This window comes from Gymnogyps californianus, chromosome 15, assembly GCF_018139145.2.
Source record: "Gymnogyps californianus isolate 813 chromosome 15, ASM1813914v2, whole genome shotgun sequence".
NCBI lineage: Eukaryota > Metazoa > Chordata > Aves > Accipitriformes > Cathartidae > Gymnogyps > Gymnogyps californianus.
This window is the reverse complement of record NC_059485.1, coordinates 820,432-955,852: the sequence shown is the minus strand read 5'-3', so window position 1 is coordinate 955,852 and position 135,421 is coordinate 820,432. Positions and strand designations below refer to the sequence as shown.

At 51.8% G+C, this 135,421-nt stretch overlaps 10 protein-coding genes across 11 annotated transcripts; 5 read left to right on the top strand and 5 right to left on the bottom strand.

Annotated features, from left to right (window-relative positions):
* Window positions 1-99: 99 nt before the first annotated feature.
* On the bottom strand, window positions 100-3,178 carry NDUFAB1 (NADH:ubiquinone oxidoreductase subunit AB1). The gene is made up of 5 exons (XM_050905810.1): window positions 3,026-3,178; window positions 2,817-2,939; window positions 2,412-2,499; window positions 1,073-1,184; window positions 100-272 (listed from the first exon to the last, which is right to left on the bottom strand). Exons 1-4 carry the CDS (start codon window positions 3,176-3,178, stop codon window positions 1,093-1,095), a joined length of 456 nt encoding a protein of 151 aa, XP_050761767.1. The 3' UTR covers window positions 100-272; window positions 1,073-1,092.
* Window positions 3,179-3,379: 201 nt separating this feature from the next.
* On the bottom strand, window positions 3,380-14,156 carry PALB2 (partner and localizer of BRCA2). The gene is made up of 14 exons (XM_050906159.1): window positions 14,140-14,156; window positions 13,918-14,095; window positions 13,767-13,826; window positions 13,592-13,673; window positions 11,193-13,115; window positions 9,652-10,448; window positions 8,944-9,027; window positions 7,590-7,751; window positions 7,014-7,099; window positions 6,572-6,733; window positions 6,284-6,400; window positions 5,827-5,914; window positions 4,644-4,792; window positions 3,380-3,807 (listed from the first exon to the last, which is right to left on the bottom strand). The coding sequence occupies exons 1-14, from the start codon at window positions 14,154-14,156 to the stop codon at window positions 3,540-3,542; spliced, it is 4,173 nt and encodes a 1,390-aa protein (XP_050762116.1). The 3' UTR covers window positions 3,380-3,539.
* On the top strand, window positions 14,152-20,521 carry DCTN5 (dynactin subunit 5). Its single transcript, XM_050905809.1, has 7 exons — window positions 14,152-14,202; window positions 14,390-14,458; window positions 14,972-15,090; window positions 15,558-15,669; window positions 16,299-16,401; window positions 17,159-17,250; window positions 20,152-20,521. The coding sequence occupies exons 1-7, from the start codon at window positions 14,155-14,157 to the stop codon at window positions 20,170-20,172; spliced, it is 564 nt and encodes a 187-aa protein (XP_050761766.1). The 5' UTR covers window positions 14,152-14,154; the 3' UTR covers window positions 20,173-20,521.
* A 1,677-nt stretch (window positions 20,522-22,198) lies between these two features.
* On the top strand, window positions 22,199-27,778 carry PLK1 (polo like kinase 1). The gene is made up of 10 exons (XM_050905807.1): window positions 22,199-22,667; window positions 22,756-22,924; window positions 23,040-23,184; window positions 23,685-23,778; window positions 24,319-24,538; window positions 24,869-25,027; window positions 25,230-25,307; window positions 25,807-25,961; window positions 26,421-26,603; window positions 27,026-27,778. Exons 1-10 carry the CDS (start codon window positions 22,284-22,286, stop codon window positions 27,230-27,232), a joined length of 1,794 nt encoding a protein of 597 aa, XP_050761764.1. The 5' UTR covers window positions 22,199-22,283; the 3' UTR covers window positions 27,233-27,778.
* A 540-nt stretch (window positions 27,779-28,318) lies between these two features.
* Window positions 28,319-41,996, bottom strand: ERN2 (endoplasmic reticulum to nucleus signaling 2; the record flags this gene model as incomplete). The annotated part of the gene is made up of 22 exons (XM_050905806.1): window positions 28,319-29,785; window positions 29,863-29,930; window positions 30,254-30,377; window positions 30,634-30,761; window positions 30,875-31,022; window positions 31,758-31,957; window positions 32,132-32,231; window positions 33,001-33,190; window positions 33,832-33,922; window positions 34,197-34,443; window positions 34,741-34,917; window positions 35,147-35,268; window positions 35,942-36,092; window positions 36,182-36,260; window positions 36,366-36,627; window positions 36,914-37,015; window positions 37,102-37,224; window positions 37,400-37,472; window positions 37,825-37,897; window positions 38,514-38,547; window positions 38,910-39,027; window positions 41,958-41,996. Coding segments are annotated over 22 exons (2,841 nt in total), but the record flags the coding sequence as incomplete, so codon positions are not given.
* A 5,496-nt stretch (window positions 41,997-47,492) lies between these two features.
* Window positions 47,493-54,368, bottom strand: UBFD1 (ubiquitin family domain containing 1). The gene is made up of 7 exons (XM_050905897.1): window positions 54,335-54,368; window positions 53,861-54,127; window positions 53,569-53,777; window positions 52,298-52,363; window positions 51,988-52,093; window positions 49,381-49,463; window positions 47,493-48,107 (listed from the first exon to the last, which is right to left on the bottom strand). Exons 1-7 carry the CDS (start codon window positions 54,366-54,368, stop codon window positions 47,997-47,999), a joined length of 876 nt encoding a protein of 291 aa, XP_050761854.1. The 3' UTR covers window positions 47,493-47,996.
* A 398-nt stretch (window positions 54,369-54,766) lies between these two features.
* Window positions 54,767-63,448, top strand: EARS2 (glutamyl-tRNA synthetase 2, mitochondrial). The gene is made up of 9 exons (XM_050906157.1): window positions 54,767-54,872; window positions 55,503-55,658; window positions 56,624-56,813; window positions 57,096-57,568; window positions 58,428-58,536; window positions 59,075-59,228; window positions 60,455-60,585; window positions 61,946-62,081; window positions 62,680-63,448. Exons 1-9 carry the CDS (start codon window positions 54,767-54,769, stop codon window positions 62,761-62,763), a joined length of 1,539 nt encoding a protein of 512 aa, XP_050762114.1. The 3' UTR covers window positions 62,764-63,448.
* A 257-nt stretch (window positions 63,449-63,705) lies between these two features.
* GGA2 (golgi associated, gamma adaptin ear containing, ARF binding protein 2) lies at window positions 63,706-78,265 on the top strand. The gene is made up of 17 exons (XM_050905882.1): window positions 63,706-63,739; window positions 64,465-64,549; window positions 65,462-65,537; window positions 66,052-66,150; window positions 68,017-68,140; window positions 69,377-69,480; window positions 69,982-70,062; window positions 70,885-71,022; window positions 72,153-72,234; window positions 73,188-73,307; window positions 73,582-73,749; window positions 74,004-74,059; window positions 74,349-74,500; window positions 75,327-75,496; window positions 76,477-76,646; window positions 77,082-77,192; window positions 77,829-78,265. The coding sequence occupies exons 1-17, from the start codon at window positions 63,706-63,708 to the stop codon at window positions 77,937-77,939; spliced, it is 1,881 nt and encodes a 626-aa protein (XP_050761839.1). The 3' UTR covers window positions 77,940-78,265.
* A 643-nt stretch (window positions 78,266-78,908) lies between these two features.
* On the top strand, window positions 78,909-101,022 carry COG7 (component of oligomeric golgi complex 7). The gene is made up of 17 exons (XM_050906194.1): window positions 78,909-79,074; window positions 80,305-80,453; window positions 80,964-81,080; window positions 81,263-81,431; window positions 83,392-83,474; window positions 84,255-84,377; window positions 86,330-86,528; window positions 88,627-88,754; window positions 89,355-89,509; window positions 90,707-90,823; window positions 91,351-91,416; window positions 92,165-92,351; window positions 93,359-93,499; window positions 93,962-94,045; window positions 96,032-96,146; window positions 98,476-98,619; window positions 100,091-101,022. Exons 1-17 carry the CDS (start codon window positions 78,909-78,911, stop codon window positions 100,255-100,257), a joined length of 2,310 nt encoding a protein of 769 aa, XP_050762151.1. The 3' UTR covers window positions 100,258-101,022.
* Window positions 101,023-105,145: 4,123 nt separating this feature from the next.
* SCNN1B (sodium channel epithelial 1 subunit beta) lies at window positions 105,146-121,230 on the bottom strand. Of its 2 annotated transcripts, XM_050905839.1 has the most exons (14): window positions 121,063-121,230; window positions 117,662-117,980; window positions 116,529-116,764; window positions 116,326-116,474; window positions 114,871-115,064; window positions 113,876-113,979; window positions 113,246-113,409; window positions 112,671-112,778; window positions 109,837-109,954; window positions 109,025-109,100; window positions 108,778-108,835; window positions 107,315-107,376; window positions 106,323-106,398; window positions 105,146-105,838 (listed from the first exon to the last, which is right to left on the bottom strand). In XM_050905839.1, exons 2-14 carry the CDS (start codon window positions 117,970-117,972, stop codon window positions 105,473-105,475), a joined length of 2,022 nt encoding a protein of 673 aa, XP_050761796.1. In that variant the 5' UTR covers window positions 117,973-117,980; window positions 121,063-121,230; the 3' UTR covers window positions 105,146-105,472. The 2 variants fall into 2 exon arrangements, with proteins under 2 accessions (XP_050761796.1, XP_050761795.1); XM_050905838.1 differs by having other exon boundaries at window positions 116,326-116,764.
* Window positions 121,231-135,421: the final 14,191 nt, after the last annotated feature.

Sequence of the window (135,421 nt, the reverse complement as noted above, 5' to 3'; positions counted from 1 at the left end):
GTGAAGTCGGTGACTCAGCCCCAAAGCGTCCTTCGCCCACTGAACGCCAACACAGGGAGCCACCGACAGCGCGAAACGGAAAAGCCATCAACGCAACCATGCTCTTATATATTTATTCCTTTTTTTTTCTTGTTTTTAAAGGACAACATATTCAGACAGCTTTAAATACAACATCCAAGTGCAACTTTCCGATGAAAGCAGCAACGGTACAGCATGTGCGCTTGTATTCATACCCGCCGACACCAGCCCAGTCCTGGTGGTAGAGACGTCTCCTGTTAAAAAAAAAAAAAAAATCCACGTATTTAATATTTCATCAACCGAGAACTACCGTTTTAAGGCACAAAAGAAGTGGGTCGGGCACTTGTCTGACCACAGACAGTGCCACAGAGACGAGACGAGCTGAGCAGCAAAAGCAGGCATGTAAGGAGTCCACAGGTCTTTGGTGCGCAGCTCCCCCACCGACCCCGGAGGGCGGGAGCTCGGCGGGGAGGCCAGAAGCGCAGGCAGGAACAAACAGGAATGTGGAGGGATCTGCTGCTGCTGCACACTGGCCTGAGGCCACCGGCTCATTTCCCCCTGCAGCCCCAGAGCAGCTCAGGGCAGTCGCTCCACTAACCCTTTCCTGCCCGTTTCCCTTCCTGCTCCCGTCTCCGGCTGCGGCTGGCGGCGAGGAAACGGCCGCCACGGGCAGTCGGGAGCTGCGCCATCACGCAGCCCTGGGGGTGCCGACCCCGCGCGTGGCCAAGGAGCACCGAAAAGATGGACTTTCACGACTGAAGTCCGTTCGCCACCTACTAAAAGACCCGCGGATAATCGGAGCGCTTGAAGTGCCACGCAGGGCGAGACGAAAGGTGGCCGAGCCCCACATCCAACAGCAGATGCCTCAGGAAAACGCGTGTGCTTCGTCCTCCCCGCTCGGGGCAGGCAGCTGCTGCCAGCTCCCTGCCAGACACCTGCCTGCCATACGGACGCACGGCGTTCAGCCACCTCGCGCCAGACACTCCCCTCCGCAGGCGTCACACGTGCGCCCTGTCCTTACCCGAGACACTCGCAGGAGCACGCGTCTACTTACTCGGCTTTGAAGAACTGTTTTTATTCATAAACATCCTTCTTATCTGCAATGTAATCTACAATCTCTTGTGGACACATCAACTTTTCTGCATCTCCATCAGGAATTTCAAATCCTGGAAGAAAGCGCACATATTTAGCCCAAAACAACGGAAACGGGAGCAAGGCTAAAGGAAGCAATTACTGCTGGCTCAGATGCCTGCAGCTTGGCAGGGGACAAACAGGCAGGGGCTGCAGCCTCAGTCAGAGCCAACGCTCCATCACTACGCCGAGTTTCAAGCTGCGTTCTGCCTTACACGACATTGTTGCTTCTGGATAAGGGACAAGGCAGACGCGGCAGGGAGCAGGGCTGCCGAGCCAGCCGGCGAGTGCCCCGCACGCCTCACTACAGCCGCTAACGCCTTCCCGGAGCTCCCACAGCCACCGGTGTGCGACGGGAGGGGGACGTTCCTGGTAACCCCAGGCAAGGCAGGGCCCGAAGCCCCTCAGGTTCAGAGTCCGCTGTCGAGTGCTCGCAGAACCAACAGCTCGCAGAGAGCCGCAGCCGGGGGCAGGGAGCACAAGGGCTCGCGGCGGCGGAGCTGGTCAGAAGGACACTCCAGAAAATTTATGTTCTTCTTTCTAGTCCTCATGGCCACACGCTAACGCTCCACCCACGGCACACAGTAAGCGGATTAAACATATAGCGTTAGCAGACGCTCTGAAAGTGAACCGTCTGCCTAGGGTTTAGAGAATGACCAAACCCCAGGGACATTCATGACCCAGTGTGACAAATTAGGCACGTAGTCCGCAATTTATGAGCTTTAAATGAAAGCATGAAGAAGTCCAAAATTAAGTAAAAAGAAACTTGGAATATAAACTAATAAGGAAAAAACACCCTTTTTCTCCTAGTACCATCAAGTGGTGAGGATGAAAAAGACCCTGGTGAGGAAAAACCGGGAATATCTGTGATTTCACAAGCAGGAGCCAAGACTGGCTCCAGACACAGCCTTTATGCTGAACGTAATACCCGCGGCCCTCGCTTACGCGCTGCTGTCCCCACTCTCCCCCTCCCCAGCAACCCGACGGGTGGTGCCCAGGAGGGGTGTGGGGAGAAGAGCAGTCAGTGCTCCCAGAGGGACCAGGCTCAGAAGCAGATGGACAGACGCCTTCTCCTGACTCCTGCCGGTGCCACCAGCGACCGGCGCACGACCGAGAACGGCACGATTTTCTTCGAATTACATCAGAGAGAAGTCGACGTTACTATTCACAGAAAAGACCTGATACTCGCTTGCCATAGCCACGCTTAAGGATTAGCCAAAAAAAGGCAGCGATGAATCCGAGCACGCACAGCTCTGAATTACCAAATTCGTCTTCCATTGCCATGATGATTTCCACTTGGTCCAAACTGTCCAAACCCAGGTCTTTCATGAAGTGGGACTCAGCTGTGAGCTAGGGGAAGAAAAATCAAAGATCGTTTGGCCGCAGCCGTTTCAGCACAGCGGAAACCACGCTCAAACCGGAGCGGGACCTCCGGCTCAAACCAGAGCCTTCGGCCTCCCCGGCCCTCCCGCCGCCCACCTCCTCGCCCCCCATCAGAGGGGCCGGCAGCGCCTCTCCCTCACCCGCAACACCACGCACCGCCCAGCCACGGGCACTGCGGGGCCCCGAGAGCGGCTGCCCGGGGGTGCACGGAGCTGCCAGCGGCCCGGCCCGGCCCGCCCGGCGGACGGACCCGCCGCCCCCCCCGCCCCCGGCCCCCCACTCGCCTTCTCCGGGTCGATCTTGTCGTACAGCTTGAGGACGTAGAGGACGCGGTCCTTGATGTCCGCCAAGGTCAGGGGCGGCAGCTCGGAGAAGCGGCGGCACGGCGGCCAGGCCGCCCGCGGCACCTGCAAGAGAGCGGGCAGCAGCGGGCAGCGCCGGGCCCTCCAGCCACCCCCTGCCCGCCCGCCCTCCCGCCCGCCCCGGGCCTCACCTGCGCCAACGGCTGCGCCAGCGGCGGGGCCGCGGCCGGCGGTGCCCGCGGCCGGCGGGGACAGAGGGTGCCGAAGGCGGCGGGCGGCGGGGCGGGCGGGGGCGGCCGGGGCAGGAGGCGGCGGACGCAGGCCGAGAGGACACGGGCCGCCATGGTGACCTGTTCCCAGCGGGCACCGCGCCGCTCCCGGCAGCCCGCGCGCACGGCGGGGCGGGGCCGGGCCGGGCCGCCACGCGCGGGGAGCGGCGGCGGCAGCGACCCCTGGCGGCCGGGCAGCTCCCTTCCCCCCCCCGGAGCCCCGGGCGGCTCCCGCCCCCCCCCGCCCGGCACGGCAGCAAGCACGGAGTCGTTCCAAAGCCAACAGGTTTAATAGCATTGCACACACCCGGGCGCCCGGCAGCGCCCGCCCCGAGCGCACGCACAGCCCCGCACACCCCGTTACCGGCGGCCCCGAGGCGGCAGCAGAAGCGCCAAGCTCCGCCGGTGATGGGGGCCATCCCCCCGTAGACCTCCGTCAGGCCGCGCCCGGCTGGGGCTGCCGGTACCGGTACAGGCAGATGGTCCCGTCCCGCTGCCCGGCCAGCAGGCAGGCGCTGGTGGTGGCCCAGCGGGCCAGCGCCCAGCCCCCCGCCGGGTCCGGGTCCGGGTCCGGGTCCGGGTCCGGGTCCGGGTCCGGGGGCAGCAGGGCCGTGCACTGCCCTAGGAGCAGGTCCCACACCGCGATGGCTCCCGACGTCAGCACGGCTGCGGCCGAAGCCTCCTTCACGTCGCCCTCCAGGTACCTAAGGTGGTACACAGCAGGGTCACGAGGCTGCAGTTTGTTTGTGAAAGCACTACCGCATCGTTTTTTAAAATCAGCTAGTTTTTAACGTGGAAAATTACTAAGCAAATTTAAGGCAACTGTAGGAAGCCAGGCGACGTTACACGTCGTATCTTCAGCGCACCCGAGAACAAAGGATGTCAAGACAATCCTCCCTCAGTCTCAGAACGCACTTGAACGTTGTTCAGTAAGCCAAGACCTCAATCTGCTAATATCCGTGCACGGAGGAAGCGTGACGATGGATGCAAGTGCCTTGCAAGACCGAATCTTAAACAGCTTACTCTTCGAAATGCAAGACATGGGAAGGAAAAGGTCATCTGGCTGCAAACAGCTGCTTAACATAAACAAACCTGGCCAAGTGCTCTTTAACAGCACAAAGGCTCCGAACGTCTCATTTGCAGACATTTTCCCAGTTTGTTTTTTTTTTTTTTTTGCCTGACGAACCCAGTTACAGCATTTCCACAATCACTTCGCGGGGGGGAGAAGGACAAAAGCGTGAGCACGCAGAAGACCAACGCTCCTGTTTGTCAGCGGAGCCCCTTGCCGCGCGGTGACGCTGGGAGCTCGGAGGTCAGCGCGCAGCCTGGCGCAGGAAGCGGGCAGGAAGCAGCCAACACCCTCGTCCCATTCCAGCCTACGTACGGGACAAACGGCGGTGACGGATGCGGCCTGCTTATCGCCGGCAAGATGGCAAAGGGACCCCTGCCAGCAGTGCTGCTCCGCTCAGTAAGTGATTCTCCCCCAAACCCGCCTCGAAGGAGTCGTGAAGCCAGCCCGCAGAGTCCCCGAGGTACTTGCCTTCCAGCATGCCCAGGTGGGAGGGAGGAGAACGTCACTCCCGTGCTCCTGGCTGTTTTGGGGTTGAACGCTATCACGCGGAACGCGGGGTTTCCACAGGACTCGCTCTCTTTGGCATGTGGATGACTTAAAACAACAAACAGAAGGCCCTGATACACAGAGGAAAAATACATCACTAAAAACAACAGCAAGAGGGGAAAAAACCCAAAGAATTTTCCAGAAATTAATTGCTGCATTCTCTCTATAATCAAAGCCCCATGGACAGTGATGCATTATTTTTACCGAATAACACAGAAATGGTTTGCTTTCCTTATCAAATTAGATAAAAACCAAAGCAGCTGCTGACTGATAAGGGCTGATGCATTACAGCAGAATGACAGCTCAGTGACCCAATGGATTTATGCACTTATCTTTCTGCCTGGAAAAGCTAAACTTGCTGTAGGATGAGATGACATTTAAAGTAAAATTTCTGGGCCTCATTTTAATCCCTACAGGCTTAAAATTTAACAAGAACTCCATGCAAACCAGCACAGATGAAAACAGCGGCTCTCAGAACAGCCACCGGCCAGCACGAAATACGCTGGGACAGATACTCTGGGGAAGTCTCCAGAGAGTCCGACTCAAGCCATCATTATCGGACAAGACATTCGTGTCCCAAAAGGTTCAATGCTCACGGAAAACAATCAAATCCTTGATAAACCACACAAGTCCATCGGGAATCACAGCACAAGTGGAAGCAAGTGGGAAAGAATCATCAGTACGGATCTTGGTTTTAAACAGTTCATATCCTCGGGGGTATATGTAAGTAATAACCACTTCACATAGGTTTTCCGACAATGGCAGCGTGCCATCACCACGCTGGCAGCTACCCACTTGTGAAATGGAAGAGACTTCCCAAGCACCAGCACTGGGCAGCAGTACTTCTGCTTCCCACATGCAAGATGCTGCTGCTTTGGAATACACCTCGATGCATCACTCTCACTTTATTAGTACACTGCAGAAAGCCAAGAATTCGAGGTAGCCAGTGTGGCTTATTTCTCCTTTTTGCTTTTGAAATATCTTCAGTGTATCTAAATAGAGCTGATATTTCAAGCCACTCTAGAAACCTTAATCCTTTAAGTCCCCACCACCGTTAGCCAGTGCAGTGCATGCATAAACTGTGTGCCATATTTCATGTACGTACAGAGTCGGAATATGCTCGATGGCAGATGGAAGCTGGGTAGGAATAACCAACATGCATCTTCTTCAGAAGCTGGCCTGTTTTCAAATTCCTGCAGTTGGTGACAAGACAAATTCTGGCTGCATTTCCATCCTCTATCTGTTATTTTCTAATCATAGTTACACCACTATGCAAGACGGACACAGTTTTGGTTCCACATAAACCAAACGAAGACAAGAGGCCACAGGAAGAGATGTAATGAATACGATGCACAAGCAAGTGGAATTATAGCAGCATAGTTCATTCATTATCTATCCGACTGTATAGGAGGTAAGTGCCGGACTGTAGGCCCTCTGACAATTACCGTTTCGCAGGCAAATCAGCAGCCACCCAGCACCCCTACAGAACGTCTGCAGCTAGCTGTTGCAGCCACCACATACACCTGCAAGCTAAATCATTTAATCGCAAAGGAAACACTGACCAAACAACAATGCTGTTCGCTGCAGTGGTACCAACCAAGGCGTCTCTCATTCCTTCTACTTCAGCAAAAGCTAGAACAGTTTCTTCAGGGGGCATCAAAGTCTGTCCGTCCTTGCTCCTGAAGGGCAGATTAGCAAGTGAGAAAAGGCAGTCAAAATAATAAGCGTGTGTTCTGTACTCAGCACACCTCCAGAAAGAAGAGGAACCCGACACTTTTCTACACCTGAGATGTTTCCGTACTCTTCTTCCACCTGCCACACGGAGACCACCCCAAAGCCAGCAGACTCACCTTCCTGTCTCTGAAAGCGATACTATTTCCACTTGCTGCTCTTGCACGGTCCTACTGCTGCTGACCAGCCTCCTATCCTTTAGCCCAAGAACAGCTTTTATATTTCCAGTTTTTACCAGTGATCGCTTGAATGAGTCATTCTCAGAAGAATAAAGCAAGAGCCTAAATTAAGAGAAAAGTACGCCTAATGACAGAAGGAAGCAAAACTCAAACATGCCATAGTATATAAAAACGAGCATATGTTTAAACAGTCTACCACCTCTAGGGGCGAATAAGCAAGTCTTTGTGGTTGATTTTTAGAAATCTCTTCCATATTTTCCAACCGTTAGAGCAACTGAGAAAGTGACACATTAGTAAGAGATAATTTCAACCACTACACAAGAGGAGAGTTAAGCTGCAGCTATTCAGGGTGCAAAGCGCTAGTAAGAAATAAATACAAAACCTTATTTCTCCAATCTCCAAATCTCCCAATGCTATACACACGAGATTACAGGTGTCCGGCAGAGGAACGATCTGTATTACAGGAATCTAGGACAGCAAAACAAGAATTCAGCGTCACCCACAATGTCCCTTTGACTTTATTCCCATTTTCTAGAGCGTTTCAAGTGAAATGATATGGAGCAGAACTAATTTTCAGATCCCTCTGAAGAAGCACGCTTAGATTAACAGCTGAACTCTCTGCTGACTATTTACCTAATTAAACAATCCCTGTTGATATAAGAGACAAAAAGTGTCTCCAGGGAGTGTAAGGGGAAGGAGCATAAGCCAGTGGCTGAAGTGCAGCCACCATTTAGTACACGAAGTATCAAATTCCAGCATGTAACACACGAGCATACAAGCTACTGGCCTTCTCCATCAGCGGTGCAAATCATTCATCTGTTGCCTGATGGAATGAAAAATTTATGCCACCTGAAGAACTTACCTTGCACCCAAGACTGCAAGCTCCTTGTATCTTGGGAACTAACACACGGGACAAGAAAGTTGCCCTAAATTCTAGAAATAAGGATTGTGTTCATACCTCTCCGAGCTGCCAAGTATAGACCTTTCCCCAGCGGTCGGATGCCAGAGGTTTCCACAGGGAGACAGAACTCTCACAAGCAGTCACCACACACAGCTCTCTGCAGCCAGCTGCCTCCCACCACATGGTACTCACGTCCACGGCGCAGGAACTTGAAGAATCCTGTCCAAAACAAAACAGCGCTGGTTTTCTTCTGATACACGTGGTTATCTAACCTGGAGGTTCAGCCTGAGAAAAATGCTTGACATTCAGTGTGATGAGAATTTGAGGCTAAAACTTCACGCTTACAACATTTAATCTTGAGTAAAGTGCACCAAGGAAAACAAGCCTGGGGTGGGTTTCACCCTCAGAGCAGCAAATACATTGGCTCACTTCACAAAAATCACTTGTCATTTGAAACGGCAGGGACACGGCAGGGACCCGGCAGAGCCCAGAGCTGGGACAGGATTGGGGGTACCACGGCACAGCCACAACGAAGCCCGAGTGCCACCTACCCGCAGCCATCCACTTGCTTCCCTTGTCGCACAAACGGGAGACAGGACTTGCAGTAGCACCGACCGAGTTTAAAACTGAACAAAGCAAGGGCCTTCTCTTCTCCCTTGTGAAGTTTTCAGCTTCAGCCATATTATTGTTGGCTCGTTATGCTAACCCCCCCCAGGATCGCTTCTGGAGCAAAACTTTGCACTTTGGTTTGGAAAAGCTAGAGGTGGCCCAGCCCCCGGCAAGCTCACTGGGAGTTCAGCGGGCTTTCCCACCGAGGTTGCTTCCTTGCCTGCCAACCGTTCTCTACCCGCTGCGAGACAGAGGACAGTGAAAGGCCACCACTGCGGGAGGAAGAGCCCATGGCTCAGCTGTGCAAACAGCCCCGGGCACGATTTGTCTTCGTCATGGCATGTGCAATCAATGCTCCGTTCCAGAAGGGTGTGAACATCAGCACGTGTATTTGGCAGCGCTGTAGTCCCCCACAAATTTGTTCGTTACGGGGTTAGGGTAGTGCCTGCAAGGGTGACAGGAGGCCACAGGAGCCACAGGGCAGGCAACAGGGGTACAAGGGCTGAGATCATTTTACCTGGGGCTGAAGAAAAATGCAGCAGTTCTGCTTGTTAAGACATTTGCATGTGTTTAGAGATTCATATTCAGAAACAAACACTGAAATCCTTTATCAGTCAAAAGGAGATATACAGCAATCTAACCTTTCAGCATGCTTTACCACAAGCGAAGACAGAACTGATCAAATTAGACAGCAACCTATTTTGTTCAACTAGCCATTCTGCATTTTTTACTGCATTTTTGTTAAACTTGGTATGAAAGAGCTGCTGCTGACTCAGTAAAAAATTATCTGATGTTATCGCACCTTTAGCTTTGATACAAGCTGCAAGCTCTCTTCTCTCAGGCCATCAAGCAGTACCGGAGTCAACTGTTCTGCTACATCTTTTTTCTGCACAAAGAAAGAAAGAATGAGGATAATGCAACTTTGAAATTACATTCAGCACCTGCAAGAATGAGGCAGAAGCGTGAATTCACTCTGCACGCAGTTACTGGAGAGCTATGGTAGGAGCACCTCTTTTCGTACTTACATGTCTTTGAAAAACAAGAGATCCCAGACAGGTTATTTCCTGGTTTCACCTGAAAATTGTCTTTTACCACCACTTTGCATCTCAGCCTTCAGAGACGAGTCATTCTCCCAGTACCCATCCCGCATGCGAGTCATTTAATCTCCTTTACCAAATCCTAGCTGAAAATTTTCCTTGAGGTAGACCAACACTGTGTGGGTACCAGAAACTTTTTGTTCATACACACGTTTCAAACACGCATCCCGCAATAAGCACTGAAACCCACATCACCAGTTTCACCAAGCAGGATTTTAAAGAATTTGCTCTTGAGGTCAAAAGACCTTAGGCAACAGATGAAAACCAAACATTTACTGAGTCAGCTAAAAGACAGCATGCAGGGCTAGCACGCAAAGAGGTCTTTCCCGTGAAGTCAGGTGAGATTCTGGAAAAGGGGATTCGCCCACAAAACCACTGGCTTGGTACCCTTGGCAAAGAGGCCAGCTTGTTACCTGTTCAGGAGAAGCTGTGCAGGATCTCTGCTGTTTGCTCTCTGACTGCTGATGCTTCTCCAAGGCCACAGCCTCATCAGATTTATTATCGGGACCTCTTTCAGCTTCTAAAGGAAACGTTGTACCTTGTTCCTCCTCTTCTCTAGCAGATCCTGCACCACAGCTGTCCAAGTGCAGTGGAATGGCAGAGTCTCTGCATTCCCTGGGCAGATGCTCCACGGAGGAAGGCAGGCTCGCTTGCGAGGGAGATACAGAAGGTGTATTGGGGAAGACCTCGCTGCGTACTGATGGTAAAACAGCTGGGGTTGCACCCACGACAGGGAAAACAGATGAGGAAATCTGAGACTCAGGCTGAGTGGGAGCACCAGCTAAGACAGTCCCCATGGGAGTAAATAGCAATTCATGGGCGGAAAGTTCCTTCTTGGAAGCTGGGCTTTCTACATGAGGTAACTTGGGCAATCCCTTTTTGAAAGGCGAAATCAAATTACTTTTGAGACTTTTTTCTTCTGGATTCATTTGTGCATCTTGTGTGTCCTCTGAAGCCGCACCATCTCCAAACGTACTAGGAACAAAAACCTCCAAGTCATTCACAGGGGAAGATTCTAATTTCTCAAGTTTTAGTAGTCCAAATTCCTCATCCGGCAAGTGAAAGTCTCTGATACCCAGTCTGGAGGCCAGCCACTGGAGACTGCGGAAGGAGAAGAGAGAGCCGCAAGTATCGGGGTCCATAGCAGGGAGGCCAAGAGAAGCCGGACCCTCCGAACCCGTTGGATAGCTACGTCCTCTTTTGCTCTCATCTAGACAAAGAAAAACACAAGAGTACCCAGAGAGAACACCACATCATAAAATAACCAGCAACTAGCCTTTTCAGAATCTCTCATCCAGAGTGTCATATTAACCTATTTTCCAAAAAAAAAACCCCCCAAAACCCGCCATATCCATCTTAACGCATGGAAGTGGCACTTTTCTGGAAAGACATTACACTCTGCAATCGCTCTGCATCAAGCCTTCAGCTAAGATATCATTGCCAAAGACTGCCAGGATTGACCGAGTGCTCGGTCAGTTTGTTTGGTTTTCTCCCAACGCTTTCTCTTTTCACAACATTCACGGACCCTCAGACTGTAATGCTACTCTTTGTGTTTCACACTTGTCAGCACTAAAAAAAAATAATCATTAATATGCAGGCTTAGTTGGAGAAACAGGTTTACATCCATTTGCTGGAAAATCAGGTCCAGTGTGCACAACATTCGCTCCAACAGCAAAGGCAGCTGAAGAAGTTCTCAGCCCTGCTCCTCATCCATGCACTGCTGTTCACTCCCCGTCACTGCGCTGAAGCAGAAGTTTCTGGAATTGTTGGAGGAACATGGGCACCACAATGATAGAAATTTTTTAAAAATATCTCTTATTTTAAAAAAATAATAGTTAACCCATATCAGATTTTCTTGAATAAAAACATATGGCAGGGCGTGAACTCACTGGGACGTTTCCCTGCCTTGCTCTCGGGCTGTAGTTTTAGGAAGTGCTTATATTTGATGACGTACCTTTTGAGACTTGACGGGCTCTCTGTCTTGCAGAGGAACGCAGGGAGCGGCGCAGAGGGACATTCATCGCTAGGAGCTGCTCAGCCCTGCAGGCTCCTTGCACGCCCTGATTCTTAACATGCTCCACTGGACGTTTATCAGCCTGACACACAGTTAAGTTGGCTTCCAGATCTCCTATGCAGTCGGCAAAAGTTTCATTCCCTGGGTTCAGAGAATCGCTGTTCCGAAGTGGATTTTGAACCTGTTCTAACAGAGTCTTACGGCATTCGCCAAGCACTTGGCTTCCTCCAGGAGGAGGATCAGCACTCGTTGGCTGTATGGCGCCAGTCACGTCTGTCTCTCCAGCCCCAAGAGCTGCAGCAGCAGACAACCTTCTCTCATCTGAAGATGACTTTTCAACATTAGCCTCACAGTTTTCCTTTTCACTCTGACACTCACTTGACAGCAGACTACTGCCTTCCCTCATTGTTACGAGATCCAAACTCCCTATAAGTTCCTGTGACACGTGGTGCACGGGGGGGTTGCGGGCAGACTTTCTTCTTCCCTTTTGTTTCCTCTGTGATCGTCTCTGATCTCGCTTTGTGCTAGTGATGCTGTTTTGAGAAATCGATCCAAGTGAAGTGCTGCTGCCACTGGACGCAGGAAGAGATTTCTGAGGACTAACTGAATTTGCTGGATCATTTTCTGCACCAAGAAAAGGGAACGGCGTGACTCCTGACTCCAAATCGTTTTCAACTCTTTCTTGGGAGGGCCGATCTGAATTTGCATCTTTCTGCTTGCACTTACTTCGCTGACCTTTCTTGCTTCTGCCCAGCTGGCTGAGAATTACAGCATCGAGGTCCACTTTCCTCTGGCAATTAGACATGCGTCGAGTTGTCCTGACGTAGTATTCAACCGGAAACAGAAGCCCTTCAACCACCGTGCAAGAGTTCAGTGCGCTTTCAGGAACTGTCACCTTTTCTGGATGAGAACGTATGGACTGAATTTCAAGCTGTTGATTCTCCGACAGTTCTTCAACATTGCCTAGAGCAAGATCTGTAGGAAAGGGATTTAAGCTCTTAGCATCACTGTGATTTCCTTCACGGCTTTTGCTCTCATTAGTTATAGTGTTATTTCCGCCAGTGGGCAATACTTCACTTTCTGACATTAAATCCAAGAGCCTATGTAATTCTCCCTGATCTTCACACGTACTCTCACCGTCCGTTTGTTTTATTATACCGGAAGATTCTCTTCCTCCATCCCCACTGGTGTCAGGTAAAACAGAGTCGCCGTTCTCTGAACACGGCCGTGAAGCCTCACGGTTATCAGATGCGGCCACAGCACTTGGGGACTCAGGCTGCCAGGCATCGCTGCTGTCCCTCAGCGCACAGCGGAACAGCTCAGGCGCTCCTGGAGGGACACCGTCTTCAAGCATGTCTTGTACAACTGCTACGGCTGCATCGGGAGGAGTGAAACTGTTTTCTTCTCTCTGCACGAGTGCTGGCCTGGATGCTCTTGGAGCGTTTTCTTCAGTGTTCGAGAGACGGCTTTGCCTGAAGACTGGTGACTGAAGTTCCTCTGTACTGGCAATTTGATTTTTCACCTTTTCATCAGTGTTGATTAGATGCACATCACGCACTGCTTCCCTTTCCTCCAACACCAGAGCCTTCGTCCGTCTCCTCAGCTTCATCAAGTTTCTGGAGGTCTGGGGTTTTTTCTCCTCAGGGGCAGGCCTAACAATTCCACAGCACAGGTTTTCCTGGCTAGCCTGTATGCTTTCTGCCTGTGAGCTGTCCTGCAGGCTAACCTCATTACTGGAGAATTTGGGAACGTGTTTAAATGCGACAGATGTTTTCTTCTCTGTGTCAAGATCAGAGCAGGTTTTAGTCTGTAACTGGGAGGTTTCATGTTTGTCAGCACTAGGAGATATGTTATCTCTAGAACCTGTGGGAAAAAATGTCGTACGTGTAAAGTACTCCCAGCAAAGTCCCATCCTGGAAAAACATCCCACAGTAAAACTAGACGACTTTGTTAGGAGCGAAAGAGTGGGATCTTACAGTCGGGATCAGAGAGCACTGCAGACCGGGTGAGGAGGAAAGGAGACGAGAGGTTATGTCAGATCACGATTCAGCAGCACCGGCAAGGCCACGAGTGGGCGTGGGGGGCAGTGGATGTGGCAGCAGCTGCAGAGAGGGGACAGCGCAGCCAGGAGCCGGGCGGTCAGCAGAGCCGGGGTCCGTCCCGGCTCGGCAGGACGGGCCGGGGGGGGGCACAGAAGGGCGATAGTGGCTGGGCTGGGCTGGGCTGGCCCCCCCGCCCGCACCCGCCGCTGGGCGAGGGGAGCACACGGCAGCCGGCGGGGCCCTCCGGGCGCTCCCGCCGACCCGACCCGGAGCGGGATGCCGCCTGCCGCCTCCTACCTGCGGGCCTCCGCTCCCGCCGGCCTCCTTCCGCCGCCGTGCCCCGGCCGTGGCTCCTGGCTCGCTCGGCTCGCCGCGCCCGCTGCGGACACAACACCGGCGCGGGGCTGGGACCGGCCTCCCGGCACCTCCTCCCGAGCCCCCCCGCCGCCGGCCCCGGCCCCGGCCCGCTCACCCGCAGCCGGCTGACGGTCTCGCTGTACTCCCTCCTCAGCAGCGCCAGCTTCTCCCTCAGCTGTAAGACACAACGCACCGGGCTGGCACCGGCACCGCCGCGCCCGCCGCCCCCCGCCTCGCTCGGTCCCGCCCAGCCCCGCGTCTCGCACCTTCTCCTTCTCGGGGCCGCTGAGGGCCCCCCGCCCGCCGGTTCCTCCGCGGCCGCCGGCTCCTCCATGGCCGCCGGCTCCGCCATGGCCGCCTCCCGCGAGAAGCGCGCGGCGCGCGGGCGGTGCGTCTCCATAGCAACCGGGCCGCCATAGGCCGCGGCCGCGGCGGAAGCGCTGGCTGGCGGGGGGAAGTGACGTACCGGAAGCCGGGAGTGGCTGTGCGGAAGTGGTGCCGCCATGGAGCTGAGCGAGATGCTGTACAACAAGTCCGAGTACATCGAGACGGTGCGGGGGAAGGCTGGAGGGGACCGGGACCGGGACCGGGGCCGGTTGGGGCGGCGGGGCCGGCTGAGGGGGCCGGGTCGTCGGCTGAGGGGGCCGAGTCGGGCTCGCTGAGGCGCTGGGGTGTCGGGGCCCGGGAGGCGGCGGGGCCTGGGGGGCGGCCGCGGTGACCCTCCCCTTCTCCCCGCAGGCGTCCGGCAATAAGGTGAGCCGACAGTCCGTGCTGTGCGGCAGCCAGAACATCGTTCTCAACGGCAAGGTAGGCAGGCGGCGGGGAGGGGGGAGGCCGCGGTATCCCCCCGCCCCGGTACCTCGGCTCTGCCCAGCAGCTCGGCTGGGTGGGAGGGGAGCGCGGCCAAGCCGGGGGGTCCCTGTCACCGCCGCAGCAGCACCCGCGCTGCTCTGCTGTCCGCTGACAGCCGCTCCCGGCCCCGTGGTACCGGAGCTCTGCTCTCTGAGCACACAAACAGAGCTTCCTCCGCGTGCGAGCTGATCGCGGTGTTTTTATCCATGGAACAACGTATTTCTGTTTGTGCTTAAGCCTCGCTTTGTGTATTGGCTCGCTTTGTGCAGCTCACTGGCACGATGGGAGCACAACTGGTGGTTGCAGGCTCCTGTGCATTTGCTTTGTTCTCGCTTTTCTTTTGACTAAAAGAATCGTCTGTGAGGTAACATAGTCTTGCTGGAGTGGCCTGATCTCTGCATGAGTCTGTATAATACCTGGTAACATGAGTAGAAATTGGAGTTCGTTTATCTCTCTCTTCTTTTCCAGACAATAGTTATGAACGACTGCATCATCCGCGGTGACCTGGCAAACGTGCGGGTTGGACGACACTGCGTGGTGAAAAGCCGTAGTGTCATTAGACCGCCCTTCAAGAAGTTTAGTAAAGGGTAAGAGGTCCCCTTCCTTTAGGGAGACTGAAGTTAAAATCTATATACCTAAAAAAAATGTACCAGCTCGGCTGAGATCTGTATTCAGAGGGCTGTGTTCCTTTTGCAGCAGTTTGCGGAAATACATCCCTCTAAACCTGCCTTTTCCTCAAAGTTTCAGCTTTGCCTTGAGGGTTAGCGTTCCCTTCAGACCGTAATGTGGAAAGGCTGGGATATATTAAAATAGCTAAGCGAAGAACGTGTTTCACTTGTTCTTTGTTTATTCACAACGTCTTCCTGTTGCTCATTTGGGCCATCCTTTAGAAAGAGGTGAGAAAGACCAGTTACTGTTCTGTCTTCCTTAGCATCAAATCTACCTCTGGCAATCCAGCTGGAGACGGGAGACTGCACAGTGTGATTTGGGGTCTAACAGTGTCACGGATCGGTCTGTCTGTTGTACACCTGAACAAATAACTCTCCTGTCACAGGGTGGCTTTTTTCCCTCTCCACATTGGTGATCATGTCTTCATAGAAGAGGACTGTGTTGTCAACGCAGCCCAGATTGGCTCCTATGTCCACATAGGCAAGAACTGTGTCATTGTGAGTGCCATTTCTCAGACTTTTCTTTCAACTCTTGAGCACTGTTGAGGCTTTGTAACACCAGCGGAGAGGTATCTGCACCAACTGGCTGGAGCAAGCATACTTACTCTGTGCTGTTCCTTTCTCCTCCACAGAAAGCGGTGCTTTTACTTGTGCTTTTCTGGGGATAGCGGGTTCAGCTGATCACTGTTTGGAAAATCTGTCCCAACAATACTGTCCCTGTGGCTAATGGGACTGTCCGGGGAAGGCAGCCTTTCCGCAAATTACAAGTGGAATTGTGTTTCTGTGCAAATAACACAAAATAGTCGAGGTTGCTGTCTGCTGAGTTAGAGAAGGCCCTGCTATGTTACTGCATGACTCAGGTTTTAGGCTCTGATTTCCACATTGACGTGTTAATATGCAGCTGCCCGTACATGTGTTAGTCAAGAACAAACACGTTTTTCCTCAAAAAAGGAAAAAAGTTAATTCTGTTGGGAAGAGCATTCAGTCAGGGTAAAGATTTATTCCTGTGATCCCTTATACAGAATGTGTTTTGAGCAGTTAAACTTGTTGAAGCTTAGGTAACTTGTCAGTAATAAGCAAAAGCATATAGCTTTTTAAGTATAAACTTTACCTAATCTCTGTTTTAGGGTCGTAGATGCGTTTTGAAAGACTGCTGCAAAATCTTAGACAACACAGTACTACCTCCTGAAACAGTAGTCCCACCTTTCACAGTCTTCTCGGGCTGCCCAGGTATGCTCCCTCTAACTTTACTTGCACAGAAGCGTGGATAACATGGATATTCTTATTTTAAAATGAGATTGCTATGACAAAGTTGCCTATTAGCATTTAGCGCCTAGAAATAAAGGTATAGGGCACTCGGTGAATTGAAAAGTAACAAGTTTAACTTGTGAAACTCACTGCTTTAGTGAATGTTAGGTAGGTGGTACATGTTTACTCAGTATTACTAGGATGCCAGCTGTGGCCATCCTGTACAGTAAGCAACACAGCTTTTCAGGCATCTAGAACCCACCAGGCTTTAGGCTCTGGCAGAGGGAGCACTCCTCCTCCTCCCGTGGTTTCTGGTTTTGCAGGCATTTCAGTGGTTCGGACTGTAGGAAGTCCACTTGCTCATTATTCGTGTGTTAATAGGGAGGTAGGTACATTAAACTGAGGTATGTGAATGTTTAGTTCCTGCCCATTGACCTGGCTGTGCCGGAGATCTCATTGTACAAATTGCACGCTCCGTCGTTTATCTTCTGATAGTGTTTTATGGGGAACAGCGGAAGCTGTTACGGGACCCAGCTGCAGCAGTCTGTCTGATGTCTGCCCCGGGGGTACGATGGGAACGATCCTACTGCATTGCTCGACATGAGAGAAGAGCCCGTGGCTGTTCTATTAGTATTTACTTACAATTCAATCCAAGTCGCTGCTTTGAACGTTGAATATAGGCTTATTTCTGCTTTCTCCTGCAAGAATGCTGATGGTCATACTCTTGTTCTTCTTCCAGGACTCTTCTCTGGGGAACTCCCGGAATGTACCCAGGAACTCATGATTGACGTTACAAAGAGCTATTACCAGAAGTTCTTGCCGCTCACTCAGGTCTAGTAGCCTATTTACCGTGTTTCAGAGCAGTACAGGCACGCAGGAGTATTCTGGGGGCGGGGAGGGGGATGTTGTTCAGAGAGACCGGGGCACGGCCCTCCGCTGTTCCTGAGCGCTTCTATGAGTGTTCCTCAACACTAACGGTCTGGCCAAGCAGTCCCTCGTGAAAGCTGCTGTGTCATGTTGTTAAAACTTTGTATGCTCATTTTGAATGTAATTCATTCCACGTTGTCTGAATTGTGCCATGAAATGTTCTGGAGCTAGGAAAGCTGATACAATTCCCTTTAGGGCAGCACCTCCTCGTTGCAGCTGGGGAACAAGGCAGAGTTGACAGCACATAACTCTGCAGCCTAAGCCTGTCTTTCATGTCAGTTCTGTTCCTAACCCAGAGCAAGCGGGTTTACGTTTGCTAGAAGCAATCTCCATCCTAGAACAGAAGTGCTGTGTGGCTGAGGTGCGTGTTACGGGCAGTTACTTACCAGGGTTCGTTAGACCCAGCGCTTTCCTTTGGAAAAATATTTGCTGCTCTGTAGGCCTGCGTGTTGAGGTGGATGGCCTCTTCCTTTTCTCCCTGTGGACTGGGATTCTCTCCTATAGGGACAGGATATCGTTCGTCATCCTGGGATTGGCTTTAGGACTTTTGGCTGACATTGAAACCTGTCTTTCTATGCCTTGCCTGCCAGGACACTTCTTAGCTTTTAGCTCTTGAAGTAGACCTCAGTCCTCTCACCTGTCATGCAGGGTTAGCATCCTCGTGGCCAATGCATGTTCTGCTTCCTGAACGTCGCAGACCTTAAAGAGCCAAAGGGCTTTGGAAAGAGGATTGCCATGTCAGTGACAGGATTCAGTGCAGCAGAAAGTGGGTAATGAAAAGCAGAAGCCGGAGGTGGGTGAGAGAATGCTGCAATTGTCCCCGCTTGTTACCCAGTATGTAGATTTGCAGAAAGCTCTTTGGTGCTTTTCTGCATTATAAAACTTAAGAGGGAGATTCAGACTTCTTGGAAAGAGTGAACATTTCATTGTGGACTTGTAATAGAGCAGGGATAGTTCTCGCTGGGAGCAGCTCTGTGGAAGTTGGAGACAGCTGACGCTGGTGTGTACCTGACTCAGTACCAGACAACTGGCTAAAAATGAATCTGCCTGCTCTGGTTGTGTTATATTAAAGCTTAGCATCGTCCTTCTCTAGCTTGTAAAACTGGGGCTCCTGCATGTAGTAGTGTAGCAGCTGGGGGCCAGGACGCGTATTAGTTATGTAGTAGGTGCATGGCTGCGAGTTCAGCAGCCCTGGAGCCTTCAGCTGTTCTGTATAATGCAAAGTACTGGTACACCTTAAATAGCAAACAGCCGTACAAGTACTAAAGTGTGTAGTAATTACTGTTAATCAAATGTAAAACCACTGACTGGTTTGTTTGTATTTTTACTGTACATAAATTAAAGCCTCTTCAGTTGTTCAAGTGACTCAGGGTTGTGACTCTTCCAATCAAACTTGAGACTAGAATGAGGTTTCTGCTGTGCCTGGGCACCTGAGCCGCAGTCTCTTGTTCTGTGACTGTCACAGGCTGTTGCTGACTATTACAGAGTCAGTGCATTAAAAAAGTGAAGTACAGTGTGAAACAGCTGCTTCTTTCTGCCTCTGAGCTGATGACTTTCACCCAGAAATGATTCTAGCGTTGTTGTTTTATAATGGCTCTTGTCTTTACTTCCATTCAGTCACCAGGGTGACTTTAAAATCCTCTCTTCAGCACTGGAACGTTAGGCACACCGATTTGGTACAGCAGTAGCTCCGGTAGTGTTGCTTCAAGCCCTCGGCAACGGCCCACTCTTTGGGTCTGCCCATCCCAGGCGGCAGCTGTGTAAAAAAGCGGGAGCTGGAGCCAGCTTCTCGTGGCAGGGAGCGCGGCTGGGACAAGAAGATGAGATTCGGTCTTGAAGCTGCAACAGCCGGGCTGGTACTGCTGAGCTGTCCGATGCAGCGGATCAGTTAGGTCTGGTTTCAACAGAGCTGAAGTGTTTTACTAGAAGCCCAGATTCAGCGGGACCGTTGTACCACCTAGTCCCATACTGGCTAGAAAGACCTGCCTGTTCCATGGCAGCCGTGTTCCTTCAGTCCTCCTGAAGCGGGAGTGGAGGCAAGCGTGGAAGGAAGCTGTGTTCTTCCCGCGATCTCCTGTGGGTTCAGGGAGATGTCCATGTGAAAGGCCCAGGCTCGCCACTTTTTCCACCTACGTGAAACAGTATTAAGTGTTCCTTGCGTTTGTACTCCAGGCGGCTTCCTAATTGACTTCAATTTCCAAAAATGTTTAGTTCCTGCTGTCCAGAATCTGCCTAGCCCTTGCAGAAGCCATTTGCAGTGAGGGGCTAGAGGAGGCCTCCCCCGTCACAAGACCTGACAGGTTTGGGGATTCTTGCAAGATTTCCTGCAAGTCAGATGTTGAGGGGTTTGTGCTGCCACTCGCGAGTACTACTTTGCCCTGTTAACTTGCCATCAGGTGTCTCTTGAAGCGTGGGAAGGCGCACGCTGTTCGGTCAGGAGCGGGCTGTGTGTGCTGTGTTGCCTTGGTGTCGCTTCAAAGTTTCAACACCACATAGTACGTTTCACCGGGATCGCTTGATTAATGGCCGCAGCTGGGCAGCGAGAAGCTAGGCTGCTGGCGTGGGAGAGGGGTGGGAAGCGGCGGCTGCCAAATTAAGGGATGTGAGTTTGAGAGTGGGAACGGGATGGCAGCTGGAAAAGCCTGAGTGATGCCTTTCCCCGATCACTTGAGCAGCACAGCTGTAGTGCACGGAAGGATACGTCACTGCACGGTTGCTTGCGCGTTTCTTGGCCTACTCTTCCTTCTAGCAGGCTGAGCCGACCCTTCTGCCTTAATTAAAACCTCTTTTATTGTCTCTGTTAAGGTGGCCTCTGCCAGGGTCTAAAACCAAGTCGCCACTGAAGATCTCAAACACCCAGCACTGTTAACATTCCTTAGATTTGGCCACTTTATCCTCCTGTCCTCTGAAGCATCCCTCTGACCTGGGCTCACCTCTACGCCTCTGCCAGCTCTGGAAAGATGGAGCGTCAGTAGGTCGCAGCGTGCTACTACGGCCCTGGGGAATTACGAGGTTCTGATGGCAACGTTCAGTCTAGCGCAGTGCGATAAAACGTGACTTCCGAGGGAGGGCTTTGCTGCGTAGCCACAGCGGAGCTGCAGGTGCATGGGGAAGCATGCCCCGCAGGGAGGGAAATCCCTTCTGTCAGGAATCTTGTACAAACAGTGATCACTTCAAACACTAAGTCGCTGTATTGCTTCATTGATCCTATATGCTTTACTCCGGTTTGCTCTGACCAAGACCGGCGGGCCATGCTGCTTTTATGTCGGGGCATTCAGAGTCCTCGGGAACGTACACCTTCCCTTTCACTCCGTGTCCGCTGCGAGAGGCGCTGATGGCTCTTTCGAATCGCAGCGGCTCAGTGTAAGGAGCGGTGAAGAGCCGCTGCGCGCGAGGGGCTGTGCGGGAAGGTAACGGAGTCACCGGTGGAGTGGAGGCCGTGTCCGCTTTGCATGGAGCGGGATTTCCTGAGACGATCCGGCTCCGCGGCGCAGCGGGGGGGAATAACAGCTCAACTGTTGGCTGCTGGCTGCGGTGGTCTGCAGGGCTCGTGGCTTGGTCCCGTGCGCTGGACTCCCCAAGCCGCCCTGGAGTGATCAGTGGCTTGTGTCAATAGCTGAAGGCTAGCTGGGCCTCGTCTGCGGTACCCACAGGTCTGGCACGGAACGTGTGGCCAGGACCGTCTATTCTTTGTTAGCCAGGGCTGAAAGAAACAGCTTTCACTGGCGGGGAAGGGAAGCCGTGCGGGGTAAAGTCACCGTCCTCATCCCGGTTGTGGCAGGGTGGGACCGCGCGTGCCTGGAGGGAGGAAGCGGGCTCGTGGGCTGAGGTGCCGTGGCTGCTTTTTGTGCCGGTTTTGGTTATTTGTCGCGGGCGTTTTGTCGTGCGCCGGCAGGCAGCAAGGTCAGGCGAAGGGACGGGTTACTGCTCCTGGCGGGTGCTGTTGGAGTGCAGGAGCCGCTCTGCGGGCCCCGGGGCAGGCGTGGGCCCTTGGTTCACTGGGTGGCGTGTCCGTGGGGTGAGCGGAAAAAAAAATGGTTAACGAGGTGCGGCACAGCGACGCTCAAGTGCCAGAAGCGAGAGGCACCAGGCGTGGGTGGGATGCTACAGAATGAAAATCAGCCAAAGGACCGGATTCTTGGGTCAGTGTGGAAATCTGGTCTGTAAAGCGGCAGCGGCTGAACTGGGGAAGGCGTCACAAAAAGCCGCAGGGAGACGAACGGTGGTTCGAAACTTGCGGTTTCTTTCCCAGAAAAAAACAAAACAAAACAAAAAAAACCCCCAAAAAGCCCAAACACGTCAGGTACGAACTCCAACATGAATTTCCCTTCACAAAATACTTCGTGCCCCGTGTTCGGGAGTCCCGACCGCCGCCTCGGGAACGGCCTGCGGGTGCTTGTACCGGGACACCCCCCCACCCCCCCCTCCAGCCCCTGTGGGCGCAGAGAAACCGGCGCAACCGGAGCGGCGGCGGGGGGGCCCGGCTGGGCCGAGCTGCTGCTGCCGGGCGGGGGACGCGGAGCGCTGGGCCGGGCCCTGCCCTGGAACCCCGCTGCGAGGAACGGCGACCGAGCACCCCACGCGTGTCCCTCGGTGGGAGCAGCGGGCCGCGCGTGGCCGCAACTCAACGGCCGCCGGGGCACGCGCCGGGCGAGCCCCGCCCCGCGTGGGGGCGTGGCCCGGCCCTAACTGTGGCGCCTGTCTCTTTAAGCGCGGTGGGCGGGGCGCTCCCATGGTGCCCCGCGGCGGGCGGCGTGGATTTTAAATCCTCTCGGCCAATAGGGAGCCGCCGCGGGCGCGTAACGCTCCGGGGCCGCGTTTGAATCGGGCAGCGCCTGCCTGCCTGCTCCCTGCCTGCTGCCTGCTCCCGCCGCCTCACCCTGCCTCGGCCCGGCGCAGCTCCCGCTCCCCCAGCACCCGCAGCGGCCCGGCCCAGCATGAGCGCGGCGGGCGGCAAGGCGACGCGGCCGGCGGCCCTGGCGGAGCCGGGGCGAGCGGGCGGCTCAGCGGCGGCGGCGGGCGGGAAGGAGGTACCGAAGGTGCTGGTGGACCCGCGGACCCGGCGGAGCTTCGTGCGCGGGCGGTTCCTGGGGAAGGGCGGCTTCGCGCGGTGCTACGAGCTGGCGGAGGCGGAGAGCCGTGAGGTGTTCGCCGGCAAGGTGGTGCCCAAGTCGCTGCTGGTGAAGCCGCACCAGAAGGAGAAGATGTCCATGGAGATCGCCATCCACCGCAGCCTGGCCCACCGCCACGTCGTCGGCTTCCAGGGCTTCTTCGAGGACGCCGACTTCGTCTACGTCGTGCTGGAGCTCTGCCGCCGTAGGGTGAGGGGCCGGGGGGGGGGCGGCGGGGGGCGGGTGTCGGTGTCCCCCCGGTACTGACCGTTCCCCCGGTACTGACCGTCTCCCGCAGTCGCTGCTGGAGCTGCACAAGCGGCGGAAGGCGCTGAGCGAGCCCGAGGTGCGGTACTACCTGCGCCAGACCATCCTGGGCTGCCAGTACCTGCACAGCCACCGCGTCATTCACCGGGACCTCAAGCTGGGCAACCTCTTCCTCAGCGACGACATGGAGGTGAAGATCGGTAGGTGCCTGTGAGCAGATGCCCTGCCAGCCCCCCATGGCTGCCCCACAGCAGGGACCCCAGCCCTGGGGGCCAGCCATCCAAGGCATCTCCCGTCATTCCCCGTCTCTCCCAGGTGACTTTGGCCTGGCCACCAAAGTGGAGTACGATGGCGAGCGCAAGAAGACCCTGTGTGGGACCCCCAACTACATTGCCCCGGAGGTGCTGGGCAAGAAGGGGCACAGCTTCGAGGTGGACATCTGGTCCCTCGGCTGCATCATGTGAGTCAAAGTGCCTCTGCGCGGCCATGCCGCGGGCTGGACGTGGGGCTGGGTGGTCCCTGTGGTCCCGGTCTCGTTGGACCCTCTGGGCTTTGGCGTGAGCCGAAGCTTTGGGCGCGCCGCCTCCAGAGCGCCTGCCCTGGCTGAGCCCCGCTGCCAGCCAGCACACGACCTCCCCTGTGCCCTGCACGTGCTGGTGCCCGCACGTCTGCGGGCTGATCTGTTATGCAGCATGGCTGTCTCGAGGCATTTCCCAAAAGCCCATGCTTCCTAACTGGAACTTTCTCCAGAGGGTACTGGATCCCAGCTTCCCTTTTCAGGGGGCAGGAACCACGCACAGTACATGTAGCTGTCTGCGCTACTGCACGTCCGATGCCAAGTGTGTTCCCTCTGCCAGGAAGGTCCCGGGGTGTGCTTAGGATGGGGTCACTTCTGCACACAAGTCTCTTTCGCAAACTGCCTCGTGCAAAACTGACGCCCTTTTGTCTGTAAACACGCAGGTACACTCTGCTGGTGGGGAAGCCGCCTTTTGAAACTTCTTGTCTAAAAGAAACGTACATCCGAATCAAGAAGAACGAGTATACTATTCCCAAGGTATGGTGCTTCCCGTGGGTGGAACCGTTCACCTCGCAGCAGTTCTCGGTCAGCCTTCTGCCGCGCCATCCTGTTCCTGGCGCGTGACGGGCTCTCACGTAATGGTGAAACGGCTCTTACTGCGGAGTGCTGGGAAGGGGATGTCTCAGTCGGTGGTGGAGCGAACCTGCAGGGCCAACTTCCTCCTGAGGAGCCAGCAGCTCCCCTGTAATCCAGCAAAAACCCAAGCTAGGCAGTTGGCACGTGGAGTTAAATGGACACGCTTGAGCCCATGAGGTCTGGGCCAGGTCCCTGGCTCATCCTGCTGCTGCTGATTCTGTCTTGCTAAAGTCAGTCGACTTCAGGCTTTGCATGCTGTGAGGAGACAGCTCTCCATACCTGCCCAATTCTGTTTCCCCAGGCTTGCATCCTGCTTGCCTGACGCAGCACAGGAGCTCTGCTCCAAGCAGAACTTACCCCGGGTTGTATATCCAATGCATTTGCTGCTAGTGTGCATTGTCCCCTGACCCTTGTCTGCGAACTCTCTCTGTCTCCTCTTAGCATATCAACCCTGTAGCTGCTAACCTCATCCAGAAGATGCTGAGGTCCGACCCTGCCACGCGCCCAACCATTGACGAGTTGCTGAACGACGAGTTCTTCACGTCGGGGTACATCCCCAGCCGCTTGCCTACCAGCTGTCTCACCGTTGCACCTCGATTTTCAATTGCTCCCAGTGGACTCGAACTGAACGGGCGAAAGCCGCTGACTGCCCTCAACAAAGGTGAGTGCAAGTGTCCGGAGGTGAGGCTGGGCTGCGGTGCTGGATGAGAGCCTGCCTGGCCTCCAGCAGCACCCAGAACCACCAGTGGGGAATGTGGCGCTCCCTCACCTCTTCTTTTCCCAGTACGTATGGGAACCTGGAGCGTTTTGTCGGTGAGAGAGAGATCTCCTCGCTCTTTGCCCAGAACCAAAGCGGGGAGGAAGTGCCAGCACTAGCTTTAGCTATACGGCATATAATGTGTTTCCTATAGTTAGGGTAGAATGTAAATCTGATGCCTTTAGAAACCTACTCCCTGGTCGTGTGTCCACACTCTTCTCTCTCCTGGCCCAGGACCAGACAGCCCTGCGCTAGAGAACTTGCCCGAAAAGGAAGATGTAGCTGGGCTGCGGGAGCTGGGAGATGCTGTCGACGGTCACTTAGCGGACATGTTACAGCAGCTGACTGCAGTCAACTCGGCCAAGCCCTCCGAGAGAGTGGCAGTGCGACAAGGTGAGTCTGGGGACAGTCCCACCGGCACCGGCCTTCCTGGATAACTTGCTTCTCTGTCACTCTGATGCTGTTGTCTGAAGTGAGAGACCAGCTAACCTCAATTTCACGCTGGAAGGCTGAGAAGCCTTTTGGCCTTGCTTGCTTGCTGGGGTGCGCAGGATGCTGTGAAATGTCTTCTGACGAGCTCCTTTCGTCTTTGCAGAAGAAGCTGAAGACCCAGCCTGCATTCCCATCTTCTGGGTTAGCAAATGGGTGGACTACTCGGATAAATATGGTCTAGGTAAATAATATGGGGGCAATACTTCAGCCTCTTCTAGTTTCTGAGGAGGCTGGGGGAAGCGTTGATTTGGGCATTGCGTGGGTCTGGTTCTTTAATCACAGTATTCCAGCGTGTGTGTCCAAGACCACCACCAGGACCATGACCAAATACCCAGTGGATCCAGAGCAGCGGCCACCGAACAGCAGCCCTGGCCACTTTAAGGTGGAAAATGGCTACCTGCTGCATGAGATGGCTGCCCTCGCTCCCCAGTGAGCACGTGTACCCCCTGTGGCGGTTAAAGCTGCTTCTGCAGCAGGTGATGCGATGAGGGAGGATGACAAATCCAGAGGAGGAGAAGTGCCACCCAGACCTCCACAAAGAGGAGACTCTTTAGACCTGGCAGGGACTTGGTGGGGTGGCTGTCAGGGAACCCCTAGATGATACAACCTTCTGCCTTTGTATTTCACACAACCCCTGGTCCCTTGTATTTGAAGGTCTGATGGGCTCCCTTTTGAACTAGGTTACCAGCTGTGTGACAACAGCGTTGGAGTTCTCTTCAACGACTCCACTCGTCTTATTATGTACAATGATGGGGACAGCTTGCAGTACATCGAGCAAAACAGCACCGAGTCCTACTTCACTGTGAGATCCTACCCCTCTGCCTTGAACAAGAAGGTCAGTCCTGGGAACAGGAGCCCTCGCTGGTGGGTGGCTGCCCCTGGGGAGACTTCTGCCAGCCTTGTTGGGCTTTGGCAGGGTGACTTCTGGGGAGAAACATCTGTAACTTGGGGTCGCTGGCATTCTGCAGGCTTCCTCTTGGCTGGTAAAACATGGCCCCGAGGACAGACACTAGCAGCTCTCACTGTTTATTTCTAGTCGCTATCTGAGGCTCATTTATGAGCAGCTTCACAAGTGCTCGCAAGACTTGCACGTACCTAAGTGTTCAGCAAAGCGAGTCTCAAGTATCACAGACCGAGTTAGCTTTGAGTATGAGAATTTGCCCAAGTTTGTGCAGTGACACCTCAAGCTCTGAAAGATGTTGGGAAGTGCTGGGACTGTGATAGCAGCCCCTGCCCTCCCCAGATAGCAGGGGTCATCCTCAGCCTGTCTGCTCACGGCCTTTCCCATCTGCAGATAACGCTATTGAAATACTTCCGGAACTACATGAGCGAGCACTTGCTGAAGGCGGGTGCTAACATCACGCCGCGGGAAGGAGACGAGCTGGCCCGTTTACCCTACCTCTGCACGTGGTTCCGGACCCGCAGCGCCATCATCCTGCACCTCAGCAACGGCACTGTGCAGATCAACTTCTTCCAGGTGAGGCGGCCGCTGCTCTGCGTTTAGCTCCGGCTGCTGAAAGAGCCCCGCTATGCGCGGTGCTAGATGCGAGGCAGCAGGAGGGTATAACCTGGGCTGAAGCTTTGCCCGGTGAACCGAGCGCTGGGAGGCTCCTTACTCCCCTCGCTGGTACGTAAGCCACCCAGACGCAACTCACTTGCGAAGGGGCTGTGTCCTTTGGCAGGAGGCAGACTGCTGCACAGTCTTAGGTGCAGTGGTCTTGAGCTGGCTCGCCAGATCGATTTGTTTCCCTTTGCTGCGATCTGTGAACAAATGCTGCAGCATGGCGCTTTGTCAGCGTGCTGCTGGGTGCAGCTGGGATGCCCGGACGGTTCATCCTGAGCAAACGCGGTCCCCGAGGAGCAGAGCGCGCAGGGTGACGGTGCGTTCTCTCCCCACAGGACCACACCAAAGTCATCTTGTGCCCTCTCATGGCTGCTGTCACGTACATAGATGAGAAACGGGACTTCCGCACGTACAAGCTGAGCCTCATTGAGGAACACGGATGCTGCAAGGAGCTGGCCAGCCGGCTCCGCTATGCTCGCACCATGGTGGAGAAGCTCCTCAGTTCAAAGTCTGGCTCAGCCCGTGTGAAACCCTCTGCTTAGACCTTGTTCTCGATGGACTCAACATCTGTGCCAAACTGTCCCAGCTGTGGATGGGGAGGTCTAGTAGCATCCCTGCTCGCGTTGTAACCTCCCATCGCACAGCTGGGCTCCCACTCCTGGCGACGGTCTAGTTGCCACAAGGAAGCCCCTGATGCTGTGGAAACAGCGTTGCTCACTGACTGGTACCCAAAGGTTTCTTGCTCCCCACTCCTAATAGAAAGTCTGTTTTTTTAATTGCATACCTAGTCTTTTTTTCTAACTTCCCAAAACCAAAAGCCTGACTCAAAAACCAACCCTCTTGTTTGAGGCACCTGGGCCTTCTCTTGAGAGAACGAAGCACGGGGAGAGCAGAACTATCATGTAAGTTATTTGTACATGTCTGTGCCAATGCTCTCTAGGCTTTTGTTTCCTCTTGTAGAAATTCAGGTAAGATATTTAACAGGCCCAGGGTGAGACTGAGCAATCAGCCTTTTAATACCGAAATTAATCTACATGAAACAAACTTTTGTATATTGCATAACTTGATTAAAGATTGTTCGCTGCAGCTCCAGCCTGTCGTGGTTCCCTTCGGCTTGCTGTGAGGGAGGGAGCTGCGCCTTGCCTCTGGCTTCCCCTCCAAGCGAGAGCTGGTCTCTTCACGAGCTCATGCTGCCTGCTTGATTGCCCTGACTAACGAGCCCTGGCCTTGCTCCTAGCTCGGCTCCCCCTCTTAACACAGAGCAATAGGGAAATGGTGGCAGACGGTGATAGGAAATGGGGAGTGGGGTTAAGTTGTTTTGGGAGGTGCTTGTCATAAGCAAAGAAGGGCCTCTGAGTCGTTACTGCTGTTACTGCTGCGGGAGAGGAGACCCTGGGGGTATCGTGGGAGATGTGCTCTAAGCCTTACCTTCCCATTGCCCGTTTGACTGGCTCTATTTACTACATGGAAGATCCTCACGAATTAACTACAGAATTAGCAAAAGTCACCTACTGTAGTAGACATTTGCAGGAGCCCAGTCAGCTACCTTGGGTTTTCTCCCACCATTGCTCACTGCCAGCACCTACTGGTGCTCTCAGGCCAGTTTATTTTTAAGCAGGACAAGCTTTTTAGTTTTTATTTTTTTTTTACAACATTTTGTATAAAATGCTCTAGGTCATACAGTATTCTGAAAACAAACCAGATACAAACCCCTTGTTACCTGTGTAACAAAATCCCACACCCCAGCACACAGAGGAATCGGACTGTACAGAATTATTGCTGTTCCAGAGAGGAAGCCTTGCCGAGGGGCTCCAGCTGCCACGTTGGCTCCCGGGCTGCCGAGGACCCAGTGGGTGCTGTGCTTGGAGGCTGGCTTGTATCCACAGGGATGCTGTCAACCAGAACGCCCATGGGACGCCTGCCCCGGGGCAGCAGGAGAGGCTGTGGGAGCTGCAGGCACAGGCGTGTGTTCAGAGGGAAGGGATCCCTGGGGAGAAGGGGTCTCCCTGCCTTTGTGTCCCCAGAGAGCTGCTGCTGAACGGCTACGCTCCTGTGCAAACTGCTCAGGGCTCCTGGGCACAGGACTGACGTGGGGGCTCTGGCCCGGCACAATTACGGGCTGCTGGTGACCAAAAGGGAGAAAACCTTTTTCTCAGCCCGGCTGAGATTAAAAACTTCATTACCAGGATTGTGCTGGAGGCCCCATGCCTCGCTCCGGGGCTGGTGGGGCCTTGCCCCCCTCAGCAGCCCTGATGCAGACAGCGGGTCCAAGCTCTGCGGTGGCAGCCAACAGGAGGAAGGACCTCTCCAGTATCAAGACCGGCATATCAGTCCTGGTCACGGCAATGCTGGACACACATTCAAAGAGCTGCTTCCCCAGGCATGTGGCACGGGAGGATGCACGGGATGAAGCTCACTGATCCCCGGTGAACACCCCACTGGGACCTGGCACCAGCCTGGCTGCATCGCTCTGCCAGTGCATCGCTCTGCCAGCTGCCCTCAGGAAAACGCAACACCCATTTTCTTCTTTCTTCTCAAACACCACGTCCACCGCAGAGATTTTTGTTTTTTGGTTCTCTGACACAAATACCTTCAGGCCGCTGAAGCCTTTGGAAAGGTGGGTGCCCAGAGGGTCCCCCTTGGGCTCAGGAGATCCCAGGAGAGAGCCCAGTGCCACCCTACGCTCGCCTCTTCTGGACAATGCTGCTTGTAACCCACCTGTATGCTGGGCGACCACTTGGTCCTGGGGCCCCACCTCGCCTCGGGGAGGGGGAGAAGGATGCTGGAGAGCCCCCGGGGCTGCTCCCAACTGCTGCAAGACGGGTCTGCGGCTACGGGCAGGGCAGGGAGGAGCGGCCGCAGCAGCCTCGCACCGCGGGTGCCGTCCTGGTGTGCGTCCCCGCTCACTTGCCGTCGCCTCCCGGCCCCTGGCAGTAGTAGGAGCGGAAGAGCCGCTCGTGGGCGCAGACCTTCATGGCCCCGTGCGTGTGCAGCAGCAGCCGGGGGAAGCGGGAGGTGAAGTACTGCACAAAGCCGTCGGGGACGGAGCCCAGGGCCGCCCGGACATCGGCCGGCAGCTCGTGGTAGTGATGCTTCTGCAGGAGAGAGGGTGAGGTGAGCGGGGAGGGGGGGGCCAAGCGGCGGGGGCATGGGCGAGCCGGGGCGGCCGTACCTTGTTCCTCATGGCCCGCAGGAGGTCACGCACTGAGCCCCCCTTGTAGGTGCGGAACTTCCTCAGGTCTGGGGAGAGCAGGAGAGACGCTCAGCGAGGCGGGATGCGGCTGGGGCGAGGGGCTGCCACAGCCCCCCGTGGTGCCAGCGCCGCCCCGAGCCCCTGTGCCCCGGCAATGCATGGCGAGCACCGCAGCCTGCAGCAAACCAGGGCACTGCTCTGCTCTGCCCTCCCAAGGAAGGGCTGGCACGTTTACCCACCCTGGTTTTCGGCTCCTGGGCATGAGCAGGAAAGGGCACCAGACCCTGGAGCCCCATTCCCTGCCTGATTCCGCGTGAAAGGCGGCAGCAGGCTCAGGCTGCAGCGGCGAGCCTGGCCCCTGCCCGCTCACCTGTCTGCAGCGGGAGGGAGATGTGCATCCTCCAGTTGGTCCTCACCACTGACCGTCCCCCCGCCTCCAGGGCCGAGACGACGGGCCCCTCGGCAGGCTCCTTCTCGATGCGGTCGCTGACATCCTGCGTGCCCAAGAGCGGGGACCGGGGTGGTTACAGTGCTGGCCCTTGCCCCGTGCTGCCCCATCCAGTGCCAGGGAACAGAGCCGGCACCAAGCGGGGACAAAGAGGGTTTGGCTCTGACCCCAAATCCAGGGACCCCCCCACCCCTTGCAAAAATAGCTCAAAATGAGCGCATCGACATAAACACGGCTGTTTCCAGCACTTGTTTTTCAGAGCACACCTACATTCGCTGCCCAGTGGGACAGCGTGTGCTCACCTGGAAGAACTGCAGCTGCTTCTCCTGACTCCAGAAAAAGGGATGCGCAAGGACCATGGGGGCCGAGGGTCGGCGCTGGGGCTCGGGGTTGATCATTGCTGCAATCAGCTCTCGTGCAACGAGCTTGTCTGGTAGGCGAAACAACACAATGGAGAACTAACCCTCCCCAAGAAGGACCGGGAGCTGCACCCCTCAGCTCAGGGCTTCCCCGTGGGGATGTGCCTTTGGGGAAGGGTCTCACCGTGAGCTTCTTCCTGCAGGTAGCTCAGCTGGTACGAGCCCGACAAGATGTTGGCCTGTCGCCGCAAGCTGTCCCCAAACGGGTGCTGCCCTCCTGACACCACGTAGTAGAAGACGCAGCCGGCTGAGAAGACGTCCACAGCGCACGTCTGCAAAACATGAAGGGGGAGATGGGACCCTCGCAGCAAAGGGCGAGGAAAGCTTTTGCCTCCCTGCTTTTCCATTCTTTTATGAGACTGCTGGGTCATTTGCTACAGAGCTGCTGGAAAATGGGTGGCACCGGGGCTCCTGCCTGCCCTGCTTCCTGGAGTCAGTGAAGCACCCATCACATCGGGTCCTTATCAGGGAAGAGGTTTTCAGAGGCACAGACAGAAGCCAGGACTTCAGGGCCAGACGGACGCGCCAGGGCTGCTGGTGTCTCACCCAGCTGTGCAAACTGCCCCCAGCACAAGGTTATGCTGGAGCACGTTGCCAGCACCAGTACGTGCCCTGCCAGGGACCAGTACAGCAACCGGCTTCCAGCAGGAACAGGATTCCCTGGGCTAAACAGACGAGCAGAAGCGTAACCTTTGCAGCCAGCCACAGCCCCCTCCGACCTCCCCACCCCGAATTTCCAAGGACTGTAGCCAGATGAGGTGCCCTGTGCTGAACGCAGCCGGGCACTGTCCCCGCGAGGGCAGGAGAGCAGGGGCAGCCGCTGACTAGGGCGGTCCTGGCGAGGAGCACCGGTGCTCTGCATCTGGGCTGGCTGGGGCTCTCGGAGCTTTTGTCTTAATCGTGCATTTCGGTAGCACGCCGCGAGGCTGCTGCCAGCATGGGGGACCCTGCCACGACGGGCTCAAGGAGGGCCCTACGGCGGGGGGAGGCGTCCGCAGCTCACTGACAGGGTTCTCCTTCGGGGCCTCCTGCAGCACCTCGGGCGCGATCCAGCCCTCGGTGCCAGGGATGCCGGAGCGGAGGCTGAAGCTCCGTCGTCCCCCCTGAAGCTTCTTGCAGAGACCAAAGTCGGAGATGACGGCTCGGATCTGCCCGTGGCGATTTGGGACAGAGATGAGGATGTTACAGGGCTTCAGGTCACGATGGACTGGAAGAGACAGTGGGCAATGTCACCTGCCAACGCGGCGGCAGGGCCAGTGCTGCCGCCAGAACAGGGCTCTGCCTGCTGCCCCGCACGCTGCTGCCTGAACCCTGCGGCCTCGGCCTCGGCCGGGACCGAGATGGGACACGCTGCCCTCCCGCCTGCGCGCTGCCCTCTTACCGATGCTGAGGGAGTGGAGATGGGCCAGCCCGGACATGGTCTGACGCAGCAGACACACCGGGTCCAGGCTGCGACGATCGAAGCTGGGGCTTTCCACGTACTGGAACCACACAGAGGTAGAAAGAGATGAGCCGAGGCCTGATTTACTGGGGCAAAGAAGGCAAGGCTTGCCGGGAGAGAGACTTCTCACTAGGCTTCCACAGAGGTGGAAGGAGACAAGCCCATGCGGAGGCCATTTGTGCCCAAGGCTTGCCGTTTCCACGTCTACCAGTCGGCATCTATTCCCTCTGCAGCAAACTGCCCTCGCTTGTGTCCTCAGACCTCCACAGCTTCAGCAACACTCCTGCTTTACGGAGTGGTAAAAGGCTGCTTCTCCTCCCCCGTGCCGAGTCTCTTCCCAGCGTGTGAACAACTGCCCTGACTGATGCCGAGGCTCAGAGGTGTGCTGTCCCTCCCGAGAGGGCAAATCATCAGGAGAACAAGGGCAGGGGCTTGACTGACACAGGAGCAGTGCTGCTGCTGGCTGCTCTGCCTCTCCGAAGCACCTCGCAGCCTGGCCATGCCCGATCCGACCCCTGTTCCCTCTGACGGCTGGGAAGCAGGTTCGGAGCAGGGTTGTGTGCCTGTGGCCAGGCAGGAACCCCAAAGAGGGCTCCGAACCCAGGAGCCGCTGGCTGCCAACCCTGCCCTTGGGCATGCACAGCACGCTGCTCCCGTGGGAGCACTGCAGGACCTCCCTAACAGCACAGACGAAGCCCCCGGGGACCGACCTGCAGCCACGGGGATGGGGACATCCAGGAGTGATCGACAGCCCCATGCAGCCAGCCCTGTGCCCCCAGGGCTGGGCAGGGAGAGGGCTGCGGGCTCACCTCCTGCAGCGTGGCGGAGCAGAGCTCGATGGCGATGTAGTGGAACTGCTTGTCCTTCTCGGTGCAGAAGTAGCGGACAACGTGGGGGTGCTCGTCCGACTCCCGGAGCAGCTGGACTTCGCGGTCCACGAGATGGAAACACTCGGGCAGGAGGCGCTTCACGGCCACGTTCCGGCCATCAAACTGTCCCCTGCGCGGAGAGTCGATGGCAGCGTTCCACACACGGCCCTCCCCAGTCAGGGCAGAGCCCAGCGCTGCAGATGCACAGCCCCAGCCATCTGGCCGATGCTGGAAACTCGCCCCTTGGGGTCCTCAGCATGGGCCACCTTGGAGTGACTCCCAAAGACTTGTCACAGCCATGGACAGGCAGAAATCTCTGCAGCAAGCTGGAAACTGGGGGTTCAGGTTCCCCTTTTTGCAGGAAAATAACCTCCCTCGCTTTATGCTGTGTTTAGTGCTGGGGAAAGGGGCTCAGCCAGAGCTAGGGGACCCTTACGAGGGACGAGACCTGCCGCTGCTGAGGGCTGCCTGGCGCAGGCACAGCCCAGCTGCCCGACAGCCTGGCGCAGGCAGGAGGGGAAGGGGAGCACAGGGCGCTGGTGCGAGGGGGAGACCTGCCCTGCGTACCGGTACCTTGCTTACGGAAGACCACGAGCCCAGCTCCCCAGATGGGTTTGAGGAGGGCCACGAGAAGGGGAAGGCAGCAATCCATTCTCAAAAGCCCCTGAACCACCAGCCACCACCCAGGGAAGGAGCTGCCTTGGCGCTGTCCTTGCAGCTCTCAGGAGAATGAGAGCAGAATGAGGGCAGGCACCCCGGGGTGCCACCCACCTGAAGACAAAGGTTCCTCCAGCTCCGTGGCCCAGCACGTCCTTGGGGTTAAAAGAAATTTTCCCAACTACAATCACATCTGGTTCTGCATCTGCAGAGGAAGAGGAAGACAGCCATCCTTCAACCTATGAGCCTTAGTCTTATATGAAGGACATCCAGTTCTTTAACCACCTGGCCGTTTCTTCGGCCCTACTCTTGCAATTGCTTTTGTAGCCCATGCTTATCCAGGAGCAGATCTTGCTTCTCCTCCCATCCCAGCTGGGCTGCAGCCCTCTCATCTGTGGGGCATCTCTGCTCCTGCTTTGGGTGACAACATCTACAGACAGAGAGCCCCCCGCACCTTGCCCGTTCCCACCCGCACACACCTTCAGCAGCCACCGGGACAGCCGGATCCGGGCTGACCATCCCATTAGCCAGGTCCTTCAGGCGGGCCGAGGGGCCGGAGCTCTGCAAGAGCTGCGACGTGCTTCCCCGGCTCAGCCCCGGCTCCCCGGGCTCTGCAGGGGCACCCTCCCCGGAGACCCGGCCCGGGAGCAGCATCTGCTGCTGCTGCAGGAGCTGAATCTGCTTCTCCAGCTGCTGCTGCTGCACCGCATGCTGCTTCTGCAGTTTCTGGAACACAAACCACGGGAGCGCTCAGCTCCTGTGCCCCAGAGCAGAGCCGGGGCATCGGCAGGGCTCGGCACAGGCAGCGCGTGCACCGTCTGTCCCTCGCCCAGCCGGCAGCAAGCCACGTGCCGCCTCGGCTCATTACCATGAGCATGTACGAGACAGAGTGGGTGCTGCGCGGCTCATTGCAGCCACGGCACCGCTGCTTGTGCCATGAGGACGAGAAAAAGGGAGTCCCTGGCCCTTCAGAAGCGGTGTTTCTGCAGCAGGCGATGGGCTCTTCCACCGGCCACCACTCACCGTGAGGAGGAGGAAGAGGACTCCCCCGCCCAGCAGAGCCGTGCTGACGCCAGCCATCACCAGGTCCCAGGTGCCGGCCTCGGGGTAGATCTCCACCTGCTCCGTCGGCGTGGGGTCCGGCTGGACCTGCCCCTCGCTGCGGACAGCCGGCTCCTCCGGGCTGCTCGGGGCCAGAAACTGCAACGCACGCCCGGGGCTGGGTGACACCAGAGGGACGGACCTCTGGGCACTCAGGTTTGGGACCCCCTCCCCACTACAGCCCTGCACACAGGACCCCCCTCCTCGTGCTACCCCACGCTGGGGACCCACCGCCCAACCCCAGACAGCCCAGACCCTTCAGCGACCCAGCGCTGCCCGGGGTTCCCCCCGGTGCAGAGGTGGGACCCAGCAGAGCTCCGCCACTCACGTCGTCGAACACAGTCCTGGCAGGAGGAGCCCTGGGGATGATGGTTTCCGTTGTCTTCCTCAGGTTCTCCGGGAAGGCTCGCAGCATCGTAGTGTGGACCACGGGAGGCAGCTCGTGGTGCCCTGTGGTGGGAGGAGAACAGAAACAACCATCAGCTGGTCTTTGGTCACAGCATCAGTCTCTCATCTCCCCAGCACCGACGTGGGCTCGCCAGACAGCTTTGGCTCTTCAGAAGGGGTGTCACTTCTCATGGGACACACAAAAAAGGTCACAGCTACAACCTGCCGGCTCCGTCCCCAGAGAGCAGGACCCGGAGCAGCAGCAGCCAGCGGAGGAAGGCAGAGGGCAAGGTCCCCTGCTCTCAGCACGCAGCGGGAGGCCTGACCCTGCTCCTCTGGGCCTCCCCTGCCCCGACCCCGACCCACCACCCTGATTTCCAAACACGCCAATGCAGCCGTCACATCTGCGACAGCAATCACAGAGCAGGCTACTTAACCCAGCGTCTGCGTGCAGGGCTTCGTGCGCAACAGCACACCCACCAGCGCGGGCAACTGTGAGCCCCGCTTCAAAGGGTCCCACTCCCGGGGAGGGGACAAGGATGGGTTGCAACCAGCCCCAAGCCAGAGTCACCACAGTCCCTGAGGGTGAGTCACAGCCTCCGTCCCATTTACCCCACTGAGACAAGCAGGTCGTGCTGCCACCCCAAAACACACCGGCAGCTCGGGCTGCCCCTCCCCAGGGCACCCTCCAGGAGCGAGGACGCAGGGAAAGCCCGTGCCCGTTGCGGGTCTGCACCTATTAGGAGCCACTGGTTGTGGAGCGAGGTGATGCTGCCCTGCGGGTACTTGACGTCGGTGCTGGGCGTGATCTCACACTCTCCCGACTCTCTCATGGTCACCTCCTCCGTGGTGGGGCCGTCGATCCTGGCCAGCGTGATGCCCTGTGGCTGGGGGTCCGACAGCTCGTGGAGCACCGTGCAGCCAGGACGTGCACCCGCCGCGGCTCACCCCGAAAGGGGCCAGCGGGGACACTCACCACCAGAGCCACGCTGCCGTGGACCAGGGAGGTCAAGGCGTAGAAGCTGGCCGCGTACTTCCCCACGTAGAGCGCTGGCCTGCAAGGCAGGGACAAGCATCAGCCTTCCACCCACCACAGATCAGGGCAGCCGAGCACAGGCAACGCAAATGCCACCGGCTGCCACAGCACAGGAACCACGTACAGCAGCCGGGTCTTGGTGGCGGCGAAGTCCTTCATGGACTGGTAGGTCCACTTGAGGAGGTGGATGTCCTGCGAGTGGAAGGTCAGGTAGCGCAGGGTCTCCATGGCCAGGTTGAGGTGGGGGACACGGCGGAGGCTGTCCTGGTGCCACACGTAGATGCCGACCACGGGCGAGCCATAGTTCTGCGCCCACAGGACCTCCCCGTTCTCCTTGTCCAGCGTCACCACCAGCCCATCTCCGCTCGAGGCGAAGTGTGCCATTTCTAGGCAGAGCCAGAGGGAGGGGGTGATGCAGCGGTGCTGGCCGTGGGGCTTTGTCCCCCTCCGCCCCCCTCAGTCCTGCCACCGGCCACGGGCTGTTGCCTGCTGCTCTGCTCTCACGAGAGCTGTGGCCGGCGCAGCAGCCGTTTTCCCCAGCAATCGGCACAGCCGAGACCCACTGGCCATGGCAGCATCACCCCAGCGTCCCCGCACAGCCGGGGTCCCGCTGCGAGCAGGGCGCCGGGGGAGCTGGCTCCCGTGGCTCCCACGTACGCGGCGGCCACTCACTGTAGTGGTAGGACTCCTCGCAGAGCGGTGCTGAGTAGTCGGAGAAGGTGGCGTTCCAGCGCAGCTCCCGCGACTTGGTGTCGTACATGGTGATGACGTACTCTGGGGTCGAGAGCAGAGCACGAGGTCACTGCCCAGCACCCCGCTCCTGGGGCTAGACGGACGAACGGGGAGCAGGACTGGCTTACGGGTACGGCCGATGTAGAGCAGGGGACTTGACGGGCACAGACCATCCCAGGCCTCTGTCGAGAGAGTGGTCTGCTTCTCTCCTGACTTGGGGTCCACGATGAACCAGGTGTCCTGCTTCTTCCCTGAGAATGAAAATACACTTTCTGTAAGTCTCCACAGTCCTGCTGTCCATCCCCGAGAGCCACTCGCCAGGCTTCCTCCCATCTCCCCTCCATGGACACGTTCCCGGGAGGTCCCCGCGCAGCCTCTCCTCCTCCCTCTGCCCCAGGTCCGGCGGAGCAGCCGGTCTCTGCGTACCCGTGTAGAGCACGCCGTCCGAACTGCGGCATGGCGAGGACTGGACCAGCTCCGGGATGGTGAACGGGAGCTTCTGCAACACAGACGGCAGTGTGGATGCGGGGCCAGAGAAACGCGTCCCGAGCAGCAGCCTTCCTGCCTTCAGGAGCAGGGTGGGAAGGAGAGGTCCCCTGGGACAGCCCCCTCCTCCTCGCCTGCCTTCACTGCTCAACCCCAAAGCAGGACGGAGTGGCAGGGAAGGAAAGGGTCCCGGCTGTGTCTGCCCCACACCCACTCAGCTGACACCTTCCAGGTGCCAAGGACAAGCTGGAGCAACCGGAGGCTCCGGGCTCGCCCTGGCCAGCAGGTCCGCCCAGTCCCCCAGCCCGGTGAACCCCGAGGGGGGCAGGCGGGCGGGATGCACGCAGCCCCGCAGCCCCACTGACCATCAAGCCTTCTTTGTTTTTTCCTCCCAGGATATACAGGCTGCCATCATTGGGGTCTGGAAGGAATGCTGGTCTGGAAAGGAGAGAGGAGGATGAAACAGGAGCTGCCCCCTGCCCTGGGTACAGGCCAAGGGCCAAAGAGGAGCTGCACTAAAGAAACCCCTTCAGCAGTTTGCTCCAGGGCGATTCACTACGGGGCTTGACCTTTCCTGGAAACCTCCAGCACTGGATTTGGTAGGAGATGACCTCCCGCTCTGGGTCAGCACCGTAACTCCCCGCGGCTGCTCTGTGCCTACCAGCCGTGCCGGCTCGGTGCCCTGCCCGCCCCAGGGGAGCTCTCTGCTCTCCTGCCTTCCCCCTGCACTTTCAGGTGGATTTTCCTCAATTTCTCTCCTGTGCTTTTGTGCGTGGTGGTGCTGAGAGCTTCTGGGCTATCTGCAGAAAGGCTACACATTCAGCAGCAGGGAGCAGCTACTCCTCATCATCCTGCACGAAGCGCTAGCACGGAGGGTAGGTTTAAGGCAACGCTACGGCACGGGCTGGGAGGCTCATTTCTCCGAGGTTCCCCTTTCTTGCTGTGAATCTGTTGGTTCATCAGGGCAGTCGTGCACCTCCGAAAGGCTCCCGCACAGCCCGCAGGCTGCCTGCCCTGCAACGGGCGCTCTGCCTGCGGGGGGGATGACACTCACTCTGCCACATAAACCGGCACCTGCAGAATAGGATCTGAAAAAGAGAGCAAAACGCAGACGTCAGCAGCCTCTCCCTGCGAGCGGGGACAACGTGGCAGTGTTTACCAAGCGCAGCCATGCGCTGCCGTGCCCAGGTCCACAGCCTATTTGCATTTCAGACCCAGAATAGGCACGGCCGACAGCGGGGGTCTGCCCCCCCCCCGATGCTCTCCTCCGCGCAGGGCCGTGCCTGGGGCTGGAGCTGCAGCTGGCAGCGTCCCCCGGGGCTGCAGGAACTGCTGGCCCAGAGCACGACGAGCAAGAGCCAGGCCAGGGGGGTGCATCCCCAAACCCCGGCTAGTGACAAGCCCGGGGAGCCAGGCTGCGAGTGAGAGCACGCCCCGGGTCGTTACTCACCATCCTTCAGGGTCCACTTGATGTCACCCGTGCTCTTACTCACTGCGTGAAGGTTTCCATCCAGAGTGGATATGAAGAGCAGTGTTTCTGGGACAGTCACAGCACCGCCTTTGAGGCACTACGGACAGAAACGCCGTCCTTAGAGAGCAGGGTCAGACTTGGGGACGAGCCCCCGTGGCCCAGGCCACCTCAGGCAGCTCAGCAGCCCCCCAGCACCCAGCACGCCGCAGCAGCAGACTGCGGGGAAGAGCCCCAAGGTCCCTTCTGGTCCCCAGTGAGGCAAGACCGGCAGGGAAAATAATTTATTCCCTCGCACCAGTGTACTAAATCTGCTTGTTCCTCCAGCTCCACCTGCACAGGACACCCGCAGAATCGCGTCTGCTAATGGCTCTTCAGAGATGCTGTGTTTTATAAATCCGTGGCAAGAAGCCCCGGCACTAAGGTTGCAGCACTTGCAGTGAGCGGCACCGCCGGCAGCGTGCGGCACCCACAGTCCCTGGCTCCCGCAGCACCAGTCGCATCCCACAGATGCAGTCCCTTTCCCCTCCTCTCCCCCGGAGCCAGCCTTCCTGCCGGCGGGGATGAGCTGCAGCGTGGCTGTTCCCAGCCGCAACTCGCAGGTGCCTTTCTAAAGGTGACACAAACAGCCCAACTACCGGCTCCTTCCAGAAACAAACGAGTTGGGTGACTTTTCATGCCAGAAATGCAATTAATGCTCGCCCAGGCCTTCAAAGCTACAGATTTCAGCTACCCTCACGCTGAGGGAGTAATTGCACATTCACGCTGGGAAGAGGAGCTGCTGCTTCCGTGTACGGCATCGGTACAGCAAGCGCCAGCTCAGCCGCCGCAGGCTGGCACACACGCCAGCCTCACCCCGTCAGCAAACAGGGATCAGCAAACAGCACGGGGACCCAAACGGCTTCAGGCAGAGGCAGGGCCGGCGTGGCCGTCCCGGATGCCAGGGAGCCAGAGCGTTCCCCCGGGCTCGCCGCTGGCCGCGATGCAGAAGCCGATGGAGCAAGCTGCTGCCCCGGTCACTTGTGCGGGGCAGCCAAAGGACATCCCTTGGGCCCGGCACGCTGCCCCCCCGGCAGCCCCCTCGCTGCCTCTCACCTGCTCTGCACCAGCTCCTGCAGCCTGAGCCGGGCAGAGAGCCCAGCCTGGGGACCCGGCCAGACTAAAGAGCGGGGACCGGCCGACAGCCTGTGCCAAGACAGTGCCCTACGTGTGAGCACGTGCCCATCTGCGGAGCAGAACCTGATGGCAGTAACAGACCAGCCACGGCACGGTGGGGCCAGGAGACGCGTTCTCCCTCGAGTCACTGAAATTCCTCCAGCTCCAACAACATAGACAGCAGCCCCGATGGGTGCCGGGTCGCCTGTTCTCCGGCTGCACCTCCTGCCAGCAGCACGCACCAGCTCCCTCCCAACACACCTCACATCAACCCCTCTGCTTCGAGCCCAATTCTTTTATTTGCCCTTCTTCTTGCTTAATTTTTAAGTGAGGTCAGAGCGAGTTTCCCAGCTCTTGCTTTGTCCAGAGGATGCAGTGGGGCAGGCAGGGAAGGGCGACCGCTCCCCGCCGCCGCTTCTCCAGCACCGTGCGGCCACGCACGCAGGCTCGCTGCCGGCTGCCAGGGACCGGCTGCGACGACAAGCCAGGCCAGCAGACACGGAGCTCTTGCGGTGTGGCCACCTGCACGAGGGAAACAGAACCGAGACCGCCGAGCCCTCCCAGCTGTCAGAGCTACAGCAGGCTCTGCGCTCGCGGGCTCTGCTTTTCCCTCCCCCCCATGCTTTACAGTTTCTTCCATCTCTTCTGCAACTACTGTTTTTTCGGTGACAGGGCACTCGAACAAAGGCCAGGCTGCCCAGCCCGCTCCCCCCACACCACCACAGGCAGAACTGGGAGCGCTGGGTGCCCAGGAGCTGCCACCCTCCCCTCTGCTCCCAGCCCTGCCTGCCCCAGCAGCCGTTCTGGCCAGCCCCAGCCCAGAAGCGCGGCTGCTGTTCCCACGGGATGTCCGCAGGACCCGTGCTTTCCCAAGGCTCCCACCACACCACCCTGGAGTGATGCCACTGGGGCCGGACCTCAGCCAGGGGCTCGGGGCACGCTCGCCCGCCCAGCGACGGAGGGGGACGGCCGGGCACGGACAGAAACATGGCGCCAATGTCGGCTGCTTCCTTTGCCAGAGCAGCGCTACCGACGTCTGCCAAAACCAGCCTGACACACTGCCCTCTCTGCTTGAAACGCCACCAGCTGTGGAAGCTGCCGTCGGGCTCCCGAGGGCACCACCCTGCCAGGCAGCAGCTCTGCGGGCAGGAGCGGGCAGGAAGGGGCCGAGGGCTCCCAGGGAAAGGGACTCCGCTCTCGGCCCCGGCCAGGCCCAGGGGTGGAGATGCTTTTCAGAGCAGAGAACAACCTCCGCCCCGGGCGCTGCGCGTGGCCCCTCACCCGGGGCGAGCAGCGGGGATCTCCATCACACACCCGCCAACACTATTAACGTACGGCCACGGGACCCTGCGCACAACCGCCCCGACCCCGCAGACGTCGCAGCCCCTTCGCCCCACAAACCACTCTCTTCTGGGTGCCGGACCCTGCGCACCCACGCACTCCTGATGTGGGTGCTCAAGCCCCGCGCTCACCAGCTGTCACAAGCCGCCTGCGTCGCCATGCTCTTGCACCCACGGTCTCAGGCACACGCAGGGGTCGTGCCTGCCTGCTCACCCACTCACACCCACACACCCGCGGGCCGGGGTGCTGACACACGCGTGGAGCGGAGCGCAGTGCCGGCACACTCCCAGATGCTCGTGCCCATACTGTCGCACCCAGGCGACACGTACTTACTCGTGCCGGTACCCCCAGGTGCTCCCACCCGCAGGACACACACCCACGTGCGCTCCCACGCAGGGCACAGCCATGCACAGGCACCCGCGCAGGAACCACGCTGGCACCCGCACTCTCCCACCCGCAAAGCGCTGACACCCGCGGGCGCTGCCGCGTTCCCACGCACCCGGCTCCCACCCGCGGGCTGTGGCGCGGCCGTACCTGTGCCGGGAGCAGCAGCAGCAGCAGCAGCAGCAGGAGCAGGAGCAGCGGCCGCCGCCGCCGTCCCCGGAGCAGCCCCCGGAGCAGCGGCGCGGCGGGGCCGCCCATGTCCCGGACATGCCGGGGCCGCGGCGCGCAGGGCCGGGCCGGGCCGCGCTTATCGCCGCGCCGTGAGTCAGCGGGGCCGGGGCGGATCCAGGATGCGGCTTCCTGCCCCCCCCCCGGCCCGGCCCGGCCCGGCCCCGGCCCCGGCCCCGCCGCCCCCCCGGCCCGGCCCCGCTCAGTGCGGGGGGCAGCGGGAGGCGGCAGGCTGCAGCCCCGGCCACCCCGGTGTCCCGTTCCCCCCCCCCCGTCGGTTTCCCCATCCCTTTGCGTGAGCACAAGGACCCGTAAGCTCACGATTTAGCGTCCCCCCCCGCTCCCGCGGGCAGCCGGCCGTGCGGGGAAGCGGAGGGCTCTGCCTTACCCGCCAACCCACTTTAAATAAGCTGTAGCGGGGCACGGGTGGTTATAAAAGAGCTCTTCCCAGAGAGACAAACTGGAGCTGAAAGGGATTTTCAGGGGGATTCAACTCCCCCCCTCCCCACGAATTATTACATTGCCCCTTACAGTGAGGGCACACCAAGGTATCACACTGAAGAACTTGCCCGTTTGTACAGGTTAGGTGGGCTATATACCAGGGATTTTGAACTTTATTTCAGAGATAACACTATCGAACTATTTATCTCAGACCTTTTTTTTTTTTTTTTTAAATGGGTGAGGGGGAGAGAAAGTTTCCAAAGCCAGTAGTGAACACGAGCAGCATCTGTTAAGCGTTAAAAAGCCGGCTCTGCTGTAAGCCCCAATACAGCAGGCTTCTCCTCAGCACCTGCTTTTTGGGGGCTGTTACGCTGAAGTGGGACTTCCAACATCGCAACAAGCTGCCTACACGTATAACTTAGAGCGGAGCATGCTCAGCATGACAAGGACGTCTACAGTTTAAAACAAGATGAAACCCTGGCTTTGGACAGGGAGCTGGAGAAGAATTGTCCTGTAATTCACAGCCTTTTTCTATGCAGTGGTATATGGCAGCAGTCCACGCAAATCCCCACCCTGGGAGAAAGGCACCGACGGTGTCAGACGCGACGACGAGCACGGGTTCCCATGCACTTCTGCCTGCACCCATCTTTCTACAAAGAAACTAACTACAAACCATTTGCCAACAGTTGTTGATGCAGTAGGAAGTAGCTTAATACGGACGGAATGTTGAAACACTCAAACACAGAAATACTTAATTATCAAACTTTAATTCGTAAGACTAATCTTACAGAATAAAACAATAGGATAACCAGTCAAGGTTACACTTAAAAAAATCCAGCAGTGCAAATCTAAGACTAAATATTTGTCATCTCCCCCTCCCCCGAAATAGGCAATAGATTATTTAAAAATACCATAATACATGGTACTTACATATTCCATTTAAAATAAATCTGCAGTGGACACAAATATCTAAGACTTTTAAATATAAAACCAAAGAATGAATTGCTTAGAATATAGGTAAGACATAGTGAGCTTCCATGAGCTGCAGAAAGCGAATCCTTGGCTAGAAGGTCAGATGGCCACACGTTTCATACAAGACTTGCTACAGCTCTCCCGGTCCCCCTCCGCCCTCCCCCCCAGTGACGAGGACATTAATTAACAAAACAAGATGCTACCAGCCTGATCCTAACAGGGGGCGAAAGGCTGCAGTACAAAACTTAAAAATGAAAACAGTTCCGTTGGGAAAAAAAAAAAAAAAAAAAAAAATCAAGTTACAGAGGAAGAAAAAGTAAACAAAAGCAGGGAGGTTTGGAAACCAACCTTGCTCCGCTGGGTCGGCACAGCGAGCGACGGGAGCAGGGAGCGCGCCGTGCCCGCGCCCGCACAGCTCCATCACCAGCGGCTGTAAGGGAACGCTGCCATCGGGAAGGGGAGAGCACGGCACGGACCACCGCAACACGGCACCTGGACAGCGTCACTCCACGTGAACTGTTTCTCTTTGGCCCTCGAAGTATGAAGAAGCAACGGATACTAACTGCGTCAAGTATAAAATTCAGCAGGTCGCGTGCGCGTGTTACCAGTTCTAACGTATTGCGTGTTAACAGTTTCTTATCTAGTTCTTTGAAATCAGATCGCTTTTTCTCTTCCATCATCATAACATCCTTATTTTAGTTACACGTTTCTCAAACAGTGTCAGTAATGGAAATTAATGGTTTACTTTAATCTTAAACTTGGTATGAAAAACTTGCGAGTAATACAAGATTTTCACGCAAGATACAGTCTCCGTTCAAACCCAAACAAGGTTTAGCGATATACTTTTGCATTTCTAATGCAATACCAATCCAGGAACTGCTTGCGCTCGGGATGAACAAACAGAGAAGGAAGGAATACTAAACTCGGGACAAGGAGAGAAGAAGAAACCCACAGCGCCGGGCACGGAGAAGGGAGAGGGATGGCACACAGGTGAGCTGCAACCCGCAACACCATCGAACGGGGCACGGAGAGCTGCGGGGCTGCAGCAGGGCTCCGCCGCGACAGGAGGGCAGCGAGGAGGGAGACGCTGCCCGGGCGCCGGGAGCAGCCGCCAGCGCGGCGCAGGAAACGCCGGCTTCATTCTGTGGAAACCCACGTTTGCGTTACGGACGCTTTAATCCCCGATTAGTAAACCCAGCAAAGCACTCGATACAGCTTCGTAAGGAATCGTACCCCAAAACGCTCATAGGGAATTACACAGATATACAACAGGGAACCAGTCTCCATTGAACGGACATTGTTAAATTGTAATTTAACTGAAATAAACTTTTGTGCAAGAATCGCCAGATGTTACCACAAACTTCCTACGGAAGATTACATGTTGGATCTCGAAACGCTCTTTATCAGCCAACTCAAAATACAGATTATATTTGCACTTTACTCACAACGCTTGTGTCCTACTGAGGACCAACAGCCAAATTCCTCCACAGGACCATGTGTTACGCTGAACCTGCCCGGAGACGATCACACTTATCAGACAGTAGAATCCAAAGTCAAGAGAGAGGCTAGCAGATGGCTCCCCAGTTAGGCAAGCTGTGACACTATCGAACTAGAGGGACAGCGTTTTCTTAGACGTTAATGTCAATAACTGCCTTGGAAAAAGCGGTATAGACCAGAAGATAAAGCTCCACATCATTCCGAAAGAGAAAGGATCTTAAAAGCAGTGTTGCTAAGTTCAACTGGAATATTCATTTCAATGAACTCCCAAGAAACCTACTATATTCAGCCAACAAACACCAATTAAAGCATTTTATGTAAGTATCACTTTCCTGTATTTTAATTCACACTTTGCACATAGAACAAAAAAGTAAAACAATTTCCTTTTTCAAATCAAATCCAACTTGAAAAGCAGCACCTAAACAGGATCACATTTTCTTAGTTTATAACATTTTCTTCTCCATGTTCAAAACTGCTTTGCAACCAACGGTTTTTATATTCAGTCTCTTTTGAGATGATTGATTGTACCTGGCACAGGATGCAGAGTAATCGTGCCCTTGGGAAAGGAGCAGACAGGAATGTCAGATACGGCCCTGTACCCCATGCCCAAGGTGCCCTTCTTGCCTCGGCAGCGGGAGATCGGGTATCTGCCCTCCCTCAGCGCTGGCAGCAGAGCGTACTCACCCGGGTCACCGCATCGAGCACAGAAGCCACAGGAACTCTGAGGAGGAGCTGGAACCAAGACACATGCCCTCTCAAGGAGCACGCAAAAGGAAGAACAGGAAAGGAAAATGGAATATGAACGGATGCACAGACAGGTCCAAGCAAGTCAAGTGGCAAGTGGGAGCTGGTAATCACAGAACCAACAAGATAGCGAGTGCAAAGGTGACCCCAAGTGACAGAAAGAGCTAATGTCACCAATTCTCTTTATGCTGTAGCGCGTACGCTTTCCACCAGGTACTGAATTTTAAATTTAAGCCTTAACACCAGGACGGGCAATTAGAAAATAAGAAGAAGTGTGATAGCTGCGTTTAATTTGTAATGTTATCTCCAATTAACTCACGCCAACTCCACTACCTCCCCTCGCTTGCTCCGAGCGTCGGAAGGGGGCTGTTCCAGGGAGCTGACACAGCACTGCCGCAGGAGGAGCTCCTGTCTCAATGCGTTTATGTCAAGACACACTGCTGTTGGCTTGCATACAGAAAGGAAATATCTCAAGCTACAAGAGTAACAAGCACATCACTAGTTTATATGTAGGATATGAAACACCTTTAAAATTCATATTGCATGAATGTTCTAACTGAAAATACAAAACAAAAGCTGCTTATGTTGCTATCAAGAGTCTACAGGTAAATACGTAATCTTAACACATACCATAAAGGGAACGCTTTTCCCAGTCTCTCAAATAAAATAAAACTAAACTAAAATAAATACTCGTTTGGGAATTTGCACCTGCTGAGTTTCAACTGGGCTGTTTCAAGGAGAGTGAAAAATGGACATGGAATATATTAAGATCAGCTATTCCTAAACGGCTGTTTCTCCAGGAGTTTCACAAAATGTTGAGCTACTTGCATTGAGCAGTATCAAGCCTGCAGTGTTAAAAAAAAGAACAGCGATCTGTTAGATGCAGGTTTAACACAAAGCAAGACTGATTCAGTCTGACTGCACAATACATTCTGTTAAGGGTGTGCACCTTTTCAGGACTGAAAGGTCCATTCAGAAAACCTGAGATAAATGGCACGTGAATAGCCGAGATGACACGCAGAGCGTCACAAACCAAAGGCGAGGAGCATTATTGCAGGCAGGACGAGATGCAAGAACTGCCTGTAAACTTGAGCAAGAGAAAAGCTGAAAGGTGATTTAAATTTCAAAAGATCAGTTGCTAGACAGATATTCTAAATTTGGTAAGATTCACTGAATAAGATCACTATTAAATGTTCAAATCCAGGTCACAAAAGACTACTGCAGTTATTCAGGATCCAAAGCAGCATCCGAGCTTCTCTCTTCCCCGCTCCCCCCACCCCCAGACACGGCAGGAAGGGCTCTTTGGTTCACTCCCTTTGCGAGATCCGCGTCACTGCTTCAGCCCGCTCACGCCAGACAGCACTATGCAGCGCACGCTAGAGCTTTTTTTCAGTCAAACAGGTAAGGGTCATCGCAACAGCTGCAAAATGACTCTGGACTGCAACATGCATGATCAAGAAAACGCTCCGAAAATGTAGCACCCCCAGGGCAGGAGGCAGAACAGGAGCAGAGAGGTATGCAGGTGGGAGGGGAACACCAGCGTGGTATGACAGGGGACAGTAAGCAGCACTGGGTCAATCGCTATTACAAAACATCCACAGTGGTATTCATCTGCTCCAAACATGCTACACAGAGTACCAACCCAGAGCTCCTAGTATTGGGGGGAGGGGGGGGGGGGGGGGAAAGCGAGGAAAAAAAGAAAAAGAAAAAAAAAAAGCAGCAGGGCATCTTTGGGTTAAAAAAAAAAATAAAAAATTAGTTTTGCTACAAAGAGTCAAACCTGAAATAAAAGGGCCAGCAGAATATGGCTTACTAAACATCGATTTTGCATACTGTTTAAAGTTTATTTTTAAAAAATCGTTTCTGAAATTCTCAGTCACAACCAAGTAACTAAATTAAGTCTAACGCTTGTAACTGAAAGATTATGAAAATATTTGTTTTTGTTCAAACCATGTAAAAAATCCTCAATAATACATTGTAATATTTTCTTTTTAAAACTAAATTGGAAGATCAACTCTCAGCAGATTTAAGTGTATTACACACAATATTTTGTGAATTAAGATTTATTGATTTCCATTGTATTTGCTTTAAATATGGTTGAAGCTGACTGCAGAAAAGGGATGGTGAAATTTTTAAGTTAAAAGTAAACTAATGGTGAAAGAACATCACCTCTGGCTTCCATCAATGCCTCGTTTATCATATTTTATTAATAAGTTCCAGGACTATCACATCCAGGGATGTTGGAGGCCTCTCCCAGCAGTGTCCTTAGCTTTGTGTCATTTTCCTGTGCCAGAGGTGAGCGTGCTTTCAAAAATACTGCCACTTTCCCAGCACCGTGTCTTTGATTGCATCGACATATTGAGTTGGTACCCAATAGACCCAGTAGTAAGATGCTTCTGTTGGGCCCAGCTGAAATGCCTGCAAAGTTAAAAACGACAACATTTACAAATGGGAAACAGAACAGCTTATACCAGTGGAGAGATACAGCTTATCCCCTACAAATCAGACAAGTCTGTTATACCCGCTGCCTCCTTCAAACACTTGGTGCACACTGCAGTTATTTGGTAAGCAATTAAAAAAGCATTCCTCAGAGAAACAAGAACTGCAAAGTACCAATTAAAATGATGAGCTCTTTCCTTTAAGGATATCATAGCAGCAACGAAAACTCTTGCCCAGTTTCAAGAACATGAGGAAATTATTCTGGAAGACAGAATCTGAAGCGTAACTCAAAGTCTCTAAAGAAATGACCAGAATGCACAGAGTTGAGAAGCCAAACAGGAACTACATAAGACAACGACCGTGTTTTCATAGTCATAAAATTTCATAGAATTTTATATTTAGACCCAATGTCCTATTCTCAACTTATGCCAGTATACATAGGAGAGGAGCACCACGGCATGCCAATAACCTCTATCCTTGCTTTGGGGTAAGAGTTTATTCTAGCATATTCTGAAGAGGACATTTTCTTACATGGGTGATCAAAAATCAAGTATTTGGAAAAAGACTAGATCAGCACCCTCCTGCAGACAATAATTTTAAGGTATAACATTTCCCCTTTCTTCCCCTAAAGAAGGAAACAGACTTATACAAGGAACTTACTTCAACATTAAAAGTTAGTTACTGTACTTTGGAAAGCAAGACCTCAAAAAACCCCCATAGATTAAAAGAAACAGCCAAAAATTCAGTAGAATTAGCACAGCTCTCTTCTTAAATGTGTTACTTTTCTAGACCCAATACCAGTTTTTCAGAAAATTACATATGGGAAAAAAATATTACAGCATCAAATCACTATTTTTTTTTAGCCTCCAGCAAGGCCTGTTGTTTATATAAACACAACAGAAACTAGAAATCAAACTAGATATAGGAAAATATCACTAACATTAAGAAATCATGAGCTATATTGTATTTTTACTGTTTTAACACTGTCACAAGACAGAAGATATGAAATAACGCTTAAGCACTTCATGTTTGTGTGAAACTAGCCCAGATTTCCAGAAAGTAGCAGATACTCAATATGCCACCCAAAATATTTACACTGTGACAGCAGACCATGTCCACGTTCCCACCTTCCACAACACAGGAGGCTGGTGTTACTATCCATCTCCAACTTGCTCCATTTTAAAAGCCTTACTTCTGTGTATTTGCATGTAGTAATCAGACTGGATATTATTAAAGTAGAGACATTACTCACCATCATGTGATAATCCTCATGTCCTTCAATAGGTTCACTCACCACATTTTTAATGGACCCCATGGGTAACTTTTCTGTTCTCTCTACATTAAAATTGATCAAAGTATTATTTCCGATATAGGAGGAAGTAGTATTCATATTAATTTCAAATACCACCTCCATTACTTCCAAAAGCTCCTCAGGTCAGCAGTCTCCTCTTTGGGTGAGCTATGGATACCTGCTGCTGAGAAGCCCGTCTTCCACATTACCACACACCCCACAGCTGGCACGCTAATAATGTAAAGGAATCCAAAACTGGATGACAGCTCCTCGCATTTTATGTCTCTGCATCACATTAAGTACTTCAGTGTACCTGATTCGGGCCTAAATTGAGCGATGGGAAAACCCTGGCTTCGTTTAGTGGTTCCCCATACGGAACGCCACTCGGACCAGCAGGATTACTCGCCATAGCGAAAGCTGGTCCAGGCGTAAGAATAGTCAGGACTGACTACCAAGGATTACACTAAGCTCTACAGAAATACAAGGCTGAAAGCTGAGTGAAGATAGGCTAACCAACTCTTTGAAAGCCTAGTCCTGGTTTTACCTTGAGGCAGCGTTCAACTGTTACTATAAAAGCACAGGGAAGGAAATATTAATGAGTAAATAGGGGAAGAAACAAAAAGAGAAACTGCAAAAAAAAAGATGACTACAATTACATGACAGAGTAATGTCAGCCAGCCAGAGGTAACCAACAAGAATGAGAAAGCATATGGTTCATGGCAGACTTTTTCTGTCTCAGTTCTGTCCTCACTTCTTTCTGAAGACTTAACTCCAAGGTCCTTCCTTTCAGTTCCAGCTTTCAGTGCCAGCCTACAATTATCTTCTTGGATACAAGACAGAGAAAACCATAAACACTCTACCAAGGAGCAACTGAACTATGAGCTCCTTAGATATATCTAACTAATTTGTGTGATCCAAAAAAAAAAAAGCACCTACCTAAAAAAGGCACACGGGGAGATAAACTTAGTGATGTAAAGACAAATATTCTCTATCTCAGTGCTGTTAACTAAGCTGACTCCGAACTACCCCACTCAGACTCACGACATTCATTCATTGAGTAAAATCTTACTTTGCACTCGTTTAGCATCCCGCAAATCAATTACTCTTCACAGTATCTCAGCAATAGACAAATCCATATTATCAATGCATCTACAAAAATGACACAGAGCAACTGAGAAACATCTACCTATACCAAACCTTAGGCTACAAAAACGTACAAAGCGATCTGTGAAGCGCAGGGAGACTGCGTGGGGGAAGAATCAGTTTCAACTTTCCAGGACCAGCAAGTGAAAAACTGCGTTAACACCCAGCTGGTTTTGTTCTAGCCCTTACGTGCTGGCATCTGCCATGAATTTCTCAGAGCAGGAACGAGTTTTTCCCAACATCAGCCAGCAATTACAACCATCCCCTAGAGGAAGCAAGCTGCTGCTAATTTTGGGAAGTAGGGAAACAGGTTACATGAAAGACAGATGACTACAAGAGGAATCAAATTTCACAGCTTAAGAAACACTAATCTAGAACACTTCAGAAATACTAAACTTGAAACTAGTCTAGAAGGTGAAGGAAGAGGATTAATTACCTAAATACTAAGCCTGTATTTAGAACACATTATCAGTAACAAAAAGATCTGCCTGCCCAACCTATAGAGGAAAAAAAAACCCAACGTCTCGCTCCATCACTTAGTCCAGGAGAAAAATCACTGCAAGTGGTACCAATAGAGGTTTTAAAGCCAGAAAAATCTTCACAGTCAAGTCTGTCCTACAAAGGAAAGGTCAAAAACTTCCGAGATTTCTGCTTACTTTGGAAATAACGTAGCAGCTGGAGGTGCCATCCAAAGCTAATATTGCCATCCAATTAAGTTACTTTACTGGGACAGTGAGCAAGCACTTCTATTCCTCTTGCTCATCACTATAATATTGCCCCATCCTGGTCAAACTAAAGGAGCACAGCTTCCTTTGGAGGCAGGGGTTATCTGAGACGTCCTCAGCAATGCACGTTATCACCACAGCACTTTCAGCTCCTCCTGGCACCACTCAAGATGGTAAACTGATTCCTCTGCACAGCAACACATGCCATAGCTTCTGCAGTTGTACACCACTGAAACAAGACACCCAACTAATTTTGGTTGGAAGGACAGATAATGACAGAGATGCCAGCACTCCTAGTTTTAATGCCGGTCCGAAGATTCCCTTCCGAGTCTTAGCCAAGTCATTGAGCCTCAATGTGATGTTGGCATCAAACCAATGTTTATGAAGCGCTTTTGAGATCTGCTACAAATGCCAAGTATTATAATTTACATTTGGAGCTATGAATAGCAGATTGGAACCTTTGGCTACTGGCACAACTGAACTCAAGTTTTGCAAGATCAGAAGTAAAATATCAAGTAACATTCAATGATCTGGGAGAATGGCGTTTGAGAAGAGGAAGCAAAATTTAGCTTTGAAGTGTTATAATACCAACATTATGCCCTAAACACAATTTAGTCACACCAGAAGCTATTTCTAGGTCACACAATTCATTTAGAGCCCAATTATCAATTATTCATCTCAAAGTTTTAGAGTTGCTCACCTTTTGTACCAATCCATAGCTGGTCTTGCTCAAGTTTAAAGGTCAATCTTACTTTCCCCCCTGACTTGTTGTACATGCCAGATAATGGCACTGTTGGCAGGCGCTCCTACAAAGAGGCAACACAGTAAGTCACAGTGAAGGACTTTAACAGGAAAAGCTATATCCTCTTAACTTTTTAAGCATAAGGATGACTCATCTTTCCAGTTTTCTGCTGAGATAGCAAAGATTGATCCAGCAAAGAAAGGTCTCAAACCACAAAAAAGTCTCTCTCTTCTGATTATGACAACGTCTCAAGTACTTATTTACTTACCTGAACACCTTTAACAGAAGGCATCACATCATCAGGTTTTCCTTTATCCAATACTTTTCTGTGTTGCTACAATATAAAAACAGAAATCAGAATTTACAGAAACACAACAGAGCTTTTCAATTTACTTCCAGCTGCACCCCTGACCATACCCCGGTAGCACTAAGAGACAGTTAAAGACCATTCACAGTCATCTATCACACAGGAAATGGTTAATTTTCAAAGTTAACCGAGCACTTTCTATGACAGTCTAAAGAAATTATATAAATGAATAAAACCCCAATATAACGCAAAAGGGTAACATACGTTCTAGAATATACATATACATAAATACGTATCTATAAAAAATTAAAAAATCCCAAGTCCCACTTTAATATCGTACATGCTGAATCACATAGCTGGCATTTGGCAAGACAGTTTTAACAGTCCAGTGTTATATCCAGTGAACAGCAGAAAACCCTCCACATTTGGCAGCGCAACATACCGCAACACAGCAACAAACCAGGACAGATTAGAGCAGTAGTAACTAAGAAAACCATGCTCACAGCTTGTAAGTTGCTGAGTACCTTTAAACAATGATGGAACTTACAGTGAACGTGAACTATGATAAATTATAGAAAAACAAAAGCACGTTTCATAAAGGTTGCAGTTCAATGATGCCCTATTTAATTTTTAATCAAATTTATTTTGATGAAGGTACGGGGCCAGTAATACCTTGAGCTGAAAATCCTTTATCAGCCCCACAACACTGCAACACCGCCACCAAACCAAGCCTCACTGCGCTGTACTGCATGCCCTATTCGGAGGCAGCACTTCAGGATGCGAGAGGAGTATTCAACATCCATGTTCCCTTCAGCACTGGGACAGCTGAAGGAACTGCTCTCTGGGTGTTCATTTTAAAGGCAGTTTTTGGAGATCAAATTCTTTTATGCCAACAAAAATGAGTTAGTTTTTAGGTATAATTAATTCAGACTGCGTTTGAGCTAACGACGACAAAACATTTCTATTATTTAGCATTTCTTGTCTGAAATGCGAGGCTGTACCTAGCACCAGCACAAGCAGTGTCTTGCAAAGCCCCAGCCTCCGCTAGGCTAAACGTTTTTCTGCTGCTAGAACTCCCCTGCACAGAGCTCTTCTATCGCTTAGCTGCGAGAAAAGAAACCCCAGCCTGCTTTGAGGAGGAACCGGACCCAAAGGTGACTGCAGAGTATTACACGAGAACGGCGTAAATCCTACAGCTCCCCCACGCCAGGAATTACTGAGACATCAATAACCTTTTGTCTGCAGAGCGGCTCCTTTTTATTTTCTTCAGCCTTGACCTCCTGTTGAGCAGCTTCTTTGGGTGTATTTACTGCTAAAACATCATTGATAGTAGAGCCAACAACCATTATTTTCGCTCCGTTCGTTACTTTGATTTCCCGCAACGTTTTCTCCTCTGGTAGAAGTCCCTTGAACATAACTTTCTGCATAGCAGGTGGAAGGCCTAAGAGGCAAGAACAACGATTACGAGATGGTCGGGAGGAGGCGCGGGCTGAGGCGGGAGAGGCGGCGGCAGCCCCGACAGACCTGTGAGCGAGTGGATCTTCTGCTTCAGCTCGGCCCCCGTGCTGTCCAGGCAAAACTTCACGTCGTACTTGTTCTTGTTCCAGATAACCTTTAGCTCCACCAGCTCCCTCCCGCTCTCCGCGTCGCCGCCGTTGCTGACAGACGCCTGCGGGGGATCCCGGCGCTCCTCGTCCTCCGGAGACCTCCCCGCCGCCGGCGAGCCGCCCTCTCCGCCGCAGCCCAGCGGCAGCTCCTGCGCCTCCGCCTCCATGCCCGGCTCCTCGGCACCTGGAGGCGAGCGGACAGGAAGCTAGCCCGGCCCGCCCGGCACGGCCCGGCCCGGCCGCGCTCCAGCCCCAGAGCGCCGCCCGCGGACTGCCCGGGGCCGGCTCCTCGCGCCGGCGCCTCCCCGCCCCGCCCCGCCCCGCCCCACCCCGCGCTGCCGCCCGCCGCCTCGCCGCGCCTCGCCCCGCCGCCGGGACCGCGGGCTCCTACCATCGGCGGCGGCGGAGGCGGCGGCGGCGGCCATGATGATTGTGTACAATCTGCCGCGGGGCACGCCGGGAAACGCCCACCGCTGCCTACTGGACCGCGCCGGCTCCCGTAGCCCGCCCCCTCTCCCGCCCCTCCCAGACCGGTGGGCGGTGCGGGCCCCGCAGGCCGCGCCCCCGGAACCCCGGCTGCGCCCGCCCGGGAACGCGGGCAGGGGCGTCCCGGCCCTCCTCCCAGCCCAGCCCAGCCCCGGGCACCGAGGCCCGGCGGTACCGGGGGCCGTAGAGGCGGTCCCGTTCCCCCGCGCTGCCGGCGCCGCACCGAGTGGTGGCGCCTTTAGGCGGCGCCCCGCCCCCCGGCCGCTGCTGGCCAGGGGATTGGCTGGGCGCGCCCGGGCGGAAGTAGCGCCCGCGGCCACGTGGGCGGCGCGGCGGGATGGCGCGAGCGCTGCGGGCGCTGCGGGGCGCGGCGGGGCCGGAGCGGGGCCCGGGCCTGGGGCCGGAGCGGGGCCCGCGGGTGCGGTTCGGGCCCAGCCCCACAGGTAACCCCCGGCCCCTCGCCAGGCCCGCCCCTCGCCCCCCCGTCCTCCCCGGGGGGCTCCGGGCTTTGGGTTGAAAAACGTGAATTGAGACACTTGAGGAGCGTGTGCTGGGAGAGCGGGGCGGGGCGGGGCGGCGGCCGGTGCCGGGCCGCTCAGCCGGCTCCTTGCGCTGGGCTCCCTGAGGTACCCGCTCGCTCTGGGAGAGTGCCGAGGGAAGGGGGCTCCCGCCGGGAACTCCCCGGGTGGGGTCCGCCCTCTCAGCGTGGAAATAAATAGGCCCGTGGGGCGGCCGCGGCGCGGCGTGTCCTTTCGGTGGTGCGGGGCAGTGCGCTGTCCCTTCTCGTGAAAGGCCACGAAAATGGCATTTCCCAGCGCGTGCCGGCGTGTAAGGGATTTCCAGACCGCGGCAGGGCATCCGCTCCTGGAAGGCCGTTACCCATCATTTAGTTGGCAAATTACAGCAAAGACCCACAAAGCCAGTGAGTGTCTCTGTGCGGCACGCCTCCCCGCCCCCAGTTAGCATTTAATACTGGTTCCCATTACAGGTAGCATTGCTGTTCCAGCTCATATTTAAAAATCGCTACTGGGCCTTGATTGTGATGATCTCCTCTGATTTCCCCATGATAACAGGTTTTCTGCATTTGGGTGGCCTTCGGACTGCTTTGTACAATTATATTTTTGCCAGAAAACACCAAGGGACCTTTATTTTGAGAGTAGAGGACACAGATCAAAACCGAGTGGTGCCTGGAGCTGCAGAAGGAATAGAAGATATGCTGGATTGGGCAGGTATTTACACACATCTTTCATTTTTTACGTACTGAAACATTCTCTTTTTAGAGATTAACGGTACCCAAATGGAGAGTATTTTGCGTCATAGCGAGCTGTGCAGCGTTTCAGATGATGAATTCGTTGAAATGTAGTTATTTCTACAGCTAGGCATCAGGAAAGTCCTACTGGAAGTATGTGTTATAGCAGAAATAACTGGTTAGGGTTGGTTTCTTTTGGCTGTGTTGTCTGCCATGGAGTAATTCGTGAAAGTGGCCCAGCGTGCAGTTGTAACAAAGGTTGTGCATGAGAGACGTGAGGGAAAGGTCAGAAGTTGGAGCTCACAGACCTCACTGTAAACTGATAAATTGTTTGTCTACAGAGGATTTGCTAAAAGGGATCTGGAGGTGTCAGTTTTCGTTTTAATCCTCTGCTTCTTCTTGAGCTTAAGAACTAAAAGTGAGGGTGATTTTAGAATACAGAACTATGATAAATTTAAGAGCCAGATCCCACAGATGCTGCCATTAATGGGTAGGTAAGCTTTAAGGGACTAGGACTTTGCGACCGAGTAGTAAATGTGGAGTAGGTAAAATAATTGACTAAGGTCTCAGCTGTATTTCTGTGGTATGAGTGTCCTTTACTTTAAAACGGGTGGATGCGTGTATGTGTACACCTGAGTGCATTTTGCTCTAAGTAGTGTCTCAGAGCCACTCAGCTATTTACTAGGTTTTGGTGTTTTTTTCTGCTTGTTGCTTCACACACAATACTCCAAATTCTGAAGGTGTTGGCTGCTGTTTATCTTCTGAGCCCAGGGGAATCTGACTCCTGTGCCAGACAGATGCCGTTAGCTGGCTGCCCTGGAGCAGAAACCGTCTTTGGATGCTCTCTAGAACCTTGCTGTCTCATCTTCATTCAGTGTGCTCCGATGGTGGGTTTCACTCTGCCTTTTTACGGGCTTTTTAAGTCCCGTCATACTGGTATTTCAGGTATTCCCCCTGATGAGAGTCCTCGCCGCGGTGGTTCCTTTGGACCCTACCAGCAGTCACACAGACTCGACCTTTACAGGAGAGCCAGCGACGTGCTTTTGGAGAGAGGCGCGGCGTACCGCTGCTTTTGTACCCCTCAGCGCCTGGAGCTGCTGAAGAAGGAGGCTTTGCGGAGCCAGCAGACCCCGCGGTAGGGATTCTGTGTCCCCTGGGTGGTTCCCTCCGCGCTTGCAAAAAGTTACGACGACGTGCGCGGCAATAGGATTGTAATCTCACTGCCTGTAGAGAGAGAAGCCAGCGTAAACCTTAGAGGCTTCGGGGAGTGAGCTCCAGAGATGAGGTAGTTTGACCAGACATGTCGTGGGCAGGTTACAACTAAAATTCAGGGATCGATTTAGAGTTTTGGGAATGCGAAAACGGCTGATGGGGTTGGCCTGTGTTGAACTGAGACCTTCGTTCCCCTTTCTCAAAGATATGACAACCGGTGTCGGCACCTGACGCCCGCAGAAGTGGCTGAGAAGCTGTCACAGGGCCTTGACTGGGTAGTCCGCTTCAGGCTGGAGAAGGGAGTGGAACCCTTTCAGGACCTGGTCTATGGCTGGAACAAGCACGAAGTGGCTGACGTGGAAGGCGACCCGGTGATTCTCAAGGGGGACGGCTTCCCCACTTACCACCTGGCAAATGTGGTGGATGACCATTACATGGGCATCAGCCACGTTCTGCGCGGAACTGAGTGGCTGACTTCAACGTCCAAGCACCTCCTTCTCTACAAAGCCTTTGGCTGGGATCCCCCTCAGTTTGGTCACCTCCCGCTGCTTCTGAACAAAGACGGTGGCAAGCTGTCGAAAAGGCAGGGGGACATCTTTCTGGAGTGCTTTGCTCGGGACGGCTACTTGCCCGAGGCCCTGCTGGACATCATAACTAACTGTGGCTCTGGATTCGCAGGTAATGACGACAGGCTCGGTACTTGCTAGGACACTTCTTGATGCTGACTTTGGGGAATGGGTTAGGTTTATTTTAATAGCCGAGAACTTTGACAGCGTTTGAAGGCGTCAGGAAACGGGTGTCAGGCGACCAGTCTGTCACTGAAATGCCACCAGGGCTTCTGCAGAGCTCCTGGGAGAGACTGGGTGGTGTGCTGGAATGTTGGGAATCTTTCTGCCTCTGTGTGGCCATTTAAATTGAGTCTGATGGTTAATGGGTTCCCACTTGGGACAACATTCATCTCAAGGCGAAGAAACTGTCTGTGAACTCTTGGGAAAACTTGTATTCTGCGGTTAATAATTGCAGTGTCGTGTATGACATCTGTCACACTTCTCGTTTAACCTGAAAGACCGTGAGAAGTTGAGTCAATGACTCCTTTTTGTTGCTCTTGCTGTGTGGGGATCACAAATTAACTTGTGTTTCGGGAACTCTGCTTGGGAATGAAATCTTTCTTGGGCAGTGAAGCCTCCTGGCTGAGTGTTACTTCTTTTTGGCTGACTGATGCAAGGGCTGTTCCACTGAGGAGGGTACTAGGGCCAAGCAGAACATCCCAGTTTCCAGTTCCTTGCCAGTAGTTAGCAGAGCCTGCTCTTAGGGAGAGGGCAGCTTCCCATCCGTGCCTGCTACAAGTTCCCTCCTGTTTGCCGGGGTACATCCCTGCTTGCTGCTAGCACTGTGAAAAGTGGCTCTCCTGTGTCACTGCTTCCCTGGGTGTGCTGCTGCCCCAGCCCTGCGCCTGAGGCTTGCAATGAAAAGCAGGGACGCTCGTTCTCTGCAGGAGAGTGGACACGTATCATTCCCTTGTTGGGTTATTTTGCAGAGAAACAGATGGGGAGGACTCTGGAGGAGCTGATCTCGCAGTTTGAAATAGGCAGAATTACAACCCATTCTGCCCTCCTGGATCTTGAAAAACTCCCAGAATTCAACAGGTATAAATACCAGCGGTAACTTCAAAACGTAATAGTCAGTACATCAGTAACAACTTATTCCTAGCACTTGGCTTTGTCTGGAGATTCTGTTTATTGGATCAAGCATGGTCCCAGTGCAGCGGCTTTTTAGCTGTGCTACACCGAAGTGTAAGTTTCCGCTTACACCGTTCCTGTCCTGTGCTTGGACACTGGTGTCGGGAACACTGTAAAAACCTCGGCAGATGGTAGGTGTAGTTAGGAGGATGCAAGGTCTTAAGTTTAGTTTCAAAATAACACCTGAAAAGAGGCAACACTTCCAGAAAGTACTTCTGCAAGTACGCTCGTGTGCTACGAGGATGTTGTCCTGCTGAGAGTTACCACATCTTCTGTTCACTGTGGTGCATTAGACCTAAATGCTTTGTTGTAGAAGGTCTGTCTGCGGTTTAATGTTGCTTTTCTAACAGTTCTACACTTTTAATTGGTAAATGCTGTGAGGTTGGGATGATTAGATTCAATCTAACCCAAAGCAGTCCAAAAGCAGTTTTCTTCTTTGTTACAGGATTCACCTCACCCGTCATATTGAGAATGAAGGGCTGCGACAGAAGCTAATTAGAGAGTTGCAGTTGCTGGTGGAGCACGTCTATGGGGATCAACAAGTGGATCAAGAGGTTCTAGAAAAGGAATATGTGGAGCGAGTCCTCCTGCTCAGAAAAGTATGAGCAGTGATAGCATTGTGTCACCATTTTGGGGAGCTGAGGTTTTGTGGGATTCCTGGATCAAGACTCAGCTGAGTCCTGGGCGCTGCTTTGAGCTGAGCTCTGAAACTCCACAGCCTGCAAACGGCTGTCACTGCCAGCTCAAGTGGTCGTGTGCATGCTGACTGCCGAAATCCAGTGATATGGTTAGCTGACCTGTAGGAACGGGCATGGTGAATATCTTGGTGGTCTTTGCAGAGTCGTAAGCTCACCCGTACTTTGCTGAGCCAGCAGAGAGCTCCCTCGGCAGAGGGAGGATGGATGTCTTCCCGCCATGGAAGCGAATCATGGGATTGTAGAATGTTTCTTGGAAGACCTCTCTGGTTCCCACTCAGAGCAGGACTGTCTCTAGTGCTGGATCAGGTCAGCTGTGGCTTTGTCTAGATGAGTGGTGACAACCTCTGAGCTGCACTTCTCCTGGAGCCCAGGACGCAGCTGGCTTGTGGTGGGAAGGTCCACCCCTCGTGCCAGGAGACTGCTCACCTCTAGCTTTTGCTGACTGGGCAGCACAAGGTACTTCTGCTTTGCCACTGCTCCATGCTTTGGAGGCAAAGTCAAAGCAACCTCTTTGCAGAGGTAGATGAAGCTCTTGGTTAAAGTGGTGGGGTTTGTGCATTGGGAGCCCTGGTCTTGGTGAAGCGGCAGAGTGCCGGCTGTAACGGGGACAGAAGATATTGTGGCTCTTCCCAGTGCCAGGAGGAGGGTGAGCCCAGCTGTTTCCCAGTCTGCTCCTGGGATGCTGCTGTAGTATCTGGGGACTTCCTTGTGAAGAATAAAGCCTTCTTCGTAAGGGCAGGAAGAGACCCAACTGTTCCAGCATGAAGGCTTCGCTGTGGCAGCGGGACGGTGACTCGTGTGACTTCCCACTGCCTGTTGAAAGGCAGCAGATGAATGTGGCGAGCCACTTCCCCGGGCTAACTCTGAGTCAGCCCGCACGTGGCTCTGCAGCACGGGTACGGCCACGGCCCTTTGGGCTCCTCCTGTCCCTGCTCACACCAGGTGGTTATGGGTGTGAAAAACTCAGCTGCCTAAATGTCAGCGATTCGCGTTTCATCTGAGCAGTACGGAGTACGAGGCAGCGGTGGGTTTGGACCCTCTTTAACTGTTTGTGAAGTCCAGACAGGATATGTTTGCTCCTCCCCAGCTTAACCCTCGGCCTTGACAGCTTTGCTTTCTTTCTCCAGGGTCACATAAGGCTCCTGAAGAATCTGGTGTCGTGTGATTATTCTTACCTGTGGGTTAGGCCCTCAGTGTCCCGAGAGCAGCTACAAACTATTTCTGCAGAAGCAGATGAAATAGGAAAACTAGTCTTAGGGTAAGTGTCTCTTCCCAGCTCTGTACACAGCCACCTGCCCGCCCCAGAGCATTGCTCTTGGCTGCTCTGTTGATGTTGGACACGCTCGTATTTCTTATTTAGTTTGCTCTACTTAGGAATGTGCTGTAGTTAATAACCGGTGAGAAATTCTGTGTTTTTAATTGGAAGGCAGCTTGCCAGTGGGAAAGCTCCCATCAGTGCTCTCAAGCAAGAATTGTCACGTCTGGATTTTGTAAAGCACCAAGCGCAGCGGCGTTTGTGTGCGGGCACGGCGCTAATGAAGCAGCGGTGTTAGCGGGGTTTTCCCATGCCACCTGATCTCCTGTGCTTTTGTCTGCTGTAGCCTCGAACTGGAGAAGAGCAAGGTGGTTTTGGTCAACGTGTTTGCAGATTATGGAATGAGACTTCTGGGTCTCCGGAACGAACCCAGTTTGTGTCCAGCCGGGATCACTGTCACTTCTGAAAAGCTCCTCCCTGGGGGGCTTTCCCTGCTTCCAGTTCTTTGTTTCTAGCTAGCAGTCTGCAGTTCTGTCTGCTCAGAAACATTGCTGGGATGGCAGACAGTCCTGTGCCAGTGAGTTTTGTGGGGTTCTGCCAACATGCTTCACTGCTGCCCCATGCCCCTCTGCTACTCCACACCTTGCAGCTAGGCAGGGTGGTATGTAAGTTGCCTTTCCAGTTCAGATCCCACATCTGGACTAAAATGAGCCCTGAAAACCAGTTTTGGGAGTAATTAAGGTGGCAGTATCTGCAAATTGAGCTATTATTTCCAGCTATCTGTAAAGTTGGTTGCCCTCAGTCATTTGTCACAGCGGAGTGGTAACTGAATCCAAGTGATGGTAATTTAAATGTCAGAATACTCGCTGTCCTGGAGGGATAAGAGTACTGCTACCTACAGCTGAGTAGTATCAGCGATGACTCCTGTATCTCTAAAAATCGTATTATTAAAAAAAAAACAGAATTACTGCTTTTCCTGTGGCTTTCCAGGTCCTTGGCATAATTTTGTGATTTAAACTTGATGCTTGCTTTTCTGAACAAGCTCTGCTTCTGGTGCTGTTGAAGTAGATTAAAGGTATGGTTTCGCAAAGCAGCGTCTTCAGCAGCGGTGTCGAGGTAAGGCAGTGCTGGCCTAGGAGGGTGCCCGTGTATGCGACCAGCGCCGCATCGAGCAGAGAGAGTGCCCTGGCACAGAGCAGGAGTGAAGGGCAGGGAAGTTTACCCTGAACTGCTGCTGTTTGCCAAAAGATTTTGCAAAACCAGTCTGAGGTAGCTGGCAGTCATCAAAGTCGTGAGTCATTTCTGGGTAGGAATCCTGTGTTTTGTATGTCCCTAGATTGTAAGGACATCTTCTTTCCTAAAGGCTCGTGACAAGGCAGGCAGCCGTTTTGACTGTGGAGGAGTTGAACAAAGACCTGAGAAGCCTCCAGAAGCAAATCAAAGAGACTAAGTATAGCAGCATGATGCAGCTCCTTCGCTTGGCTCTCAGTGGGCAGCAGGTAAAAAATAAAAATTCTGAGACTGGGACCTTTTTTTTTTTTTTTTTTCTTAACAGCTATCTTCTCTCTGATAGCAAGATACTGGTATTTGGACATCTCGCAAGAACTGACATCGGTTTCTGTTATGAGCGAATGTACCCATATACAGCAATTCTGGAAGAAAGAGCTGTCTGAAAGTTTCAGAAAGGCAGAAGTTGTCAAAGCATGAATATGCTGGTCACAAATCTGAAGTTAGAAAAACCTCTGGACCGGCTGTAGGGAGTGTTGGCAAGGTTGTAGGTTTTGGGCAAAACTGGAGTTTTATGTGCAATCTGCTTTTGCAAAGTTCAAAACCAAGTTTTACGGAAGTTCTTCAAAGCCTAATCCTGGCTTACTCTCTGGCATCAGTCCTTCTGGGTCAGTTTGACCATTCTTAGCATTTTACTTCAGGAGAAGAAAAACCCAAACCCTCGTTTTGAGATTGCTAATAAAACCCCTACCCTTGGTCTAACAGCAGTCTGATAGCTAATCGCTCTCTCATTTCCGTCATGGTGATGCATAAACAACTGCTGAAAAGTGTAAGTTTCCGTTGGTACAATGACTTCTTATGTGTTTTCAGCATGGACCGAGCGTTGCTGAGATGATGGTGACTCTGGGACCCAAAGAAGTGTGTGGACGAATACACAAAGCACTATCTAGCTAAAACGAGACAGAAATGACACTGACAGCCAGCCCATGGACTCAGACGGTGTAGGCAGCACGTGTTGTTGTCCTAGACCTGTATTTTTTGATCTCAGCATGATTATCTTTGATCAGATGAGCTGGGCTTTAGACCTGGCAGGTGTCACCATGATGTTTCCAGGTCTGTATGTATCTGCACTAAGCATAAGCCGCTTTTTCCGGGAGAAGAACCAAATACAGATTTAGGTCCATCCTTCTGCTTTCATCTCGTGCAAATGGCCTGGTTTCCAGGTTGGGAGAAAGAGACGTTTATCAGCGTTTAAATTCAGGCCACGTAGACAGAAAGTAATGCTGTTTCTGATACCAGCATGGTTCGTCTCAAGCGATGGGTCTCTTTTTGGAGAGGGCCTTGCAATCAGGGTGCCTATAGCTACGACTACACAGGTCCCCAACAAATACCGTGGGGAGGGTATTTTTATATATATAAATATGTATATATTATATAATATGTATATTGTAGCTGCTGCCCTCTTAGCTGCCTCGGTGTCCTGCCGGGCTGAGCTGCTCGGAGAGGGGGACTCTCCTCCCTGTGTACTGTGTCACGCGCGTGGTTCTGCTAAAAATATCCCTGACCAGGAGATTGGGATGTTTTTTTCCTCTTTTGGATGATGACCTTTTAATTATTAAATTAACGCGGTGACTTTTGATTCCGTTCTCGCCAACGCGTGCTCGCTCTGCGCGCCAGCGAGGGGAGGAGCAGCCAGTGGGGTGGTGTAGGGAGGAGGAGGAGGAGGAAGGGGGGGGGGTGGGTGATGTTTTATCGAGCCAGCCCACGCCCACGGCGTACGCTTCCACGCCACGAAAACTCGCGTGGGCTTCCCACGGAGCAGGGGGGAAGCGGCGGCGAACGACGGCGGGTGGATCCGTTTCCTGCGAGCGGCGGGGCGGAGCGGAACGAGAGTCCATGGCCGGTGCCGGGGAGCTGGAGCGGTGGCTCAGTGAGTGAGGCCGATGGCCGGGGCTGGCTTCGCCGCTGGCTCCGGCGCCGCTGGAAGCGGCGCCGGAGCCAGCGGCGAAGCCAGCCCCGGCCCCAACCGGGTGGGCACCGGAGCAGCTTCAGCTCCGTGAGGAAGGGTCCATCTCTTCCACAGAGCCCCTTTAGGGTGATGTTCGTGGGTGCTGTCTTAACCTGCTGCACCTCTCCCCCTCCCCGTCTCTCCATCCTCGGCTCCATTCTTGCCAAAGCTGTTTGAGCGCTGGCCTGGGGAGTGGATAAAGCTGAAAAAGACGTTTTTCCTCGATTCAGCCGTGCAGGCAGAGCTTTGGGATGGGTACTCGTGCAGCCCTGTTGCAAAAGGGTAAACCGTGCCTGTGTTCCAGCACGGCAAGGTTTGAAGTGCGGTCCGGGGAGAGCTGCCCGTGAATGCTTTTTAACAGTTTCACGTGCTTTGTGCTAAAAGCAACAGCACGCTGTTGCTGCTTTCAACAACTCAGTTTATGCCTGACTCTGACTCTTTAAGAGTGTGTACTCAGGACTGTATTTTTAAGCAGATTTTAGTAACAGCTGTTTCCTGCTCCTCCTGCGTCTTCCATTTCTGCCTGTTTTACAAAAAGCCCTAAAGCAGCTGGTAGCAGTGCGAGGTCTGAGACGCTTCCTGCCTTGTGCCTCTCGCACTGAGGCTGTTTTTTCTTTCTTTTTTTTTTTTTTTCCCCCCTGTGTAAGATAAGGCCACTGACCCAAGTATCCCCGAGGAAAACTGGGAATGCATCCAGCGGTTCTGTGACCAGGTGAATGCCGACATAGAAGGGTAAGGCAGACAGACGGCTCTTTGTGTTCGCTCTGGGCTGCGTGTCTGGCTCTGAGCTTCTCTCATGGCTGTGGGGGGAACGGGACCCATAAGCTGCGGTGTGGGGAGCCTGGAGAGACAGCTGGGGGTGCTCGCTGGGCTCTGCCACTCCTGAGAGCGTAAATAAGTTGCGAAGAGGTGCATGCCAGTGTGGTGGAGGTTGGTGTCTAGGAACGGGCTCTGACATCCATTGCTGCAACCCGCGAGGCAGCAGGTCCTGCCTGCTGCACCCTCACCAGCCTCTTGGGAGACTGGCCAAGGATACCTGCTGTGGGGTTCTGCAGGGAAGCCCTGAGTGAGCTCAGCCTCGGCTTTTCCTTTCGGAGGGGCGGGAGATCTCGGCTGGGACTTCCTCACCTTCCAGCTGACAGTCTCCGCTCTGTGGGAAGGAGCAGGAACTAATTAAGAAAATGACCTGTCAAAGCTTGGTGATCACCTCTCTCTTTAGAGCAGAGACGCCTGTGCATTCAGAGCCCGTAGTCTGGCACCCGTCTCCCCCAGCAGCGTGTGTGCGCAGGAGCAGTCAGCAGGCTGTCTCAGGCTGTGCATCGAAGCTCCTGCGACTGCAGAGAGCCGGCTCTCATGGCGCTTGCCCCGGGAGAGCCCCCAGCCTCCCCCAGCTGGCTCCCTCCCAGAGGACAGCCTCTGGACACAGCTGGAGGACAGCACTCGGGTCGCACAACCTGCTTCAATTCACCTCTCGCCCCTCGTGCCTGTGTGCGTGCCCCCGGCCAGCGCTCTGCCAGAGGAAGGGTGTCTGTCATGTAGCGGGTTGAGAATCCGGCAGTTGCTCTTCTCTGCAGGGCAAAATCAGCAGCATTTGTTTTTCTTGGGAACTTGTGCGTTGTCTGACTTGCTTCTGCTACTCCCCAGCCCATCGCTTGCACCGAGGCTGCTGGCACATAAAATACAGTCACCTCAGGAGATCGAAGCTCTCCATGCTCTCACAGTAAGTGCTTTCATCCACACGCAAAGAGAGGCAGCAGTTACTTGGAAATAGAGTTTGGGGGGTAGAGACAGTATAGCTCTCTTTTTCTCTTAGATGTCTCTCCCTTTCTTTTTCTCTTAGATGTCTTGCCCTTTTAACTTTCCATTGCACAAGGAATACAGAAACCAGGGTATAACGGAGGGAGTAACTGCTGTGGCTCCTTCCCTTGTCGCTCTGCTGAGGTGTTTCAGCGGTCTGCAGCTCTTGCTGTTTGGCCTGCGGTCCCACCATGGGATCAGCGGCCCAAAAGTTGTTAGTGATGGGCAGAACAGAGCAGATGGTTTTAAATGTGCTGCTTAAGAAGATTGGATGAAGGAAAAATACATGTTCTTGCTGCACAACTTCCTCAGTATCTGGTATTTGTGAATGCAGTGCCAGAAAGTTCTTAGATTTAGTATTTTAATGGCAAAGTTATTTTTAAAAATTCCTCAAGACTTGTGTGTACAGTTTCTGTTTGGTACTGTTTTTTCTGCAGGTGCTAGAGACCTGTGTGAATAACTGTGGCGAAAGATTTCACAATGAAATAGCAAAATTCAGGTTTCTGAATGAGCTGATTAAAGTGCTTTCCCCAAAGGTAGGTGGTCGTGGTTATGCTGGACAAAACAGGGGGGCACACTGTTTATTTCGCGCCGGATGTGAAAACTTAGAATTAATCTCACACAGAAGCAGAGCAGAATTCGTTCTGTGCCTCCAAGCGTAAGGACTGGATGTGAATCCCCCTGTAAAAAATGTAAGCTGGGGTCTCTTTCTGTGAAAAGCTTTTTCCTTGTGGTTTCACCCAACTCTGCTGGGACAGTCAGGGACTCTAGAGGAGCTTGAAATTGTTCCTGTGACCCCTCAGCCTGTGGCCCTTTTGCCTCTCGGTGATCTATAGTACTTTGGTCGGAGAAGTGGCAGAGGACAGAGATACCAGGAGCTGCCCGGAGCCTCTCCCATGTTTTCTTATGCTCTGTCCTCAAACTCTTGTGCTCAGGCTGCTCTCCTCCTTGCTTTCTCCTGCCAAAGGTTAGCCTGAGTTTGGGTCCTGTTCATGGGGCAGCATCAGCTTAGGTAGTGGCAGGGGGGACTGGACTTCAGCAGCCCTTTTGTGCAGCTCTTGTGCAGCACTCGCTCCCCTGTCGCCTGACAGTCGTGCATTCGTGCAGCACCTTTGGGGTCCTGCTGCAGGTGTCCTGAAAGCCGGGCAGAGGGCTCCCAGCGCCCGGGCAGCGACAGCCCTGCGTCGGGGAGGCTGGAAGGGATCAGCTGTACTAATGTGGAAGCTGCAAAGTCCCTTCCTGCTGCTCCGCTTCCCTGGCTTGCAATATATTCAAGATATTCAAGATATTCATTCCTCCTCCCTGCTGTGGAGCACTTTGCTTCTGAGTGCAATCGCTGCCTCCTGAGAAGAGAAGCAGCCATCAGAAATGAGAAGTTTAGTTTGAGAAGCTAAGCGAGCTGCGAGGTCAGAGTGGATGCACTGGGTCCCCTGGCAGTGCCTCTCACGATGAAACAGTGCCTCTGTTTTATCAGAGACTGTGTGATCTTCATGCCTTGCTCCTCTCTGCATCAAATAGCAGGCCTGGGACTTTCTTAAATACCCTTCTCAGCAACTCGGTAATCGATTCCCCTTTTTAGTGGGTCCCGCACACATTTACTGCTTGTACAGGTTTCATTTTCCATTACATCATCTCGATGGCAGAGGTGCAAAAAGCTGATTTCAGAGAAATGTTTAATGGAACAGCAAAACCTCTTCTCTCAGTCCCAGGTTTGGTAAAGGTATTTCAGTGAAACAACAAAGTCTAAGGAATATATCACTACAGAGAGTTTTGTTTGCTGTTTTGACAGAACAAGTATCATTTAATGAGTTTAAAATGCCTAGTGTTTTGGAGGTTTGTGTGTGGCTTTTGTCATTCTTCCTGATGTTTTTATAATACATTAAAGTGAGTGCTCATAGGCAATAATGAGAGCAATCAGAGAAAACATCCAGATGCTGAAAAAAGACAATAACTTTTGTTTCTCCTTTTGTTCAGTTTTCGTTTGTCCGGGTCTGGCTGAGGCCAGCGGTGCTATTTGCATTGTGCGCAGTTAAGGAAAGTATTTAACGTCAAGCACAGAACTGTTTTCACTAAAATAAAACAGCCTACTTTTGGTTTCGGATTCAATAACTGATCAGAGAAGTTTTGAAATGGTTTCATTTTGATTGTCATATAATATTTATGTAATTGTCACACAGTTAATAGCATTCCTTGTATTTACAGCCACAGCTATACACACTATTTCCTATACCGCAAGATACACAGTTGACAACACTGTGAATAAAATGTTAGGAATCCATTTGCTACTTGGTCTCTGCACACAAACAGCTTGGGGCTAGACCCATATGCCATATCTGGCACTAATTCTTTGGTTTTAATCTTTTTTTGTCTTACTTTACTTTTTTGTTTTGTTTTGTTTTCAGTACTATGGAACCTGGGCTTCAGAAAAGGTCAAGTCAAGAGTCACAGAAGTAATATTCAGTTGGACAGTCTGGTTTCCTCAGGAAGTTAAAATCCGGGATGCTTATCAGATGCTGAAGAAACAAGGTTTAGTTCTGTTATTTCAGTTTCCTTTTTTGCTTTCCAAGTCACATGGTTTCAGACCACAGATGTCTGTCCTCCTTCATTTGTGACTCAGCTTTTTTTCATAAAATGTTGTGTGTAAGGAGAAAAGGACAAAGGCCACACTTACAAGGCTGTTTGGGTACTTAAGGATGCATGTAACTGTTTAAAGAGCTTTACCAAAGAACAGCCTTATTGAGTCAAAGATCAGGCTAGCCTTGTGGCCTCTGTTCACACAATGCTCGCCACTGTTCCGCAGGGAAAAGCTACAGGACAAACTCAGAGTGATCTTTGCCCTGGAATACTCTCCCAGGATTATGAGGGCTGGGTTCAGAGAGATCCTGAGTTGGATTTTTCATCCATTCCATCATATTTAGTAGTTCTTAATGGTATTGTAATCCAGAAATTTGTCCAATCCCATCTTGATATCCCAGGTGATAAGTTTCATAGCTTAACTGAAAGTACCATAATACTTTCTGTGGAAGTTCTGCGGAATTAGGGAATTTGTTTAGATGCTTCCCACCAGGTTTGCTTTGTGCATCTTTGAGCATCAAATGGCTTTGCAAGCCTTCCCTCAAGTCCTGCTGTGGAAAGCTTCCTCGCCATCACTGCCTTTCCTTTGTGCAGCGGCTGCTGCGGGCTGGGCTGTCGCTGCGGCACAAGTGGGGTGCTGAGCAAGGGTGCAGGGGTGCTGGGCGCCCTCCTGCCGGGCAGCTCTCGGGGACCGCTGCCCATCCAACGCCTGCGTGGCCGGCAGCTGCCGCCGCTGCTGCTGCAAGCGCTGGCCAGAGAGGCAGGAGGGGAGGCGTCCGCAGAATCACTGGTGGCGTTACGGGTTCCTTTGGTGCTCGGCTGTCTGTGTTGGGTGCCCTGCGTTTTATGGCCGTACTGATTGTGGCAATCCTGCGTGCTCGGAGGTCAATACTGGTGTGCTCCCAGTGCTCCGGCTATGGGGGAATTTTAGCGATTCACCCAGAGGGAGCTCAGCACATCAGAATTTTATTTTCTACCTGGAAAATCTCATTTGGCCTGTGCTTAATTCAAGGGAGAAAGGGAAGTCTTTTGTCTGGGTGTGTGCTAAGGCAACTCCTTGCTTCTCCATCTCGTTCTGTAAAGTTCTGGGGAGGGGTGAAGGAAATAGGTGCAAAATCCAATGCACTGTTGAGCATTGGTGTTTTAACAGCTCCGGCATCACTGAACAAATATTGTTACCCATTCCAGGGATTGTAAAAGAAGACCCCAAATTGCCAGAAGACAAAATTTTACCTCCCCCTTCTCCGAGACCTCAGAATTCTATTTTTGACACAGATGAAGAGAAATCCAAGGTAAACCTTAGGGTTTTCATGCCTACCCCCCCACTCTGATTTGTACTGATGAGAAAACAGGCTCAGTCATATTTTGGGAGCTTTTGCTGTTTCAGACAGAATATCTTCAGAACAATGCTAATACTTCTTGCTGTACAACAGCTAGAGAATTCTTTGACGCTTTGTCAGAAATTTTTGCTTAGTAAAAAGTGAAACTTTTTTACAGAAAAACATCAGTTTCTATTAAACTTTCCCGAGGGAGGGTTTCTCCAGGTCTTACAGAAGTTGTGCAGAGCCAGAGAGTTCCTATTCCCAAACAGCCGAACGGTGTGTGCAGGCAGCCGTAGGAGGCAGCAATATAATCCGGATTAGATTATGGGACATGAGCCCACATATTTCCAGGATTATAGAAACTATTACAACAGTGGGTGTCTCTCAGTATCTGCTCTTATGTGATGTGTGCCTGTCGTATAGCGCCTAGAGACTGCTGCTCACTGCTGTCCAATGCTCTCCCCTCAACAGCTCTTAGCAAGGCTTTTAAAGAGCAGCCACTCTGAAGACCTGCAGGCTGCCAACCGTCTGATCAAGAGCATGATTAAAGAGGTAGGGAGCTCCTTCGGTCAGAAGCTGTGTTTGCAGCCGGGGAGGGTGGGAGGGGACGTGGCAATTCAGTGTTTGACAGGGGACCCTCTACACCTGATCCCCATACAGCTGCCCCAGAGGAGGGACGATTTTCAGTGTTTGTTATTCCAAAGTTACAGCGTGGGATTGTTTCGTTTTCTTTCCCTAAAATATGCCATTGCCAGGAAGAGGGAATATGTATACCCAGGAGCCTGTATGGCGGGACGCTTCCACGTTAGTGGGATCCTGGCAGTAGTACTGCATTAGTGATAGAAAGTTTCCAAAAATAAGCTCAGTTACCAGGTGGACAAAAGCCACATCTGTACAGAACTGCCTCTTTTCTACAAGCAATGTGTGTGTGCAGGTCTGGTGTATGTGTTTTCATTTCCCATCTGAAAGGGCAGCGCAAATAGGAGATTTGGTGCGGTTTAATGAAATCCCTGCAGTCATTTTGAGAGTGTCCTTCGGTATGGCAGAAACCACCAACTCCCAGCTCTAATTTTGAAGTCTTACTCGTGCCTGTGGTGAAATAAATTCTTATGCACCAGCACCCTGGCCTGGGTGCCCTGAGAAAGGCAGGAGGTTTCCGTCTTCACCCTTGACAGGCAGGTGTGGTGCAGCACTGATACTGGAGCTGTCGGGGGTGAGTCCTTACCCGCGCTGCTTTGTGCCTCCTCTACCTGCAATAAGATATTAGCAGGAAGCAACTCCCCAACAAGTGTGATCCAGGGTGACCCAGCCAAGCACGTGCACTGGCTGTATTAGCCAAATCATCATCTACTTTTATGTCACTTTTCATCAAAGGAACAAGAAAAGTCCGCTAAGGTGTCCAGAAGAGTGGATACCATCAGTGAGGTTTCTGAGAACGTTAAACGTATGGACGAATTACTGGAAAACTACAAGAGACAAGAATTATCCAAATCTGACCAGGAGACCCTACAGGTAAATGCTCTTTCTCCTGCATAAGATGTTCTTTTGTCTGGCTATGCCTGGGAGGGCCCAGGGCAACAGGATTCAATGGGTACCACGGTGCACTCAGCTTCTGCCAGGGAAACAGCGTTACCACGGCAGAAAAAGTTTCTAATGTATTTGATGAATAGCGGTCCCTCCCATCAGTGTAATGGAAGTTGGAATGGAACCATCTCCTGCTGTGCCGGTTTGAGTTTCTATCCAGGTTAGCTGCTCTTCGTGTAGTATCTTATGGAAAAATGGTTCTTCCTCCAACAGTAGCGTAACACATGGGAATCCCCTTGAGCCTGGGCATGGTTAGGTGGGTGTGATGAGATCTGACCAGAGAAGCTCAACGCTGTGGGTTCTTCAGCTTGTGCTATGGTTTCTGTGATTCCCCTTTTTCTGCCCAGAGTTCACTGGTCTGCTGCTGCTCACAAGTATCAGTGAATTGAGGAAACGTTTGGTGTCACTAGTAGGGCTGTCAGAATAGCTTTATGGCCTCCAAATACCTGAAACTCCACTAGGATGCCCACCAGACTCTCAAATTAAAAAAACTTTAGACAACTGAATTTTTGTAGGTCAGAATTTCTCCTGTGGCTATGTGTGACAGCAGAGTTTGGAGTTAGCTGCTGTTGGGAGGGCTGCTGCTGTAGGTGGAAGAGACCCTACTTTCATACTGACAAAGCGGCTGCCTCCGTGCCTCCTCACTTCCTAAAACACCGAGAGCCGTAAGCAGCTTTGCATTGTCTGACGGTAGTTGCAACTGATGGTCATAATACTTCCCTCTGAGTACTGTGATCGATCTGTTCACGCTTGGATACTTTTTCTTTTAAATTGAGTAATTTTACACTGATCTATCTTACATCTGTATGCATAGAGAGGATGTGGTTGCTGAGGAGATACCAGCAAAGCCTCCTTGTTCCAGTGGCTGTATTTCCAGGCCACTGTGGATTTTTAAGAGCGTAGCAACACGCAGCATTGATACCCTTTGCCTGGACCTGGGCAGAAAGTGCATCTTCCTCTTCTCGAGGTAGCATCACTTACAGGTGATCACGGAGACAGAGAAGTGTGAGAGTGTCTGGGATCTCCTGAGCAATGACGTGAAACATTTCCTTCCATAGACTCTGTTTCAACGCTGTGAGAAGCTCAGGCCGCTGCTCTTTCGCCTTGCCAGTGAGACAGTTGATGATGATGAGGCTCTAGGTAAGAGCCAACGCTGTCCTTGGACTTCTTTGCAGTTAAGTTTGTCTGCCTTTCCTTTTGACAAGCGGGATATGCCCTTCCTCTGAGAGGGGGAATGCTTAGGCCCTTGCTACCCTGCTGGCAAAGCTTTCCACGTTCACCTTTAAACCATGCCCATGGAAGTGGCATAAGTCTCCTCCCACTCCTCTCCAAGGAAGCTATAAATTTTCACTTGGAGCCCAAAGTTAAACAGTGAGTCCAGTTTCTTCCAGCCAAGGTGGTTTTCAGAGTTTGTGGAGTTCTGGTGGTCAGCGAACTGAAGGCTTTTGAGGTCTTTTCTCTACAGAGATTGAAGTTCTCCCTGTCTGTCAACACAGAAGGGAGAATATTTTTTTAATTTCTTAAGTACTATATTGAGGAGGGTTATATGAGCAGAATCTTTGAATTCCACAGTTGTAAAATTCAGCCCTTCCCAGAGGATTGCATTTCACAGTCTTTTCCACATGCCTTGAAAACCTGACTGAAGTGATGCCTTGCTGAACAGACATCTTAAACAGCAAACATAAGAGCTCAGCTGTGCCTCAGATATTTCATTCAGACTCATGAATGCCAGGGTTCTTCAGCTGGGGAGTGCTGGATTATAGACTCAAGCACACTCAGAAAACTTGCGGAGAACAAAAAAGTGCATAAGAGATGGCAGGAACTGTAAGTGCTTTAGAGATAGGATCAGATTTCAGAGTGATCTTGATAAGTTAGAGAGAGGCCTGAAATCGGCAGATGTATGTGCAAAATGCTGCACTTCAGGAAATGGAATGAAAAACTAGTCAGGAGCGTAAGGCAGATTGCCCCACTAGACTTTGCTCCAGGCAAGTCCTTAGATGCACTGTACCTTCCTCATGAGCAGTTCGGAGAGTGCCGTGGAACTGACCCTCGTGTTAGAACACTAATATTTTGTTTCTTCTCTTGTTTTCCAGCTGAGATACTGCAGGCCAATGACAAGCTCACACAGGCGCTGGGACAGTACAGGCAGGCTGTAGTCAGCCATGAAAATGGTGGTGGAGGAGGTTCAGCCGCCAGCTCTGCCGATGCACCAGGTAAAGAGCATCCTGCAGCGTTCCACAACAGCTCTGCTCCTGCATGTCATGTACGGGTGGAGTTTGGAAGGGAAGTGCTTCTGGGAGAATAAATGTGGAGAAAATCCTGTAACACAGGAAAACTATTATGTAACCATCATTTGCTTTTACATATGGTTGATACAAAATATTCCTGAAGTTCTTCACCTATGAGCCCTTTCGGGCATGCCTGCACCCATAAATACACTGGTCCTTTCAGGAGGTTTCTCTTTAACCCTTTCTGCTATTTCCAAAGCATGCCGGCCAACCCCAAGACGCATGAAGAGCTATACACTGATTGACTTCTCTGAACTGGAGGCGACATCCCAGTCTCCTACAGACCAATTTGCAAACAAAACCACCGCCTCCTGGCACGGCAGCGCAACCTCTACCTGTCTGCTGGAAGAAGAGTTAAAGTCATTAGGTTTGTATGTGCAATTCAGTACAGCGTTACCCTTGTTACTAGGGTTTGTGGCATTTAATGAGGATAGAACTTTGACTTTAATTTCGGTCCTAAGAGAAAGTAGACCCTTTCAGCCAGTGTCATAAGTTTTCAAGAATGTAGTTTCTTTAATGGTGTTAGACTGTAGTCAAACTGCTGTTAGACAACAAAGGAAGAACCTGTGGAAAACCCTTGTTTTCTGTAATTGATCCGTGGCATTTTGGCATCTTTCTTAGGTCTCAGCAACTCTCCTGTTGTACAGAAACCACCACCCGATTTTGGCTTAGCAGAGGTGAGTGATTCTCGGGTATGTTAGTCCGTAAGGTACAAAGGACAAAAGTCAGACAGGATTCTTAATCCCCTAGCTTTCTCTGGCAGCCTTTTTTAACGCCACTCTATTCTGAAGGGAAACTGGAATCCTCCTGCTCTGCAATGAATTTCTCAGTTGCAGTTTGTAACCAGATTACTCATATTTATTTCTACTTTAAGTAGCATTACGAAAAACGAGGTTCTTCTCAGTGGAACAGGTCTGATTTTTGCTGAAGTTCTACAGCATGAACCAGAAGTGCCTTATTTTTCAGACTGCTGTACACAATGGATACGGTGAAATTGTAAGTGCTGTTCAAACCCCGGGACAGCAGGAGAGCTGGGAAGACAGCTGTTCAGAGAATAATGAATTTCAGGGCCTGGTTGATCAGCTCTCTCCGCCATCCAGGACCAAGACATTATCCTTGTAAGCAAACTCTGCGTAATACAGTCTGACTTTGGAGATGAGGAATACTGTTTTTCAGCAGTGAGTTTTAGGAAAACCTTTCAACCACAACTGGTTAGTGAGGGCAAGCTATCTGTCCGCGCATTGGCTCTTAAGCAGCAGTTATGCACCTGTTAATTGCACTTTGTGTAATTGCACACTAGGACCTTCCAAGGGTCAGAAACTTGGGGAGACAAACCCCATGGCTTAGTAACAAGGTGATATTGAGCTAAAGGAACAAAAATCTTACAGTCAGGTCTTTTTATAATAACCTGTGACTCAAAAAATACTTTCCCCAGCTTTCTTCAGGCTGTGACAAAGTAGTTTCCAGGCATTCAGTGGAAGCCTGACAGTTTGTGAACCAAATTAATCATCCACAGATGCCATCCACAGAGCGGGTGGCCATTATGATACGCTTATCCAGTCTGCCATAATACACGCCAAGAAATTTTACTGGAGATTCCCAGCTTCTTGCATTGTCTTTGAGCTACAGTTTACTTTAATCTCACTGACTAGAGCTCCAGAGAGTCTGTGCATGGGGAGAGTAGACTTCCAAAGCCCTGAAACAAAGTTTCACGATAGTAACAGAAATGAAAGTCTGCCTAATTGGATGCTGAAACAGCAGCTTCTTCCATATAACATAGAGACATTTTTTGAATTTCTCAAGAACTCAGAGAGTGTAAGCTTGTACTTTCTTTATACCTAAAAGGGATGAGGGATTGGGAATACAAATGGACACAGCAGAAGATGGTATATACCATGTAGTCTCCCCATTTAATATGAGCTTTCTACATGCTTTTCTTTCCAGGGATTTATCACCAAAGAAATTGCCCTTTCCAGATCTTCCAAATAGCTCAATGGCAGATACTTCATTCTCCAGCCTAGGCTACGAGCTGAAGCCTGCTGCCTCTTTGCATCCAGCTTCCTATGATGCTTCTCTAGAAAACCTTTTTGTCCCTTTAATTTCAATTACACCGAGTAAGTGCAATGATTTCTGTGCCCCAGCTCTGCTTACTAGAGGCTTACTAGAGCTCTTCTGCGATTTTTGCAGGGGAGCAAGCCAAAATAGCTTCATGCTGTGCGGGTTGGCTGGAGAAAAGTAATGACTGTTCTATGAAGGACTTAATGTATCTGAGAATTTGAGCAAGTGCTAGGGATCGTGCCATGGAAATGTCCTTGTCCTCCCTACTCAGCAGCCAGGAGCTTCCTGCCCTGGCTAACCTCTGTGATGTGCTTCTAAACTGTTCGCCCTTTGCACCTTTAATCAAGCTTCAAGCAGTTCTTCTCCAGAGGCTTAAAAGGTATCTGTGGGCAGGAGTTGTCCCGCTTCCTAAAGCAGAGCTGTTCTTCCCACCTCTGCTTTTCGATTCAGCGCTGTATGGCCCAGCCCTGCAACCACTTGATGGAGTGTTACCCTGGGTGCGTGGCACCCCTGTGCCTCAGGGCAGGGCACGTCCTCTGAAGAGGACTGCAGAGCCTTGGCCATCGCTGCTTTTGGAAGAGGGCAGGTGCAAAGACATCCTGACCTGGTTGTCTTCTGCCTTCAGTCTCTCAAGTGAAGGATTTACCACATTTTGGAAGGGCTGCATGGTGACAGTCAGGTGTGGCGTTACCAGGCAATGGTGATAAGGGGCTAAGTCTTGTGTGTGCTGAAAAGTTACATTTTGCTTTTCCCTTCGTATCTCTGTTGGATCCATACCTGACATCTCCAGCTGACTGTTGAAATCTGAGCTGCTAAATCTCCAATTTAGACATTCAGATTCCTTTCTCTGCCTTAGAGGTGAAAGGTAAATCACAGGCAGGTGCTGTATGCTGCTTGGTCTGTGAGTCTGCTGGAGGAAGCAAAAGTTTGTATGTGCGTTTCCTTTTTGCTGTTCCTTATCCTGTCTTTGCTGTTCTGCCCTCAGAAGGGAGGGGAATCCATGCTTTGTCTCTGACTCTCCTTTTGTCTCCGGCAGGCAGTATCTGTCCACTTACTGTGTATGACAGGAATGGTTTCAAGGCTATGCTCCACTTCTCCAGAGACCCGGCTCCTGGCCGACCAGATGTGCTGGTGATGGTTCTTTCCATGCTGAGCACATCAGCTCAACCAATTAAGGACATAGCGTTCCAGGCTGCAGTCCCAAAGGTGAGAAGCCTGTGATGAGCGGCAGAGAGCGGGACTACTCAGAAATGTCCTGAGGAGAAGGTTCACCATTTCTTGCTTAGGATTTGCCTTGCTCATCAGAAATTGCATGGCTCACTTTCTCTGAACAGTGAGCCTGTGCTATGGTGGTGCCTGTGGCCCCGGTGCCTGTTTCACAGAGCATATCCCTGGCCTTGCGACAACTAGACAGGGCTCCAGACACACTGCTTTAGCCTCCTGGGTGAGGCGCTCGTTCTGCCTGTGTATGCGCAGCACAGAATTGTCTATTTAGGAGTATCTGCGGGCTGTGGAAAGGCATGCTTTTCATGAAATGACAAAATCTGGCTGACGTATCTTTAACCAGCTCTGTGGCTTGGCAATACTCCCAGCCCTTTGTCAGCGTGGACCAAAAAGCATTCCTTTTGTTTTCTCTTTCAGACCATGAAAATAAAGCTACAACCAGCATCTGGTTCTGAGCTGCCTGCCTTCAGCCCTCTCCTCCCCCCCGCGGTGGTATCGCAGGTCCTGCTGCTCGCCAATCCGCACAAGGTACGTGTGGTGGTTGAGTCTGCTGGTGGAGCGCTCGGAAGGTCACTGCAGTGGGGGGGGTGTTTGTATGAAAGACGGGGAGAGTATTATTAGCGGGGAGATGCCGGGGAGAGACACAGCAGTCTGGGCTGTGCTGGGAAGACGTTTTTTCCCACTGAAACACCCTTCCAGAGCTACAATCTGAAGGATCGAATGGGCCGCTGCTGCAGGGGCCTGCGCAGTTCTGCTTCAGTCTCCCTGCAGTGATGGCTCCTGGTAGACACTGTGCAGATGTTTGCAGCTGATGGAACACGAGGCCACCCAAGGCACAAGCGATGGGTGGCAGTTCTGTTGCACTGGTGAATAATTATGAGACCAAAGATTGGTGTAAGGAATCCTCTGTCACTGAGAAGGCTGGCCAGGCCTGGATTGCCAAGCATGCCCTTGGGTGGCTTGCACAGGTCTCCCAGTCGCTCCCGATATATCTTATGAAGATCCAGGCCGTGTTCTGTGCAGAGCTTCTGCGTGGCTGAAGTGTTACTCTCCCCTTTCAGAGGGTGATTCCCTGCAGCAAGGCTGCGAGGGGTGAGGCTGAAGGGGGGCCCGGGCATCTGCAACCGTGACGTGCCCCCTTCTCTCTGTTCCTTTCTCTCACAGGATCCCATCCGACTGAGATACCAACTAGCGTTCACGCAAGGCGTGCAGCCCTTCGCTGAGGTGGGAGAGGTGACTGGCTTCCCAGAAGCAGAGCTCTGGGGCAGGAGCTGAAGTTCAGCAGGCACGGACATTGCCGTGTTGCCTTAGCGGTGGACGGGGAGGGACTGCGTGCCAGCGACGCCGGCCTGGACTCCGTAACGGCTCCTTTCCTCAGGATCCGCCATCTCCTTCTTCCTTTTGGTTTCCGTGCAGGTGTCTGGCAGGAGGAGCGTAAACTGGTTGCTTCTGCCACGGCCTTTTTCTGTAGCTGACCCTGCTTGACAGGAGACTGCTGTAGAGCCCTGCACCCCCGGGAGCCTTAATGCTTCTTCCATTCAAGTCTTCCCTGTTGCTTTCTGGGCCAATTTTCCCTCTTCTCCATTACTTTTTCGTTTTGAATTAAAAAAAAAAAAAAAAAAGCAAACTTATACCAACAAGGAGCCAGAGCAGGATCTGTTCCGGGGACCTACCCACCCTGTTTTCACCGGGTTCTACGTGCTGAGGATGGAGGGGGTGTTTTCAGGAAGGTTCTCCGGGACCCCGCGGTACCGGGGGCAGGGCGGGGGGGGGGTACCCCCCCCCGCCCTGCCCCGGTACCGCGGGGTCCCGGAGAACCTTCCTCCGGCCTTGGCACCTCCAGCGGTTATTTCGCTGCGAGGTTTTTTTTATTATTATTATTTTTTATTTTTTCCACGCTGAGGGTCGCGTCTACTCCGCTTTTAAACCCCGTACCTCAGCCGGGGGGGGGGGGGGGGGGGCTATTAAGCCGTTCCGGGCTAGGCCGGAGGCCTTCCCGTTCCGTGGGACCTGGCCCCGCCCATCCGTACCCGGGGAACGCCCCCCCGACGGTGGCCGCCGAGCACCTTTTTGAACGCAACGGGTACGGTGGCCTGTAGGGGCCTGGCGGCGCGTTTCCTGGTCCGTTACGGTGGACCGGCGGGATTACCGCTGGGACCGGGCCTGTGACCGGGCCTGTTCCCGCGGGTACCCGCCGCGGGCCCGGAGGCGGCGGCGGCGGTGGTGGTGGTGGTGGTGGTGGAGATGGATTTCTCCAGGTTCCTGTCGGATGATTTTGAGGTGAAGAACTGGGTGAACGCGGCCTTCCGGGCCGTGCAGCAGGAGGCCCCCGGGAAAGTGGACGCCCACGCCGCTACACTGGTGATGAAGTTACAACTTTTTATCCAGGAGGTCAACAACGCCGTGGAAGGTGAGGCCGGGGCGGCGGGGCTCGCCCCGGGCCGGGCCGGGTGTGCGGCTGGGGCCGGGGCGGTAATCCCGGCCTTCGGCAGGCGCCCTGCGAGGCCGCCCCTTTGCTGAGCTGTAAAGGCGTCGTTCTGGATCCGATGTGGGGTTTTTTGTTACTTCAGTTAGCCTTTCCTCCCGCCGTGGTACTGACTGGTGTGCTGCTGTCATCCCTGTGTCCTGACAGACCTGTTCTCAACGCTGAGAAACCGCTGCCCCTGCCAGGGGAGGCTTGGAAGGGGTATCAGGAAAAAATTTCTTCACCAAAAGGGTTGTCGGGCACTGGGATGGGCTGCTGAGGTGTCGGGGTTTTATCCCCAGCCGGCAACTCAGCACCACGCAGCCGCTCGCTCACTCCTCCCCGCTCCCAGTGGGATGTGGGAGAGAATTGGGGAAAAAAAACACCTCCTGGGTTGAGATAAAGACAGTTTAATAAGACAGAAAGGAATGAAAAATAATGATGATAATAATAAAATGTCAATTATAATACTAAAAGAATTAGAATATACAAAACAAGTAATGCACAAGGCAATTGCTCACCACTCGCCGACCGATGCCCAGTTAGTTCCTGAGCCACGATCTGCCCCTCCCAGCTGACTCCCCCCATTTTCTACACTGGGCATAATGTCCTATGGTATGGAATATCCCTTTGGCCAGTTTGGGTCAGCTGTCCTGGCTGTGTCCCCTCCAGCCTTCTTGCTGGCTGGGCATGAGAAGCTGAAAAATCCTTGACTTAGTATAAACACTACTTAACACACTGATGTTTTTAGTTTTTGCTATCAACATTATTTTCCTACTAAATCCAAAACGCTGCACTATACCAGCTGCTAGGAAAAAAATTAACTCTATCCCAGCCAAAACCAGGACAGCAGGGAAGTGGTGGAGTCACCATCCCTGGAGGTGTTTAAAAGACGTGTAGATGTGGCGCCTGGGAACACGGGTTAGTGGTGGACTTGGCAGTGTTAGGTTTACGGTTGGACTCGATGATCTTAAAGGTCTTTTCCAACCTAAATGATTCTATGATAAAGTACGTATTTAAACTTCAAAGATACAACTGAAGTTTTGTTGTTTGGTATTTTGCTTTGTTGTTTGTTTTTTTCCAAGTATTGAAGATTATATAAGGTTATTGAAAAACTCCCTCTTTCCTGCAAGGGTTCTCAGGCCCTCCTCACTGTACTGCTTGGTGTTTCTGTAGAAACAAGCCACCAGGCTCTGCAGAACATGCCCAGAGTCCTCCGGGAAGTGGAAGTCTTGAAACAGGAGGCAACATTCCTGAAGGAGCAAATGATCCTTGTTAAAGAAGATATAAAGAAATTTGAAGAAGACACAGCTCAGTCAATGCAGGTAGGTTCTTGTCTTACTTAGTGTTTATCTGCAACTTGTGAAATTCTAAAGTTTCCAGAGTTGTTCACGTTAAACAATCTTGTGAACTCAAGATAGACAAAAGCACTTCTTTTAACATTAATAGTAGAAAATTGTGTGTGCACAGACCAGTGCAAGCTGCGTTTCCTTCGGAGCAGCTGCTCATGTTTCAGTGCAGACAGAGTTGCTGTTACCTGATTGGGGACACTGATTTCTGCCCAGATTTCTGCCTGTTGTTAGCTGGGGTACGTTTTTCAGGCAAAGTGGATACTAAAAGTACAAATCCAGAATTCAAACTAACCTTTTGTTGTTTGGCTTTGGAAGTTGATTTAACATCTCTAGCTCTTTCAGCCAACTCCTTCCTCCTTGTAACAGCATGATCTTTTCACCCAATTTTTAAAATCCAAGCCAAAAATAACTCCCATAATGTAAGTATCTATGGCAGTCATCTTTTCTTTCAGTGGGCAACATTGTATTTTTTTTTGTCTTCAGGTCCTGGTAGAGATTGACCGAGTGAAATCTAGAATGCAGTTGGCTGCCGAGTCGCTTCAGGAAGCAGACAAATGGAGCACGTTAAGTGCAGACATTGAAGAGACTCTTAAAACACAGGTAGATACCCCATTATTCTTTTTGGTCTTTGAGCCTTCAGCTTTCCAGGGCAACTGCGTTTAAAAGTAGGTTTTTGAAGTGACTCTAAAACATGTACTTGTTTGTAAAACGTCATTATGAAACAGGTATTAATGCTTTCTAAGGTCACATTCGGTAACCGTGTTGCCTTTCCCTGGTGGCAGGATGTGTCTGTGATTTCGGCCAAACTAACGAGTATGCAGAGCAGCCTGGCCATACTTGTGGATACGCCGGATTACTCCGAGAAGTGCGTGCATCTTGAGGCTCTGAAGAACCGACTAGAGGCCATGGCCAGCCCGCAGATTGTTGCTGCTTTTAACTCCCAGTCTGTAGGTCAGTAACTCTTGATGTTGGTTACTATCAGTGCAGAGTTAATTGTCTCTAAAAGTAAAATGTTGTTTGGGTGGGGAGTTTATGTCCTGAAGGCTCCTGGCACGGGGTTGTGTGCTTTTTCTGGTGGAGCCGGATGCCATGAAATGTTATGTGCTCTGCAGCTGCCTGCAGTCCAGTGCATCTTTGATTTTCCTACAGTTTGATATACCTGTGGCCACTATGGGAAATAAGGAAAATATGAGCTGGTTTTGTAGGCCACGTAGGTGCGTGAAACGGAGGTGCTGAGGCAGGGCTGCCCTGCTGTCATATTTTAGTTATGCCATGGATGCTCTCCAAGTGGGAAGTGCTGCTCAAGTAAGCAGAAGGCCTCTGGTTTTGCGTTACCATAGTGCTGCTGGGCATTTCTGTTACCACTTGGTGTTGTAATCAAGAAGGAAATTTCTTTGGAAACGTTCTGACTCCTTACTACCTTGTAAAAGCTGTTTTATAAACTCTCCTTTAGAAAATTTGACTTCTTGGACTGTTCTTTGTGCTCCTCCGTCCCTCTCCTACTGTCACAGCACTTCTAAAAAATACTTGTTCGGGTTGTTGCCTGTCACCTGTGTGCACCTTGAGGTCCCAGTGAGAATCTGGGGCTGCGGTGCTTTTGCTGCACAGTGCTCTGGAGTTCTTGGCTACGTAAAGGCAAGGCGCAGCAGTGCGTGACTGCAGACAGCTGGAGGGAGCGGAGGAGGGAAGAAGCTCTATGTGTTGTGCTTCTAACAAATGGGCTTAATCCTTTGCATAGATCTCTCTCTTCTCTCTCCCATTCCTTTTCTGGCTTTTCTTCTTTGCACAGCTTCCTTTTTTCTTGGACTGTGCTCATCACCTTCACAGTAGGTCCCATGCCTTTTTTCTGCTGTTGCAGTGCATTACCCTTTACAGACAAATTCAAGACAAAGGATGGCGTTTTGGAATATTTTGTCTGCTTAGGATGAAAGTAAATTGAATATTCATGTGCTCTGTGAGTTCTCCACCAAAGAAAACATACAGGTGCAAGAAAGCTGCTGGCAGCAGGTCTGCTGGTACGAGGTCCTTTGCTTGGGCATACTGTTCAGAATAATTCACTTTAAGCACTGTTTGCATTCTCTTTCAAAATCCGTTCTGGGCATGTGGAGACATGGGCTTTTTTCCCATTGAAGAGAGTTTCTCTCTTTACTGTGAAGTCATGTTTTTTCCTGAAGTCCAGCTCCTGTAAATGTAATACAAGTCCGTAAACATATCCCCAGAGAGTCTGTATTCGGTGACTTCCACAGCTGAAGAGCACTTCACTTAGTGTTCTAGTTTATCTGCCTTCTGGGTCCTGTTTGAAAAACAAGGTCTCACTACTAATTTCTCTAACCCCAGATGTATTTTGTGGACAGAACGATAGTCATCCCCCTTACGGTACAAAACAGACTTTTGAGGAACTTGGATTTCAAAGCTTTGTGTAAGAGCTAACTGCGCCGTTAGTCAGTCTCGAGGCAGCTAGCTTAGGTATCAGTTTGGGGAGCGGTGAAAGCAAAGCTGAGGACTTTGTGAGGTATGTTCTAGTTCTGTAGACAGTGGCTTGTTTCTGGGAAATAATGAGTTCCTTCTAGGAAATGCTCTGGTTTTATCTGTCTGTAGATACATTTGCTGTAGATACTAGATACATTTGCTGATTAAGAAGTTAAATTTAAGAAGTTAAATTCATTCCTCGTGTCTGCTGCCTTCCTTGTTGGAGTGTGGGTTTTAGGCAGTTCTGCTCCTATTTGAGAAGATAAACAAAAGGTGAAAGTGTGTCTTTCTGTATAGGCCATTGTGCATACTCCCTTAAAAGAATTCTCTTGCTCAGTTAGAGATGTTCAGTTGCTCGGTCAGATGCTCAGTTCTCTTGCTCAGTTAATGTCTCGCCCTCAGCTTTGAGACTGTTAACTGCTTATTATTTTGTTTTGTTTAGATCAGGCAAAAACGTTTGTTAAAGTCTTCACTGAAATTGATCGGATGCCCCAGCTTCTTGCTTATTATTACAAATGTCACAAGGTAAGTATTTTGGCAATATTTTGATATGGAGGAATAAAAATTTGCATTCTTGCTTGGCGTGGACTGTAGGGGGAGCTGCGGCATCGCGTGTTTTACCTTTCCTGTTCGAAGGAGGATGGAACCTGTTCTTCTCCATGTTTCATTCCCTGACTTCTCTTTCTGGCTCTTAACAGCTTTGGTTGCTCCCCATGTTTCAGGAGTAATTCTCCATTCAGGGCTTTGTGTTCCTTCCTGCAATAGACATAGGATATGTGTGTTCTGCTTGATTTCTCTGTGCCTTATAGTTTTGCTGTGCTTTTCTTGGATGTGGCTATGTCAGCAATAACTTTATTGCTGCAACTTGCCAGCTGCTGACTTCTGTAAACTCTTTTCAGGTAAGATTAAAAGTTGGAATTCCAGACAGTTCTGTAGCCATAACCTGATCCTCAAATTTCTCTCATGACTGTGACTTTTGAGGATTAAGTTCAAGGCTAGGGCTTGCCAAGTATTTCAACTATTATGTGGGGATATCAGTTACAGTCTCATTTTATGAGTAAAATACCAATGTTAATTAAATCTTTGAATCAACTAAGAAGCCTCTAGCTTCATGCTAAAAGTCTTTTCCTTCTGTGGTGCTGAATTGTAGCAAAATGTTATGTTGAAATCTGGAGAGAGGAGCAAGGGTGGGCATTGCGTTTCAGCACAAGTGCTTTGCATGGGAAGTGTTTGGTTTGAAATAGCAAAAGCTAGATCTGTGGACTGTCAGTTCTCCTCTTAGAATGGTTCTTATTACCCCTGCAGGTGCAGCTGGTGGCAGCGTGGCAGGATCTTTGCCAAAGTGACTTAAGCTTGAATCGCCAGTTGACTGAGCTGTATGACACGCTCCTTGGGACCTGGCACTCGCAACTTCAGTGGGCAACACAGGTGCAGTGACTGTTCAATATTGGTGCAGCGTATGGGGGAGGATGAGACTGAGCACACTCTCTTAATTCTCATAAAGCTCAGAGTAGTTCATTGGTGCTCGCTCTTTGAGTTATACTCTGTGCCTGATCAATGCAAGACAGGGCTTGCAACCTACTTTCTGTTTCTTGTCCAGCTCTTGCAGACAAGATTTGATTTCTGGTGTTCTACCAACAGCAAGGTTGCTGTGTTATTGACATTAAAGCTGCTCTATCACTTTCATCTGTATCTTAAGTTAAATCTAATTTGTTGGTGTTGCAAATGTGTTCTGTTGCAAGACATTTGAAATGCCTGAATTGCTTTATCACTTGGCCTGGAGGAAGGCCTCAAGGTCATATTGGACTGATTCGTGTCACTCTGTGTAAGATATCTGAGGGCTTCTGCTGTCACCCCTTGGAGTCTGTGTACTTGTTTTTCCTGCCAAGAATAATGTAGGATCCAAAAAAGTTATTGTCCTTTAGTGAAATGAAGAAATAAGTTTGTATTGTTGACCCTGTAAGAGGTTTTTCATCCATGAAGGGTAAGAGATTCTTATCTTCATGTTACGAAGCCTGGTGCAAGTGCGAGGCCTGTACTGCGAAGGAGCTCGATGTTTCCTTGAAATGTATTTTTTCTGCCTAATGATTCGATGTGAATTACAGGTCAGATGTCAGCTTACATTTTAGCAGATATTCTTTGAACTGGGGATTGTGAGAGAGAAATGGCACATGGGGCAAAGCTCGTGTCACTCAATCTCCTGCGTTGCTTCAGCTTTCTGAAGAATTCTTGGACCTTTTTTGTGGTGATCCCAGCTTTCAAAGCAAATGAGCGAGAACAGCTTGCAAAAAAGTCACAATAGAAAGCTGCAACGCATTTTATGCTATTGGAGTTGAGGGTGGTGCATGTAAATAAAAGTTCTCAGCTGATTACAGTCTTTCTAGCCTTTCCAGTACTGACTTCTGCCTATCTGACCAGTAATTTGGCTCATGATCTAGTACTATTTCTTCATATTTTACCGATATATGTGTTTTTTCCCAACGCGTCTGTGTAAACAGAGTGCTCTGTTTTCAAATACCCTTTTCTGCCAGGGGGTTTTTCGAGCTACTGTAATGCATATGTTCTTCTGAATTCAGTTTTTGTGCTATCCCTGTCTTCTAGTCTCTTGGTTGCTGTATTCAAAACACAGTTTCAGCAGTAAATATGTATTGACTTAGACTTTTGTAATCAGGCTGTCCTGCGTGCTAGGTCAGCGAGGTTCTTGCAGTCTTAGCAGACCTCTTTTGGTTTTTTTACGCCTTGTGAGGTTTTTCAGATTTGTTTTTGTTCCCTTTTGGTTGGGAGCTCATGTCATCTGAGGACTCTGTGATCTGTTAGTGCACAAAACGTCATCTTCTTGATCTGTATATCACTGTCTCTCACCAGTAGGTAATTTTATATTAATTTTTTAATAGAAAGAAGCACACACCCAGGACAGTTTTCTGTGCTAGGCGTGAAAAAGTCCAGGTCGGGCTGCTGCTGCTTTCTCTCCCAGTTCTCTGCTCCCTGGTCATAGCAGCCTGCCTCTCTGCTGACAGCATTTGCAAACCCGTCTGTTCTGCCTCTCCTGTCCCTCAGTGTCAGGAGCCCAGGTCTCTGTGGCAAGGGCATAAGGGAGACGACAGTGGGCATGATTGCCCCTGGGAAGCGGTGCTGCTTGTGTGAAGGCTGCTGCTGCTAGCAGGGCAGCAGCACGTGTTCAGGAGGGCTGAGGAAGGTAGCAGCCTCTGGACAGACCTGCTCAGTTTAGAGTGGGACAGCCTGTCACTGTCTTTGCTGAGACAGTGACACGTGGTTTGTACGTCGTGGGGCTCTCTCTGGAAGCTATCTGCTGCTCTCTGCTGCCTGTCGTGTTCCTCTGAGATAACATGCTTTTGCTAGTAGCTCTTCTGCTACCGCAGGTTTTCAAGAACCCCCATGAAATTGTGACTGTATTGTTGATTCAAACTCTGGGAGCGTTGGTGCCTTCCATCCCTGTGTGCCTCGGCACTGCCTTGGAGAGGACGGGTCAAGAAACCAAGCTGAATAAGCTGCTGGAGCTCTATGATGCCACCATCCACTTCGCAAAAGGGCTGGAAGTAGCAATGCTGCCAAACCTGAGTAAGGCTCTTGCACTGACTTTTGTCATTCTGTTCTGACAACTCCTTTGTAAAGTTCCATTGTGGGATTTTGTTTAGTTTTACATGGAGGGAGGGATTATTTCTTCTACAGTATGGACCAGTTACAGGGCATTTGCACCTTTGTGTGTGTGTGTGTACGTATGTATCTTACACTAAAGATATTGATGCAATACTGAATCAGTTTACTGAAACAGACCTGTTCTGAGCATGCTTGCTGTCTAGGGTAAATAATATTTAGCACTTTTCCTTTTACAAGCATTACTATTTCTTCTGTCTAATGGATGAGGAAGTGTCTCCAGGGAAGCTATCTGTGAAACCCGTTGTGAAAGACCACAAAGCATAAAAGTTGAGGAGTTTCCTGGAATTAAGTCACACCTTACTAAACAAGAGAAAACCTGCTTGAAAGCTGCATCCATTGGATGCTTAAATTTTGTTTTGTAGTTTTTCTGTAGGTACTGGTTTATGTTTTAATCAAGTGAAAATACAGGGCCAAATATTATTTCTGAACCGTTGGTAGTTTATTCCCTAGCAGCATCCTTGGTGTTTGAGTCAAAATCTAACCTATGCTTTCCTTACCCTATGATGTTTGTCATCTCATTTTGGTCATGACTTGATGAATAATTCCCGCAAACCACAGAGTAGTGAGGTGCTGTGTTTACATAGGTTTATGCCTGACTTGAACTGTTGGCTATTTATAGTCCTTTATTAATCTGGTAGGGCCCCTTCAAAGACTGGATATGGGAAAATCCTAAATTAAATCTAATGGAGCATCCCTAATGCTGTGTTTCCTGTGTTTGGTTCCTCATAACATTGTCTTGAGCTATTTAAACCCAGATTCTTACATGATCATGTAAATTATGATTACTGGGCAATTTCAGGGAGTATGACTGTCATGTCTGTTTTTGTTGTCTTTGTGATTGCATACTCTTGTCAGTCATTTTCTATCCTTGGCTTAGTTTAATTTGTGGTTCGTAATAGAAATGATTAAAAAGGACTTGGAAAAACGGTGTCAGATTCTAGAAGATGATGGAATAGGAAGACAGCTGTGGAACTGTTATCTGAGTGTGTTTAAAAAAACAACAACTTTATTTCCATCTCTTTTGCTGTGGGGTAAGATGTTTGGGAAGAGAAATATCTCAAGAATGGAAAGGGCAGGTGACTCAGCAGAACAAAGTCAAACCAGTTCCTACGTATGTATATGTGAAGGGAGGGTTCAGTTATGATTCACAGGATAATTCAGGTCGGAAGGGACCTCAGGAGATGATCTAGTCCAACCTCCTGCTCCAAGCAAGGTCCGCTATGAGGTCAGACCATGTTACTCAGGGTATTGTCCAGTCTGATCCTGAAAATGTCCAAGCATGGAGATAGCGCAGGCTTTGGACCACCTGCTCCATTGCTTGTCTGTCCTTAGGGCATAAAAGTTTTTTCGTATACCCAGGATTCAAAGTAATTATGGTTTGCTGCTAGTTTGAGTTTGGCAAAGCTTCACGATAACAGCTGGTGTCCAGTTCTGATTTGAGAAATAATCATTCAGACCTGGTTTTGTTTGGGCTTTGCAGCTCCCTACTCAACATAATGGCATGGAAATGCTAAGTTCATGGTTCACGTTCAGCTCTGATTGATGAACAGCGTGAAGTAGTAGTGCTAAGTGAATTGAGTTAGTGTCAATTATTTTAAGTATGAACCAGGCTTTCTGATAAATGAAGATTGCCCCTGTTTTAAGTTGTGGGAGTAACGTGTTTCACTTCTCAAATGGTTTCAGTACTTTCCTTCTACTGTAGGTTGGAATGTTTAATAGATTTTTGTCACCCAGGCTGTTTTGGAGCAGTGAGTGATAATGTTGTTGAGGGACTTGTTGAGGTAGAACATCTTGGTTTTAGGAAGCAGGTAGAGATAATAACCTTGTTTTTAAAAAATAATAAAAAAAATCTGTGTAGTTGAGACTTAAAGCTGTTGGGCAACATTCCAAGCCTGTGTAGGCAGCGTGCTCTAATTGAGGAACTACTGCATGTTGCTTGAAACAAGGTTTTTAGTAGCATGTTCACCTATTTGTAGACTAAACATCTGATTCTTTGTAGAGGAGCAGAACCTGGTAAAAGTGATGGAACTGGTGGAAGCGGTGTATGGTCCGTACAAGCCCTATCAACTTGAGTATGGAGACCTGGAAGAAGAAAATCTCCTCATTCAGATCAGTGCAGTGCCCTTGGTAATGTAGCAGTCTTTGTTCAGCTACACAGGGAGAGGCTTGAAGCTGCTACTAAATACAAGGGTCTTTGTCATAGTTATTGCTCTCTTTCCTCCTCTAATTTTTTTGGTAATATTTCCTGTTTCCAATATACTTTTTACTGTTAAGTAAATTTTGTTTGAGAAATAAGGTTAATTTCAGCAGCCCTGTCATGTCGGAGGTACCTTTCTTCTTCTCCTTCACCCAGTAACCGGCACTGTGTGGATCTGCTGGAGAAAGACTTTACCAAAATATTACTATCAACCAAGAGCCTGCTTCAGGTTCGATAGGATTTATTAAGAACAGGATCCGGGGGAGGAAAGTCCTTTTTGTAAAAGATTCTGTTGCTGGCAGAACCGTTTTTCCTTGAAGACCTGGTAAACATAGGATTTGGCAGCCTGACTTTTATTAAGAGTCACTCTGCAGGAGGGTGGAAGCAACCAGCGTTGTTCTCCCTTAAGTGTTTCACAAGATTGGAGGATACTGAGAGAACGATGTGTTACACAAGGTGTCTTTTTTTTTAATGCCTGGACACTCTCTGAAAGAACAGTCAGGCTCAACTTTGTTGTTGTCATTATTTAGGAGCACTGGGAAGTAATTGACTGTGTCCAGGAACTGAACCATTCAGTCAACAAACTCTTCATTCTGGCTTCTGGAGCCATCGACAACTGCATTAAACTCACTGATGGACTGGGAGTCTGTGGGCTCCTTAAGGCCCTGAAAGCTCTGTTCACAAAGTAAGGTGCTTTTAGTTACACTGCTGCATTTATCCTAAGGGAGTAGCCGGTATTCAGTGTGTGGCCAAGGACTTTGTAGTTTATGAAAAACGGCTGAGAGCGGGAAGTATCTATGACCGTAATATGAATCATCTGATATCCCCTCCTACCGCTTCATTCAGGCAGTGACTATTTCTTAGGGGAAAAATGGAAGCTTTTTATGGCTAAATCGAAGACTTTTCTCAGCTGTCTTCTCTTCTGGTTGGGCTGAATTTTCATTTTTAATAAATACTTTTGGAGGGGAAAATGTTTCCTGAAACAGAATAAGACAAAGACAAATTAGGCTGATGAAAGTAGGTCTCAGTGGGGAAATATATACTTACTGGAACAAATGACCTCACACTTAGAATCCGCCTGTAAGTGCGAGACACCCTAGTGAGTGAGGCTCGCTCTAAGTTCTTGTCTTAACATATCACTGACAGCCCACTTAGATAGTATTCCAGTACTGCTTACCTCCTTATTCTTTCATCATATCGAAAGAGCTAAAGGTATAAATCAAACTGTGACCTTGCTGCCCTGTGGGGAAGAAGGAAGAGGAAAGCACACTTCTCTGATCTCACCACCTTTATAGGCAATTACGTAGCAGTGTGCATGCGTCCAGCTTATGGGCATTATTTGAAAAAAAAAAAATAGAAGGGGTGTGTGTGGAAAACAAAATGTTCTCCTTTTTATCCATGTTCTCATCTGGGGAGTAGCTGAGAAAACAAATTCATGAGATTGTTGTCACTGTGTTCCTGGAGTAAGGGCTAAGTGATGTTGGAGTAGCAGTAGCCTTATAAACTTTTTCTGGCCTTTCCTAGGAGATGTGATTAGTGTAGTGGTAACAAAAATGTCTTATTCATACCTTCTTATGGGAGTGGAGAGTTCCTAGTAACCCATATACAGCAAATTGAAGTAGCCACACAGTGTCTGTGACTCTGAGTTTCTCCCTGTCTTCTAGTGTAAGCTTGAGTGGGCTGTGGCTGATCAGTTCTTCACATCCACGTGTTTGGACTGGAACAACAGTGTCTCTTCTGAACTCCTCTTCTTTTAATAATTCTGGTTCTTATTTGGCCCTTGTAGAGGACTGAATGAGCAAATCGCAGGACATGCAGTTATGCTGCCCTCCAACCTATTCTCTTATGCTGGTGCTTATTTCTTCTCCATTTCTCATTGCAGGTATACATCTGACTTTACAAATACATTGCAGTCTATACGAAAGAAGTGTAAACTGGATGATGTCCTATCAGATTCGCTTTTCCAGGAGGACTGGACTGCATTCCAAAACTCTGTCCGGTAAAGGGGCTGTTTTTTACCCGGCTCAGAACTGATTTTTGTATCAAAGTTGAAAGGGAATTACTTGGGGTCAGTTTACACAAGTTCTTAGTGCAGAATGGAGGGCTATGCCCGCTTAGCTGCAGTGCTGCTGGGAGCATTAGCGTTAGCGACTGGGTTTCAGGTTGCTGCTGGCACAGTAAGTGCTGTGAGGCTCTCCACCCCGTCTGGAGCAAGACTGCATGTCATATCAGTTGAAATAGCAGCAGCTCTTAGAATTTTTCCCAGTGACACTGAGCCAGTCTTAGCCATGATGACTAGGAGTAGCATGTGGATGAGGCTCTTGGGCAAAAAAATTCAGTATGTTATCAAATGGATGCAGAGTTAACAGCCAAATTAACTCTTGACAGATGTGTCCCCTGTGGGCTGTGGTTTGGTTATTGCATTTTATAATTACTTGACACGTGTCTGAGATGGGTTGTCTGGGGGGGTCTGGCACTATCTGCCTCAAATCTCGCAACATGTGTTTTGGTCTTGTTCTTTCCCAGGATAATTACTACTTGTGGTGAGCTCCTTCGCCAGTGTGGAGATTTTGAGCAGCAACTGGCCAACAGGTAAGTGTTGCTGAACTTACCTATGTTCACAGCTCATGAGTTACCAGGTTGAAAGAAAACAAACCCCAGGGTGCTTTTGTTGCATAGACCATGGAGGGAAAGCAGAGCCACTGTGATTTCCCCCCACTGCCCCCCCCATCTTTTGAAATGTCAGAGATGGGTCACAGACGGTTCCACTCAGTCGTGTGCCCTGAGACAGTCACAAGAATCCTTTTTCTTGGATACCTGGCTGGCCATCAAATGGACAAATTTTCCACCAGATCAAATTGGCAAGGTTCTCACCCGCCTTGCGACCTGGGGCATGAATCGTTTGCTGAAATGAATCTAGGTGTGCCTTAACCGATCGATTCCTTGTCACCTGAGGAGCATCAAGCAAAGGCAGCACGTAGATCTTTTGTTGCTTGTAAGCAGTGCACTGTTCAGCCTCTTGTATGTTGAAATGCTTTAGTCTGACTTGAGTTCCTGTGCTTTGTATAGGACACAGTGGCCTGCAGTGCACAGGAGGCTGGGTTTGTTCTGTATTTGCTAGACGTTTTGAGACCACAGTCCTCTCTTTTTCATCTCAATATTTTTGCAGTTTTTGAGTTGCACAGTAGGTGTGAGAGTTGGCTGTAATTAGTGTCTGCCACCAATTAATACTCTCTCCCTTGAAGTAACATAAAGGTAGTGTTGGTCCTTGGACCAACATGAGAAGAACAGTGCTGATTTCAGAGGATTTTGCTGGTGACTTTAGTGTACTTGTTTTCAGGATTTTATCAACTGCTGGGAAGTATCTCTCGGACTCCTACAGCCCTTGTAGTTTTTCTGGCTTTCAGGATACCAGTTCTGCAGAAAAGAAGAGCTCCGTAAAGAATCCCTGGCAGGAATACAATTATCTTTTGAAGGAGAATCCGTCTGAGTATGCCAGCCTTATGGAAACGCTTTACACTCTAAAGGTAGCTTTGGTGCCTGGGAGAGCCTGCCTCTATCACAGGAAGCTGTTGGGCCCACATTTGGTAGATGAGACCTGGATTCCCCCTACAGCCTGATTACAGTTCATCCTGAGCTGCAGCCTTTTGATGGGCTATGTTCCATGTCTTCCACAGAGACACTGATCTGCGGAGAGATGAAATGTCCAAATGCAGGAAGTCTGGGCTCATTCCATCTCTCCCCAGATCCTGGCTGTGTTTTGTGAACATGCCCTTATCAGTTCAGGTGAGGGAGATTTTATCACAGAACGCATTGGGAAGACTGTGTTGGAGCCATCTCAAATTCTGGAGCCCACATACTGGCTTCTCAAGACTTTTTGCCACTTATGCTGTGCTGCCATATCCATTCTGAAATGTAATTCTGCAAGATCATTCATGCATGCATCTGTGAACAGGGTAGAATGACTAGTTATCTTCTTGTGGATCTAAGTTATGTTTGCCATAGTCGGTCACATGTAGTAGTGAAGTCAAGGTTATGAGTTCTGTCTCTTATTTCCTCAGAATGTTTTGATTTCTTTTGCACTTAATTTACCTGCAGCTTGTTGTTGCACACCTTCAGTGTTATATGTTTGACTTTAAACCTTTGCTAAATAGTCAAGTTCCATAGGTACCCTTTGTAAAACTTTTGCTTAATTCCATGCAGGGAATCAGTTAGTTGTGCCCTTTGAGTAAAAGGCAGTTTTGCCGCCTTCTCTGCAAGTTTCTCAGTATCTAGCCTGTACTGGTGCCTGGCACGGCTGGAACGTGATGCTGATTCTTTGTTCTACATTTCAGGGAGCAGTGTGCAGTTTCTGTCTTGAATAACTGGTTGGAATAGGGCATCCTAAAGGAAACAAGCTGTGCCATTGCAGAGGAAAGCTCTTTTGTATTAGGATGGCCTAATAAAGACCTCTATAAGAAGGTTAACGTAGCTTCTTTGTGGTCAGTTTAATGACTTCTGTATGTAAACATTTTTCTGTGTCTGTGTGTGTTAGGAAAAAGGTACAAGTAACCACAACCTGTTGTCTTCATCGCGATCTGCCCTAAGCCGCCTCAACCAGCTGGCACACCACTTGGCTTTTGATTCTGTTTTTCTTCGGATCAAACAACAACTCTTACTTGTTTCAAAGATGGAGGTGAGTAATAGGTACGTCGATCTGATCTGAACTGGCAAGGTTTACCCGTGGGATACTGTAGGGTGGAGTACTGCTCAATGTTGCTTACCTGTCTCATTTTCAGAGTGTTTCCCTCTGGTATCACGTTTCTTCCATGAGCTACGGTCAGTGGAAAAGTTTACCTCCCTTCATCCATGGCATTCGCAACAGTCAGCTATGTTTGCAAGCTCTGATGTTTGTTTGAGATGTTGCTTTTCTAACCTCTGTGAGCATGTATTTCCCACAGGGAGCTGTGTGGAAAGGGTGTGTTTGTTTTGGGCCTGAGGGAGGACAAGGGAAGCAGTTTTCTCACCATCTATGTTCTGCTTTCCAGAAGTCCTTGGGTAGTCATCGTTCATGTCACTGGGTGACCCCTTCCTGGCGTACCGATAGACTTCATGCTCCAGAAAGTCGTAGATTTATTCTGCACTTTTTGCCTTACAGGGTTGGAATTCTGGTGGCATTGGTGAGACCCTGACAGATGACCTGCCAAACTTCAGCCTGACTCCTCTGGAATATATCAGCAATGTAAGAGCATGCAAGGGTGGTTACTTGGAAGCCCAGTGTTGGGGGAATCTCTTCTGTGTTTCCCCAATTTTTTGTCAAATTGTAGTATTTGTGAAAATTGTTATATGATGGTGATAGATGCTCTCAGTGGTCCAGCCCTCATCAGTTGGGTTGCGCCATTCATTGTAGCTTTTATGAAATCCCTGTCAAGTTCTGCAATAGCAAAAGAACGTCGGGAGCACAAGGAGTGGTTCTCCTCTATTGAACTGCACTGTTTACAGTGTTAACTCTTGTAATGGGATGGGAAATGCCAACTTTTGTTTGTAGGGGTCAATACTGAGCATATCTTCATAATGTAGCTCATGTAGCAGAGAAGTTCCTGCAATGTGTATTGGAGTGGTTTAATCATACTACGAAATTTAAAAAGTCTTGAGCTCTTACCCTTCTAATCCCCATGCGACTCCCTGGTTTCTCTTTCTGATGGAATAACAATGAAACCTTTCTGGCAGTGGGATGTCTGAGTGGAAAAGGAGAGTGAGCTGTTCATTCCTTCTGACTAGGCACTCCTCAGTTTGGTGCTGCTGAACAGCATTCAAATTCCTCTCCCATTCTCCTGGTTGGTGTTTCAAGTCGCTGCCAAATTTGCAGTTCAGATATTAATATTAGCTGTTATTATTATCTCAATACAAAGTATAATTTGATAAGCAAGTTTTTTATGTTGCTATCATTCTGTGCATCACACAGGGAACAGATTTTTCAAGGACAGGCTGCAACCAAAAGCTTCTAATATTTTGGTTCCCTCTGGCTTACGGCCGACAAACTGTTATACTCTGCTTTTAAAGCTTTAAAAAAAAAAAAGAAATGTATAGAAATGGGTAATCAAGTCAATGTTTGAGACAATTTTATCATGGGTAGTTTGAATTTAGCTATCTGAGAGACTTTTAAGAGGTTTAGAAAGCTCATGGGCAGTGTATAAAGTAAAACTTCAAGGGAAGGTGGCTACTGAATTCTAAGTAGCTTTCTGATTAACACAGTTCACCAAGAGAGACGTGCATGGTTGGTAAGAGGCTGAATCTGCTCACCTGCCACTTTAACTGAAAGTTAAAACTGAGATGTGTGTGTTCGTTACTTGATGCTGTTAGGAATCAAAGGACGTTTCTGCCTGTCCAAGGCAAAGAGGAAATTCAGAAAATTTCAGATACAAAGCATTTGTTTTCTGACATCTTTTCAGATCTACCCTTTATCCTGCTGCTGAGTGATAGGTGGGCCAAGACTGAGCCAAGGCTTTCTCTTGCGTAGTCTTGAAATAACACTACTGCATTGTGCAGTAAAATTGAAAACTAAAAAAACTAAAGTAGAATTTAGAAACAAATTGATGTGGCGTATGTGCTGTGTAGAAGAAAAGGCAGGTGATGTGAGCTCAGGAAAAAGCTATTAATGAGCATGCTCCATAATGGGGAGGCAGAGTACTCTGAACTGTATCTGCTCCTAGGAAGATTCTCTGTAGCAGCAGATAATAATTTATGAACAGTACGGCATTTGTTGTATGCCTGAAGTTATGTAGCTCATGTGTGCGAATTTGTGAGCGTGGTCCCTTTTTGGGAGTGATACATTTCTGTAATTCATTATTATATTGTCACTTGAATATGTGTTTCTTCTTCAGCGGTTTTGTTTGGTTCAGTCTCTTGGATTCTGCTCTAGAAAACAAATTGCCAGGAACACTCCAGAGATCAAAGATTTGCTTGGAGTAACAGTTCTCTGTACAGGCTTTTCCTAACATGGTTGTTTCAATGACTGGTTCTCTGACCTTGTGAAAAATTATTTCTTGTACAAAGTGTAATGATGAGCAAGAGCGAATTTGTTTCTGAGCAAATGTAGGTTAGTGAGTTGCTGTCAAGCTCAGCTTTCTGCTTTCAGGTGTGGGTTACTGCAGTTGACTTTTTTTCGCTAGCCAAGTACTTGCTTCACATTTGTTCAGTGACTCAGCTCTTTGTGCTTTTATTCTAGATTGGACAATATATTATGTCGCTTCCTCTCCACCTTGAGCCATTTGTCACTCAAGAGGATTCTGCTTTGGAACTGGCATTACATGCTGGAAAACTGCCTTACCCCCCAGAACAAGGTAGGGTGAAACCAAAGACTTGAAGCGTCGGGGGGGAAAGCTTTCACGTTTTGGCATTACATGGGTGTGATGTGTTATGGTAACAAAGCTATTTGAGATCCATTTCCTATTGTCTAGTCATGCTGTTTCTTCCAAGAGTCTCTTGGTAATACGCAGGAGGAGCCTCTAAATAATGAGTAAAACTCTTTCGGTTTTGTTCAAACCAGAAGCTTTAGCTTGGTCTATTTAAGTTTAGTGTTCGTTAAAACTGTGGTTTGGGTGCAGGGTCTGAAGTATTAGCGTTTCAGAGTTGGAGCAGTATTTAGTGTCCTAGGAGCAGGGAGTGAACAGGAGGTACTTGGGGTCAGTTCCCAAACTCTGAAGGGAACCGTTGAACCATCTGGCCTGAAAGATTTCTCAAGGTGGCTTTTGTGGCTTCTGCTCCTTATCGGCCTGTCCATTGGCGTACAGTTCACCGAGCGGCTTGGACTGTCTGACAGCTTGCTGAAGGGCGAGTCTTGCTACAGCTTTGCACTCCTGCCCTCTCCTTTGTGCTGGTTCCACATTTCCATTTCCATTCATTAACCCCACAGAAAGGTACTCACTTTTTTTCTTTTTCTGGCCTAGTTTCTCTCAAAAATGTGTCAATAAAGTGATTTAAATCAACTTCCTAAGAGACCTGCTATGCAGCAGAGCTGGCAGGAGTGCACAGCGAGGAATAGGCAAAGAGGAAGCTTGTGACCATGTTCAGAAGTGGTGAGTTGTTAGGCTGGCCGACCCTCTCCTGTCATGTCCCCATCTACTGAAGAAAACAACCCTGCATCGGTGATCATACAGTGTATTCTTATCCCCAGACAGCATCTAAGTGGGATTCTTGCAACAACTGCTGCCAGGAACTAAGCTGGTATGAAGCTTTTCAGCTTCAGACCCTAGTGAAATCTGGAGAGAATGTCCCGTAAGCTTAATTTTACACTAGTCACTTGTAGTATAAAACATGCAGTCCTCTATGGCCTTGCTGAGAACCACAGCCCTTTAATTTCTTGCTAGAAAAAGAGGAGCCCCTGAGCTCCTTTCTTCAGGAACAGATATTCGTTCTCAAGCAGGACAGTAATGCTCTTTACTTGTAAACAACTTTTTCCTCTGCCTCTCTTCTCTGTAAATCCAGGAAAAACTACTGTTATACCCTGTGTGACATGCTAACCTATGCCCATCTGTTACAAAGGTTCGGAGCCCGTGGTCAGAAACTGGTCTGCTGTCTGTCTTGTTTTGGACAGGTTTTGCATCTTTGGGAATTTCTTTTCTTAAGGGTCCGACCACGTGTTCTAGTCTCCGTAGTCAGGTTCTTGCTCAGTAAGGACACAATTCTGGAATGCTGACCAGTGCACTTAAATTCCTTTTTCATCCTGTATTAACTCCAGCTGAAAAATCATTAGAGCTCCACTGCTACTTCCAGTGCCACCCGAGCCTTTAGTGGTTAGGTACCAGCCACAATGATTAAACCCGCCGTGCTGAAGGAAGTGCAGTGGGTGCTGCGGGTGGCTGCTCTCTCAGACCTGAGCTATGGCCCAGGTGCCTCTTCAAAACTTTCTCCCCAGAACATACAAGGAGTTCTTTCTGCATGTCGTTCCTTTAATTTCTTGCAGCAAGCTGAGTTTTGGCTCACGTTCGTTCTTCAGATGGCTGTCCTTACCTGTTGTGTCGTTAATCCTGCTGCAGTTAACAACAGTAGCTACATAATGCTTCCCAGCAGGTTGGCAGCGCACCGTCGTTTGCTGTGGTTAATCTCTTCTTGGTGTTTATTTCCACTGACAATGACGGAAGCATAAAGCTTGGTATTTATAGTCTTCCTGTAGCCTTCTGAGAATACACACTTTAGCTCAGGTTTTTGCATTACTTATTTTGTCATCTTAAAGCATTTACATGTTTAATAGCTCCTTAATTTTCAAAACACTGATGAACACAGAATGCCTTTAGGGCTTAAAAAAACCCCCCTGTGAATCCTTGTTATTGCCATAGTTTGTAAACTACTCCTGGAATATGATCCTATAGAACATGCCAGGCAGTGCCCCTGATCCCGGCCTGATCACCTGTCAGCCCTTCGGAAATGATTTACCTGGAGAAGTGATAGCGGGAAGTAAAGTGTTTTGGCTCGTGAGCTAACTTTTGATGTTGTATAGTGTCAGGGAGGATATGTAACTGCTTTGATTACTCCAAAAACAGCTGATAAACTCTGAATACCTTAATGTCCTGTTGAAGAAACAGTTAACCATTTATGAATTATGCTTTGTTACAAAACTACCAAATGCAGGTGAATGAGACTGCTGACAGTTAACGAGAATTTTCTGTCCAGGAGATGAATTACCTGAGCTGGACAACATGGCTGACTACTGGCTGGGCTCCATCGCCAGAGCTACGATGCAAACTTACTGCGAAGTCATCCTGCAAATACCAGAGCTCACAGTACATTCCACAAAGCAGCTTGCCACCGACATTGGTAAGCTCGGTGCACACGTTGTCCTGAGAACTGTTGCCGTAACACAGGGGCTGCTCTGTCATTACATTAGATTTGAAGAAGCTGCAGTGTGGGTTTCTCCTTTAATCGTGAGCGTGTTGATCTGATACCCGGCATGGTGGAGTGGTTCACAGCTTCTCTTTTGCAAAATGTTCTGTCACATCCCTCTTCGAGGGAAGGGCGGTGTTCCGCTAGGTACTCCTGCTTCTTCACTGCTTTGTGTTTCTAACTGTGGAAGTCAAAGTCCTTCTGAACTGAGAGGATTCCCTTACAAGCCAGTCTTAGCAAGAAAGATCTGTATATAATCTTTCCAAGTGTGGCACTGCTCTTTCCCTTCTCATCAGAGTGCCATGTACTGCCAGTATATGCCATATAGGGGGTACACAGCATGTGCCAAGCCAGTTGGGAAGTGCTCCAGTGGGTTACAAAGGGGGCAGCTGGTTGATTTCTTCCATCCACTCGATAGCTGAAGTAGGGAATATCAGCTACAGGCCTTCTAAAAGTAATTGTGGAGCACTTGACCAGCATCCTTTTTTACAAAACCTATAGGATCAGCTCCCCTGCCGTGGCTGACTTATCCTGCTGCTCTGAAGGTGCTGGGTGACGAAAGTTACTTTCAACATGGAGAAAATTTTCAGCAGCAAAGTGGGAGATAGTTGGCACATGTTGTTCATCTCTGCCTTCTCCCGTGCCATGCAGAGTGACTGAGGGAGGACTGATGGGAGGTGTTGGGGAAGGCATTGCTGCAGGATATGGAGGAGATGGGTTTTTCTTATCTGAAGCTGATGAAAGTGTCACCGAGAGACCACTACAGCTATTGTAAATGCCAGCTAGTCCTTTTCCTGCTGTAAATCATGGATGCTGACTTCCCCATGGCCAAGCTCAAAAGTAAGGATACAGACAGTATCTCCTCAGCTCGCCTGGAAGTGTGCTTGAATGCCAGTGAGCTCAGCCTGAATCTTCCCCCCCTCCTCTTCCAGCATTGCTTAAAAACAAACCAGTGGATTAGAGGCTGGTTGCTCGGCATTCTCCCTGCCATCCTTAATTCCCTAGCTGACTTTGAATCAGTGAGCTGGAACTCCCTCCTGCCTCGACAGCCATTCACCTCTGCAGAACTCCCCAGCTTTGTTGCAAGCTCTTTGCCTTTGAAAGTGTGATTGTGATCCTTTCTCTGTGACCGTGGTGACTGACCACCCCGAGGGTGTTGTGTGCAGATACTGAAACGTGGCAGAATGTGTCTTGGTCCTCTGAACAAAACAGACATTTGTCTAAACTAGTGTACCGGACGCTAAAAATACACACCAGTCAGTACAGTTAGATTCCAAACACACTGCTGTTTCCTGTGTTTTTGAGCTATCAATGACAGGATTGTAGCTGTCGTGAAGAACGAAGGATAACTTTCATTTGCACAGTTGTTACTTGTTCAAATACATGTTTATCCTTAATCTTACAGATTATCTAATAAACGTGATGGATGCCCTCGGCCTTCAGCCATCAAGAACACTGCAAAATATTGTAACTCTGTTGAAGGCAAAACCAGAGGACTACCGTCAAGCTGCAAAAAGTGTGCCCCGCAGAATGGCCAGCAGCATCGCTGCAATGAGAGGCCTGGAGTGTTAGCTGTAACGTCCCTGCTGCTGGACACTGCTCAAGGGCTGAACTGTTTGGGTTGGTTTTATTTCCCTATAAACTTTGCAGGGACAGTGAAGATGTCTCTGGGGATTAGGGGAATTTATTTCTGAATAACTTTTAATAAATGTCTTTGTCTAGGAAAAGCTTCTTCCGTTTTTCCATCTTTAGAAATAAGGAAAGATGTCCTACAGCCAAATTTACCAAAAACTATCTGGATGACCTTGAGTAGGCTGAGCAGTGCTGGCTTCTGACTAGAAATGTTCTGCCGGTTGCTGGAGAGTTCATGCTTCATGGCGGTGAGATGACTGGCTTTTTCAGAAAATTTAATCAATTCTGAATCTAAAATTATGGGGTAGGCGCAACAAAGATCAACTGATTGGAAGCTCTTCTACCTGGAGGCAATCGTCATTGCTCAAGTCTGTCATTATTCACAAAGTCAAGGAGATAAGTCTTGTCAATTAGTAGATGAGGCACGATTAAGCTCAACCCTGAGAATAAAACCAGTTTTGTAGGTTGTTCCTTGTGCAATTAATGTATTCTACTGAAAGCTATGAAGTTTATAAGAAATGTAATGAAAGTGTTGTTTTCTTCTAAAATTTATTAAAGCTTGGTGTATAGATCTTTGTAAAACAACTCGTCTAGCCTAAGTATGCTTCCAGCACTCCCACAGCTTTTTTTCTTAGGAGAAAACTGGACAGAATACAAAGAGGTCCCAAAAGTGGAATGCCAGCTGTGTGAGACAGTGCTCAATAAAACCTCACATGCAAACTTCTGTTTTGGAGGGGAAAAACATCTTTCTTCCCCGTATCGGTATCTACTTCTGCAGTTTTCTCCTTTTCTTCACCACCAGGTGCCTCGGGGGAATCATTCTCTTCTGAGTGTCCATGTCTTTGCCTCTTTCCTTGACTTGATTCAGGCTGCTCTAACCAGCGCTCAGCCCGATCCACAAACCTTTCTGCTGTCTTTGCTTTTTGGCTGGTTTTTTCCCTGGCAGCCTCTGTCTTTTGGGCAGCTGTCACGTCTCGTCCCTGGCCCTCCTTTTGGGACCTGTTAGCCTGATGCGTTCTCCCCTGGGTGACTGTGTGCTTAGGTGCCGTGGCTGCCAAATCTGCCTCTCTTCTGGGCAGTCCCGTGTCTTTTTTTGTCACACCAACATCTTTTCTGTGTTTTACAGCACACGTCACGTGCCGATACAGGCTTATATTTTGCCAGCGGTATATTTTTTCAGCGAAATTGGATTCCTTTGCTGTTCTCGGCTGGACTTCAGTGGCGTGCTACTGCCAAAACTGCAGTCTGGGAGGTGAGGAGAGCAGAGGTGGTTTATAAACAGTTTTTGGGTTTCGCGAATTTTGGCACCTAAAAAAATTTCAGAGCAGGGAAGTAAAATGTGTTTTCTGCAACGTTTTTTTTTTTCTTTGCAAGGTTTTCAGTTAGATGTTCACTCTTTTGTTTTAGCGTATGAAAAGTCTATTAAAAAATCCCCAAATGAATCGGCAGTTTGCTGCTGTATTGAGTTGGGACTTCTCGGGTGTCGTCTTCGGCTGCGATTTGTGAAGCCTTTCCCCTGGAGAGCTCTGTGCCCAGCTCCGTGCCCGGTCCCAGGCAGCGCTCGGCTGCTGCCTGCTGCTGTTGCATTTCGCGGGGCACATGGCCCCGGGGAGGCACCCAGCTTGGGGCCAAAGCTGTGAGGAGCTGGAAGGTGCAGACAGCCCTCCCCAGCCCCAGCCCTGCTGCCCACCCCAGGGTGTCAGCCGCCGAGGGGCCGCGTTTCAACGTGCCTCGCAGAGGGCTGGCCTGGGAAAACAGCTCTGCCTTCCCCCTCTCTCTGCAGCCCGTCTCATTGCGGCGAGCTCCTCACGGATACCATGGTTTCACCAGCACAAGGAGCAGGCTCAGGGCGATTGTTTTGCCCTGCGGAAAAGCATCTGGTGTCCCTCTGCCATATCTTTTATGTTTGAACAGCTATTTGGGTTCCCGCAGGACCGGACTTATTGGTAGTGATGCCGACAGTGTTGTCCGTTGGTGAGAGCGTGGGAGCAGATGCCCAGGTTCTTGTTCTCAGGTTTCCGAGTGTCTTAAGCAGATTGCTCTGTTGTGTCTTTCGGAGGGAGCAGTGTCTTTGCACTGTTGCAGAATCGTTTGGAGGTCTTTGACGAGTATTGGCTTGCATGCGTGCACTGAGCACTGAATCGGGAGGGGAGGGTGTCGGGTGCTTGTTTCCAGCTCGGCTGCGATGTGGGATGAAGCGCTGTCACTTTACAAGAACTCTCCTTTTTGGTGAAGGAGGCTGTACTGTGGGTTTGTGGTGCTCGGGGAGGGAAGCATCCCTTTAGGGAGAAGAGAAGTGAGGAGTTGGGCAGGAAAAGTCTAGGACAACTGGTAAGAGCTGGATTCCTCTGTCTTTACAAGCGTCCTAACTGCCTTTCGTCTGCCCTGTCGCTGCTCCCGTTGGTTTTATGTGCTTGCTGAGCTCACGCCATACCCAGGCTCAGATGGCTTCCTTACAGAGCAGCGTCTTCATGGGCTGTTGGTCGTTCGCTCTTGCAAACAAGAACCCGCTGACGGATCAGGGGCTGGGGGCAGCCTGCGGACTTGTTCAGAAGGTGCTCCCTGAATCTGGATTTTTATTCCTTATGTCTTTTAATTTAGGTGTTCTCTGGCTGCAGATGACTGTAAATTACCCCTGTTTTCCACTCCTCATCCCAATCAAGATCAGAGGTGAGTAGGGTTGCTCACCAGCCCGGGAAGGCCGGTGGTGAGGGATGAGTTCTTTGTGCTGAGTCCTTGCTTAACTGTTCCAGTTCAGGAGGAGTCTGATGCTGAAGGATGAAAGTGTCATCTCGCTCTTCTACTAGTGTAGTGTAGCAAGTCTGTTGTTTGCTTAATGTATAAAAGATAATCATATGTTGTTTCTGAGGCAAAACGTCTTCTGGAGGAATCCTTCCAGATGCTAAAAAGCCTGCAAAGCACTCGTTGGTGGAATGAGTAGGAAGTTCTGCAAATGAAACCGCTCTGCCGAGTGGCGTAGCGTCAGCTTCTAAATAACCTCCTTATCTCCTGATTTTCAAGCCGTGGCAACTGAAACAAATGCAGCCTCCAGCTCAGGAGGTCCGTGAACCGTGGGCTGCCAGGAGGGTGAACCCGAGGAAGGGCTGTTCTGCACGTGCCCCGGGTGCAGGTTTTTCCCTGTGCATCAGTTTCAGGGCGCTGTCGGAATCGAAAGCCTCGGCCGGGTGGGTTGCTGAAGCACTGATCAAGAAGCAACGGTGAAACCTTTGCGTGGTTTCTAAATCGGCTCTAATGTCTGGCTCTGTAGGATCTGTTAACTTACCCGTTTTTGAGCATCCCACACGTGTTGAGCGAGAGGTGGTGGGACTCCAGTCACTGAGCTGAAACCCAGGAGGATGGGAAGGAGCACACCACGGACATGCACCAAGCTCTCCTGATCCTCACCCCTCTTTCTCAACAGCAGAAAACCCAAACAGGCTGAGAATGTGATTTCCAAAGCCGTTTCATTATTTAAGAGTCTGAATTTAATTTTTAAAAAGTGGTTAAGCTTCTTGTTCTTATGATCACCAAGTGAAATTGGAAAATGTCTGTAAAAATTCAGATATCAGAAGCAATAGAAAATCAAAACTTTATTTTAAGCTGCCATTACTTTTGGAGCTAATCATAAAATTTTAAAAATTCATGAATCAAGTCTTACAAAGTTAAGACTGCAAATATTCTACGCATTATTATCTTGTCACTGTACTGCAGCAGCGTTAGACCACCTATACACCAGTAATTAAGGGTTTGACTTTTTCAATGGATTTTGAACACAGAATTTCCCCTGCGTGGGGCAGCAGCAGCCGTACCGGCGGCATCTCGTCTGGCAGATTGTCCCCTGGCTCCTTGGTCCTGCCGGTGGTGGTCGTCAGCAACTGGACCCACCACTTCCACCGCCACCGAGGGGAGACGGAGAGACCCTCGGCACGCTCTGCCCCGGCAGCTCTGCACTGGAGCGCCCCGTGCTCGGGGAGCTTCAAGCGGAGAAGGAGCGTGGACCCCCCTCGCCGCTGCGGCTGCCCCTGCCAGCCCACCCTCGCGCCGCGCTGGGCACCATGCCCAGCATGTCATGTTCCCGGTTGCGTGATTTAACCACACGGTCGTGTTTCCTCTCGAAGTTTTGCAAAAGTACTTCAGTAAGGCAGGTCCCGGTGGGTTGTGATGGGCTCCTGGGAAAGCCGGGGGCCGGGACCAGCCGGGGGCCGGGCGAGCTCGCTGCCCTGCTCAGCCCAGCCCCGCAGGGACCACCAAACCCCGCAGCCGCCCTTGCATCGGGGTGAGCGCAGCACCTCCCCTTCTTGCAAGCCACTGCCATCAGCCTCTTGCCAGCGCTGAACTGCGCCCGCTGCCAACAGGAAACTTAAAGGCAACTTTTCAATTAATTTATTTATTGCCAAGAGCGGTACTGTTACATGCCCTGGCACTTCCTCCCCGCACCTGAATCTTCATGGAGGCCGGAGTATTTATCTCCGACACACATTAACAGCCGTGCCCACCCGCGGCGCGAGCGTTAACAAACCCTGAGCAGCAAACACAAGCAGAGCACCCGTGGGCTCCAGAAGCAAAGGGACGGTTTTCTTTCGCTGTTTCCGTTGTAGTTGTTTATGGCTGGAAATGCTGCGACCTCAGAAGTCAAAAGTAGCTTGGGTCCTGACCCACGGGTCCGACCCACGGTGCAGCACAGCCGCAGCACACGCGGGGCCGTGTCTCGGCATCCACCGGGCCACGGCCGTGCATCCACCGGCAGGACATCCTGGCCTCTCCCCAGCGCCGTCTGCCTCGCCGCTGCCGCAGCCCTGCCTCGGACCCCGGCCGCAGCCCTCCGCGGCTGCCACCACCCCGCTCTTCTCACTAGGACGTGCTTCCCACCCACGTGTTAAAAAGAAACGGTGACTTATGATTATATAGCAATACTGAGGTATACGAGCTCTGCGCACTAAAGCTAGAGCCTGACGCCGACTCTATGAGGTTTATTACAGGATTTGTTAGACAGAGCTTCTTCACAGTGAACAGTCGGGGAGGGGAGGACAGCCAGGGCTCTGTAGTTCCTTCCTAATTTTGATAGAGAGTAGAAGATTGCTCAGCAAGTGACAAACCGAGCGCGGCGATGGCAGCCTGCCGTCGGCAGCCGTTGGGAGGTGACGGGGCACGCTGCTCACTCAGTTTCTGCGTCACTGTCGGGACCGAGGACGTCGAGGGGCTGCACGCGCAGCGAGTCGTAGTTGGGCGGGGGGGTGCCGGGCTCGGGGGGCAGCGCCTCGTCCCTGGGGAGGGCACCCGCGTCCTCGTGCTGGAATCCCAGGTTGGTGTGAGCCTCCACCAGCTCCGACACCGTCGGGGGCGCATCCGGGTACCGTGCCTGCGCCCGCTTCTGCTTCAGGCCTTTGCACCAGCTGATGACATTAATCACGGTGATCCACAGCGAGTCGATGATGATTTCCCCGAACTCGATGAGGCACAGCACCGAGCCCCCCATCCAGAACCCAAACTGGCCTCCCAGGCTCGACAGCAGCCAAACGATCTGTGGGGACGAGAGCAGAGTGAGCCGAGGCGGCGGACCCCAGTCCCTGCTCGGCCCCCGCCGATCACCCTGTGTGCTGGTGCTGAGCTGGGTGATGCCACCCTGCCCCTCCTGCCCCCGGGACCTGCCTGCCGAGTCCCTCGCCTTGCGGCTGCTGCCCTGCAGGGGCTGCGCTCCCTGGGGCTGCTCCTCAGTGACCTGCCACGCACCGGCGACGGGGACGGGAGGTGGAGAAGAACGAACCGGGGGCTGCAAACAGGCCGGTGGAGGCGGCTTCGTCCGCTTCCTCGCAGCAGGTATGTGAAGCAGCAGCACTGAGGGGCTTGGCAGACTATCCCAGTGAGGGGCATCTCTGGACAGGGCTGATCAGCCCCGAGGAGCTGAGCCCTGCCTGTGCATCCGGGGTGACTCGTTTCTGCGTCTGCTCACCAGGCGCTTGCAGCGCGTCACGGCACCGGGCGGACGGGCAAGGATGGGCACTCACCGTCGTGGCGGCAGACTCCGAGATGGTGCGGTAGTTGTACTCCTGGAAGTAAATGTTCAGCTTGATGATCCCGTTTCTGCAAGGGACAAACGGCAGCTCAGCGCAGAGCCGGGCTGCGGGCGTCCCGCGCCTCCGCTCCAACGCCTGCCCGCGGGAAGGGCTGCGCAGAGCCCGGCCAGAGCTGCTCGCGAGCGTCCACTGAAACTTCTGTCTGGCACGTGGAAGAAGTTAAAAAGTGCCACTGACTGCAAAGGGAGGAGAGATGCGGTTCTGAAGTTCCTCCTGAAGAAGCGCTTGGGCACCTGGAAGCTTCTTTGGGGCTGTTTGTTTTTCCCAGCTGCCCTGGTTGGTGTAGAGGGGCCATCGCCCCTCCTCGGTGCCCGGCACCTCGCGTTCCTGCGTGCACGGACAGAGCGGCTGCATCACGACCAACCGCGTTACAGGGGGCTTAACGTGTACAGGTCAGCCAGTGTCCGTAACACCATTTCCTGCTTCTCCAGTTTTTTTTTTTTCCTTGGGGAAGAAACCTCCTCTTTTCCCCCTAATTCAGGGTTTAGGTTCTCACAGGGTAGCTCACCAGTTACCCTAATTTTGGTGCATCCCCCCTACTGCTGCTGCTGTTGGCAGATTCAGAGACGTAAGTATGAAGGGACTTGAATGTTACGGTACAGAAGCTGGACCCTGGCAGTTCACACCTTCAGAGCTTCCAGACTGCTACATGCACCTGATCAGAGGGGCTGCCGTCAGGGCTGATTTTAACTTAACTGCACGGCTGAGTTTGTCTGACCCAGTCTGTCACTATGGAGAGCAGAGGATATGCATGAAGTGCGTTTCAGATTTGCTTTAGGTTATCTTCCAGGTAAACATGCACCAAATCTGGTCCTCCCTTTGCATTAGCACACGTGTGCTCTGGCCCATTGCCAAGGTTCATGTTAATCTAATGTTAATGGGCTCAATAAAGTGAAGATAAAGTGGTTGTTCCTTTCACTTACCTGTCCAGAGTCACGTTTGTTGACATATCCCTTTCATAAGACAGAATATGGAAAATCCAGTCCTAGGAAAACAAAATTTATTCAGAACCCAGCAGAAGCATCCTCTGTGGGCACCTGCTGGGGCAGGAACAGGAACCCAAGGAGTAACACAGTCCTGAGTAGTCCTGTTCTAATCCAGCTCTATGGGATTAAAAGCATGGGAAAATATTGAGTAACATGTTCAAGCAGTGTCATCCACCCCGCTCCCACCCCGTGGTTATTTGGGGGTTACAGCGTCTCCCCATGCTGCCTCGACCTGCTCTGACTTTGCATTCATGGGCGATGCCCAGTGCCCAGTGGGGCTGCAGGTGCATTTTGCTTTAGCGGCGCGAGTCTGTAAGGCACTGGTTTGATGTGCTCCAAGCAAGCAATCAAAGGACAATTTCCAGGAGCCTGGGACAGGAGACAGCGCCTGTTTACCCATCCATAGCTCCTGCCTTTGGCAACTTGTAGATGCCTTTGCTCAAGCGCACTTCTGCTATGGCTGCACTCATGCTGTGATAGCCGAGGCATGCTGGCTGCAGCTTTACCAGTTCAGGATTAAAGATGATTATTATTTTAAAAAATAAGTTTTTCTGTAGGGGATACATGCAAAGTCCTTGGCAGCCACATGCTAGGATAAATCGGGTGCATGTTGGAAATCTCCTTCAAAACCGATTGTAACCAATGCAGTCATGAGACATCCCGTACTTAGCAGGGTATGGCCTGGGCACGCTGCCTGCGCGGAGGAGGATGCCGTACGTTCATCTGTGATGCTACGGGAATACTACATGACGAAGAGTCATCTGGAGAGAAGAGTCATGCGAGCAAAGGCCTGCAGGGTACCGAGAGGTAGGGCTGCACAGTTAGTTTGACACCGGCTAGTCTTTAGCATGTAATGCCTGATCCAAACGGAGTATTGATTTTCTCCTTAGGGAGCCCATGAGACCTTATTGCATTCTTCTGCCTCAGCCTACGCTCACGCTGTACGAAGGGGGCTCTGGTTGTGGGTGTCCTCTGCTCCTGAAAGAGCACGAAATCCCGTGGGTGCCGTGTTCTGTCCCAGGCAGCCTCCAGCCCCCCGGTAAGCGGGTGCAGCAAGCGTGCCGCAGACCCGAACCAGGCAGCCTTCGGAACGCAGCGGTGGAGGGCAGTGCTCCTGCCTTTCCTCGTCGGAAGCACGCCCGCGCCGTGCAGCTGCATTGCGTGGAAGGTGGGTGCTTGGCTTTGGGCTGTCACCTGCACTCGTGGCAGGACCCCCGTGGGGGTGTCCCTCCTCCTGGCTCGTGCCCTGGCTCGTGCTGCTTTGTTTGCATGCTGAGAATGTGTAATTTAGCAAAGAGGCGCTTGCGACCTGGACATTAGCTCCGAAAATACAGAGTGATTCATGCGGCTCAGAACAGGTAATTATGAATGTATGTTTCAAAACAAGAAATCGGTGTTACCTCCGAAGCTTCGGATGGCCAGTCTGCCATGGAGATGGTCATCTTATACTGCGTGTCGCTGGAGAGAGGAAAGGAGAGCGTTAGTACAGAAGCTTCCCCTTCTCTGAAGTCACTGGGACTTCAGTTCTCATGCAGAAAAGCAGCCCCGCATGATTTGCTGCCATTTTAGGAAGGTCAGAATTGATGGGAGACGAAAGGCAGGATCCCCTCCACCTTCACAGCTGCCAGAAACGGCTTAGGTACTTACTTGCACGTTTCCTTACAAGAGTCAATACAAATCTGTCTGTGTCTTATACTTGATCTCAGTGATGAATAGCAATATGCTGTTTGGTGAAAACAAAAAATCGAAGCATCTGTTTAGATAAGGACCCCGCTCACTGGATTATATCAATTTCATTTAATAAAATAAATATCTAGGTATGAACCTGCTGCACAAGTTTGCTGTCCTCCCCTCTAACCTTCCTTTCCTTGAGAAACTCGGGGCAAAGCGGTCAGGCAACTTGATAACAAATTAAAAATAAATTTTAATTTTCTGCAGGCAGTTTCTGCAGGGTCAGCTTGCCCGACGGCCGTGGGTTCGGCAGAGCCCTGGCCAGCTGCAGGGCTAGGAGAGCAGCTGCCTGCCGGAGCTGCCCCGGCGGAGCCGTGCCACCGGCCTCTGCCCGCCCGCGAGCTTCCTCGCAGCAGCCCATTGCCCCTGCCCGGGCCAGCTTGTTTCAGGACCCGAACTCTTCAGGCATGGAAGCCTGGAGCGTTATCCCTTTTCCTCTCCCGTTGGTACCCAGAGGCTCCCGTTACCTTCCCCGGCTGGAGCCAGCCATCCGGGAGAGCCCTGCCCTGGGGCAGCGCGGAAGCCGAGGCCCCTCAGCCCATGGCCAGGACCACGATTTCGCCCCTTCTCCCCGGCTCTGACCCGAATGGCCACGGGGAGACGTTACATAGGCAAAAGCCATTCACCTGCTGCATTTACAATAGCAATAAAGCTCCCGTCGGCTCCCGCCCCTCCTGCGTGCCAGGACCCTGGGAAGGCTGTGCGGTTAGTTTTGGTCATGTTCTTACCCCAGCCTGGGTTATCTTCGTTATTGCAATAATTTAGCCCTTCAGGTAAAGGAAACATATAGTGACCACATCCACAGATTTCAATCATGTGATTTTGGAAACAAGAGCGCAGGCAAGCCTGGAAAAGGGAAGAGGGAGCTGCTTAGATGTGGGCTGAACCCCCCTGCCCGCCTCTGTGCCGCTGGCCTCTACGCTGGCTATGAGAATTACTCGGCTCCGAGGTATTTTCTCTCCTTTGCATTGACCAGGTGACTTTGCGGCTGCACACAGAGAAGGCTGAAGCCACAGCGGGAGCGGGCGCTGCCAGAGCCCATCCCTGCGCGAGGGCCTCCTCCAGCGAGCATCCAGCATCGCCGTCGCCCTGCAAGCCTGTCACAAGTGACGCTGGTTTTACAGCGGTGAGACGGGGCGGGTGGATAAGCTGCCGTGTTTTCTGCAGTTACGGTTTTCTTGATGATGCATTTTTAGTGCCACTCCTGGAGATTTTAAGGCGCATCCTAGTTGTGAGCTGCCTGTGGGTAAGTCACCTCGCAGGAGCAGAAGGGAACTCAATGCCTGCTCCCAGTCACACAAGAAACTGCTAATTTCTTAACTATTTTAGGGCTTCATGGAAGTAACATGGAGTTTCCAAAAAGGAATAAAAATGTTCTGTTACACCCACAGACACTGCTGTTGTCTCCAGGCTTTATATGACATACTGACAACGGGCTGGTTTCCACTTTAAAGCCAGGACTCTAAAAATACTTCAACATAAAGAGCAGGTTTTAGAAATCTGAATTATCTTATCTGTGCATCTGCTTCTCTCCTTGAAAGGATTGCAGCCGCAGCTTCGGCAGCGTGCGAGCCGGGCTGCAGCGCTGCCATTAGCTCAGTGAGGCATGAAGTTAATCGTCCGAGATTGGAGTGGGATTCTGGACGAAACAGTGCACAAAGCAATAACAAAGTCTATGAAAAGATAATTAAATTTAACAGCTCCAGCTAGGTAGAACAACCAGAGAATTTCTGTGATACGAAATGCTTACAGAGTTCACTGCAATTGGGGAGTGATGGAAACGCCTGATTTTGCTGAGAGGTCTCTGAAGTGACGTGGATTACGTGGACATAGAACCCAGTCAGCGTTTAGCAACTTTTAAGTAATAATGCAATCATTTCAAGTATTTGCTTAAACGTTATACAAGCACCTTAAAAAGTAGGGTAAAGTGGTCCAATTGTTATAATTATATAAAGGCAGAAATATAAAAAAACCCTGCTAGACCAAAGCCCTCCCACTTGTCTGGGGTGCATTCTTCAGGCTTTTGTAAATAACCCCCAAAACGGTTTTGATGTTTTCCTTATTGCCAGATCTCACCCTCCAGAAATGCTTCTCCCTTACATTATAGCCTGTTACAAATTAACCAGTGCTTAATGTTTACACTATATTTTTCTACAGATTCAAGGTTTACAAACACTCAACTTTCTCATCCCAATTTTAAAGCGAAGAAAAGGCAAAGGTCTGTCTTCATTTCCTATGCAAAACAAGCAGGCATTTTCAGGGTGAAAAATGACTTAATTCCCTTAAAGAGAAAAGGATTAAAGAGTAGGAGTGTTCAGGAGAGGAGTCCCTCCTGTATATTCCTCTCCTGTCAGGGACAAGTATTACTTGTGCACACAAAATACGAGCTGCTTTGCACATCAGAGCAGTGCGGTGGCTAACACCCAGAGCACAGGACTTCTCCAAATAGCTTTTATCCTCCCGGAGCACCCCGAGCCGCAGGAGCCAGCCTAGCTCATGAAAAGCGGTACATGAACGTCTCAGCAAAAGCTTCCCAGTGCCGCGGTGACCGTCCACGCTGCAGGACAGAGCAGCTTTGCTGTCCCCGTTACAGCGGCACACGCAGCTATGGGGACGGCTCAAAAACCCCTTGAGTTTCGAGAAGTCAGCCTGCCGGGCACGGGTAACGGCTAGAGTCTACCCCTTGCCGGTTGATCTACCTGTAATTAAAAGATTTCAGCCAAGCACGGAAATTGCAGGGAAAAAAGATATTCTCACAGCTGAAAAATAAATTAATTGCCTTAATGGCACAGCACGAGCAGGTATTCTTTTTAAAGGCGAAAAACTGCTCTGCAGCGCCCTGGGGCTGAGGTGGGCGGCCGGAGTCGGGCTAACGCTGTGCCTGCAGCCGTCTGGGAGCAGGTCAGGTCCCCGGGGAGCACAGGGAGCTCCGCGCTCCCAACTGGACGCTCTGGAAGAAGTATTTTCCCAGTGCTTCCTATGATATTAAGGAACTGGCAATAGCCAAAGCTGTCGGGAGTTTCAGCCCGTTTCAGATGCTCTCCCCTGCACCAAAGGAGGGGGCTCCCTCCTGGCTCTGTCACCTTGGGGCTCCAGCGGTCCCCAGCACCTCCCAGTGAAACCAGCGCAGGGAGGGGGTGACGCCGGGCAAAACAAAATTCATACCTGGCTAAGGGAACAATAACGGCTGATGCCCTCTCCTTGCCGTACGAGCTGTTCTGGTGTGAGAATGAAAACTGAAGGTGACGCTGAACTGTGCTGCCTGCCAAAGCAATGTTCCTTAACTTTTGATGCAAGTTTTAATACCTGCATCGTTAGGTCTTGCTCCTGCAATACACCGTTATTTCCACTGGATCCACTGGGATCGTTTCCAAACCTGGGGCTACTGAGTGTTCAGACTCGAGTGCGGATTTATGACCAGAAAAGAAGGTTCCCGTGTTTAGGTTACACTTTCTACTTTATCGTTGCTGATCCTCCAGTAATCCTGCATGCTAGTCAAAGATTTTAACTGCTTTGAAGATTTTTCCTAAACAGTCTGGTTTGATTTAAAAATATGTTTTACCTGTATGGAATAGGAAGTGTTATATTGGCTATAGAGATTTTTTACAGGGACATCAGACCCGTTATTGGTGCAGTCACTGTAGGGATAGCCCATCCGCTCCAGTTCATCCTGAAAGAAAGCCGAAACAGCAGACTTCAGTAGTTATCGCTCCTCCCCAGGTCCCTGGTGCCTGTTTTCTAGAGACTCTGTAATTCCTGTATTCCCTGCTGGCTTTGGAAAAAATCAAAGACTCGTAGGCGGCAGAGCTGAAAGAGATGCAGGGTGGATCCCAGGATTCCCCAGGGTGGATCGAGGCAGATGAGGGTGTTCAAGAGCAGCACGTTTTAGCAAGGCACCTTCTGACATGCTAAAGGGAGAGGGAACAATGACCTGAGCTCAGTATTTTGGCTTCAATAAAGCACTTTGCCAGGACAGTTACATAAAAGTCTCAATAAACCGTTCCAGCCCACAGCTAGCGTATACCTTGACTCTTTTGGTTTGAGCCAGTTCAGCCAAGACTTAAAACCAACTTGGTTGCAGTCCCATCAGATAACATTATTCTCAGACAATCTGCTCTAGAGGAATGCCACACATACCACTAACACGCCGATGGAGGTTTCCGTCCCGGCCATTGCATAGATGCCCTGATCCTTAAGGAAGGGGAAGCTCTTCTGTTGATGCAGCATGAGCCTGGCCCCAGCAGCGGATGACAGGTAGGGAATATAGTCTTGCTGGCTGATGTCCAGAATTAACTTCAGCCCTGGGACACCGGACAAAACACTCAGAACAGGAATTGTATTGAAATGTGAGTCTTTGGGGAAAAAAGGAGTCTATTTTCTCTTCACTGTGCACAAAATCTCTGTCCTTGGGGGAAGAGCCAGGGTCTGTCTGTCATGTCAGCCTTGCACGTGCATAAATACGCATGATGGCGAATGCACAGGATGGACATATCTGAGCGAGTATTCAGGCATTGCCTCAGATATTTTGGCTATCCAGATGTTACATTTCTGCGAAGTAACATCTGTAGTCACATCACTTGTTTCTATGTGGCACATTTCCCTTTGGGGGGCTTATTGCCTCCTGGAAAACCATTACTCCCTGCTGTAGTGCTCCAGAGAGACAGAAATGGTAAATCTGTTATATCTGACAGAAATGGCCGCTGAGAGAATAACTCCCAGCACTTCGGCTCCTTTAGCTCCTTCCTCCTCAGCAGAGCTCTCTCTTACCAAACTCGGCTCCGGGGTTGGAAGAATTCAAAGCCTCTTCATCCATGCCCCAGTTAAAGATGTAGCAGTTACCGTGGTCTGGGTGATAGATTTGGGTGAAATTCCTGGAAGAATCGTGCACATAAAACCGTGACTCTCGAGGAGGACTAAAGGGTTATAAAACAATGCATCTGGTGGGACAGGTGCTTGGCAGCTATGTCTGGGATTCACTTTAAATTGCTTCATTTATTGAATAGAAATTTCTATACAGAAATATACCAGCTGATACAATTTCAATCAATCTGCTGTTGAAAAAAAAAGCAAAGCAAGGTACTGGTGTATACTGAGACGCAGCCGCTGGGGATAATGCTTTGTTGGAATGGAAAGGAATCATCTGTCACACAGATGAGAGAAATAATTGCTTGATCTGAGCTACGGTAACGAGTTTTGGCTGGTGTTATATCTCGTTCTTTGATAGTAATTCTCTGCTGCCCTCTTTGCAGGAGGGGCGTTGCAGAAGGGGCAGGACTCCTTGCAGCCTGGTCTGCTGCGGGGCGCTCACGTTTCTCAAAACTGGATATATAAATTGGGCGTTCACAAGAAATAACGATGGCTAAAATGCATTTCTCAGAGCCCTGTGTGAAAAGAGAGGGGGCTGTAACTGGGGGCTGCACTGCTGTGCCGGGGTACGCTGACTCAGCACCTGGGCTGGCAGCTGGTTATCATGAAATACCCTGGGACGGTCCGACGGATGCTGTCAGTCTCAACGTGTCATGAGCAAAACAGCCCATCCAAAACTAAAACTCATGCCAACACTATCCCAAAATAACCCATTTCAGCCAGGATCACATCCAGAAACCCTCTGGGAAATGTTGTTAGAGTGAAGAACCAGCAGAAATCTCTTTATTAACTGATACATACCTTAAAAAGAGAAAAGAAAAAGGCTGTCATGCCTTTAGCGCCCTGTACCATTCCTGATGTGACAGAAAAGGCCAGGGAGCTCGGTATGCACCTACTTGTAGTTGCAGGGTTCGGCCCCATAGAGACACGCCAGGATCATGTCTTCTGCCTGGTAGCCCATCCTGATTCTCTCTTGCAGCGGGACTTTGGAGAGGATGCTGGTGGACTGCAGGATGTACCACTCGGTCACCGCCTGCGCCGCGCTGGTGAAGTTCCTGTAGGTGCAGTTGTCGGAGCCCTGATGGCTGCACTGGGGACACACAGCAGGCAGCTCTGAGCCCGTCCCGCGGCGGGGGACGGCAGGAGGGACGTACGGCACGCAGCCCCTCTCCCTGCGCGCTCGGCTTGATGCCAGCCCTGCCTGCTGCTCCCGCGGGAATGACGGAGGCATGGCCAGACGGGAGCTGCGGAGCCGGCTGTCGCATCCGCACGTGTGTACAGGCAGGGTCCCTCCCCAGGGAGATTTCCCAGCTGGGCAGAGTCTCCATCGGTCCCAGCGTTACCTCCACAAGCTTACAGAAAACGTCACTTTTTGGCCAATTCTTTAAGGCTGGAGTTGCCCCAGCTTCCAAGGTCTGGTCGGGCAGGGTCCTTGAAGCCTCCGTGGGAGCAGAGGGTGGGGGCTGCGAGACCACCATCCACGCCTGCGCTGAGGACTGCAGCAGGAGAGGGGCAGGGGCAGCAGCCGCAGCCTCTCCCCGGCATTTTGGGTGCCGGACCCGAGGAAGAGGTGAAGGCGGCACGGAGCCTGCGTGGAGCACCTCTGCCCTGGCTCTGCCCTGGGCTCAGCCCGCAGCAGGGCTGCGCTGGGTGACCCCAGAGGATGTACGGCATTGTCCTCTGCGCCGACCAGCGCTGTGCACAGCTCGGTTACTGCCCGTTGCCGCCCAGCGTTGCCGGCATCCCTCTCGCCAGAGGCTGACGGACCCGCCGGCGGGATCCGCTCCGTACCTCTGATGCAGTGCTAGGCTGCTACGTGCCGTCAGTCCCTTTTTGCCATGAGGAACCTGCTGACCTTACTGACATTATGCAGCTACCTACGTTCATCACAGACTAACTTAACACAGCTCCTTGCTGGGTTTCCTTTCATTTAGGGAAGTATATTTAGGGTATGATCCTGCTGCAGGCCTCATATGCAGAAATCCAGCAGCTTCGGCTGGGTGTCTGGCTGTGTATCCTGCAGGGGATCAGACCCCGCTCTGAAATTCTAAAAAATCTTAAAATGCCTCCGTGCTGCCTTCCTCGGAAAAACACGCAAACAGCTCTGTAGCATTGAAATAACACGCCATAACTTGCAAACTGCCCATAGGCTCCACGTGCCCTGTACTGAGGGTGCTGCCAGCATGGGCAGCCCCCAGCCCCGGCGCAGCCGGACCAGAGCCCCAAGGCAGAGCGGCCGGGGGCAGCTGCTGGGGAAGAGATGCTGATCTCCATGCTGCATCCCTGCCGAGGCACCCAGCGCTGCCGGTCCCTCGCCCCTCCCCGGCTGCCTCCCGCGGGACCCCTCTCACCAGCTTCACCGCCAGCTTGTACTTCTTTTCTTCCAACGTCATGTTGGCTGGGGCAGGTGGAGCAGCCGTTTGGTTGCTTGCAGAGGTTTCATTGCCCACAGCGGTTTCATTGCCCACAGAGGTTTCGTTGTCCACAGCAGTTTCGTTCCCTGCAGAGGTTTCATTCCCCGCAGAGGTTTGGTTGCCCACAGTAGTTTGGTTGCCCACAGCAGTTTGGTTGCCCACAGCAGTCTCGTTGCTCTCAAAGATGTCCAGGATGATGGGGTTGTCTTTGTCGTGCTCGTCGATGAGGACCAGGGGTATCTGTTGCCAGAGCCCCAGGTCAAGTGGCGGCGAGGCGTTCTCGCTGCTGTTCCCCGGCGTGGGCTGCAGGATCCTCTCCAACGCTGCTTCGATGAGCCTGTCCAGTTCTTTCAGCAGATGCTTCACCTCTGAGTATCTGCAGGACAAAGAGCAGTTACCAGGCGGTGCCAAGGAGGTGGGAACGTGCAGCAGCTCGTCTGCCGCACTGCTGGCTTGGACCTTCCTGGGGACCTCACATCGCTGCCTAAAGATTTACTGGAGAACGATGGGAGCCTCCGTGCAGAGCACGGCCAGTTTGGACACGAGCATCCCAGCAGCCTGCAACCAGCTGGAAAACCAGCGGGAGGATAAACAGAGAGTGCTGTGGTGGTGAACCTGCCAGTGCGGAACCGAATTGGTTGTATTTCAGTAATTCACTACAGTTTACACAAAACATCTCTAGCAAGCAGAGAGAAAAAACAACCCCAAAGTAATTCCTGTGTGTTGGCTGAGAGCATCTTGCCTTGGGCTACACTATTGCATGGATATAAATTTAAAGCAACTCTAAGAAAAATCAGTTACTCCTTTGAAATTACGATCGTGTTATACCACTGCAGCGCACAGCTGATAGTACTGTTTAACCAGCTCTTAATGGCCGGAGTGTAAGTGATAAGAGGTACGTTCACGGCGAGGAAGGAGAAAGAAAGGAATTGTGGGGAAAGATCGAGAGACTGATTTTGGTTGCGACAAGTGAGTTGAACTTCGAGTTTTCCCTGAGCCAGGGAAAGTTTGCAGGGAGGCAATAACCATCATTAGATTAACCGATACAGTAAGGAAACCCAGGCAAACTTGCAGGCACAGGAACCCTCCTCTGGACCTGAGCCGTTTGCCTTCAGATTGTTCTCTTCTATGTGGTTTTTAGTGCTACTTGGTGAGTCCATTGATGCTCCTAACGTGGTATCTGAGACGCGAAGAGGTCCACAGTACCTTACGCGAGCAGTATAACTGAGGATGTTAAAGCATGACTGGGTAAATTAGGCAAAAAAAAACTTACTTGAAAGGGTTGGCATTGCAGACCGTGACTGCTGGGAACTTCATGGTCTTAAAGCCAATAGAGAGAGATGAAGTGACGTTGTAGGAGAGGTAGGTGTTAATGAGGATACCCCACTGCCAGAAGACCAGAGACGCAAAGAGCAGCGTTAGGAAGAACCAGATTAATTTCTTCTTCGGCCCCTCTTTGATGATGCGCTTCGGGCCATGGGTGTTGGTGTTGTCGCAGTACCAGACCAGCAGCTCCTTGTAGGTGTAACCGGGGCCCTTCTGCAGGCGGTGCAGCGCCCGAACGAAGTACTTCTTCAGGTTCATGCTGCTGTCTGCAAGCGGGAGAAAAAGACATCAGAACAGCCATGTTGAGAGGCAAGGTTTGTATTTCGCCGAGTGCACTTGTATTGTCAGCAAAGCAGAACTGTTACGTGACGGCACAACCGTAGTTTTATAGCCCAGGAGAAATTCAGAGCAGATGTCCTGCAGGGTCACACCGTGGCGGTGAATCGGCACGGAGCCCCTCACCTCCTGAGAGGGTACAAGGGGGAGGTTTGTGCTTTGCGGTTCCAAAAGCGGCGAACGCTTGTGTCACGTCCCTCCTGGGCTCCCTTCTGGCCCCACGAGAGCGAAGGGACCTGGACCTGCTGGAGGCGGCTGTGCCTGCCCGACTGACGGAGCACGGCCCCCGGGCCCTGCCGAGGTTGCAATCGCTAACTTTTTAGGAAGGCGGTGTTTTGTGTGCAAACCGGTGCGTCTGTAACATCGTCTGAAACCTTTGCCAACGCCGCATGGACCAAGCCGTACACACATGAGCTGGTTTCAGGTAGAATTCAGGCTAACAGCGCTTAGTATTCAAGCTAATACAGGTCTTAAGACAATTTTTCTTAAAGGTAAAAAGTATTACAGTGCACCAGGCTATCGGAGGGGGCAGGAGAAGAGGACCTGGAACCATCAGTGCCTTTCCCAGGACCAGGAATGCTGTTCAGTGCTGCTGCCCGCCAGAGGAAGGACAACGGATTGTTTTTTTCCACCAAATTCCTTTGTCTTTCAGATACTATCGGTATGCTTCCACCGCTCATGTGAGGGATGCTGCATATTTTACATTCATATTGTGAGTAAATAGAACATTTTGTGCTGCTATTTTAAGGTGAGAATTTATGTTACTAAATCTTAATATCCTGAGGCAGGATTTCAAAACAAATCCAAGTCAGCTGCTTAGAACGTTTTTCAGATTTAAACTGTAGGAGAACAGAATTAAAGATTAATGCTGCATATAACTCAGCATCCTAGAAGAAAGAGTGCTGAAATAATACAGCAGTATTTCAATAATGAGCAGTACTCAGCAATGCAGAAACTAGATTCACGCGAAGTTACTTGTAGACAGACCACCGAAGGTACAAAAGGAAGCCGAAGGCTGCACGCAGGCCTCCTGGGGAGCGGGAGCATCCGTGCCCTTCTTACTTCTCCAAACAAACAAAACAAAACAAAAAGGTAATACTGATTCATTGATTTATTGGCCAGATCTGCAAAATCTCCTGAGTAGTACATACAGAGTTTGATAAAAGTATAAAACCAATAGATTTTATGATGACTCACTCCATGATGCAAAGAGAGATGATGATTCTCATTGCACACCCTATTACACGTGCTGTTAGACGTAGCCCAACACCACGAGGTCTCGATGGGAGAGGGCTTCGGAAAGAAGAAACTCCAGCTGCTTCCTCCAAGGTTTGAGGGCAGGCTCTACTCTCATGTGAAAGCGTTTTGTTCTCCAAGAACACGTGTCCTGGGACTTGGGCCTCCCGGACCCCCCCGGACCCCAGAGCCCACCAGCACACATCGTCGGCTCGTCCTCCGTGAACTCGTGCCGCAGAGGTTCCCACCCGCAGCTGCCCGCAGAAGGGTTTATTCACAGAAGGAGCTTACATTGCATCAGCTGCTTGCTGGCTTTCGGGCAGGACTATAACGAAAACAGGAGCAATGACCTTAGCCTCTGCCTAATTACCCGCGGCTGAAGGGAAGACGTGAAACGCGTGTGGCCGTTCTGCCCGAGCCTTCTGCTGCCGGGTGTGAACACAAACCCATCTCAAGGCACAGCCTCCAGATTGGTCTCTGCTTTATAAAACGGTACCGTCAAAATACATATAAATCCAGAGAGACTAGCAAGGCAAACTAGTAAATATTTTCCACCTTTTAAGAAATCCAATAAAAGATTTAGATTAGATTAAAATTTAAAACACACCTACACTGCACTGGGCAAAATCCAGCCTGGCTGGACCTGACTGGCCGCATGCCCTGCAGCCTCTGTTTGCTCTGCTGCTTACAGCCCGCGCCGGCCACACACGGAGCGTGGGCTCCTGCCGAGAGCCGGAGACCTGCCACGGAGGGATCCCAGTTTGTCGTACGGATCTTTGTGGGGTGCTCATCAAGCTGACATTGCTGGAAGAAGTTATTATTTCTTTTTATATTGTTTCCTGAGGCTGAATTTTAGCTTTTTTTTTTCCTGATGGCAATGTTGAGACACATTCTTACAGGCTGAGGAGCACACACAGAATAAAAGCTCTACTTTCATAACTGAGTAAAGTTAAAGATACTGAACGGCTAATTTTGATGCTGCTTTATCTTTGTTCACGGGTTTGCAGAAGTCATCGATACGCTTGTTCTCCACCTTGGATTTATTTGCATTTAACCACCTAACCTGAGAGTGCTCTTTGCAAAGCCACGGTACACTTGCTAGCGATAGCCAGGGGAAGATGCTGCGCTAGGAAAGGAAGACCAGCTTCAAATCAGTTTTAAGTAAAGACTGGAGTGCCTTCTATCTCACTTTATCTCTTCAGCTCGCCAACCATAAAAACACTGTGCTGAAGGGCAGCAGTTTCACATTTTTAAGTTAGATTCAGGCCACACTGTGGCAAATACGATGAAACTAGTTTTTAGATATGTTTTAAACTGATTCAGAATGTTTCTTCCCTGATGTCAAAGCTATGGGACCTGTCCTTTGCAAGCACTGCTCTGTCCCGCAGCCCCGTGGGGCACCTGCAGCGGGAGCACAGGCACGGGGATGGGGACGGGGACAGGGACGGGGACCGGGTCGGCTGGAAGAGCATCCTCCGGCAGGATGCCTGCAGCATCCCCACCCCACCATGAGAACACACAGATCCCAAAATTAAAAAACCAAGTTAACAAAGGTGTGCTGGCAGTACAGGCAAGCAGACAGTCACAGGTTTTGCAGGGGACACCTTGACATGGCAGCAGCGTGGAGGACCCAGGTTTACTCTCCCTTTAGGCATAAGCTGTGCTTTTAAACAGGTCATTTGATAAAAGAAAGGGCATTAAGCAAAAGCTGCACTTGACCATCCTTGGATGACTTTTTTTCAATCTTTTTTCTCACTTGAACAGTTTTCTTCTTACCTTTATTCCCAGAATGTTTCCAAATAGACTTCTTGTTTCTTTCTCACGGCTGAAAGCCACTCTGTGCGAGGTGCCTTGCCCGATCAGAAGCCAAGGAGGGTTATGTTATGGGGGGGCTCCTTGCCCCGGGCACAGAGGCTCAGTGCTCGGATGCCGTAGCTCTTCGGAGGGGGTTTGGTACCGGTTTTGGTGCCAGCCTGGAGCCTGTCCTGCTTTCCCCCATCAGCAGGCTGTACCTGGAGCAGAGAAGTGACAAATGAGGGACAAAAGGACTCACCCTCCGTCAGTACACAGATAACTGTCACCCCTTCCCAAAACCCCCTCCGGAGAAAGGGAGTGGAGGCTGCGGTGGGACAGGAGCCGAGGAGGAGGTCAGAGCTGGGGTCTCAGAAGGTGCTTCCCCCTTGATGGACAGGCAGCCCGGCTCCTGCTGGCACGAGGCATGCAGGGCAGTCTCATGGTTACAAAAATCTGTCCCTGCTGCCGCCCTCAAATCCCCCATTATTCGCACAGCGTGTGAAGCTCGAGGGCCCAGACATTTGGCAGCTCCCAGCTGCCACTCACTGGCTTTATTTCTGGTTTGGCTGCTTCACTTCCAAGGCCCCGGTCAGGGAAGGGGAACACGCACCCGTTAGGCTCCCTCACTCCTCTTTCTCCTTGGCATTTTTTGCTGCCACACTGCTCCGTTTGCAGAACTGGTCTCTGATGTGCAGACAAGAACTGACTTTGTCTCCTTTGCAGGTGGTTCCGGGGAACCACCGCTGCTTCCCTCGCCACCTCCCCGCTGCCGTGCTTTGCTCTGGGCTGCCCCTTGTCAGCACACTGGCGTCATCCAAAATGACTGCCAGGAGCTGACCCTGGGGACACGAGAGCTCTGCAGTGCACAGGGTGCCACGTGCCCCTCTCCTGGCAGTACCTGCATCCCCATGACGACCGAAGCCATCCTAAAAGCAACCAGCTCCTGGTTCTAATGCGGTTTGCTTTGTGCTGCGAAGGAGGTGTCCTCACCTTCCCCCAGCAGCCGTGAGTCCAGCCCTGGATCACCCCAGCATCGTCCCAGGTGAAACTCCTCCACCTTACGGGTGAGATCAGACTCCCACGTTACGAAATGATTGTGTTGGCTGTGTTGAATGTCCTCTGGGGTTTTCCTAGTGCAATTGCCACTTACAGGAAATAAAGACATAAGCAAAGCTCAGCACACTCCTGGAAGCTCCAGGGTGGTACCTCGGCTGCAAAACCACTCCAACACTACCGGGCCTGATACTGCAATTATTCAGTACTTTCTCTACTGGGACACACAACAGTCATTCCTCTTTGCTCACCAGCTGCTCATCTGCCGTCTTCTCCAGAGCCCGATAAAAAGACCTTGTTTTCCTAGAGAAGACATTTATGCTATCTAGCAGTATTTTTGCAAATTAGAGGAAATATTTTTTTTATTACTTCACAAGTTCACAGGCTGGCAGTTGAAAAAGAAAAGCGGAGCAGTAACATGCCAGCGAGCAATGAAATCCTTTCCTGAGCCCTGGCCACGGAGTGCCCGGCAGATGCTTTGCCTTGCTGTCGTGTGTGAAGAGCGAGCGGCCGCCACGTGCAGCCGCCGGCTCAGACGCCCATGGCCGCCCGGATCCACGCAGGCGCCTCCGGGTCTCTAATCCCGACGGGCACGCGTACAGCACTCAAAGAGTATTTACAGTCTGGAAGTTTAGAGAGCGTTTGCCTGACTCTGTACCATCGGTTAGATGCTCCATCCCTTCTTCCCCTGCCTGCCTAACACCGTGTTTCCCATGATGTCCCTGTCTCCTAGGACGATGACAAGCCTTCCTCCTCACGTGCTGATAAGGTCACGTTGCTGAGAGTTAACTCTGCTGCTTGTGCAAGGAACAACGTGAACCCTGGAACGTAAGAGGAGCAAAAACCCCCAGCAGCTCCCTCCCCACCCACAGATCTCTTATTCTGCAATAAGGCCGGTGTCCCAGAGAGGGAGCATCCTCTGCCCTCACCCGGGAGGCAGCAGCCTGGGGTGGATGGCGCATTTCCCACAACAAAGCGAACGGACAGTGAAATATTCAGAAAGCTGCGGCTTGCGTCCATACCTTTTATCAGGGAGATTAAAGAAAACCCTGTGCAAACAGAAGTTAAATAAGAACGACTGCACACTGCGCACATCCAGAAAACCTGACCGGCACAAAAACCGGCACCGTTGTTGCAAAAGCACGCAAAGATCGGATGACTTCGCGTCTGTATCAGCGCAGAAAAGACACCATGACCGAACTGAAGTTTTTCATTCCACCACCCCCCCCCAAAAAGAAAAACACGTCACCAAAGGACTCCCCTTATTTTTCTCCCTCTCTAGACAATATTATGCCTTAAAAACGCATCCTCCAATGCAAGAAGCAGGGGGAAAAAACCGTAGTAACACTTAAAAGCTGACATTTTATCTAACCCACGCAGAGTCCAGCCCCACCGCGCCGGTCCCTTCGGTCCCCAGCCGTCGCCGGAGGGATGCCCGCGGGCGAACGCCCGCGGGCATCCCTCCGGCGACGGCTGGGGACCGAAGGGACCGGCTAGCCCCGACCCCCCAAGTCCCCCCACGGTCTCCCCCGGTCCCCCCCCCCGTACCTACCTCCCGGGCAGCTCCGGCAACGCTCCCCGCTGAAAGCGGGACCGGCCCCCGCCGCCTCCCCCGCCCCAGTCCCGCCCCATCCCGCCCCTTGTTATTTCCCGATGGTGGAGCTAAACCCTCCCTCCCTTCAGCTGGAGTCACTCCCAATTTAGTCGTGGCTCGTTCCAGGCTTCGTGGAAATCTTGCTTTAATCCACCCCCCCACCCCCCCAGCCGCTTCTGCTGCTCCCACCCTGGTCCTACCAAGACCACCGGACAGCGTGGGGTCCAGCGGCACGAATCTCCCCGTGACACTGCCCGCTCCCGCTTCGCAAGGCGCTGAGGAAGCTGTGCCTCCATCCCGCTGCTGAGAGATGAGCGCCTGTCCTTGTTTTTTCCCCCCAAAAGAAGAAAAAGTCCTATTAGAATGGCAGGCGTGGGGGAAGGAGCGCTTGGGGCATAGCCGGGATGCGGGCAGTCGCCTGGAAGGTGCAGGGAGAGTTTCACAGCAGGACCAGGTCTTGTGGCCGCTGCCCTGGCCCCTGCGCTGCAGCAATTTATGGTGTGTTTCTCGGTCTGGTTTGAAATGTCCCAGGCGCCAGGACATCACCTCGCTGCTTTGGCTTCCCTCGTGCCAACCGTCCCGCGTGACAGGCCTTTGACCCATGAAATAACTGCAGGTGAACTGCACTAGTGTTTTGAAAGAGTTTCATAATCCTTTTTTTTAAAAGATCTTAGAGTCTTTTTTTTGAAAGGTCTTATAATCTGTTTTTTAAAAGAAGTATAAGACCTTACAATTATTTTTTTTCCCTAAAAAAAGCCTCCCTGAGCAGCTGTGTTTACTATCAAGACTGCTGCTGGGCACGCTTTCCTGGGAGTGTTTTGTACACCCCGTATCTTTCAAGTGCGGACTACAGACGATGTTGATGCTTAAATAGAAGGGGCAGAACTCTGCCTCAGTGGCACCGGCAGGCTGAGTCTGAAAGGTGACGATCTCTTGCCAGGAGAAATGAGCTCTGCTTCCATAAAATGACAATGAAATTAAAAGATAAAGCAGCTCTTCTATTCGCTTCTGAGGGTGGAACGCGAGTGGCTCGGCTGGGGCCGGGTGCCCTCAGGTGTCCCTCATAGCCCGGCTGTCTGCGATTTTCACGGTGTTTAGCGTGCACTTTTGGGTTTTATGACTTAATCTCAATCTTATGTGTCTTGCACACTGATTCCTGTTGATCACATAATTAATCCCTCAGGGGGGCTGGAGAGACGCATGCCCCCCCACTTTTCCTACACTGGGGCCAGCACACTGCATGCCATGGGGTGGGATCTCTGAGCCCAACGCTACTGTACAAACATGGTTTAGAGGTAAAACCTTGAGCATCTTGAGCGACTGTGGGATATGTTAACTCCTCACAAAAGAACAGTAAACATGTATAAACCTCCTTGGAACTATAAATCACCGCAGAGCAGCAAAGCATTGTAAAAGGTAACGATTGCCTCTTGCTAGGAAAAGTAATCACAGGTTCTTGTTCAATCAGGACTTGGTCAGCCTTTCCCAAGTGTCCCCGTGTTTCGTTGTTTGGGAACAAAAGGGATTTTTATTTTTAAATTGCACAAGTGTACCTCCTACCATTATGTCAGAAGTGGAATGCAGGATTGTGTTCAAACAGTATTTCCAAGGGAAGCTAGAACGAACAGGTTTGATGGTGAGTACCAGAACTTACCCAGTTACTAACCTCTGTCCTGTCAAAATAATTGCCCTTCTATCGCTACTTATTTCCCCGGAGAACAATGTCTGTTACCAGCACTGGCAGCTCTAACACTGAAAATAGAGCAGGCTGCATTTGTTCAGTGGTTTGAAACATCAGCTGTGAAGCCAGTGAAGCCAAATGACCTTGAATTTGGCTTGACTTTCCGTTGTCTCTCTCACTTGCTTCATGAGAAAGTTTATTTCATAAGCAAAAACCTCCTGCTAAAAATACAGCTGAAAAACACCAGGGAAAGCTCTTCTGCACCCCAGGCATTGTGTTCCGAGTCGGGGTGTTGTGCTGGCGTGATGCACCACTGACAGCAGCTAAATACAGCTGAGAAACTGGATACAGAGGGCAACGCAGCCCAGAAAATGGCACCGTCGGTCTGATCTGTAGTGTTTCCAAAATATCAACTGCTCCTAAATTTATCTGGTAAAATGATAATATTTTAATGGTGACTGGAGTGGATACAAAGAAGGCTGAAAAGGTTTCTGGGCTGGTTTTTAGGCCTGTATGTAAAGACGAAGAAGAGCAGAGGTGCTTGTATCGGAGCCCAACGCAGAGACCCAAGGACGGCTCTGCAGGGGGGAAATCACCCCAAAATTACAACCCTGTTGGGAGGACTGACTTCAGGTCACTGGAAAAAACCTATGACTCGTTCGTATCTGGTTCTGTGTAAATCTGCATTGCTTTTGGCCGAATTATGCCCTTCGGCACGGTGAGTGGGTGAGGTCCTGGTGAGGGGGGGGTCCCAGCCCAGTGCAGCTGCGGCAGCGGCCGTCAGACCCGAGGTCACTCCTCAATGCTCAGGGATTTCATGAGGATTTGGAAAAGCTCTTTGGGCTCCAGAAACGGGAGCGGTGCCGCGGCTTTGCTGCCGCGCGTTACCTGCTTGGCCTGTGAGGGAGTCCCCTCCCGGGCAGCCCCTCTCCCAGCCCGGGTGCCGGGACAGCGTGGCCAGCCGCCCTGCCCATGGCTGACGATAGGCACCGCCAGCGCACCCGCACCCGCTAATTAGATTGCCATTTAGCAGGAGCTGCGAGATGTACGTGCTAAATATTAGTCACGTCTGCAGCCTGACTTCCAGTCGGACAGCTCTGGGGTTTGCAGGCAGCCCTGCTGCAAGGGAGGAGCGCGCCGGTCCCCGTCGCCATCGCTCACCCCGTGCTGGCGGTCGGCGCTGCAGCCCCGGCAGCGGGGAGGCTGCTCCAGCTCCGCTCTGCCGAGGGAAGCCGGGCATCACCCGTTCCCATGCAGGGTGCAAACAGGCTCATCCAGCACTTTAATTGTTTGGTTTATCGGGTGCACTTCAGAGACACTCTGTCACTAAATAAAATAGAGTAATTTAGTTGTGACCAGTAAAATCACAGTCAAAGGATAGCGAGCATCTCACCAGCCAACCTACACCGGTAACTGCTGCGTATAAAACCTTTTTAACTGACCTCTGTTTGCGTTACAAAGATCAGGCAGTAAAACCGAGACTGGTTTTGTTTTACAAGCAGCAGAAGAGGGGAGGGAAGCGGCCCCCCCGGGCCCGGCTCCTGCACGCCTGGCACAGCACGGTCAGCCGGCGGCCACGGCCCGGCTGCAGGGCTGGTGGGAGAGGGGCTGGGTCCGTGCCGGGGCTCACGCCGCTGGGGTGCGGGTACCACCGCTCTGTGCAATCCTGCGAGCCAGGCTGTTGGCTGCGGAGTGGGAGGGATGGGGCAAAACCCAGCTCGGGCACAGCTCCCTTCAACGACATCGATTGCTGAATCTCGACTCGCCCCACCGAGGCTGCACCCCTCTGCGTGGGTGAAACCGAGCAGGCTCTCGGCGCGGGAGCGCGGCAGGCTGCGTGCTCAGGCAGCGGTTTGTCACCGGTGGGGTTTCCCCAGGCCCGCTCCGTAACTAATTGGTGCGACAGGGAATTAGTTGCACTCGTTTGCCTTTTCTGCCGTAGGAGTTTACTGGAAAGAACAACCAGCCTGCCATGACTCCAGTGTCTAAAGATGCGGTAGCTGTGGGTGGGGTCCGGCCCCGGGGATGCCACGCTGCCCCGGTGCAGGCCAGGGAGCACCAGCGCGGCACCGGCCGGGACGGAGCACCTTAAAGAGCCCCGTGGGCCGGTGCTTTATGGTCCTTTCCCATGTTCTGGGGGAAATGTGAAATATTTTGTGACCAATGAGTTTTTATAACAAGAACAAGAGCGGGGATGATTACCCTTTGTGATTATCCAGGGGAACAGCTTGTACCTTTCAGGATTCGTTATGTAAACTTGGGTGAGAAGGTCTTAAAACCCAAGCGAGGAAGGTACTGCAGCAAGAGGCGTTGTGAAAACAGTGTGATTCACCATGGCTCTGGCCAGCACCTGCATTCAGCCGCGCTTCGCGCTGATCGCATCTCCGCTGGGACTGCGGCACGTTTTAAATTGCAGGTGAATAAATCGAGTGAGCACACACGTTTTTGCATCTCTAGAAACGTATTTGGGCAAAGCACATGAGTGGAAGGAGACAGAAGTGATCCCGTACCAGCGTGCTGGATGGGGCTGGGCTTGTTCAGCTGCCTGGAGGTTTGCTCTCAGCAGGGCAGGAGGCAGGCAGGTCGGGGATGACACTGCTTCGTGTCACTCGGCCTGACAGGGGCTTCGCTGGTGAGCGTCCCCTCCTGCGCTGTGCATCCCGCTGCTTTTGGGAACGCCGCCTGACGGCAAGACTGCCAGGGCGAAAATGCCGTCTGGGGCAGCGCAGGGCACGGTGCCGGGAGGAGCGCGCATGGAAAGCTGCGCAGGGCCGGCAGCCTGCCTGCATGCCCGGCAGCGCTGGGAGGCTCGGCCCCCTGGAGGGGAGGCTTCCCTTCTGGAAGGGAAACTGAGGCAGGAGTGTAAGACTGGGAGAGACAAGGCGGTGCGGAAGTGTTACAGGAAAGTGCCAAAGCACGGGTGATGACACAAGAGAGGACAAAACGCCAGGAACACGTTGTCCGCGGGCGGGTGTGTTTCCCTGTTTATACCTTGGGCTGTGTGGCAACCGGGCCGGGGAGCAGGCGCGGCTGCCGGGTCAGCGCCCCGAGCCCGCGGCTGCTCTCGCCTGGGCCGAAGGGCAGAGCCCCGGTGCAGCCTGGCCGACTGCTGCAGGAACCCGCCGTGCGGCATTCCGCCCCGTGCCACAGGGACGGCCGGCAGAGCTCCTGCCCACCGCCACCGCCACCACCCCGAGCTCCCCAGGGCCGGGGTGTCCTGAGCCCCCACTGCTCCGGAGTGGGATGAACGGATGAGTGGGATGAGTGGGATGTGAGAGAAGAGCCGTTGCTTTTGGGAAGAAGGGGGACAGATGGAGAAAGAGATTTCATACGAAAACCCAAGGGATCAGGGTGCCCTTGCTGCCAGAAAGCGTCAGTCCCAAGAGAAAAGCTGTTCAGGAGCAATGCGGTTGGATAATTGTGCTGTTGCTTCAGAAAGCATCGAGTGCCCTGTGCGTGCAGTGCCGAGAGCTGCAGACCAGCGCTCATTTTGGGAGCAAACGTGTGGCTGCGGGCCGGCAAGCGCAGCCCGACGCCCAGCAGCCCCCATCGAGCGAGCAGCTGAGCGCAGCCCGGTGTGCGTGCAGGGCCGGCCGGGCCGGGCTGGGGAGCGCGCGCCGGCATGCAGGCAGAGCTGGGCAAGCACGCACGGGCATCTGGCAGAGGAGAGGGCTGTTGCTGGCGCTGCCTTCGGGAGCGGCACGGCACTGAGCTGCCAGCACAGCATGGGGCACCAGGAGAGATTGCAAGTAGTGGGGAGAGCCGGGACCAGCGCTGCCCCATGGCCGGAGCGGCAGCTCCAGCCTCCCCCTGCACAGGAGGGAAGTCAGGCTTCTCAGATGGGATTGCCCAGCCTGGCCTGGAATTTCTTCTCTCCTTCCCCTCCTCAGGCATCAGTCACACTCAGCCCCAACTCTCACTCTTCCTGGGGTTCGTCAGCCATGACCAGTGCCGCCTGCCCAGCCCCGCTGACGGCGTCACCCGTGTGTGCCGGCGGAGGCGTGGGGAATCGGCAATGACACTGCACCTCCCGGTCCGTCCTGTTCGCAGGGAGATGCCAGCGTCAGGATTAGTGCTGGAGCCGTGTCACAGCACGTCACTGCAGAGTGCAGCTGCTGCAATCGCGGGTTAACCTCTGACTCACGCTTACCTGAAACTGCTCCGGCGCTGCCACAGCTCAGGCCTGTGCTAGGGATGCTCTGGCTGTCGGCAGCCTGCCCGGGGCTGAGGTTGCTCGAAAACGCTTCCACAAAGCGCCAAGCGCAGGCTGGGCTGGCAGGGACGGCTCAGACCTGGTGTCTGGCGGTGGGGAATTGCTCCAGGGAGCTGCCCAGCTGCCTCGCCGCTGCGGTGTCGCCTGAGACGGGCAGTGGGACTTTCAAGCCAAGGCAATAATTTTGTACAATAAAGTACCCGCCTGCCGACACCCTCCGTATCGCACACCCGGCTGCTGCAGCCTCCCGAGCCGGTTTGGGCCCCGGGAGCAGCGCTGGTCTGGGGCTCTCTGGCCGCCGCTCCAAGCAGAGGGAAGTCGCTGCTGCCTGTCGAGAACGCCTGTTGCTTTAGGGTGTCATCGACGGGCTACTGGGGTCTGGCGGCAGCTGCGGCTGCTGCTGGTGAGGTAGCACCGATGTCCCGGACCACGGGGCTTCGGCCGAGCAGGAGGCACGGGTGGGCTCTCGCGGGGCAGAGCCCCTCACTTGGGTGTTGTCTGGGAGGTCTGACTGGAGAACGCAGCAGCAGCAGAGCTGCCGTAGCCCTGCGAGCCCCTTCCTGGGGGTCTGGAGGAGAAACCTCCCGATGCTGATAGTTACGGAGCTGGCTCACCCTGCCCTGAAGGTGAAAGGGTAAAATTAAAACATCCACAATCTCCAGCCGTGTCCCGGCCCCCTCAGAGCTGCGCCTTATTGCGGGGCACAAGTGGAGGCTCAGAGCCTGAAAGGGTTTTCCATAGGCATGTGCTGGAGATGCCTTTCCTGAGCCCGGCCCCATTTATATTAATGAGGCATTTAACTCCCAAACCTGTTTGTGGACCACTGCAACGTCACCCAGTGTGGAAGGGGGCCCGGGCAGCCTTTAACCCCGCCGGTGCTGCCCGGCTGGATCTGCTGGGAGCAGCTTCGGGCAGCCGTCCCTTCGCTCAGAGGGAGGCTGGAGTTACCCCTCCAGGCTGACGTCCCCGGGTTGCTGCACCCCGTGGGGCTGGGGGCGGCGATGCCTTGGCCGGCTGGGATCGGGATGGGGCCTGGCTGCGTCTCAGATGTGTTTTCCGAGGAATCTGTGACTTACTGTTCATTGTCGCATCCTGGGCAAGTTTTTCATCCCGGTTGACTGGGAGGCTGGATGCTCCCATTTTCCTCTGAATTACCAGGTGAAATTCTGTCTGATAGGGAAAGCACACATCCTTCCCGCATTTCACCGTCCTGTCTTTGAGTTACTTCTGTGCTGGCTGTTCATGCCGAGCAGTGAAACAAGCAGAGTCAGGGTGAGAGTCTTGTTTTCCACCCAGGAAAAGCCTTTGCCCAGCAGTTTTGATTCTCAAAAGTACTTAAGCGCAACTCCCACTACTGCAACTGGAGTTGGTCTCTGCACAGCTGCCCCTCTCGCCGTGGTTTTCACGGCAGGTATTTGCACACTTGTGTCAAAGGAGCTGGGAGTGCTGGGAAAGCCACCAGCAGGCGAGGCCAGCAGTGGGACTGATCCTGCTCTGTAAGGGCTTCCACCACAGCTCAGACAAACCAATCTCCAAACTCGTGGCAGGACACGAGCCCGCGGAGCCTTTGCAGTGCTCCTTTGGGGGATGGGGTAGGGCAGGACAGTAACTACAGAAATCAGGCACCCACAAGGAAAACGCCTGGGCTATTTGGGTTAGGGTTGGTTGGGAAGATTTCTCTGAACAAAACAGATTCGGTCCGTGCTGCTGAAGGCTGTTAGGGGACAATCGTATATTAAGTGAGACAAAGCTAGTCCCGGGTATGGCCAGCAGACTCCCTAACATGGCGTACGGAGGTGTCCGTTCCCCAGCAGGATGGAGAAGGGCCGGCAGGCTCCATGTGTTCTCAAACCCCGTTTCTGTCTGGGCATCACTTGCTGGGAGACGCACCGGCGGATTCCTGCTGTCCAGCAAACTTTCTCTGTGCAGCTGGATTTTCCTCCTCCTCAGCACCCCTCCGGCAGCTCCTCCATCACCCACAACTTTCTCCCCTCCGGCAGCGGCTGCTGCTGGGAGCTGCAGAAGAGCTGAGCGAGGTTTGCCCGCTGCACCTCCTCTGCTCCAAAGGGCCGGTCCCGGCATGCAGGCAGCCTTTCCCCGTGAGTCACCGGCACCTGCCTGCTGCAGGTTTGTTTCGACACCTCTCCCCAGCCCGTCCTTCGCCCCGGCGCCGAGGCAGCGCTCTGCCTGCGATGCTGCCTGCGCCTTCGCCATGTTTTTGGGTACCGCAGCCGCTCCCCTGCAGCCCTGCGGTGCCATGAAGCCAAAGGTGTGGGTCCTGCAGGGCTGGGGCCATCGTCATCCCTGCCCGAGGGCCTGGACACCGTGACCATGGCCAGGTCCGGCAGTGAGAGGCAGGTCTAACCCAGGGCCGGGAGGCGAGCGGTGGGCTGCTGGCGAGCGGGGGGCTGCCTGCTCCCGAGCCCTGCCTGGGGCTGGCCAGGCTCCCGCCGTGCACCACCAGTCTCCCGGGAATACTGTCCCCATGGGAAGGGACTGGGGTTCCCACCTGACCCTCGGAGCAGCAGCTGCAGCAGCGGAGGAGGGGATATCACCAAACCACAAATTTTACTGCCTGTTGTTCCCATAAACTCCAAGCTGAGTTTCTGAAACGCTTTGAGTTTATGATGTTTAGTGTGTGTCAGACCTGATTCTCGTACCGTTCCAGGTGGTTTTCTGTGTTTAAGATGACTCAGGAGTTCAGTAGAGTTCAGTATTTAATTCACGATGAAGTAATCCATTTCTGTAGCTACTCCGTGGCTTTCTGCCTCCCGAGGATTATTCATATGAGGAGCAAAGGTGCTGCACCTGCCTGAGAAGTAAACACAAAAAGCACCTACAGAAAACCTGCACTTTTCCAAACAGTTTAAAGTGAGTGTTCATGCCAAAAGGCGCCCAGCAGGACACACGTCCCAGGTTATCGACCAGAGAGGCCTTACAGGCATGCTGCAGGGGAATGCTGTGCTTCAGCAGCCTTGCTCTCAATCAAATGATGTTTTCCTTATTAGAACTGCAGTTATCAGGTATAAAGTTTGACCAGTCAATACAACTGCTTTCTTGCAGGATTGGCACCACTTATTTTATTTTAAAAGGCTTTTGTTTTGCTCTGGGAAGCCTTTAAAAATGCAAAGCTTTCTAAAACTACCACTGGTTGAAGTGTCATCTGCTTTACAGCTCTCACCGAGGTCTGGCTTTGTTCTAACGAATGCGTTACTGCAAGGCTTTGTCCGTGTTGTGAATTCCCAGGTACCCCAGAGAAAGATCTGGGAACCAGCCTGCAGCATCCACACGACGCAGCTTCTGGCTGCCACCGTGACGGGAAGCGTGGCCGCTGACGAGCGTTGGGGACCCAGCCACCCTCCGAGGCCGTGCCCCCTCTGCCTGTCCCGAGCTGCGCCGGCTGCCGGTGCCTTCCCCGGCTGCAGGACCCGGCTGCAGCACGGTGCTCCGGGCAGCAGCTGCAGGGGGGTTCCTCCCTTTTTGGGGGGGCTGATCGCATGATAGCACCTGCTGATTTAACCCAGCCCGTGGTGCTGGAGGGTCGCTGGGAGCGGGGCAGAGTCACTTGAGCAGCCTGAGAGGAAGAGGAGTCCCCACGTGAGCGGGCTCAGCAGTGGGGAAGGAGCTGTGCCGTGCTGTCCCAGCAGCACGCTGAGCTCCTACAGCCCCTCCTCGGCGCTGCCGGCAAGCAGAAGCAAGCAAACCTTGCAGTCCCTGCGGAGAGCTGCAGTCTGCCGAGCGCTGTTGCGCACACAGGTACAGCTGAGGAGCAGAACAACGGTGGTATGTCCCACTATGCAGTGTTTGCTTGCTTTTTCCCAGGGAGATGTTTCCCCCCCGCCAATGTTCGTAGGAGGCTGTGCTTTGCAAGAGTTGGAGTCAAAACTGACCCTAGCAACTATCTGCCTCTGGAAGAAGGTCCTTAGTCAGATGTAACTGAGCCAAACCACCTCCTATATAAAGCAGCAACAAACTGGCAAGGAAGGAGCTTACTGTACAACGTTATCTAGCTCTGAAGTTTGCTGTGATTTCCACCACTGCTGTAGTTGCAACAGCTCACATCTGTGATGCAAAGGGGGAGGCGGCCCTGGCGTGCAGGTGGCTTGCGTAGGCTACTCTGTTTTTCTCTAGGTCTGTTTTGCCGCTGTTGCAAATGGGGCAAGTCGAGAGCAACGAATGTCGTCATTATTTGGTGGTGTGTTAGAGAGGTGACGGGGACAAGCAACGGTTTGCTCTGAGTACCTCACCTTCCTGTGTTAGAGAAGGGGCTCTGAAGCAGAGCAAACCCAGCTCTCTCTTCTCCCACGGTCTCCAAAGGGCTGTCCAGGCGTGGAGCTGGCTGGGGACACCCGAGATTCCAGTGTTTTCGGTCACCTTGCTGGCTAATGCTGCTTTCTGAAAGGCATTTTCACCGTCCACCCGCTTGCACCCCCGGCTCCCCCCGCCTGCTCCCGAGCCAGGTCTCAGGGCCCTCTGCAGCACAGCCCCAGCTCTGCGGAGGAGCCCGGGGCGCCTGGCTGGGGTGCTCGGCCCTGCTAAGCACCCGGCAGCCCCGGGGCAGGCACAGGCAAGTCCCATAATCTCTTGGGGTGCCTGCATGGAAGTAAATCGTGTATCGCCGATTTAAAAAAAAGCAAGGCAGTTATTAAAAAATATATCTTTATTTTTTTCAGTTTATCAGCTATTTAAATAATCCAGTTAAAATACGTTTTATTGCACATTAAAGAACCTTTCTGGATTCTCACTGTCCTATATAAAATAAGCTTATATAGAGAAAGAAAAGAGAGACTTTCTTACACTTACACACACACGCACGCTCTGAATCACTCTTGCTCTACAAAAACCCTAAGCAGCCAACCCGGCGTAGGCTATATTCATCCTCAACATCTATACAGTGTGCTCTAGGCAGCTAAGAATCAGCTACGGTAGGAAAGAGTCAGGTGCAGGACTGGGAGCAAGGGGAAGGGCGCTGCCACCGCAGCTGGGTGCCCTGGAGGTCTCTCCACAAGCGCTCCGCAGCCGCGCGGGCGCAGGCAGCAGCCTCTGCCCTGCCTGCGGCGCGGGGAGGCTCCGGCGCGGTGGAAGTAGCACGGCGCGGCGCACGGGAGGCAAAATGTGGGATGTTGACGCAGCACCATGGAATGGAGGGGGTGTAAGCGAGGTGGACGACATACCGGCGGGGCAGATGTATCCTCCGGCCAGCTCCCCTCAGGGCTGTGTGCGGAGCCCAGGGCAGCTCCAGCCGCCGCGGCAGCTCCGCGTGGCTCTGTCACCTCCCCAGGCACTGCCAGCTCCGGGGCGGTGAACTGGGCAGCCCCAGGAGGGAAGTCTTTCCCCGGGGGCTGAGCAGGAAAAGAGCAGCCAGCTCCCTTTGAGGCTTCTGGGAAGTCACGTGTGGCCAAGGCCACACGCTGCTTAACGAGCTCCTCTGAGGTTACGTTTAATGGCCGGCTTCAGCGATGTAAAATGAAACAAGCTTGCAGAGTATGCAGTTCATTATTGCAATCCAAGTTAGATTTCATGCCCTTTTCAGACGATTCTTTTGGGATGACTTAGGTTCTCCTACTCAAGCTGTGTAATAACTTGCTCTACAAGCACATTTATGGCTATCCTAACCTTTCATCTTAGAATAAAGAGCTCCTCAGGCCACCTTTGGAATCAGGTTCCTAATCAAAATTCAACTTGAGAGCTTTCCTTTTATCCATTTCGTGCTCTTCCCAAACCTCTGTCATGCCCCTTCCTACAAATGTCATGCTGCATTCCTGAAGGCCCCGGGTTTTTCCCCCAAGTCAAGCCACAC

Bases quoted from the DNA above. Each gene is read 5' to 3' on its own strand.
- NDUFAB1 (XM_050905810.1), bottom strand. From the start codon at position 3,178: ATGGCGGCCCGTGTCCTCTCGGCCTGCGTCCGCCGCCTCCTGCCCCGG. The intron at 2,940-3,025 runs GTGAGGCCCGGG...GCTCTCTTGCAG, and splicing joins TGGCGCAGCCGTTGGCGCAG to GTGCCGCGGGCGGCCTGGCC. The intron at 2,500-2,816 runs GCGAGTGGGGGG...TTCTTCCCCTAG, and splicing joins ACAAGATCGACCCGGAGAAG to CTCACAGCTGAGTCCCACTT.
- DCTN5 (XM_050905809.1), top strand. From the start codon at position 14,155: ATGGAGCTGAGCGAGATGCTGTACAACAAGTCCGAGTACATCGAGACG. The intron at 14,203-14,389 runs GTGCGGGGGAAG...TTCTCCCCGCAG, and splicing joins AGTCCGAGTACATCGAGACG to GCGTCCGGCAATAAGGTGAG. The intron at 17,251-20,151 runs GTCTAGTAGCCT...GTCTCTGTTAAG, and splicing joins AGTTCTTGCCGCTCACTCAG to GTGGCCTCTGCCAGGGTCTA.
- PALB2 (XM_050906159.1), bottom strand. The intron at 13,674-13,766 runs GTGAGCGGGCCG...TTGTGTCCGCAG, and splicing joins AGACCGTCAGCCGGCTGCGG to CGGGCGCGGCGAGCCGAGCG. The intron at 7,752-8,943 runs GTGCGATAACAT...TGTTTTGGACAG, and splicing joins AGCTTGTATCAAAGCTAAAG to GATTCTTCAAGTTCCTGCGC.
- PLK1 (XM_050905807.1), top strand. From the start codon at position 22,284: ATGAGCGCGGCGGGCGGCAAGGCGACGCGGCCGGCGGCCCTGGCGGAG. The intron at 25,028-25,229 runs GTGAGTCTGGGG...TCGTCTTTGCAG, and splicing joins GAGAGTGGCAGTGCGACAAG to AAGAAGCTGAAGACCCAGCC. The intron at 25,962-26,420 runs GTCAGTCCTGGG...TCCCATCTGCAG, and splicing joins CCTCTGCCTTGAACAAGAAG to ATAACGCTATTGAAATACTT.
- UBFD1 (XM_050905897.1), bottom strand. From the start codon at position 54,368: ATGGCCGCCGCCGCCGCCTCCGCCGCCGCCGATG. The intron at 52,364-53,568 runs GTTATTGATGTC...TTTATATTGTAG, and splicing joins AGCCGCTCTGCAGACAAAAG to CAACACAGAAAAGTATTGGA. The intron at 48,108-49,380 runs GTGAGTAATGTC...TTAACTTTGCAG, and splicing joins ATGAGGATTATCACATGATG to GCATTTCAGCTGGGCCCAAC.
- EARS2 (XM_050906157.1), top strand. From the start codon at position 54,767: ATGGCGCGAGCGCTGCGGGCGCTGCGGGGCGCGGCGGGGCCGGAGCGG. The intron at 57,569-58,427 runs GTAATGACGACA...GTTATTTTGCAG, and splicing joins CTGTGGCTCTGGATTCGCAG to AGAAACAGATGGGGAGGACT. The intron at 58,537-59,074 runs GTATAAATACCA...TCTTTGTTACAG, and splicing joins AAACTCCCAGAATTCAACAG to GATTCACCTCACCCGTCATA.
- GGA2 (XM_050905882.1), top strand. From the start codon at position 63,706: ATGGCCGGTGCCGGGGAGCTGGAGCGGTGGCTCA. The intron at 64,550-65,461 runs GTAAGGCAGACA...GCTACTCCCCAG, and splicing joins GTGAATGCCGACATAGAAGG to CCCATCGCTTGCACCGAGGC. The intron at 65,538-66,051 runs GTAAGTGCTTTC...TTTTTTCTGCAG, and splicing joins AAGCTCTCCATGCTCTCACA to GTGCTAGAGACCTGTGTGAA.
- COG7 (XM_050906194.1), top strand. From the start codon at position 78,909: ATGGATTTCTCCAGGTTCCTGTCGGATGATTTTGAGGTGAAGAACTGG. The intron at 84,378-86,329 runs GTGCAGTGACTG...CTGCTACCGCAG, and splicing joins AACTTCAGTGGGCAACACAG to GTTTTCAAGAACCCCCATGA. The intron at 90,824-91,350 runs GTAAAGGGGCTG...GTTCTTTCCCAG, and splicing joins GCATTCCAAAACTCTGTCCG to GATAATTACTACTTGTGGTG.
- SCNN1B (XM_050905838.1), bottom strand. From the start codon at position 117,972: ATGAACCTGAAGAAGTACTTCGTTCGGGCGCTGCACCGCCTGCAGAAG. The intron at 113,410-113,875 runs GTAAGAGAGAGC...CCGGTGTCCCAG, and splicing joins CAACCCCGGAGCCGAGTTTG to GGCTGAAGTTAATTCTGGAC. The intron at 108,836-109,024 runs GTAAGTACCTAA...TCCTCTCTCCAG, and splicing joins TCTTGTAAGGAAACGTGCAA to CGACACGCAGTATAAGATGA.